Here is a 144179-nt window from a genome sequence, read left to right as displayed (position 1 = left end):
CTCCTGCTCTCATAAGGAAAGAGAGCAGAGATCCAAGCTAGGCAGCTAAAACTCTCCCTAGGTGCAGAAAAGTACAAATATCAGTACAAAGACTGAGAGGCTATATCATACAATAGGATGGGGAAAAGCCAAACAGGTGGCCTGTAGTGCCAGCGGGGGGAGCCCGCGTGTAGGGTATAGAAGGGGCCGCTGCGCCACGTGGTGTGAAAGGCCTGGCGCCGCAAGATCGCCTCACCCTGGATGCGGTCATACTGTCCTCGCAGGGTGTGGATCAACTCCTGCCAATCCCCCGAACAGTCTCTGCTGGTGGCTCCACCAGTCTCCCCTCAAAGGCCCTGAAACATCGGGCTCTCCAGGTGAACCAGATGGTGAGGCTGCTTAGGAGCTCCGATCGTAGATCCCTCTCCTTGTCCAACTGACGGACGAGAAATCCGATGAAGGAACCAGGCGAGGCTGGCCCCTAATGCATCTGATGGCCTGGCTGTCCTTCTCCATCTCTCATAGCCCATAGCAGGCCCTGACGAAGTCGACCAAGCAGCGGCACCCCACGTATACATACTCTTTGGAGAGAGGGGGCTAGAATGCATAGCATCCAAAGCCAAATCTGTTGCACTTGCTGACAGTCCCATAGGCAATGTCTCTATGTCTCCACAGGGTGGCCGCATCGGACGTAGGCCGCTGGAAGACCGCTGTAGACAAGCCAGGTGCCAACTGGGCGACCAGCCCCACTGGAAAGTCAAGATCCTACGTGCCTGTCAACTAGCCAAGAGCCTGGTCCAAAAATCCTCCAAGAACTCCTGTGAGAGTCCCTGTAGCCACCAATGCTCCGATGCAGCTGGAGAGACCATCCTCCTCGCCGCCGTCAAAATATGTCGCCCCAACCGAACAGTATACTGGAAAAAGGTGATCTCTATGGCCTCGGGGGATGCATAAGGATCATGCCACTCGTACTCGCCAGGGTCCCACTGGAGCCGGGCCAATGGGCATGCTGCATATGCACATATGCGCCAATCAGAGTCCACATCTCCAGCATCTGGGTCAATATGCCACTTCCGAGAAGCGATGACCACTACTCGTATCCTCTGAAAAATGCACTCTGCAACCAAAGGTGACTCCACCTCCACTCTCTGAAGTCTGCCCTCATCCTCGATCTCATAGTAGTGGCATCTACCATCCTCAGTGTGCAAGCTCTGACAGCAATCAGGATCTCCAACTGTGTAAAGGCTCCCATCCACCGTGGGGCCACTGGCTCGAGAGGCATGAACCACTCCTCGTTGAGTGCCTCTTGAATGTCATCCCTCATAATCAGCCCCCCTCTGAAGTCACTCAGCCTCTCCACCTGGATCTCCTCTAGGACACTCCTGCAGAAGGCCTGCCAGTCTCCAAAACTACATGCTAGGCCTGCCGCCAATGGTCCCCAGGCTAGACGAGGCCGAGAACCCAACATATGACCCTGCTCTGTGCGAACCGCTGGGCTCCAGATGAGCGGCTCTCTGGCCCGCTCCTCATCACAAGAAGGAGGTTTCTGAGAGAGACGCACTTTTACACGCGTTTCTACACGCGACCTGCGTAATTTTTTTTTTGAAAGGGACCGACCTCCGACAAAGTGTCCTTATAAAAGGACCACTGTCGCCCCTGTCAGAATCGTTCACCCAAAATCGTGTGCACAGAAGCAAAAGAACGGAGACAAACCCAAAAAGCAAAGAGAAAATAGCATAAACAAATCTGAGGAAGGAGACAAGGCAAAGGACAAACTGACTCACCTCTGAAAAAGTGAGTCTTCTTTCTTGCTCGGTTTCCTCCTATGTGTGCTCCTTCTCTGCTCCCTCCTTGCACTTAGGTTTTGTTTCTATTGGAAGAGGCGAAAACGAAAGCAGTGTTGATATGTTAGTTCAAAATCTTTATTTGGGGAAGGCGGGCTATTTTTAGTTTAAATAGACCGTCGCGTTTATAAACGCGTGTATGTTCACGTGTATGATAATTTAGCTGCGTTTATACACGCATTTTGCAAGAATTACCCACGTTAATACACGCGATTTTTAGGAAATAGCCGTGTTAATACACGCAATTTTAGGAAATAGCCGCGTCAATACATGCGATTTTTATACTTTCATTAAAAACATATTATGATTTTGTGTTTTCTGGTTTGTACATAGGATGTCATCATCCTCTAAGCATTTTTGGAGAAGATGAGACAATGCGTCATCGTAATCGCGATGTGTGGTTGGGACAACGGATCAAATGTATGTGTAATCGATGTCAAGGATGCATTGTACGAGCACGTCGAATTACCTTGAATCACATCTCCATGTATGGAGAATGGAATCAAACAGGTTTAGAGGTGAGTAGATGTAAATTGATGGTATTCAAATGACTCATGGTATCCAAATTAAATTAATAGAGTTGTAATATATAAACTCTAATTGAAGCAGGATGCAGTACCACACCCTAACATGGTGTCCTACGCGCGACGAGAGCACGCAAAGTGTCGACGAGATGATGCTGGAGCTTCGGGATCTATTGTCAGAGATGAGTGGGAAAGGGATGACAATAGCCCTACACCCCACAAAGTTGTGGAAGAGGAAGTACTTGATGATATGGTGCAGAATCTTTTTAAGGATGATCCCAAAGGTATGGACGATGATGATATGGAACAAGAGCATCTTTACAAGGCTTCATCGACACCGGTGTTTGAAGGGTGCACATTCTCTATTTTACGTGCTTCACTTGAACTACTCAATATACAAACAGTTTATGGATGGAGCAATGCAAGTCTTGACGCATTATTGAAGTAAGCATTCTAACTTACAAATTGATTGATGAGTTGGAGGAACTTTCCAGGATACAGCGATTGTTCTGGTAAGAATTCTAATTACCTCCCTACTCTAATACTATTGGCTATATATATTAATTATACATATTGACTTTATTATTCTAACTTTTATTTATATTTTAACAGGTTTGAAAACATCGGGTAAACATGCATGTCCTGTTTGTGGCCCTTCGTTAGTACATGAGTATGCTGACGGTTTGTGTAAGACCATATTCGATAATTATCATCGATTTCTCCCCTCAGATCATCCTAAATATGTTGCTAGTAAGAGTAACATTCCTCCACAAACACTTCATGCAAAAGATTGGAAGCGTATTTGGGAGTCTACAACTATTCTTCCTCTAGATGGCATGAACAGGTATAGTAATGTTTTTTCAATCTTGTTTTGTGTAGTCTCTAATTGGATTAAAGGTCACATAGAGCAATCCCTTGTGTAGGTACTCCATTTTTTTTCGGCTGCCATATTGGACCCATCTTAAGATCAACCATCTTCTTGATCCCATGCACATCTTCAAGAATGTGGGATCTGATATTTGGGAACATATTATTGGTAAACGAGACAATGCTAGCGTACGTGAGGACTTGCAGGTCGCAGGACGTATGCGTCAAGCTTGGCCACCACGAGAGGTGGGTGGGCACGTTCGTCTTCCGCCTGCACCATGGATTATATCAAAGAAAGAGGAGAAGCAGGTAAAGCAACCCATCACCACTTTGCGTACTCCCACTCGATGCATGAGATCATTGAAGGGAGCCTTTACAACCACTCAGAAAAGAGGCGTTGAGCAACTATATGCGTTGAAGTCCCACGATTGGCACAAGATGCTCCAAGTAAGTGTTTTCCAAGTCTTGTACGTTGAAATTAAATTTTGTAATGCCATAAACCATACATACATGTGCTCTTATGTGCGCAGTTCATACTACCTACGTTGGATGTTCTTCCTAGAGCGCTTCATGAAGACCTTAAAAGACTTTGTGAGGCAAAGTGCAAGGCCTGAAGGAAGCATGGCCGAGGGTTGGTTGATACAAGAGTCTCTTGTATATATTTCAGAATTTCTTGGTCAGGTGGACAGCTCTTTGCCACGACTATGGAGCAATGAAGAGGACTTGAGGATGACCTCTATTGTGCCTCAAGGAAAAGGACAGAGTAAAGTAATTGACAGAACATTGATTGATGATCTCAATTTCACTTGTATCCTTAATAGTGATGTGATGAGCAGATGGGCTACAAGATATGAGGATGCAAAGACAAAAAGGCAAGCAGAAAGAGCTCTCTTTCGGAGGCAACATGGCTCTCGGAAGGCGTACCCTAAGCATCTAGCAACACTTCCGAATGATATCCATGTTGATTGGTTGCATGAGGAAATGGAGAGAGCAGAGAGGGACGAGGGGCTGCATATCACGGCAGAAGAATGGGAGTATGCACGAGGATGCATGTTAAAGGTACATAGAACTAATGTTTTGCATTAGTTGTAAGTGATTTGCTTTTAATATTTATTCACATTGCTTACATAAATATTGCTTCTATTTTGGTCCAGTGCACTATGTTCAATGCTATATGGTGTGAAGGCAAGCATTTTCGAACACAAAGAATTGATGGAAAGAGAAATACACAAGATTGCGGTGTCATTAGTAACTTTGAGGGAGCTAATGGAAAAATGGATGATTATTGTGGCATAATCCAAGACATATTTAGGCTTGACTTTCGTCGCTTCTTTGTGTATATTTTGGATGTCAAATGGCAAATGAACGTGGTGGAAAAAGGGCCTGATGCAACGATAAAACGCCATGCAAGTGGCTATGTAACTATTGACTCTACAAAGTTTTGGCAAACAAAGAAAGGCTCGTATTGCCACAACAATGTGAGCAGGTATGCATTTTTTTACTAATGTGTTTCATGTACATATATATCTAAGCTCGCGTACCCCTTGACTTTTGATATGCTAATTAATTACTGTACTATGTGTATTTGAGTAGGTTATCTATCTACCAATGGTGCATGACATTAAATGGTGGTACGTCATCCCTATTGCACCACGTTCCAAAGTGATGTATAATACATTCACTGATATGGAGCATATGGAGGATGTAACAAGCCGCAATGAAGATGATGTCGAACATGCCAATGAAGATGTTGTGATCGATGATCAAGAAATAAGAGATGATCATGATAATGTGGATGACCGTGCCATTTCTCATGATCATGAGAATGACCCTACCATTGAGGATGATGGTGATGTTGATGAGGATGATCAGGACATCGATACCATTATCAATGGAGTACAGAATATCGATAGTAGAATAAATTTAATCGTAGCCTTACAAATTGATCAAATGGATATTGATGTTGATCATTTGGCAAGGATGGATCTTATTGAAGATGAGATCGAACCCTAACCAATCCGTCACTGTATCGTTCTAAATTGATGACATTTCTATTGTATGTGTTGTCTTTTAATTATCATCTCATATGCATGATTTATTTTTGAATATATTTCATTGTTGTAAATGCATGTAGTGGGATTGTGTAATGATGTGTACTGTAATGTACTATGAGATGGTTTAAAGAAAATAGTTCTTAATTTTGTAAAGGAATTCAGTTTTTCTTCAGTTTTTCTTTACCATGCGTGTATTAATCCGTGTATGGCAGCGTGTATTGATGCGTGTATTACTGCGTGTATATAAACACGTTTATACATGCGTTGATAAATGCAAATATACACGCGAATTTAAATGCCAAAATATACGCGCCCGATTCTATTCAAATACATGCGCGACCATACACGCGCTCGTAATTTATCGCGTGTATGAAACGCGTGTATGGCAGCATTGTCTTGTAGTGAGAAGAAGCAAAAACAAAGAGGTCTTACCTCTACAAAGAGGGCTTACCTCTCCATTCTTGTGAAATGAAATAAAGCCAAGCTCACAAGATTGGAGAGAAGGAAATGAAATAAAGCATCATTGGCTGAAGCTTAATGGGGAAAAAAAGGGCATTTGTAGGAAAGGAGGAGAATAAGGAGGAGCTTGACTTGAGGAAGGTTTTCAACCATTTTATAACCTTTTATGTCAATAAAAGGAAGGTGGAAGGGTCAATGCTCTAAAGGGTGAACAAACAGAGGTCTCAAATGATGGACCTACAGAAGTCAAGGGGGGAGGTCTCAAATGATGGACCTGTGGAGGTGAAGGAGGTAGATATTGTAGAAAGCATGGTGAAGAACTCAAACTAATCTTCATCGCCCACGGACCTAACCCTAGAGGAGGAGGAGGCATTGATTACTCTTTGAAATAATTCAAGGACTACTTTTCTTGGAACTATAAGGACATCAAGGGAGTGTTGCTAGAAGTGGTGTAACATGCTTAAAGGAAAAGATGGTAGTTTTGGAAGGTCAACTAGCACAAGACAAATAAATATATGAGATAAGCTATGAAAATTATGAAATCCAAGAGAAAGCTCTCAAAAGGAATCCATGTCGGAGTTGTAAAAAAAGGTAACCATGTTACCAATTAATCAGCAAAAGTGATCTCACATTTGAATGAGCAAATTTTGGATGATCACATAGTAACAGCAGGCCTCCAAGCTAAAATGTCGTCCTCACAACTAACAAGAGTAACTTATCATTTGGAACCTATAGCTCAATGAAGACCACTAACAAATGGAATTGGAGGTCGACAGCCTTTGTAGACCAAGAAGCTCAGGTAACAGTTGTCTAACAAAACCTCCGTCGATACAAGGAATTGATCAAGGCTAAAGGTGATCGTTTAGTAAGCTAGTGGAAAGAGCATCCCCTCTCATCTTCCAGTGGTTCCTTAGGCCCCTGCATAGACCTTCGCCTTGTTCTTTGCCTCACTTTACTCTCTATTTCAGTGTAAAATTAATCTCAGTCAGAAACTTACCCAAGGGGATTTGGCACTAATACAACAGATTACCACACATGCTATGCCGATCCCACATGAGAGACCTTGTGCTAAGCGAGGGTCAAGCTATATATATATATATCCCCTACACCCAATTGTACTGAACCCTAGATCTTGGTGTAGTTTTCTCATTCATTCAACTAACTTTAATGAAGGTGAAGAGCTGCTCCATCTAATGAAACACACTAACATTAATTCTTTTATTGCTCCCCTCCCTAAAACACAATAAAGCCTTTGATTGGATGTTCCGGCATGGGTAGGTAGAAGCTTGGGATACACACCAACACCTTCTCCTCCATAATAGTTCCTCGAGGAAGACCTACATGCACTCCATGATTTCTTTATAACTAAAAACCACCACCACCTTCCGATGATATAGACATAAGAGAGAAGAATAAGAGGACAAAACCTACCCAGTGTTTAGTCCCATAGCATCTTATTTATCTAGTATACATGATCTTTTAGTCGAGGAGAACGGCTTGAAGCAAGAGAGCTTGGGCAGTTGATTCAACCAAATCCATCTAGTCGAATGTGGCACAAGAAACTCAAGGCTAGCCAACCCATGGCTTGTTTATTTGCCTAGAATATGCATTGTCATGTATATGATCACCCATGCTTACAAATGATGAGCATTTAGTACACAGTCACGTGGGCAACTATGAGGAAATCCATACAGACACTGATGGTGGCTAGGTTCTAGTGGATGCTTACAAATGATGGAAGTGAGAGCATTTAGTGGAGTCAAGGGGAAGTTATGAGGAAATCCATGCGGACACTGATGGTGGCTAGGTTCTAGTGGACAACTTTGGTATCTGGCCTATAGGGTGCCATTTCTGGCCATATACGAATATGCTGACATCTATAGGGCATCCCCATGGCACCTTTAGATTGACCCCTTGTACGTGTTGAGACTCTCAATAGACAAAGACACTTTATTCTCACCACAATGCATAGCTTGTTTATCAACCCTATATTATTTTTTCTTATGTGGCTTTTGCATGGATTTATTTTTCTCCCCATGCTCGGACACTCAGAGGTTTTTTCTTGGAAAATGGACATCCTCTGCCCTTAGCCCCAATATCACTTTACATTATATTTTGGTGTATATTCTAACAAAGTTGCAAGATAATCTAGGGTTTAGGAAAGGATTACCACTTATAAAGTAGGGGCCCTCTAGCTGTTTTTTGCCGAGTAGCTAATCCATAGTCTAATAAAGTGACTAGTTGGTACATACAACATTATATATCTTGCAAAGAGGGTTTACAAAGTCTTGTTCCCATAAGCACAAGACATGACCCTAAACTAGATGGTACATACAACATTATATATCTTGCAAAGAGGGTTTACAAAGTCTTGTGCCCATAAGCACAAGACATGACCCTAAACTAGATGGTGCCATTAGTTCTTCCGGAAGCATAACCAACATAACCATTAACTACATGGGACTTGACAAGTTCTCCCTTGAACTCGAGATCACAACATGCTCAAGGCCCATTAAAAAAGAGGTTATCAGTACTAGCATGGAAGCTAATGCCCATTTGGCACCCTAGGGTAAATGGTTAATGGGACATGCTACTTGGAGATTCACATAGGGTTAAGGATCGTGTGACTATGCCCCATGTGACAACCTCTAAATAATATCTTACCAAGGAAAGATTTTGTCAAGGCCCTTATCACCCTTCCTTTCCCTCTTTAATGGGGGCTTACCATGGGCTTCCGTAGTCCCTAGGGTGGACCCATGCCTCGTTTTACATGGTCGTTATTTTAACTAGTGTATCGACATTCTTTCCATAGTATTCCAATTTAGCCATACATATGCCCAAGTTATTATAGACCCCTTTTATTATTAAAATGCTTGCTTCTTATGAAAATGCTTGCTTCTTATGGTTGACGAGTTCCTCTCCCTCCAATGCATTACTAAAGATCTCTATGGTTACCTTGATGTTACATGTAATGTGGAAGTTTGTTTTAATTTAATGCTAAGTACATGGATATTCATGCAAAACATACTACTAACAAGAGAGAGAAGAGACGTGAAAATACACAATAGACAAGAGACAGAGAGAGAAGAGATGTGAAACCCTAATTCATTGTATACACTGCTAATAGATGCTATATATATGATAATGATCATATGTATACACTAATATCTAATTTGGTATGTTGTATGCAAAAGGTTACTCTCAAGTTATCTCCCACATGTGCATGGTGCTAACATAAACGAAATACATGTTCTATCCTTTTGATTCACAACTTCTTTGGCAATCCACATCTACTTGAAATCTTTCCAACTTTCGTACTCTTGGCTCTATATATTTGGCTCCAAATTTCCTAGTCTTAGCTCTATATATTTGGTTCAAATGGATGATTTTGAGAATGGGATCTCATGCACATATATTCTTGTATATTATTATATACATAAGAACTGGATACGCCATGCAGGTTGAAGGCCAACTGCATCAGTTAGTGGGAGGTTCCCACCATCATAGGCTACTTACATATGCTCCTCTTGTATGAACATGATGCTTCTACTTTTATCTCTTATAGTTGTGCACAATAATGTAGGTGACCAAGTATACTTCTAATAAATCATATAACCAAGGGTGGTTGTTGGCTAACCTTAAATGCTTGGCTACATTTTCCCATAAGGTGTCTTCTCTTCCATGAGCATCATCGTGTGTCATTCTAGATGTTGAGCTCTAATTGTATATGGCATCCATGGTTTCTTGGGTATATCCTTATCAAGATGGCACATTGATTGATGAAGTGATCTCCAATAATTATTTGCACATGAGTTTTGGCTTCAACAAACAATTAACTATATAGATGATATCGTCATGTTGTTAGAACATTCTATAATGGATGCACAACATTGAGAGGACTTTGCACTATCTCCTTGGGGGTCCAGAGGGTTATTGGGAGAGTCCAATGTGGATGAGAATCAAAAACTTTATTGACATTATGGGTAGGTGAGTTACCATTGGGGGGTTGAGAAGGTAATAATCTAGTGGTTAGAGGATAGCGACGTGGTATGTGAAACCCAACATATATGCCAAAGAAGAGAAAGTTTCAAGGTGGGCAATAAACAATATTCTAGAAGCACACTGCTTAACTCATCTAAGGTCATCGTCTTCCCAGGTTGTCATGCTTGTTTGGCTCACAAATGTGACATACCTATCATAGGTGAAAGATTTAGCATAATTAGGTTGTGGTAACTCAAGCATGTTATCCTCCAATTCGATGGCTAATTTGCAACAATCATCAAGAGATGTTGGCTTAGCCAACAATTAGCCATGCATCATTCACCCCATCCATTGGGCCTATGTTCATGTCGCAACATAATACCTCATTAGTATCACATAAAGGATCAACTTCATAAATCTACATTGTTGTTCATGTCCTCGGAGGGGGGGGAGTCACTCTATTAACCCCCTATGTAGCACATGCATTCAAGGGGTATTAAAAAAAACCCCTACTTTTACGGATTTTTTAATTTTAAAAACACTCCTTCTATAACACTTTTTACAATAAAAGTACCCGTTTGGTACCAAGATTTTCACCATTTTAGTTAAAATCCCCTTATGTATGTAATTTTTCTATAACTCCACAAGAGAAAAAACCCCCTTCTATTGAACTTACGTGCTAACCTTACATATTTTTGAGTGAACCCCCCCTCCCCGTTGGAGTTCATGTCACAACATAATGTCTTGTTATTTCCACATACCAGATCAGCTTCATAAATATGCAAGTTACAACTATTGTTGGATTGTGTATTCTCTTTTCTAAGCTCTAATCCCCACAACAAAAGCTACTGCCTTTGTTTCTACAATGTGCCAAAGACTCATGAATGGAAGAAAGGAAAGTTACAACATATATGATAAGATAAAGCTAAAGGAGGTGAAGGATATGCCCATGAACCAACATCTATATCCCCAATGAGAGTTAGTATGGTGTTAAATATGTCGACAAAATCACACGAGAATTAAGTGTCCTCAATCGATGCCTCACCCATTGATGTACTGCATGCATTGTATGCAACTTGGGAACCATCATACAAGTATGTGTAGGTACCCACATCAGAAAAAACAACTACAGGTATCTCAAGTACCTTAGTTTCCTTATACACAGCAATAGCTTTACCTACACAACTTGGGCAAGGGCATGCTCTAGGGAAAAATTTCTCATATGTGCAAAACTAGGAAAGGACAATGTATAGAGTACCCAAAGTGCATATACTGCCACCTGTCCTACCACCACAAACACCAGAACCTCACATAATGTCAATTAAACATATGATCATTGAAGAGTTGCCATAAAAAAGGGAATATGCACGGGAATGTTGGCAAAGCATGGAGGAGTTAAATGACATTTGGGAGGCAGCCCCTGAGGTTTTTTAAATGCAAGGGAAAACACTAGTGCCAATATTCCAAACTGCAATGAAATGGAAGGGCAAGGAAATTAATGCACAATAAGGAGAGCCCCACAGCTAGAATGCTATCACTGCCAATGACCTCACCATGTGGCTGAGTGCCCTTACATAGTCAATTTAATGAACTCACAAAATACTCAAGTCAGTACACACCTAAGATTGAGTTGTGTAAAATGTAGAGTTGACCATCTAATCAAGGAATCTCCTTATAGAGGAATTAGAGAGTCTTCACCAACAACCACTAATCCAATCACGGGACTCCGAATAAATGGGGTGCAATCAAGGCCTGTGGGGTTCACCCAAAAATATGTAAGTATACCATGTGAGTTCAAGTGAAGGGATTATTTAATAGGTAAATTTATAAAAATATAGTTATATAAGGGGTTTTTTTAATCACATTTGAAAAAAACCCGTAAGTCCATAAAGAAAAAGGGTTCATTTTATTCATGAAAAATTCAAATACCCCTTGAATGCATGTGATAATGTGCACGTAAAATATCATTGCCATTCATAAATAATCGTTATGCGCCATGCGTCAATAAATTTTTGTGAGTACGACTCTTCTTTTGTCCTTGTCTTTGGCCATTTTGAAACCTTCGTTCTGAACATAAGAAAACTAACTACTTCTAAACTCATGTTGACATTTCACACATAAGATAGTGATTCATGTATAAAAAAAGCTTAAGCAGAAAATCACCACTTCTATACTCATTGTAATGTTTCAAACATGAGAAATTAATTTTGTGAATGAAGAGGATTTAACATGTAATAAAATTGATATTTTAAAACTCATATTTATGTTTTATACATGAGAATTAAATCTTGTATAGGAAAAAGCTCTTGCGTAACAAAACACGTTATAACACAATCAGCAACTTTACCGCCTGTGAAAAGCTTGGAAAGAGGACATTCTTAATGAACAAGTGATAAGCTTTACTTGTAATTTTGTACATGCCAAAGATTATTGTGAATATATTGAACTAAGTTCTTTAATGTGTGTGAGCGAGTGTTTGGCTTTTAATTATTACTTTATGATAACTTCCTCACTTTCATTAAATGTACATATATTCATATAATGTACATATATTACACAATTACATGTAGTTGGTGTTCCAGTCTTCGAAGTCCCGGCGACAACGGCTTGCCCGGGCATGTTCCACGAGCGGCTGCAGCTTCGGAATGGTCTTCTTTACGCTGAGCTCTTGTGAGACGGCCTCCATCCATGCATGGAGGCATGGGCACTTGTTGGGGCCAGGGATCTTGAAGGTGGAGATCACCTCCAACACCCTCAGCCACTGCAGAAAGCCCACGAAAGTGATATCCATGAGGCCCATGTGATCGCCCGCTTAGGCGACCACTAACAGAAGTCAAAGAGTTGAGATGATTATTCACCCAACCAAGTGGGCCATTAGATAGACTAAGCTAGGGTGCGGAGCAAGATGTCTAGGTTATCTACTCGGAGAGGGTAGGAAATGTGACAAGGATATTGATGGGAAAGGGAGAGGTGGTTTGGTGGGTGTACCCACACCATGATTTGAGGGACTCATTCGATTTATAGGTGGTGTTTGAAAGAAGATTGCGTGGTTTTGTCGTGCAATGTGCGTCACACAAGAGAACTTTGTGATATAGTCATTGAGAAGCCTGCTTCTAGGCTGAGAGAGTGGCCAGTGACACAAGGCACAAATCTTACGAGGGTAGAGATTGAGGGTTTATGGGATGTAAGGTTTGCTTTATTGAATATTGGTCCTTCAAGGCAAAGGGCTGTTGGAACTACCCATGACACAATGGAGGGGAAGCGGGAGACTTACATGGTATAGATGCCAGGCCAACACATTGTGGAGGTAAAAAGGTTGTTGTTTCAAGGGTTGTAATAAAAGATATGGACTCAAAGATGATCCTGGCTACTAGCCTTCAGTGTCAAGTTATTGAAAGGAATGTCATTCAAATGAGAACGTGGAATTTCTAGTATCAACCTCAGGAAGTGAGGCTTGTGGGAAAGCATACAAGGTGAAAATTTATGCATTCCCATCATGCAATTGTTAATGTTTTAAGTTTAGGATGGATAAGGGAAAAAAGTACGTGCCTTGCAAACATCTTTACACATGTACACAAATAAACTAAGACTTCAAGTGGCTATGCAGAGGTTTGTTCACTATGCAGAGGTTTGTTCACCAGGCAGCTTCAACAAAGAGGGAGTTGGGGCAGGTGCTCAAAAATTTCATTGATAGAAGAGAGTGATGGGAAATGGAAATATTTTAGGGTGGTTTTTGTGTGTCTTTTTTGGGTTCATGGTTTTTTAGCTGAAACAATTTGTGTGTACATATTTACGTGGGTTCGTAAAGATTACAAATGTAGTAATGGTATCTTTCACCAACTTCTTCTCCTTATTTGTCAATATCCAAGATGCTCGAGGTAGAATTGTCTTCCCATTTGGTCCCTCTCATGGCCAAGCTCTTTTCATCCTGTCTATGCTTTGTAGATCTTCTCTTACAAGCAAGGAGTTCCATGTTTCTCTCAAGTTCTCCCAAATGTTAGAGGCAACATTCTTGAAGATGTGCATTGGATCAAGAAGATGGTTGATTTTGAGGCTCGTCCAATATGGTAGGCGAAAGAAGATAGAGTACCTTATCAAATAACAACAAATATTAAGAGGATTATCTTTTCAAATAAAGGCTTGTATTAGAATTCTATGTCAAAGATATATTACCTATTCATGCCTGGGGGAGGAGGACTTTCCACTCCATTCCATAATGCCTTCCAATCTCCCATGCTTAGTGGATGTGGAGGGACTCCCATCCAAGAACGAACAAATTTGGGATGATGATGAGGGAGAAATTGATGATGATTCTAATATATCAGTTTCTTCAAGCTCTCTGGCTTAGATGCCACCAATGATGGACCACAAATAGGACATACATGGTATCTAGATGTGGAGAGACCTAAACAACATACACATTTAAGCATGTCAAAAAACAGTACAATGATAATAAAGAATCATCATGAATAGAAACCCATTGACTCACCTAAACACTCGCATAACCAGGAAAGTTGTGCATCGTCCACATCAAGATGGCCTTCAAGAGAAAGTCTCGTGAAGATGGAGGCCAACATATGTCATGCACATGGATACCTCTCCAAAGTATCTCAAGCTCATCAATTAAGGGCTCAAGATATTGATCCATATTCTTTAACTTATGTTTCCCATGAATGAGAAGGGATAACATGACATGTCCTTTCTTTATTGCCATGGATGGAGGAATGTTGTAATTTACCACTACCACTGGCCATATACTATATGAGGTGCTCTTGATTCCAAAAGGATTAGCACCATCCATACCCAATCCAAGTCTTAAATGTCTAGGCTCTTCCTTGAAGCTTGGCCACATTTCCTCGTTGTGCTTCCATGCAGGAGTGCCTGTGGCAATTCTCATCTTTTCATCATTAGATTGATGAGAGGAATGCCATGACATGAGCTCTGCAATATATTTGCACTTGAACATGTGTTGGATGCGAGCTAGAATGATGAAAAAATGTCGGGACACCTTATGTGGCACATGTATACCTTTAAGGTCCTCTCGATATCTTGGCTCGCCCCACAAATAGGACACTCTTGAGCCGCCGCCGCATGTATCCCACGGAAGAGAATAGAATCATTGATACATGTATGGATGCGAGTATAATCCAAGACTCTAAGAGATGTCACAAAGCTCCTTGCGTGGTCTCTTGAGGTTGGCAATCTATTCTCCTTTGGAAGCATCTTCAATAAAAACCTATCGACAAAATAATCAAATACATTAATATAAAAAGTAATTTCTTCTTATATATATGTAATGGAAGTAGACAATTTATGAAAGTAGAAAACTCACTTGAGAAGTGCATTCAAACTTACATTGCTCCATCCATAGATTGTTTACCAGTTGAGCAACTTGACAGAAGCGCGTAGAATGGAATATGTGCACCCCTCAAAAGTGGGGTTGAAGCCGCATTATAAAGGTGATCATTTTCCCATGGCTTTTTCATTTTCGCTACACTCATTGAAAAATAGAGCACGTACCATATCTTCTAAAACCTCTTCCTCCACCATCTCATGAGGAAAGAGTGGTGGGCTTGTATCTCCATCATTCCAATCCTCCACCACTTCTACGTCTTGTGAAGCCTCTGCCGTTTCTCTACGCGCTTGGGCTCTTGACGCCGCCTATGAGTTAACACAAAAGGGTGCGGTGCATTATCGTACACACGAGTATTTCAATGTTAGACTCCATTGAATACTAATTCTTAATTAAATTCTTACAATATAAGCAAAGTATACTTACCATATTGGCCCCTTCGGTTCCCATTTTCCATACATTGAAATGTGATTCATCGTAATGCTATGTTGATGCATACATCCTCGAGAACGATCACACATACATTTTATTTTTTGTTGCAACCAACGATCTCGATTTTGAACACGAAGGGACTCATCATCACTAGAAGAACTGATTAATGAAGACATCCTACATGTTCAAACAAAAAAAAATATTTTTTTAATCTTTCTATGTGTGTAAATACTATTCTGTTTCGCGTTTATAGACTCATTGATAGACACACTTTTAAACGCAATTTTAGACACGCTTTTAGACGCTAAAATAGACATGCACTATGTGACAAAAAAATCAAAAATTAAACCTGAGAGCATTTTGAAAGTACGTAGAAAGAGAAAAATGCAGTTCTTTACGAAAACCTTCCTGTCCTATTTATAATCCTCTCTCACTCTCTCAAGCTTCATCACCAAGCTGCAAATCTGCTTTACAAAGGACTGTGGAGTAAGAGTTTGAAGGTACATAGCTTGGTTGTGGGAGTCTCTTTCTCTTCTTCTTCTTCTTGCTCCTTTTCTTCTTCTTCTTGAACCCTATTTTTCTTTTATAATAATAGACAATCAAGTGTTTATATAGTTCACTTTTTTTGTTTATGGCTATTTTATAAATTTTTATATACTTGACCTCAAAAATCATAAATAACCAAGGTAGGCCTCTTTTTACACTCATTTTATTTAAGGTGGTGGTTATTGCATTGTCTATGTATTAATTCTCGGGGTCATTTAACTTAAAGAGCCGGACTAGTTTATATTTTTTTTAAATTTTTCTTGGTTTGTTTATTTATTTTTTTGTTTTAGAGAATGAGTTGATTCTTGGGATTAATTGACTTAAAGATCTGGGAAGTCTCCATTTAATAATATTTTCTTAATATTTGATTATTTTTTGTGTTTTGATGAATGAGATGATTCTCGGGGTCAATTGACTTAAAGAGCCAGGAAGTCTTCATTTCATAATATTTTTTAATATTTTCTTTGTTTGTATAGATGTGGCATGGGTCCTTCTCCTCTTATCCCGTAGACCCCTCATGCATAAGGCCTCATGCATGCTTTATGCATAAGGCCTCAGGCATAAGGCCTCATGCATGCTTTATGCATAAGGCCTCATGCATAGTTTTATGCTTAAGGCCTCATGCTTTTAAGGCCTTATGCATAGTGCTTTATGCATAAGCCTTATGGCATAATGCTTTATGCATAAGGCCTCATGCATAAAGCATTATGCTTAAAGCTTTATTATGAATAAGGTCTAATGCATAAAGCATTTTGCATAAGGCCTCATGCATGCTTTATGCATAAGCTTTAGCATAGCTTAAATAGCGGCGTAGTTTGCATAAGGCTTGCATAGTGGCATAGCTTGCATAAGCTTTTGTATGTATGCATTACTAATCCTTTCCTCACCCTTTTGTTGGTTTTGTAGGTCCTCTAATTCTCTCTTTCAACATCACGAAAAAGAGGTAAGTGCTTTTCTATCTTTCCTCTATTATTATTGCACCCTTGGGTGCTGAGGATTTGTTTTTGAGGATTTGTTTTGTAGGTTTGCGCATAAGCTTTATGCATAATGCTTTATGTATAAGCCCTAATGCATAGCTTTATGCATAAGGCCTCATGCATAGGCTTTATGCATAAGGCCTCACGCGCATAGTTTTATGTTTAAGGCCTCATGCTTAAGGCCTTATGCATAGTGCTTTATGCATAAGCCTTATGCATAATGCTTTATGCATAAGATTTATGCATAAGGCCTCATGCATAAATCATTATGCTTAAAGATTTATTATGCATAAGGCCTTATGCTTAAAGCTTTATGCATAAGGCCTCATGCATGCTTTATGCATAAGCTTTAGCATAGCTTGCATAAGACTTAGGGCTTGCATAGCGGCATAGCTTGCATAAGCTTTTGTATGTATGCATTACTAATCTTTTCCTCATCCTTTTGTTGGTTTTGTAGGTTCTCTAATCCTCCCTTTCAACATCACGAAAAAGAGGTAAGTGCTTTCATATCTTTCCTCTCTTTCCTCTATTATTATTACACCCTTGGGTGCTGGGGATATGTTTTGTAGGTTTGCGCATAAGCTTTATGCATAATACTTTTATGAATAATGCTCATGCATGCTTTATGCATAAGGCCTCATGCATAGCTTTATGCATAAGACTTATGCATAAGCTTTATGCATAAGGCCTCATGCATAGTTTTATGCTTAAGGCCTTATGTTTAAGGCCTTATACATAGTGTTTTATGTATAAGGCCTCATGCATAGCTTTATGTTTAAGGCCTTATACATAATGCTTTATGCATAAGCCTTATGCATAAGGTCTCATACGTAGTTTTATGCTTAAGGCCTTATGAATAGTGCTTTATGCATAAGGCCTCATGCATGCTTTATGCATAAGGCCTAATGCATTTAATGCTTTATGCAAGGCTTGCGTAATGGCTTGCATAAGTCTTGCATAATGCATAGTGCTTTAAACATAATGCATAGTGTTTTAAGCTTATGCATAGTACTTTAAATATAATGCTTGCATAAGGCTTCTCTAGATTGCATAATATTTTTTTAATATTCTCCTTGTTTGTATAGATGTGGCATGGGTCCTCGTCCTCTTGTCCCATAGACCCACACGTTGAGGCTTTCATCGAGTCTCAACGACGTTTTACTAGGGAGGTAGAGGGTATCTTTGGCTATACTCCCACCCCCGAGCAGTTGGCAACCTATGCAGCAAGTACCCTTTAACAATCAGGTCCGCCCACAGCTTAATAGAGTCCCTTGCTAGGCACTTTACCTGCCTTTACATTCACCCCTCATCCATCAGCCCCCCCAGTTAGTGATACAGCATCTCCTACACCTCCATCTTCAGGAGCTGTGACACCTCATAGTTATCATGGCTCTCATGAGAGTGTCAGCCGCCATCGTCGTAGGGAGGGTAGTCATGGAGATAGTGGTGGTCGTACCTCATGCCACACTAGCACTGAGAGTGGAGGTAGAGGAGATAGGGGATGCCTAGGGCAGTGCTTTGGGGGTGGGGATAGTTCTTCAGAGTCACCACCACATCATGGTGATGTATCATATTATGATATCACAGATGTGGGTGGCATAGTTGATGACTCTCGTAGGAAGGAGGTGGTAAACTACTTGCGCCAAGTAGTTTTTGTACACTATAAAGATTACTTTATACATTTTAAGCACAACAAAGGGAGAGCTTAGTGGATGATTGCATTAAAGCTGTCCACAAGAAGTATCCTAATCCTCATGACCAAAGGTTTACCAGTAGATGGGCGCGATACAATATCAAAGACATACTTAAGAATAGGAGGTCTCTAGTAAGGAGACACGTAAAGGAGGAGAAATCCGGAATAGATATCGGTCAAAATGGACATAGTAAGCCACCTACTGCTCATAAGAGCGAGTGGAAGAAAGCCAAGAAGGAGCTCTTAGAAGGAGTAGTAAACCAGCAAAACAAAGAGAAGTGCGGCAAATACAAATGGAACGATATGGATCGTCGCTCTTCAGATCCGGAGGTCGTGCATCATGGGAGGCTGAGTTTGTATATATAGTGCAACTTCATGTCTTTTATTTGTATTCTCTCTATTTGAGTTGTGTTATAATGTTTGTCTTGTGATGTAGCGTGACATTGTAGGTGTAGATACCTTAGCAAATATTGGCTACCATCGTCACCATGGTAGAGGAGATACATGGGATTACCTTCACGAGATGAAGGGATCATCTTCAACGAACAATACAATCAAGCAAGGAGAATACCAATGTGGGTAATACTTTTTATTTTTATTTACAAAACATGTTTTGACCTTTATAATACTTTCTATTATTTATTCATATATATCTTCACTTTGTGTAGGCACAAGGTGGACAAGAAGGAGGACAAGATGACTCCTCTGACCGCTAGTTTTTCTTCGTGTATAGTTTTGGTTTATGCAATTATGTTTCTTTTTCAAGCCTCATGTGGCTACCCGGGGGGTGCACTATATGGAAGCCCCTCCTACGACGTGCGTTCAAGGGGTATTTAAAAAACCCCTTATCTGTGAATTTTGAGCTGATAAAACTACCCCTTTTTCTTTATAGACTTACGGGTTTTTTTCCAAAGTACAATTAAAATACCCCTCTTGTAATTGTATTTCTGTAAATTTACCCAATATTTTGGATTAAAAAAACCCCACCTAATGATCGCACGTGGTAGACTTACATTTTTTGAGGTGCACCCCCCGAGCATCATGTATGGACAACTTCTTGGATATAAGATGAAATTTTTCATCTTCTTTATATATCTATGTTTTTATTGAAGACTTATGTGGCTACGATCATGTATGGATAAATTTTTGGATATAAAATGTAATTTCTCATCTTCTTTAATCAATATTCAAAGTGTGTTCATAAATCTTTTTGTGCATATCTATCTTTAATTTAAGTTTTTATGTTGATATCTTTGCTGATCTTGATTCGTCTATGTACAAGTAAGCAAAAGCTTAAACTAGAGAGCTGCCTCTGTAGAAAATGCAGCTGCATGTGCAAAAAATGCAGCAGTACATCTGATAGGCAGCTCTCTGGATTTTTTTTAAAATTCCAGAGCACGTCTATAATGGCATCTATAAGCGTGTCTATAAGCGCATATATACTGATATAGATGCGCATATAGATGGTAGATGCAATTTTTGACCCGCTTATAAATGCGCCCGTAACATTTTAAACCATGTTGTCAAAACGCATCTATAAACGCGCCTACGGTCGCTTTTCCTTGTAGTGTCTCCCATCATTCTTTCATCATCAATCCTCCTTTCTTCCCCCTCAGTCTTTAATTGTTTTGAAGTCCTAGTTTCTCTATCATGAGTAACATCCTCAATCTTACTACCTCCATCCTTGGGTTTTCTAGTTGGTGGGACATTCAAGATATTGAAAGACCTAGAGTCACTCAATGTTATATAATGTAATAACTTCTCAAATCTGTATCTTATAAGCTTGCAGGTATGCATGTCCTTGTCCATAAGAGTGACCCTATGCACATGGGTAGAACAAATGTAACTATCAATAAAAAAGTCTATAATGAAGTCTTCTGCAGCCTCTTGAAGGGCACATTGCATTGTCGACCCATCTTTTCCTTATCTCTCTCAGGGCATTCACATGTTGGTTGATTCTCTTTTTTAGCTTTTGCTTTGATAATGTGTTTTCACTTGCTGCTTTCTCTACTAGCCTTGCCGGTGGATCGCTCCCTTAAAGACCCCTTTCCAACCCTCCTTGCTATTCTCTTTGTTCTAGCCATCTATGGCGTGTCAATTAAACACAGAATGAAATATGACTTCATATAAGAATCTACATCATTTGGATTCAGACACTCAAGGTAGAACAAGAACATGATATATACATAATATATGTTCAATTTATTTAAAATGGAAAGAACTATCCTACGTACAGGAAATTTAATTGGTTAGAGACCAGTGTGGGCTAGTGGGAGGAATAAGCAACAATGGAAAGAACATTCCTATGTGTAAGAAATATAATTGGTTAGATATCGGTGTTCACTGGTGGGAGGAACAAGCAACAATGGAAAGATGATGCGTGTAGGACGAACCGACAACATGCAGTGTCTTATATCATGCTGTCTTTCTATGCCTTTCATTTTGGCTAAAATACAATGCGTTGCACTTGGGATTAGAATTTGAAATGGCTAGCATCACATCTATATCATACTCCTGTCCTACTACACCACGACCAAACAATGGTTTAGTATGCGATATGGAAATACGGTGCGAGAAGGATGGCTCGATAACATGCGATGTCGTATATTGCACCGTCTTTCCATTAATGGGGTGTTGCGAAAGGAGCAATGCATATGCTAAGGCGAAGAGTCATGTTGGTCAGGGTGGCAAGAGAGAGAAGCAAAGGCAAGTAAGCTTTTTAGTACTCCAATGAGGCCTATCTCTAGAGCCGCCTAGAAAACCTTCCGTTCCAACTCGAGAATGCAATGTTTCAATTATCAAAACTCAAATGGAATATGAATCATCACGTAGCCTACCTAAGAGGGATATTTTGGAAATAGTCCATGGAAAAGCGGATTGGGGTATTAATGGTTGGCATGAAGGATATTTATCTAGTCATGTTGCTGAGGATGCCTAGGCTAGAAGATAGTGCTTAATGTTCTCTTTTAACAACATTTACTGCACATAACAAACAAATTCAAAACATAAGCGTACCTTTATCTTGATGGAAGAACAATGCATAGGTGCAATTCTGATGCCTCAGGTATATTGATACAATGCCATGATTCTAGTGAGACCAATAGGAGCTGGTGTAGGTGAAGACCAATAGAAGAGCAATCAAAGTGGGTGCTGGTGGTGGTTTGAAGACCAATAGGAGATGGTGTAGGTGAAAAATAGCTGGTGTAGGTGAAGAACAAGTATAGGTCAACCAGAGTGCAAAAAATTTTGATGAACCTCATCTTTCCACGTATGGGTAAAAAATAATTTATCAGGCCTATGTCCAAAGTTGGTGGGCCGAAAACCCTCCCTTCTAATTTGAGAATGCAATCTTTCAATTATCTTAACTCAAATGGAATATGAATCATCCCGTAGCTTGCCTAAGAGGGATATTTTGGAAATAGTCCATGGAAAAGAGGATTGGGATATTGATGTTTGACATGAAGGATATTTACCTAGTCACATTCCTCAAGATGCCTAGGCTAGAAGATGGTGCTTAATGTCCTCTTCTAACAACATTTCTGCATCAACAAACAATTTTGAAGCGTAAGCATACCTTTGCCCCGATGGAAGGACAATGCATAGGTGCAATTTCGATGCCTCAGGTATATTGATATTGCACCCGGATTCTAGTGAGACCATAGGAGCTAGTGTAGGTGAAGACCAAAAAGACAATAATCAAAGTGGGTCGTACTGATGGTAGTTTGAAGACCAATAGGATCGAGCTGTTAGGTGAAAAACAAGTACATATCAAAGAGTGCAAAAAAGTCAATGTGCCTCGTCTTTCCACGTACGGGTAAAAGACAAATTATAATAATCGCTACCTATTTATAGAACACATTGATTAAGGCACATGGCGCACGGACAACAGAATGGTATGATGACATGTGTATCCACATGTGGGAGTGTAAATGCACACGTGTATCTACACGTGCAACGACCACACACGTGCATTCGCACTTTGACATGTGGGTTCCCACATGTGGGCTATTTCACATGTGCGAGTCACATGTGTGAATATGTGGCATCCGTATCATTGCCATGTGGCCTCACAGTGCTATAAATATCTGGTTAATTAAAAAAAATTTACCTCCAAGCTGCTTGTTGCCACTAAGCTGCTCCCTGCCACCACTAAGTTTTCCCTTGAGCTGCCCTTTGCCCCAGAGCGGCCCCACCATAGAAAGTAGATCCCTTTCCCCAGCTTCCCGCATATAAAGATAAAGCAATAGCATCAATCCGTTCATATTGGATTTCACAAATTGTGTGGTGTTTCCACTGTACCCTGTCTGCCTTCAAACCACACAATTCTACCTGGTTGTCCCACTTGCACCCTCATCACACCCAGGTGCATTTTTGCATCCCGTATTTTTGTCCATCAACGGCGGTAGAAAAATGACACCAATAGGGGGATCTTGATCGATTGGATTGTAGTATTTGCGCCATCTTTCCAACACTCTCCTTAGCTACCAAAAGCTTAGCTTACATTGTGTACTCCTACGCTACACCCTTCTAGGGTTATTTAGAGGTGTTGTTGACAACCAACACTCTCCTTAGCTACCGAGAGCTTAGCTTATATTGTGTGCTCCTAAGCTACACCCTTCTAGGGTTATTTAGAGGTGTTGTTGACCACCAATTTCTACTTGGTTGTCCCATCCTTCTAGGGTTATTTAGAGGTGTTGGTGACAACGAGTTTCTACTTGGTTGTCCCACACACCCCCTCAGCTACACACCCAGGAGAATTTTTGTGTCCCTCATGTTTCTCCATCAATGGTAGAAAAATGGTGCAAATAGGGGGATTCTGATCGATTGGATTGCAGTAATCGCATCGTCCTTCCAACACTCTCCTGAATTCTTAGCTTCTATTGTGTACTCCTAAGCTACACCCTTATATGGTTATTTAGAGGTGCTATTGGCTGGATCCAAAGTTTATTGCATAGAGATGGGTTTAAGTGATGATGGTGTTCTTGTGATAGAGGAAACACAAGCAGAGACATATTTTGACTTCCTACAGCTTGCAAGTGCACAAGATTTGTTTCAGTGCTATAGGGAATGCTTCCATGTAAGATTTGAAAAAAATGAGCTCAATGATTGAACACTTCAAGGAGTATTATGCAGAGGAAATGCAAGCTTTCTTTGCAGTGAGACAGATGATAGTGATGTTCATATTAAAGGTGTGAGGTTTGATCATCTTAGCATGTTGTCACAGACATCTTTAGAAAAGGCCAGATTGTAGAAAAAGTATGACATACTTCTTGACCATGTGAAAGTCACAATGGAGCATTGTAGATGACATAGTAGAAAATGCAGGTTTCTTCAACATCATGTGGCTTTCCTTTTCTATCTACATGCAAAATCAGGGATTAAGGATGTTGAAAAGAGTAGTCTTGATAGTTTTTGTGTCCAACTTGTAGCATTTCTAGGAGACATTCAAAATCAAGAACAAATGCATGATGTAGAAATGGTTGTGGATATAGAGTAAGAAGAAATAATGACCAGGAACTTTGATGTTGTAGATTTTAAAGCAAGTTTAATTCTTCCAAAGAAAAAGGATGTTCCTATAGAGGATTCAGAGAAGGAGATCCTTCTCCCATGCCTACCATCCTTCCCACTAAAGGACAATAGGAGTTTTATACTACTAACATACATCCAGAAGCTCTTGGATAAAAGGGATAACTATTGTCTTGGTTTAATAGTAGATAGATATCAAGTTGCATCATATTTTTAAGATCCAAATGCCACTAATGAATTTTCAGTGCTTGATACAGAAGCAGGTGACAATTTTATCGGTGCACCTTGAAATGTTCATAAGAAAGTTTGAAGAACAAGAAAATAGTCTGATTCCTCGGGGGGTGCACTATATGGAAGCCCCTCCTACGACGTGCGTTCAAGGGGTATTTAAAAAACCCCTTATCTGTGAATTTTGAGCTAATAAAACTACCCCTTTTTCTTTATAGACTTACGGGTTTTTTTCCAAAGTACAATTAAAATACCCCTCTTGTAATTGTATTTCTATAAATTTACCCAATATTTTGGATTAAAAAAACCCCACCTGATGATCGCACGTGGTAGACTTACATTTTTTGAGGTGCACCCCCCGAGTCTGATTCCCACATAATAGGAATTTTTGACTATTCAAGAAAGCATGGGAATCTCTAATATGGGAAGGGAGCAACCCTACCCTCGATGCCCACAACCCTCTATTTGTAAGGAGGTACGGTTGCTCTCTAATATGGGTATTCAAATCAGGAACTGCCTTTACATATGCCGCATAATACAAAAAATACCCTACCCTCGATGCCCACAGCCCTAGTGGGGTGAGAAGGTATTAATCTAGTAGTAGTTAGAGGGCAATTTACTAGTGGGTATTTTAGTGGAGGCATATATCTTCTTCATGTGCCTCATCATTAGCCTTATTAAAAAAAGACTCTAATTAGGTCCATTTTCCTTGATGTACAAATTGGAGGATACTTTATGTGCTCCAAGGCAAAATCATTAAGTAAACATATTAAGCAGCTATTAGATTTTTTAAATATATTGGTATAACTTAATAATACCATGTGGGGTGTATTGTATGCTTTAATAAATTTTGAGGTATGAAAATATGTCATAAGCCTTTAACTAGTTGTATGTTTAGAACCATCCTTGGAATTAGAGTAGCTAGCTTGGAGGCCCTGTTAATGAATTTGTCTAGTTTCTCTATTGTCACTATTGTGGGTTTTGGCTTAGCTTATTAAGAAAGATGTTGGAGTCAAACAAGTTGGCTAGTCAACACTTCGAAGATGTTTCTAGAATGCGCAAACTCCAATGTCCTTTCATCCTGGCACATGACTCAATGCTTTATCCCCTAATTTTGTATCATCCTCTTTAAACTTTAGCTATTCACATCTCTTATAGACCTTTCCTATAGGGGTTTTGAATATTTTTCCTTAACCTCTTTGGCCTTCTTAGTAGATGCTTGCATTTCTAGTTTTGCCTTTATGAGCTCACCTTAAGCTTGTATTACATTTGCATGTTCTTTTTACATATGTTCTCACAGATGCCTTACCACATCCTGGTGGGGCTTTTAAGCATATGCTCTTTTTCTTCTTATGCCCATACAAGCTTATCATGCAAGACTTTGTGCAATGTTCTTTGACTTATTAAGCATGGAACTTATTGAGTATTTCCCTTTGTTTTTGTCTACTTAGAGGGTGAGGCTTGTGATTCTAACTCCAAGAGCCTGTTATCATAAACCTCTACTTTTCCCTTGGTAAGGGTTAGCTTCTCTAGGATCATACCAAGCCATCCCTCTTCAATTTTGAGGTCATTTTTGAACTTCACATAGGGGTCTATGAGTTCTCTCTTGTTGTTTTGTAGCTGCCCTTGCATAACTTGAATATGAGCTCTCTTACGCATCAATGCCCTCTTCTCTTAAAGCAAACTTGGCACTAATTATCATGAAATAATTATCCTCTTTTAATTCTTTGATCTTGCAACAAACATGGCATTAAGTTTGCAATATCATGAGCATCTCCAATACATTCTTCAATCTAGCACTACAAGAGTAGAAACTTGTAGCGACCCTTACGGGGGTCGCTACAGAAGTCGTTCCAAAGGTTGCTCTTGACCATCGTTTAAACGATCTCTATAGCGACGATTTTAAGATGCATAAATGACGCTTTTTGGGTGGCATAAACCACGTTTTCAAGGTGGCATATACATCACGTTTGGGTGGCATAAATGACGTTTCGAGGGTGGCATAAACCACGTTGTTAGGTGGCATTAACGATGCTATTTGAGTGGCATAAACACCCAAGTTTGGGTGGCATAAGCGACCCTATTTGAGTGGCATAAATGACCCTACAAAGGTGGCATAAACGACCCTATTTGGGTGGCATAAACGACCCTATGAAGGTGGCATAAACGACCCTATTTGAGTGGCATAAACACCCAAGTTTGGGTGGCATAAGCGACCCAATTTGTATTATTTTTTTAAGCCGTTGAGGTCGCTTAAAAGACCTTTGTTCTGAACTTTTTTTTTTAGCCGATGCGCATTCTCTCTCTCTCTCTCTCTCTCTCATACACATTATCTCCACTTGTGTCTCTTGCACACACATTCTCTCTCTCTTTCTCCCTCTCTCTCTCTCTCACACACACACACTTCACATAAACATTAGTCTCTCTCTCTCTCTCTCTCTCTCTTTCTCCCTCTCTCTCTCTCTCACACATACACACACTTCACGTAAACATTGGTCTCTCTCTCTCTCTCTCTCTCTCTCTCTCTCTCTCTCTCTCTCTCTCATACACACTTGCCTCTTTATCACACACACATCCGTACGTATACAAACATCATAAAAAATCTCTCTCTCTCTCTCTCTCTCTCTCTCTCTCTCTCTCTCTCTCTCTCTCTCTCTCTCTCTCTCTCTCTTTCTCTCTCACACACACACACACACACACATACGCACATGCATTCGTGTACGACAAAAGACCCAAGAATCGACATACATCGACTTTTGAAAAAGCAATGGCCGACATCGATTACGGTAAGTATAAATTAAATTTTGCAATCAATTAACATTTAAATCTATAGATTTGGGAGGTAGACACTTCAAGAAACTCTTGATAGATGTAACACATGTGCATCATGGCCAAAAACACACATACATAGAGAAAATGTTAATGAAAGTGCGCCATCATTCTGAATGAGCGACTATATGTACCAAAAAATTATGTCTACAAACTTAGCACTAAATGGCTCTATCATTAATCAGAGTCATCGGAGGAAGAGTCCTCCTCTTGTACATTCTTGGGTGGTTGCAATGATAACCCTGCTGCTACCTGTCGAGCAACCTCATCCATGTCATTCTCACCATGTTGCTCCTGCAATTAAAAATGTATATTAGCTATTTGAGTATTAAAAAAACCAAATAACATATAACACATGCAGATCTTGATTGGCATAAAATAATATTTGATAGAATTACTTACAAAAGCATCGGGTGTCGGCATCTCCTTCTGTAACGCTCTGTAGCCGTAAATTGTGGCTCTCCGTATCTCGTCTGCAGATGGTGCTCGACCATAATCCTTTCTCTGTCATTTAAACATTGCATATATATAAGTAAGAAGTGAATTGAATGCATATGAGATCATAGATACATGGATACACACACACACACACACATATATATATATATATATATATATATATATATACAAATAGCTATAGACAGACGAACAAAAAATTTGTGCACTTACAAAGAGTGCTCGAAAGCCACTAGAGCCCATCCGGCCAAGCCGAGAGGTGTGCTCTGACTGGACACGAGCATGTGCTGCCTCCTGCAAATTAAATGTGCTTTTATATGAATATATAATTAATGCTATTCGAGAAGTACCTATCATATGCGTTGAGTGAATTAACTTTGTGTACCTTCTATTGAGGCCATGTCACTCTCAAGCGAATTTCTTTCCTGAAGTGTCGCCAAGAATCTCTGCACATCGCAGGTGGGCGTGTATGCTCAGGGACGATCGCAAATTTCCTAAGCATTTAACAACAGTGTGTTATTACAAGGTTTCACAACTTACGATCAATAAACATATAGATGGATATATAAACACATATACATAGGTAGGTGGATAGATAAATAGATAAATGTAGCGGTCTGTATGCGCTATGGATGCTCAATTGGGTGCATTTGGAGAGCGTACTGGCTCTCCGAATGGACCAATTGCACATCCATAGTGCATATGGACCGGTCGACGGTCCGTATATGCTATGCTAACGCATTTGGGTGCATGTCAATTACACCTTGAAGAACTATTTTGTGCAAGGTTACTATAAGCCTCTAATATGGACATAAGTACAGTAAGAAGGTATGATTACAAATTAACTAGTTTCTTCTGAGGGAAGAACATTATTCCTAACCTGGGGATAAGCAAATATGCATTGTGCGCTACCATAGCATTTACAAACACTTCTAGGATGATTTTGTGTGTGTATTATTTTTGTTCAAGTTTTCTTTGATTTTTAATGATATTAATATGACATTAATATTTTATGAATGCAAATTCCGGGTCATCCTCTGGGACACCGCCTCCTCCCACTCTTCCTGTGTGTCCATCTATAGTTGCGAGAGGAGATGGTTCCTCTTCTTCCACATCATCTACGACACTAGGCGACTCACAAACATATTACGTTGAAAGAATCCCATGTTGGTGTGCAGCATGCCATGGCACTCATTGACGAATGCGATGCATATGTTTTGCCCATATGGAGCAGTATGGTCCATGTCCTGATATGCCACCGCAAGAGGAACGGGAGCATCCCATGGTAAGTGATGTCATTTTAAAACTATGTATAAATTCATATCCAAGTTTACTCCGCACTATTAATCGTGTTCCATGTGTGTCTCACCCTTCATATAATCAACAATGATGCATTATTCAGCACGTACCAGTTCTACATCCTCGATTTCATGAGGATTGTGAAGACCATGGAATTGATCCTTCATTCCTTCCACGCACACGATATGGTCAAGCCGTTTTTCAGTTGCAAATGGAGGCATCATCAACTTCTTTGCCCCTCGGTGCCCAATCAGAGACATTGGGTGATCATCCATTGCCTGATCGTCTTCTATCTCTCATTCAAACGTACGATCGTAGACATTGTCCATTGCCTGATCGTCTTCTATCTCTCATTCAAACGTACGATCGTAGACGCTATGGAGGATGGTTGGGAGCAGCCCTTCTAGCAGACGGAGAGGTTTTCAGCTTTTGGGGTGCTCGATATGTGATTGCACCATCTACCATTCCCAATGGTGGACGAGGTCTCTTTATTGCACAGGATTTACGCATGCCCGCAAACTCAGAGGTGACTCTTATGTCATTTTGTGGGCCCATTTATGGTTGGGGCGCATGGCATGCACTTGTTCGCTTTATCAGAAGTATGACAACATATGGGCTTTGTGCTAATGCAGCCTCACTCACCGAAAGAAACATTAGATATAATTGTGGATCGCGGCTTTATATTGATGGAAGACCCTATGCTCAAGGAAATATAGCAGGGCTAATCAATAGTAGTAGAGGGAGAAATGAGAGAACAAATTGTAACTTTATGGAGTGTGAGAATAGTCACGAGCCATGTTATATGATTAGAGATGTACCCATATATATAGTAGTGTGTGCTACAAGATCATTACAAGCTGGCGAGGAATTATTTGTAATTTATGGATGGCGTCGGCCATCACTAGCCCCTCTTTGAGAATGAAATTTGAGATAAAGTGTCGGCCTCTTAAATTATGTATGTTTCAAATAATGTATCCAGCTTTGTAGCCCAATCAGCATTTAATTTTGATAAATATTTGATGATATATTTCATTGTCTCGTCAGTAATACAACTAAGGGTATTTTAGTGTCTTGTCTAAGGTTATCTTGAGTATAGATTTTTGCTGCTAATATGCTTGAATTGTGTTGTAGGTTTTAATGTTATGATTATATCACTTAATAATTCGATTGTTGTTACTTTAAATCATTTCTTCATGTAGACTATGTTTATACATGCAGTGTCCAGATATTGAGGGTGTATCTAGCTCTCACCGAAGTCACCATATCTTGCCAGAGGAGTATATGAGGCTTTTACGTACACAAGATCCAAGTACATATCAACGACTTAGATATGAGTACAATGCAAAATGCAGAGAAAAAGCGACCAATGAGGGACATGTTGATGATGACATCAATGAGTTTATCGACGATTGGTTCCAAGCAAGTAGTGAAGAAGAAACTTATCCGCATGAAAAATTTCTACGAGAAGAAGCTTCAAGGCCCATCTACGATGGTGCATCCATATCAAGATTGAGTGTGACCTTACTCATCTCTTGAATCTCCAAACACGCTACCAATGGAGTAATGCATCGGTTTCTGCATTACTATCGTAAGTTATATTTGTATTTTGTTTGCATAAAAATAATGGCTCTCAATCACTTTTGTGCTCATTAAATATTTACAATTGAGTGGTAGGCTTCTTTCGAACAAGATTCTACCATCAAACAATGTGATCCCAAAGTCGAGGGATGAGGCAAAGAAAATGATCGCATCCCTTGGACTCGAATACAAAACAATTCATGCATGTGTCAATGATTGCATTTTGTATCGTGGAGAGTATGAAAATGCAACCACTTGTCCCAAATGCGGTGTTGCTCGTTTCAAGGCAGGAACCTTGAATGTCCCTATGAAAGTTCTGCGACACTTTCCCTTGGCACCACGAGTTGAACACATCTTCCGCAGCCCCGAAATAGCCAAGCTTATGGATTGGAGTTCGAGAAATGCAAGTATAGACAGAGTCATGAGGATTCCAAGCGATAGCAAAGCATTTAAGCATATCGATGCTACATGGCCAGAGTTTCATTGGGAGCCTCGCCATATAAAATTTGGAGTTGGCTTGGATGGAATCAATCCCTTTTCCATGCGATCGAGCAAGTGGTCAACTTGGCTCGTAGTTCCTATCAACTACAACATCCCACCATTCATGTCAATTAAGAAAGAGCATTTAATATTGTCTTTGTTGATTCCTGGTATGTGACAAATATTCTCATTTCTAAATAGCACACTCATTTCTATTTGAAAAATGTCAAATTTAAATGATGCATCAATGTAGGGAAGCGGCAAGTTAAAGACATCAATGTATATCTTGCACCGCTCATCGATGACTTGCAACAAATATGGAAAGGAGTAAATGTTATTGATATGTCAAAACCTGTGGGTAATAGATGTTTCAAGGTTCGTGGCATTTTAGCATGGACAATATGTATGACTATCCTACCTATGGCTTTGCATCAGGTATAGCAGGGCTCTTTGGTTGTTTGTTTGTTTATACAATCAAAAAATTTGGATGTTGAAAACATAAAAATAATTTTTGTTTCTCTCAGGCCTATCAACAAAGGGTTACAAAGCATGTCAAATATAGTCGAAGTTTGAGTAAAAATATATACCTTCGACATCGATGATTTCTGCCTCCAGATCATGTGCTACGTTCCAAAGCAAATGCGAGACATTTTAATGGCGAAGTGGAGAATGGACGTCCAACGCGAAATACACCACACACAACAATGACCTCTACAGAGCCCGACAATACACCAGACACAACAATGACCTCTATATCACATGGGCAAGGAGATACAATTCTTCGCATTAGAGAAGCAAATTTGATTTCACAAACAAACGTCACACCACCCTCAAACAACGGATGATGAAGGGGATGATCTGGGTAAAGATTTATCGGATGACCTAGGAGAAGATCTACTAGAGGCTGACATTGAGCAAATCTCAGAATCCACCTCGAACAATGCTCCACTCCCTGATGGACTCGGCATATGCCTAATAGAGATGGAACTTCAAGAGGCTATGGCTGACAACGAGACGAGGTGTTCTTAGAGATTAATATCTTTGGCGAGGCATAGTTTCCAATTGTTCATAAACAGCTTGGCTTATCAATTCAAAAGAAAATGGTAATGTGTTTCTATCTCGATATCCTTTTTTTTCATCGCTTGTTTTGATTGTACATGATACTAACTATAGGGTGGGGTGGTAGGGGGAGGCTCTTGGTCTTAGAGTGGCCTTATGCTGGGTTCGATTCCCCTTAGGCTCGTGTTTTATAGTCATGATTCTATGTACTATGCGTGTGTGTGTTTTGTCTTACAGGCAAAAGTGTTGTGAAAAGAGCTGATCGTGAAGCTAATGCGCAATGAGCAGCTGACGTGGCTGATGATGTAACTGACGATGTTGATGTGGCATCAAGAGCTGAGGTGGCAAATTAGCAACATCTAGTTAGGGTGTGCAAGCATCTAGTTAGCAAGGCTGGACTTGAGAGGTTTCCGAGACAAGTAGGGGAGAGAGGGTATAAAACTGCTCATACCCTTTATACCTGCTTTATGCCAGAAAGAACTCGCTTCTGCCAGAAGAAGCTGGCCTTTTTGACCAGTAAAGCTGCCCTTTTTCTTAGATGGCAAGGAAGAGCTATGCACAAAAAGAAGAAGTGGTGGGCTGATTTGTGTGTCTAAGTGCGAGAGTATGTGAACTTTCTAGAGAACGTTTCAGGTGTTTGACGTTCCAAACTTTCTTTATTTAATTTAACAATAACTCAACCATATTACTCAAAGAAAGAAGTAGACTTGAATAACATAGCAAAGCAAATAATTGTACCGTGCATTGTTCCGTCGATGCTTTAGAAGCGTTTGCATCTCATGCAATATAGTGGTCTCGTCCCAACCAACGCCGAACTCCTGCGCGAGGATTGCCAACACATATTTCTTGTCATTATCATCTTGATCCCTACAATTTGAAAAAAAAGTCACTTTAGTTAGATTTATCATTTGATATCAATGTATACAGAGATTTTAAAAAATACAAGAAAGAATTGGACTTACCGCCAGTGGATGTGTATCTTGATGTCATTTGATATCAATGTATATAGAGATTTTAAAAAATACATGAAAGAATTGGACTTACCGCCACTGGATGTGTATCTTGGGCATGTATGTGTGCACGAGCTCTCTCAAGCGGCGAACAAAAAAGTGCCCCACCGTCTACATACTGCACTCGCCCACTCTGATCCACCTGAATGCTACCGGACCCAAATGTACATGTGGTAGAGGTAACAAAGGCCAAGGAGGTAGACATTGAAGCAAATGGTGTCAAACGAGGGCGTGGAAAAGAGAAGGAAAAGGAGGGTGTGGCATCACAAAGTGACCATGGACGAGGAAAGAAAGTGAAGGAAAACAAGGAAGTCAAGAGGAGACGACGTCGTATAAACCTCCAAGATTTCCTGCTTGGACATGGTATGGCTCCATACAACCTTTTGGAAGACATGAGAGGTAAGGGTCTTGATATCTCATGGCCTCAATTTCTAGCCTTATGTCCACAAGTTAGGAGGGAATTAACAAAGGCCGTGAGCACTAGGAGAAAAACAAAAGAGAATGTGCCTGTTGTAAAAATTTCACAAGCCGAGATGGATGAGGACATTACACCTATATTAGATTGCTACATCAAGGGAAGGCTAGTTAAGAAGGGTCTAGTAGATGGGGGTGCACAAATTTGCATCATGACAGAGGACCTTATGCAAAAACTAGGCATGTATATTCATGAAACACCTGAAATTAAGGTGAAAATGGCAAACAATAGCAAAGCAAAGTGTCTTGGGATTTGTAAGAATGTTTCTGTGGAAGTTTTTGGCATTAAGAAGGTTGTTGATTTTTATGTTATGTCTACCAAGGGAGGTGGTTATCCATTTATCCTAGGTAGACCATGGCTAATGAAAATGCGAGCTTTGCAGGATTGGGAAAATGGAAAGTTAATTTGCAGGAATGAAAATCGTAAGAAGATTATCTTTGACATGAAGGAGCAACGACAAGAGGAGATAAATGAAGAATCTTCTCAAGGCGAAACAGAGGAGGATTGGATCGATGACGCCTCAGAGGAAGAAAGCAGCAGTAGCACTATGGACGAGGAGTCTTCCATTGAAGTCATGGGGGTAAGATTCAGAGCAAAAGACAAAGAGACACCCTGTCAAGGTTTGGAGGAGGTAGGCTCTCAAGAAGACCAAATTGTGCATGATGAAGAAATGTTTGATGCTATGCTCTCAAAAACGCTTACATCGGCGGAGGAAGGAGAGGAGTTTAAATGTGTACTAAGGAAATTTCCTAGGTTTAGATTACACAGATGTGCGTGGCGTAGAGGCCATTCAACACAAGATCGAGCTAAAGCCAGAAGCCAAACCTAAGGCACAAAAGCTACGAAGACTAGGAGTCATCAAGGAGCAAGCACTACTCAAAGAGGTGAGGAAGCTTCTAGCAGCGGGATTCATATATCCTCTAGAAAATTCAGAGTGGGTCTCTCCCGTCGTCGTGGTCACTCCCAAGAAGAACGGCAAATGGAGGGTGTGTGTGGACTATCGTCCACTCAACGAGGCGACAAAAAGGGACCACTTTCCTCTCCCATTTCAAGATGAGATCCTGAATGAGGTAGCAGGTCATGAGAAGTATACAATATGTGATGGCTACTCGGGTTACTTTCAAATTGGAGGATCGATTGAAAACAACCTTCATCACTCCTTGGGGTTGTTATGCTTTCAGAGTCATGCCGTTTGGTTTAACCAATGCTCCAGCGACATTTCAACGTTTCATGAACATGGTGTTTCAAGCATTCTTTGGAAAATCCATTAGAGTGTTCATAGATGATTTTTGCATCTATAGCTCTAAGTCATTGCATGTGCAGAGGGTGGAAGAAGGCTTGAAGAAACTCTACGACATGGGGGGCCAACTCAATCCCGACAAATGTCATATTGGTGAGGATGAAGTAATCTTTCTTGGTCATAAGGTTTCTTCCAAAGGCATTGAGGTGGATCCTACAAAGGCAAAGGCTCTTATCGACCTACCATCTCCAAAGAGTCTCAAGGAGGCCATCTCATTCATTCAAAAGGTGAAGTACATGTCACGCTTCATTCACTTAGCCTCAGAGTTACTTCACCCCTTGCAAAAACTGACTCAACAAGTAGAGTTTGCATGATCTAATGAGCTTGAGGAGTACTTTTGTAACATTAAAGTCATTTTGTCAGAGCTACCAACACTCATGCCTCCTTGTTGGGAGTACACTTTCTTTGTTAGCTCTAGTGTTAGAAAGGAAACAGTGGGTGCAGTTTTGTTACAGCAAGATCCCCATAGTACTAGGATGCGGCCCATCTACTTTGTTAGTAGGGTCATGAATGTCTTGGAGAAAGGCTACACAGAAGCGGAACTCATGATGCTTTCTCTCATCTTTGCGGTGAGAAAATTTAGATCCTACTTGTTACCAAAACCTTTTGTAATTCTCACTACAGAAAATTTGTTTCCTTGGTGTCTTCTCAAATGACTATCAGTGCTAGAATCACAAAGTGGGTTATGGAATTGCAAGAATTCCAATACTCTTTCAAGGTAGAAGATAGTGTGCGTGCATAATTGGCAGGGATTCTCACTTATAGAGTGCATGAAAAGGAGATTAAGGTGCTTGAAGTAAAGACCCTACCATTGCCACCACCCAAAACTATACCTAATGCATTCACCTTGTTCTTTGATGGAGCTTTTAGAAAAGCCACAGGTAAAGCAGGGGGAGGGCTGGTGCTGCTCAACCCAAATGGAGAGGTGGTTATGAAGGAGAAGGTTAACTTGCCAAGTTCTACTAGCAACAATGAAGCAGAGTACGACATACTACTTCATGGTTTGAAGGTGTGCATCAATCAAGGGATACAACGTCTCCTGGTAAAAGGGGATGCACTTCTTATTGTAAGGCAAATTTTAGGCATTTGGGCATGCAAGAATGAAAGATTAAGGCAAAAGGTTCATGCTATCCGTAGGCTGTTTAATCAATTTGAGGAGGTGCAATTGTGTCATATTCCTAGGAAACAAAATGAGGATGCTGATCTACTTGCACAACAAGCTGTTGCATGTGTAAAGAAGGAAATGTAAGTGGTGGTCTTGGCTGCAGAGCGGCTATTAAGCGACCACGGTACCAAGGAATGGAGGCACTGGCTCCCATAGTGAGCTACATCTTGGAAGGTGAATTCCCACAAGACTTCACAAAGGCACAAAAGAGGAGGCTCATGAAGAGGGCAAGTTCTTTCTTGTTCTTAGAAGGTGCCCTCTACCAAAAAGGAAAAGATCAAGTGTGCAGAAGAGTACCAACAACCAAGGAGATTCCAGCCATTTTAGAGGATTTGCATGAAGAAGCATGTGGTGGCCATTTTGCTCAAGAACTAACTGTGAAAAAGATTTTGCTTGCTGGGTATGTTTGGCCAAGCTTACATGTGGATGTCCAACATTGGTGTAGGAGCTATCATAACTGCCAAGTCAATGGTAATAAGAGGTTGCTACATGGTCCACGCCAATTAGTCATTGCAAGTGGTCCATTTGAAAAATGGGGCATTGATGCTATGGGTCCACTACCTAGAACTAAAAATGGAAAATTGTACATCTTAGTGGCCATAGACTACATGACTAGGTGGGTGGAGGCTCAAAGTGTGGCAAGGGTGAATGGAAAGACTGTAAGCAAATTTGTTTACACTCATATATGTTGCAAATTTGGCACCCCCTTGGAGATTGTTTCTGACAATGGTCCAGGTTTTAGAAAAGGTTTGCTCACCGAAGTTTGTGAAGAGCTTCATATTTCACATCATCATAGCACACCCTACTATCCCCAATCAAATGGGTTAGTAGAGAAGGCTAATGGTGTTATTGCAGGAATCATAAGGAAGATGGTGGAGAACAAGACAAAGCTTTGGGATGAGTTCCTTGATGGAGCACTATGGGCATACCGGACTACCTACCGAGAAGCAACGGGGTTTACGCCCTTTCACTTGGTTTATGGTCAAGAAGCATTGCAGCCTATTGAGCTCAACATTCCAACAATGCGGCTACATGGAAAAGGTGGACTAGGAGATCAAGATGCATGGGTAGATCAACTTCTCACTTTAGTTGAGCTAGAGTGGAAAAGAGAAGCTGCATACGAGTGTTATAGAAGAAAAGCCATGCAAGCAGCAGAGAAGTTCAATGCAACTTTGAAAGACAAGGGCATCAAAGAAGGAGATCTTGTGCTAAGGTATGACAATCGACTTGATAATCGGTTTGATGCCAAGTTTGAAACTAGATGGCAGGGACCATACATTGTCAAGAAGGTTTTCAACTCTAGCTATTATCAGCTCATGGATTTGGATGGCAAAGAACATTCTAAGAAGGTTAATGGCTACAGACTCAAGCCATACTTGAGTCGCATTCTACCGACAGACTTACAGAAGCAACCACAAAAAGGAGATAAAAGGGCATGTAAGTTATGTGGTTTGAGTGATGGATGTGGTGCAGAACACAAGGAACAGAAGAAAGATGGACAAGAGAGCCACATTACACCACTTGCTTTAGAAGGCCTACATTATGATGGTATATGAATATACCATCATCTAGGGGGAGGGCTAAATGATAGCCATTTTTTCGGCTATCCACATTACCACAAGGAGCTACCTCGGACAAGGAAAATCACATAAACTCTTTGTCACAAATACCTTTTCACTGCAAATAGGCGTGTGTGCGTTAGGGACTTTACCCATATCTTCTATATATTTTTTATATTATTAAAAAAAAAGTTTTTGCTAGCTACTCATCAAAAATAAATAAAATTATTACGGCCCATTTTGTGTAAATATTTCATTTCATATAAGGGCCTAAATATGGGAGTCTCTATTTTCTCAAATATGTAAATATTTCATTAGGTGTGTGTATTACAAAACCTAAGTATATTTTATTTATTTATTTATTATTATTATTATTATTTCTTCATAATACTTTTGGACCATCATTGTACATATGCTTCAACTTCACCATGCATAAGTAAATCTTATGCCCTCACATTTCTACCCACACTATGTAGAAAGCCTACTACCCAAATCACTTTTTCCATTAGACTATTTCATCTTTTATTCTCTCATCTACCCTAAAATAATGAGGGTCTCCCTCCCTTTTGACTTCCATAGTTTAGTTATTTTGTATATATTTTTTACTATTAAATATTTTATATATTTTCATTAAATACTTTTTCATATATCAATTATTTTTGTATATTTTATTCACAAATAGATCTCTTTGTTTATTTTATTTTCCTATCATAATAACCATATTGTCATGATATGTTGACTAGTTAAATACTAGCTTGTTTTTTCTTATTATGTAAATCCTTTATAAAATAGAAAAAATCTCCTCCATGCAAGTGTCCACATACACTGGAGTCTCTAAGGTCAGGGTATGATGTATTGGGGGGCTCACTCTTGGAGCTATCAAGAAATTCCACCAATGGGGACCCACACAAAGATTTTAAAAATTCAGAAAATACATGATTCTGCTGAATTTTTTGCGCCCGCCTCCACTCCGAGTTTGGACTGGTCATCAAAAGACAAAAGTTAGCTTGGGAGCTCAGAAATATGCTAAATTTTTTTGAGAATTTTTGGAGCTAATGGCGGTGAGATATGAATTTTTTATTGGACCCCAGTCTGCCCACTTTTTGGCAAGGTACACCTAGTCTCTTCTCACCTCCCTTACACATTCATCACCTACATACTTACTCATTCCTTTATCACTCCATCAAACCTGCAAACTTCATGTCCTCTCTCACCCTCTCCACCTTTTCCCTCTCCTTCTCTCTCCATTTGCTCTCATATCTACTCTACACCTATACCTCATCTCCATTTCTCTCCCTACTACTCCCATATTACTAAATTATTTTCCCAATCTCGAAAAATACATAAAAATTCAGCATGAATGTATCATATTAACCTCTGCAAATATGGGGTTTCCATCTACAAAAATCCCCATGTTCTTCACCTCAATCAACTTTTGTGGCATCAAATGCAAGAAGGAGACCGGCGGTTAACCTAAAGATCTACACATGGGAGAATCCAAGCTTCTTCGAGCTTTCAACTACACAAAGGATCTTTCCAAATCTTTACTCCTCACACTCATTTTGTACATTGTATTACTAACCTTTTATAGTGATTAATAACTACTAACCACTAACATTTGTAAATAAGCACCCACTCTACTACTTTTGGAGTAGGCATTACTACAAGTTATTTGCTCAAACCTCTACATCACACTCTCCTCTCATCTTCAATAATTCTCTCACCTTGAGCCCACATCCATGTGACTCAAGGGATAAGAAGAGGCCCACTCTCATTTCAAAATAAAAAATCCATAATCTATGATTTTCCATAATAAGATTGACTAGGCTTAATCCTAATTGGGGCTTCTCAAACCTATAAATAGAGCCCCCTCCATTCCTTGTAAAAGAGAAAAATTACACACATTGTACACCACTCCTAACTCTAGTGTGTAAGGAGATAGTGAAGCTTGAAGCTTGAAGCTAGTTATGTCATTGTGAGGGTTTGAGTGATGCCATACTCCCTATCATAATTGTATCTTGCCTTTGTGCATCAATAAGATTAGTAGTTTGGGTGCAATGGTGTACAAAATCTTGGACTCCTACATCTCCAAAGTTTATTTAGCGAAGCGGTCCGATTTTTGATTTAAGGTAAATTTGATCCTTGTATTTTGTGGTGTGATTTTATGCTTGGAGGCTTGAGGGCTTGTTTTTTGATTTGTTGCCTTTCAATTCATGGTAAGAGGGTTGTATGGTGAGAGGGCTCCCGTAACCTTAAGACCAAGTGCATAGCGACAACACAATCAAGCTTATATTGTCTCTCTAAGTTCTTCTCCAAGTTTGGTGTGCATCTATTTGTGTTATGCTAGTCTCCTCCACACATAATACCATATGTTATGAGTGTTTGTTGAGAGAGTGTGTGTCTTTTGATTGATGTATATGGTTAGCTTGTATTGATTGGCTACAAGGAAAGATCTTTGGTGTCCTAGTTCACACACATAACTAGGTGGTGCCCCTTTTCTTGTTGGGTGTGTGGTTTTGGGGTTCTTATGTTTGTGTTGCGTTGTGCCCCAAGCCCATTGAGCAACACGGGAGCCTTGAGGAGTGCTTAGAGGCCGCTCTTCTTGTTGCCCGCCCCGGAATGCCTCACTAGGAGCAAAGGGGGATACAGTTCAGCATCCAACAGTGTGTTCCTTCAGCATTTCTACACCAAGAGGGCTGGGAACAGCAACGCATCCACGCATCAGCATATTCAGCCATCTTCCTCCCAACTCCTACATGGAGGGATACTAGCATACAAGTGGTGGAACTCAGCATTGGAGTCAGGACAGCCATCTTTCAGGCATCCTCCATCATTATTCAGCATGTTTCCCTCTCTTCCAGGGGTAGACATCATCTAGGACAGCATAGATCCCTTTGGATCTCATTGTAACCGCATTCATCATCTAACATAGCTGCATTGCATTGACACATATTTGTCTATCTCTTAAACATCATTAAGTGTAGTTTAGTTAGACTAAGGTTGTGATTACTACGGTCGAAGCCTCACATGTCACATTGGTATCAGAGCGTTACAGGGTAACCAGCCTTAGATCATGTTCATTAAGTGTAGTTTAGTTAGACTAAGGTTGTGATTACTACGGTCGAAGCCTCACATGTCACATTGGTATCAGAGCGTTACAGGGTAACCAGCCTTAGATCATGTTCATTCCATCAATCATTCAGTCAGACATCATGTTAATCGCTTCCGCACAGTTAAACCCAGTTCTCAAAAGCTTACAGGCCACCCTTAGGGATTTTCCCTTAGGTATGCATTAGTAACCCATCCATCTGCATTCTTGCACAGCATATAGGGTTGCACATGGTTTGCATAGCAGATATCTTAGCAGTCATCTTAGCAGTCCATCTTGCATCTGCAAGGCATACATGTTTGCCCATGAACTCTTTGGGAAAGAATGACATCCTTCATCAAAGGAGGACATAAGTTTTGGGCTTCAACTGGCAGCAGCACGGGGTTTCTCTTCCACAGAAGACGGAAGTTTGCTCCATCGCCTCAGGAGGTTCAGAGCTTCAAGAACGATGGAGATGGTAGGTTAAAGGTTTCCACAGGCAGGTCAGGGGTGACTCAGGTATTTCCAAGTAGTTTTAGCAGCATTTGCCATTCAGTTCCCGTAGTATATAGAGTCTTGGCTCAAAGGATTTCACTCTTGCAGACGACCTCAGTCCCGGCAGCAGAAGACAAAAGGGGGTAGCGGTTCGGAGGAGAAGGATCACAGAGGAGTCGAAGGTTGCCAGGTAGCAGCGGGGAATGTCACGTGCACACCATTCAGGTGTACAGTAACATGGCATTATTTTATGGTATGGCATCATCAGGCATTTAATCAGGATTTATCAGACATTTTATGGACATTTAAATGAATGTTTTCAGCATGTACCACATGGTATGGGTTGGATTCAGCATTGTAGCATCATATTAACCATCTAGACAAAAGCATTGGGGCTTGTGGAGGCAGCCGACAGCATTCAAGTCAGCCGACCAGCCTTTAAAGCATTTATGGCATTTATGGCATTTAAATGGCAGTCATGAGCATATTCAGAGCTGGCCGACTGCTGCAGCCAAGCTGGCCGACCAGCACCAATTCCCCATATATAAAGAAACACATCATTTCAGCATAGACATCTGGATCTCTTGAGCGTTTTCCTTCCTAGGAGCAAAGGGGGATACAGTTCAGCATCCAACAGTGTGTTCCTTCAGCGTTTCTACACCAAGAGGGCTGGGAACAGCAGCGCATCCATGCATCAGCATATTCAGCCATCTTCCCAACTCCTACATAGAGGGATACCAGCATACAAGTGGTGGAACTCAGCATTGGAGTCAGGACAGCCATCTTTCAGCCATCCTTCATCATTATTCAGCATGTTTCTCTCTCTTCAAGGGGTAGACATCATCTAGGACAGCATAGATCCCTTTGGATCTCATTGTAACTGCAGTCATCATCTAATATAGCTGCATTGCATCGACACATATTTGTCTATCTCTTAAACATCATTAAGTGCAGTTTAGTTAGACTAAGGTTGTGATTACTATGGTCAAAGCCTCACATGTCACATTGGTATCAGAGCGTTACATGGTAACCAGCCTTAGATCATGTTCATTCCATCAGTCATTTAGTCAGACATCATGTTAATCGCTTTCGCACAGTTAAACCCTGTTCTCATGATTACTGCGGGCTGCGGGGCGGGAATGACAGCACCGCGCAACACGAGGGGGGGCTGCGGGGGCGCGACGGCACCGCACCGCGGGGGGGGGGCTGCGGGCTGGCCGGGGGGGCGTGAGGGCACGGCTCCGGGGGGCCGGCCGGGGGGTGTTCGGGCACGGCTCCGGGGGAACGGCCAGGGAGGGTGTTCGGGCACGGCTTCGAGGGGCCGGCCGGGGGTGTTCGGGCACGGCTCCGCGCGGCGGGGGGGCCGGTTGGGGGGGGCATGAGGGCACGGCTCCAGGGGGCCTGCCACCCCCCCGCCGCCCGCCCGGGGGGTGTCTAAAGGCGATTCTCAGCTTGGCTAGCCTCCTTCCTTTTGCGCTGAGCAAAAGGAGCCTTTCTCCTCACTTTTAGAGCTACGATTCACTTTTAGCATATGCCTTTCTTCTGATATAAATGACCTTAGCCAGTTTTGGTGTCCGATTTCCTTTGTAGGCTAGATCTAGCTCTAACACGCAACCCTAGCCCTTATGCTCTCTCTCTCTCTCTCTCTCTCTCTCTATCATATGCCTTAGGGACATGGGCTGCCCTAGTGGCCTTTAGGTTTCCATACTTAGGAAATTGTAGAAGAGTTAATCCACAGCAAGCTGCGAGGAGTTAATCCACAGCAATCCACAGCTAGCTGGTATTGAACTTATCTATCCTTCACTAGCTACTTGTAGCCATACCATCTCGTTGTACTTGTGCTCATATCAGAGCCTTACAATATCTTTAGGACTACCTCTCACTAAATAGCTTAGGAGCTTTTGGTGTCCATCCATGGTTCTTCTGGTAATTGTCCTTAATGTATGTATTAAATTTGATTAATACAGGTTGGTGACATCTTTTATACAGGATGAAGGTGTTGAAATATACAAGTGAAAAGGGTGTGTGTGGGAACAAGCTCTTGGATAGAGGCTGTAAAAGAGAAGATGTAATTGTGAAAGAACCTGTGAAAAGGTCAGAAGAATCTTTTGGGAGAGAATAATGGGTAGCATGAGGGAATTTAGGAGTGTGGAGATATTCTGGGAGATATTCTGGAAAAGAGAAGAGGTGGAGAGAATCAGGCAAAAGGTGGAGATATTCTGGGAGTGAATCATGGAGAAATCAATGGGATTTGATGCTTGATGTAAACACTATAAATTGAGGCATAGCCCTAATGAGAATTTGCTGGTTTTTGAGTATCCATGCCTACATTAATCTATCTGCTAATTATTTACTAATTACATCTTAATCATTTCTTAATCACTTTGTTAATCATGTTGATTCTAGTGTATGATCCACCATAGCTCATCATTATGCTCAAATTTCAACATGGTATCAGAGCCATGCCTAGAATCAACTAGATTTATGAGCCCATTAGTGAATTAATCAAGATTAGTAAAATAATTAGCAAAAAATCAATTTTTTAGTAAGCTTTCACTCTTCCCCTTCACCCCCAGCCAGTGGAGGGTCTCTAGCATCTAGCACACTCAAAATCAGGGCACAAGATTTATACACAAGCTAGCTAACATCCCTAGCTTCAAGCTCAGCAAGACGGCGTAGCAAACCGCGCAGAAATGAAGCAGAAATCAGTGAACTAGCCGGTGCATTTTTTCTGGAGGAGAATTGAGATTTCTTCAAGCACAGTTCAAATGTTTCTAATTTCTCTTAGCACAAAGGGTAATCAAGCATGCTCTACAAGCTGGTGAAGACAGAAATCAATTTCATCAAGTCTACAGAGAGATCCAAGCTCTTCATCAAATCTGCAGGTGACTTTGGTAAAACAGAGATTAAGCTTTCATTATTTGGTCAAATCTTGTGTTTCTTGGCTTAATCCTCTACTAGACTCATCGCTATTGATGCCTTTGAAAGCATTTGAGCTCATTTGAAGTGGAAGGCCTCAGATCTGAGCTCCCCGCATACTCTGTTTTTTGCACATAAACCAGAGCATTAATTTGCTAATCAGTGATTAATCAGTGCTAATCACTATACTTTTGGTGCAATTGAGGGTTCAAATTAACCATTAGGTATCTGATACAGATCCCTATAACTTCAGATTTCAAATCGGAGCTGGTTTGATACTCCAACCATCCCGTACAAATTGGTTACCCTTAATTTAATGTAATTTCTGGTAAAATTGTGCTGATAAATTTGTGAAAATTATCATTTTGCATTCAACCCTTGGTTAATGCCTATAAATCTCACTCAAATTCAAGATTATTCACAGCCAGAGTTGCATTTGGAATGTGCATGAGAATGAATGCTATATGCATTATGTATTGGGCACATTTTATCAGTGTAAAAATGGGAACAGACACTGCCCTTGTCCAGATTAAGGCAAGAGGTAAGACCTCCCGCATAAATTTGGGTTTGCATTGCATAATGATAAAAGATGAACATCAAAAACCCAAAGGAACTGTCAGCAAAACATTGAAACATGTTGCTCACATGGAGCAAAATGACCTGACGGACGAGCTCATGGCCCCAGCCATGAAAGAAGAAGAATATCTCTTCCCAAGAAGAGGATCGACACCAAGAAGAAAAGCTGAAGGAAGACATGGACATGAGAAGAGAAGCTGCCACAAGAAGAGAAGCTACCCCGAGAAGACTGGAAGAAGAGACGAACGCGTGGACAGATGCTGCCACGACAAGAAGACTGAAGAAAAGAGAAGATGTGAGGCTCCAAAGAGTGAGGAGCCATGTGAAAATCTCAGAGAGAGAGAGAGAGAGAGAGAGAGAGAGAGAGAGAGAGAGAGAGAGAAACCCCACAACCCAATGTAACCTGCCCCAATAAAGTAAAACCACCTTTGAGCCACCGCCGATGATGTAGGCCACGTGGTAGATGTATGTGTGAGCACTTTAGTCAAGGTCACGGGCACTTATAGTAGCCTTGGACACATAGAGAGAGAGAGTGTCAAGGACTATGGAGTTTGTGTTCTCCCGATTGAGCCAAAATACATCCAATTGCAAAGTTGGAAGCATCAATATGGACATGAAAGATTTGGTTCCAATCTGGTGCCCGTAAAATGGGTGCAGTCACTAATGCTTGCTTCAACTTTTCAAAGGATTCCTCACACTCATCAGTCCAATTAAACTTTACAAGAAGAGCATATAATGGTCTGGCTAGGACAGCATACATGTAGATGAATCTACGGTAATAGCCACAATGTCCCATGAATGTTTGTACCCCTTTAGGGTTGATAGGCCGAGGTAATGAGACAATGACATCAATTTTATCCATATCTGTTGAAATCCCATTGCGAGAAACAATATGGCCCAAAATTTTCCCTTGTCTTACCATGAATTTGCACTTGTCAGGATTCAAGCATATACGATAAAGTTGACACTTTTGAAACACAAGTCTCAGGTGTTCTATATGATCATCACGCTCTTGTGAGTGAACACATAAATCATCCATGAAAATCTCAAGAAATTGCCTAAGGTACTCCTTGAATACATGACTCATTAACCGCTGAAAGGTTGCTGGCGCATTTGTTAGACCAAATGGCATAACACGATAGGCAAAGATACCATCTTCAGTAGCAAAGGCTGTCTTGTGTTGATCCTTTGGATCAATTGACACTTGGTTGTACCCGGAGAATCCATCCAAGAAACTATATGCCTTTTTCCCTGCAACTCGTTCCAGAACATGATCCGTGATTGGAAGTGGGTAATGATCACGCACAGTAGCTGCATTTACCTTCTTGAGGTTTACACATACTCGGAGTTTTCCATTTTTCTTGGGCACCACTACAATAGGGGAGACCCATTCAGTGTGTTCAATCTCATAGATAAATTCTGCCTCTAAGAGCTTGTCTATTTCTTCCTTTATCTTCCGTGCAAAGTTTTCATTGTAAGTATAAGGACGTTGCTTGGAGGGTTTTGCATCCTCTCGCAATGGTATTGTATGTTGACATATGCTTGGATCAACTCCTTTGAGGTCTTTATAACTCCAAGCAAAAACATCACGATACTCCTTTATTGTTTGTATTAATAACTTCTCCTCATCTAAGGACAAGTCTGTGGCAATCCACACATAGCGAGGCTCTTCTCCTGGCTTAGCAATATCAATCTTTTTTGCATCCTCTGGACCATCGTATGAAACCCCTGGCACGCTTGGTTTTTGTCGCATGGGCTGTTGAAGAACAATCTTCCGATCTTGAAGAGTGTACTGTGTGAAATTGGGAGGAACATTTAGACCTTGCTCTTGTCCACTTGAGTCTTCACTCATTGAAGACCATGCGGTTTTGAGCTCTCCTTTGCCATCTTGCATCGGATTTTTTTGTTCAATCGTTGTCTTTGCACTTCCCACACTCTTTTTTGAATCGGTTTTAGACTTGAGTTTTGGTTTTTGTTTCTTCGTCTTTTTACGATTTTTGCTAACAGTTGTTAGCTTTTCCCCTGCTTGGAATCCATCTGATCGTTTGACTTGGTCTTTGATACTGTCTTGTGCTTGGACATAGTATAGATATCCGTTCTTTCCTGAGAAGTGAGGTGGTGGTCGAGAGTTTTCACTCTTAGACTCCTCCTTTTCTTTCTGCAGTCTCTCACGTTGTTCACGCTCATCTTGTCTACGGATTTTTTTATGGCTCTTACAGCATTTTCGTTTAGGTCGGCTTCTAGGGATCTCTACTTGAACCTCCCTTCCTCTCAAGAGTAGGCGTGCCTTTCCTAACTCTTCCTCAGGGATTGTCACATCATTATTAAAATCAGAGTCCCATCCATCTTCCTTATCAGCATCATTAGCAGATTCGAGTGTCAAATCCTCTACTGAGACTTCCTCGACATGCAGAGCTGTTTTGTGGATGTATCCCTATAGTACAAATCATCTAGAAGGGCACGTGGTTGTACCATTCGTATAGGAATAATATCATATCCATCTGAGTCACAAAATTGAATTGGCTTCGGTAAAGCACATGTCGATAATGTTGCAAGGACATGACTCCATTCTAATGGATCAATTAAATGCTCAGGGAAGGGTTGTGGAATGTATGCCTCGTCTGATACACTTCGATTACCCTTAAGTCTCTCAGTGTTGAAATCCCTACATGAGGCTCCGCACATCCATAGATCTTCTCGCCCATCGGACAATGTAACTCTTGAGTCCTCAGATGAAGCAGAATCAAACTCATCTATTGGAGACCTTGTTACATCACGATATGAGTGATTCCTTAGGTTGACCCTGGTGATGACAGAATCATGTCGGAGGTACAAATAATTGTATCCCCAATCTTGAATCATTTGAAATTGTCGCATGAATGGTCTACCCAATATCACTTCATAGTTTGGATGCTTTCCGAAATCCACTACTGCAAAGGTATGCTCATATTCAATCCCACATGTGGTGACCAATACGTTCTCGAGCAGCCCAAGGGGATGTTCTAAGCTTCCATCTGCTAGCTGCAAGCGCATCCTGGTACTCCTAATAGCTGGTTTGCCCCACTTTTCCCAAATGGACCTTGTCACAATGCCCACTCCTGCACCACTATCAAGTATTGCAGTTGAAGATACTTTTCGCACTTCTAATGGAAGGGTAGCATTTCCCTGATCGTCTTCACAAAATTTTCCTACTTTGTTGATAGGAACTGGCATTACATGCTTTGTTTCAGAGTGTATAGTACACTCATGGTGACCCTTTTGTAGCAATACCTGCTCTGACAAACATGTGGCAATATCATTCCACAACTCAGGTTTAATCTTTGTCAACTCAAGCAAAGGTAAGGTACAAGCCACTGGTGCTGACAAAATAGCCTGCACCATACTCATATCTTTCTCCTTTGTCAACCTTTTATGCATGGAGGGTATCCTCAAGGTTTGAGAACAATTCTCATATTCTCCCAGATACGATGGTAAGATTTTCATTGTATGCTTACTTCTAGGAGAAACAATTGTTTGAACTTCCTCCGGGATGCTTGGGTGTCTAAATTTGTTTTCCGTGCCTCTGGTAAAATCCACCTCAGAGAATGGAGGCGAACTAACAGAAGACATGTTCTCATGAACTTTCTCATGAACTGCAGCCCACATGTCATTTGCCATGTCTTCATTAGCATCAATAACTTCATCATTGCATGGGAAGACAAGGCTAGGTGATGGCAGAATGTCATCTTTCAATGGAGTGTCAATTAGTGCAGACCTTTCGCTCTGCGCTTGTGAAATGAACTCACTTTTCATTTCCTGACTTGACGACACTTCTGGTATGGTTTCTAATGTTGGCTTAAGAGAGGTTGGGCCACGAGGAATAGGTGGTAGTGGTCCCTCAAGTATTGACTGAGCTTCCCTAATGAGTTGCTGGTGTACAGCTAGATTGATCTTCTCCTCACGAGGGTTTGGGTATTCTTGAAGCTTCGTGGGTAGCTCAGATAAAGCTGCAATGCGACTTCTATGAGCATCAATGATGGCCTCTAGAGTCTCATTTACTTTATCCACAAAAACAGAACCCCCAGAACTATCCTCAGTCGTACTAGCCTCATCTTGTTTAACACTAGGCCCAGGTTGAGGTTGATGTTCCTCATGCACTTCTTGGGAAGTAAAAGTTTTATCCCTCATGTTTTGTTTAGAGGTTTCCTGAGAACTAGTGGATGTACTTTTAGTTTGTTTGTTTCGGTTCTTCTTCCTCCTAGTGGTCTTTTTTCTATTGGACTGTAGGGTCTTGTCCACTAGATTTGTCTTTGCATCCCTAGTTCGAGGTGTCTCATCAGTCTGTATTTCGGCATTTCGTGTCTGTGATCGAGTCATGACTCTAAGTGGCACGACATCCTCATTCTCAGATGAAGGTGGCGATGGAACTGTGCCTATAAGGTTGAGTGAAACCTTTGGTTGAGAGGTGCCTTCCTCATGTGGTTTCAGCATACAGTCTTTTGGGAAGTGTTCTACACAACACCCTAGACAATATCTTTCAATCGGTGGAAACTGTTGTACTGTTGTATTTGACCGAGATGCTTGCCTTGAGCGATGTGGACAATCACGAGCCCAATGGGGTTCTCCGCACTCATAACAGGGGCCCATTGGTTTGGCTTCTACTTTCCTTGGCTGCCATTGACCTGAGGGGCCTGGAGTCCTAGGTTGGTAGCCGCCTAGCAACATTAAAGAGTTTTGTTCCCCTGGTTGAATCTCCAGTGCTTGGCTTGGGTATGCGGGACTTTCAAAGATATTTTCTTTGGATGAATATGATACATATTCTTCTTCCACATAGCCTGGGTTTACCAAGTCTCTACACATATTTGAATTGTCATAGTCAACAACCCTCACAGGAGCAGTCCCTGGAGCAGGAGGTTGAGCACCAAGAACAGGTCGTGCTTGTTCTTGTGTCATCGGTGGCTTACGTTCAAAATTAGTATACTGTTGATACATTTGTGGAGCCACTCCACCCCTCGGCTGCTCACGTTCCTGTCTCATTCTCGCAATGCGAGTACATTCCTGTGTGGTATGAGTAAAGTTCCATGCACAGGCTTGGCACCACTTCTTTGTGGGTTGGTTTGTGACTAGAGGAGAAAAGGTATTGCAGTCCTCTATTTTATGGTCACCGCCACATGCTCCACAAAGATGAGGGCCTGTAGGAAGTACACTCCTCATTCTCTGCTGCTGTTGTTGTGGCTGCATGGGTGGACGATAGGTCTGTCCCAATCTCCTTAGTACTAGGTTAGCTATCTGGTCTGGATTTACTAGCACGCTAGACCCTGAACTTTGGTCATCACCCCACTGATTTCTAGGTTTCACCTCAGGGCCAGAACCATCTTGGAACTTGAAGTTATCGGTGAAATCCATAGCATCATGGCAACACTCATTGAAACTTGTATGCTTCTTTGCATAGAGATGTGTATGCAGTGTTGAATTTTTGAGGCCTTTTAAGAAGAGAGAAATTAATCGACTTTGGGCGGGCTTCTCATCTTCTGGGCAACGATTAATGTACTGCTTCATTCTATTTACACAGTCTCTAACACTCTCATTCTCGCCTTGCTTGAAAGAGTAGATGTGTGCTACCGTGTCATGTTGAATTCCCATCAAAGAAAAAGCAGCAATGAATCTCTCTTCCAAAACTCGTAAAGAAGTTTTGTCTGAAGCTTCTAATGCCTGAAACCAAGCAAGGGCTTTTCCTTCAAGAGTGAGTCCAAATCCTTCAATTTGAGTATGCTTATCAGCAACTTGCTCAGCTCGAACTGCTTGCCTAAAAGCTGCTACATGATCGTATGGATCTCCCGACCCTTCATACTTCTTAACCAATTTCTGAAGAGTTGATGGCCTTACTTGTCGTGAATACTCATCATAGGGCCTACGGCCTCTCGCTCTTAGTGGGAATTGTTCCTCTCGTTGGAAAGATGGTCCACATGTTTCCAAAATTGGTGTGGGTACCCTATTACCAGCCTCACCAAACCCTTCCAAAGATCTTGTCACCCTCATTTCAGGAGGTGCATTTATGGGAGGCCGAGTTAGCTCCCCTATCCTCCGATTGTTATAATGAGAGAGATGTTGGTGTGGTGTGACCTGAGGTCGCACATTTGGTGTAGGACAATATCTTGGTGCTAGAGTTGGGCTACTAGCAGTGGTCCACTTAGATGTTGAAGGTCCCTCTCTAGTGAACTCTCGTAGGGGAGGAGCAACAGTTTCTCCAAGAAAGACTGTCTCTCCTGGTTTGGCTGTATTTGTTGATAACACTTCCATAAATAATGGTTGTCCTTTCCACGTGAGTTCCCGAATCTCCTTCCAATCTAAGGTTCGGTATTCATTGGCCCATCATAAATAAAATTTATCATTAATGTAAATGTTTTATCACAAATAAAATCTAGCATTATGTATACTTGTATGCTATGATTTATTATAGAAAAAATCTAGCATTAAGGTAAATGTTATACATTATAAGTTAAAGCATAGAGCATTATCTACTTGAATGTATACTCTACTTCAATTCTTTTAATTACTACAAAACAATTGGAATGTTGATAAATAACTACAAACTAGTGAATTGAGAAAGTGTGGAGTAATCATTCACTCAACCACAATTGTTAAAAAGCTTTAAAATAGGCTAACAATTTATTCAATTGTTAGAAAGATTGAAACTAATAATAATATGACCCATTTTCTCTAGTAGAAGTGTGGAGTATCCACATACATCCAAATTGAAGAATGTTCTATTTCTGAACAAAATCATACAGCTTACTATTTAAATATTTTACATCCAAATTGAATAATGTTCTATTTATGAACAAAATTATACGTCTAATTTTAAATGTATTTTTTAAAATTTAAGCACTCACAAATCATTTTTGAGCTACGAAATACAAGAAAGTTAAAGACCATCAAGATTCTCGAAATTTAGAGAGGTTTTGATAATCATCAATGGTAGGGGTTGTTAATGTTTCTTTGTGAAGAGGTTCTTTCTCCTTACAATTCACCATTGGCATTCCATTCTCATCTTCTTGCTTTCCACTATGCTAGAACACATGAGAGGTTGTTCTATGATCATATTGTTGAGATTCTTCTTGCTCTACCACAACATTCTTTAAGGCCACAATTTCTATGTCTGATGGTAATTCCTCATCATAGATTCCCACCATAGACTTTAAGGCCACAATTTCTATGTTTACTAGTAATTCCTCATCATAAATTTCCTCTTTCACTAGAGAGTGCTTCATGGTTGACTCTTATTTTTCTTTAATTTATAACCCTTCTTCCCACTTTACAATATCTATGTTGCTTTCAACCACCTTTGAACATTCAACTTGTAGTATATCACCTTCATTTGATTTAGTGTGAAAGTGCACAATATGGCCTCTTCAAGTTTAATGAAGATCTCAAGCCCACAATAAAAAACATCCATTGTATAGAAGGATTCTCTTATAGGATTCTTAAATCCTCTTCACTTGAATCATCTTCTTCAATGAGCTTTTCATCAATTGCATATAGCTTGTTTTCTCTATGTGGAGCTTCATTGCGTTGCAAACTATACATATACGCTCTAAGAACCACTATTTCATGGGACTTTATGAGTTGTTTATGTTTTCCCTTTTGTGCATTATTATTGTAGCTTCTCCATTCTAACATGTATTCTTTCTCACAATGTTATAATACACCTTGCAGAAGGTGGCCTATCAACCCAAGGTCAAATTTCAAAAATATAATAAGAAACATACGATCCATCGAGTTCAACTCATCTAATTTTTTTGGAAAAGGTACAAAATCTTAGACACCGTGGATGAGAAGCTCTATCCTCCTATTGAAGAAGATGATGTCCAATCTTCTCCTAATTGTAGCTCTTGCTTGTGTGAGCAATCGGAACTTCCCATGGCATGACTCTTGCATGGAGCAGCTATTGTGTTGCGTTTGAAAGAATTTCCGTGATATAATATAATAATATATTATATTTTACACTATTTATCCGTAAAGTAATATAATCATATGGGGCTATTTTCTATGACGACTCTCTTTTTCAATCGTAACGTATTTTCAACACCTAACTTGGAACATTGAGCTAGACGTAAAAGATGGTTTATTAGAGAAACCCATGCGCTCTATGACACTATTCATCGCTACTTAAACACATTATATGACAATTCATCATAAGAATAATATGGGGCTATTTTGTCGTGTCAACCAGCCTTCCTTGGAATTCAAAATTCAAGGCCTACAAAGTCGTAGAACTTGACATGGAAGTCTTTAAAGTTTGGTTTGGGCTTTCGAGTCCAGTAAAAGCTTGAAATTTCAGCACTCACCCCATGTGGTAGGACCACATCGTTTGAATTTGTAACCCTACCTTGGACAGCATTTAAAGGCCTAGAGAATACCTTGGTCTCTTCAAGTGAAAGCCATTATTGAGAATACCTTGGACCGCATTTAACGGCCTAGAGAATACCTTGGCCTTCTTTCTTTTATTTGTAAAGATGGGTTTGCATTAAAGTTTAAAATTTGCCCGAGCACGTTCCACGCGGAATGGTCTTCTTTACGTTGAGCTCTTGTGAGACGGCCTCCATCTATGCATGGAGGCATGGGCACTTGTTGGGGCCAGGGATCTTGAAGGTTGAGATCACCTCCCAACACCCTCAGCCACTGCAGAAAACCCACGAAAGTGATATCCATGAGGCCCATGTGATCACCGTGGAAAAGATGCCCCTGCCATACGTATATGCCGTATGTCGTATGCATAGGCCTTATGCATACGTCCTATGCATACGCCCTATGCATAGGTCCTATGCATAGGCTATATGCATACGGCCTATACATAGGTCGTTATGCAAGGCCACATGCATAGCCTTATGCATATGGCCTATGCACATGGCATAGGCCTTATGCATAGGCCGTATGCATAGGCCTTATGCATAGGCCGTATGCCGTATGCATATGCCATATGTAGAGGCCATATGCCATATGCATATGCCATATGTAGAGGCTTATGCATAGGCCATATGCATAGCCGTATCATAGCCCTATGCATACCGCCTATAGGCTCTTGACCTAAACCTAATCCCCGGTAAAAACACAAAGAGAAGAAGCATAAACAAAGAGGTCTTACCTCTACAAAGAGGGCTTACCTCTCCAATCTTGTAAAATAAAATAAAGCCAAGCTCATAAGATTGGAGAGAAGGAAATGAAATAAAGCATCATTGGTTGAAGCTTAATGGGAAGAAAAAAGGGCATTTGTAGGAAAGGAGGAGAATAAGGAGGAGCTTGACTTGAGGAAGGTTTTCAACCATTTCAAAACCTTTTATGTCAATAAAAGGAAGATGGTTCATATAAGGGTCAATGCTCGAAAGGGTGAACAAATAGAGGCCTCAAATGATGGACCTGCAGAGGTCAAGGCAGGTCTCAAATGATGGACCTGCAGAGGTCAAGGACGTAGATTTTGTAGAGAGCATTGTGAAGAACTCAAACTAATCTTCATCACCCACGGACCTAAACCTACAGCAGGAGGAGGCATTGATTACTCTTTGAAATAATTCAAGGACTGCTTTTCTTGGAACTATAAGGACATCAAGGGAGTGTTGCAAGAAGTGGTGTAGCATGCTAAAAGGAAAAAAGGCAGTTTTGGAAGGTCAACTAGCACAAGACAAATAAAGATATGAGATAAGCTGTGAAAATTATGAAATCCAAGAGAAAGCTCTTAAGGAATCCATGCCGGAGTTGTAAAAAACGGTAACCATGTTACAAATCCATCAACAAAAGTGATCTCACATTTGAATGAGCAAATTTTGGATGATCACATAGAGTAACAATAGGTCTCCATGCCAAAATGTCGTCCTCACAACTAACAAGATTAACTTATCATTTGGAACATGTACCTCTATGAATACCGCTAACAAATGGAATTGGAGGTCGACAAAGCCTTTGTAGACCAAGAAGCTCAGGTAATAGTTGTCTAACAAAACCTCTGCCAATACAAGGAATTGATCGACTAAAGGTGATCTTTTAGTAAGCTAGTGGAAAGGGCATCCCCTCTCAATGACCTTCTAGTGGTTCAATTTCAGTGTAAAATTAATCTCAGTGAGAAACTTACCCATGGGGATCTGGTGCCCAATAGTACCCAATTGTACTGAACTCTAGATCTTGGTTAGTTTTCTCATTCATTCAACTAACTTTAATGAAGGTGAAGAGCTCATCAATCTAATGAAACACACTAACATTAATTCTTTTATTGCTCCCCTCCCTAAAACACAATAAAGCCTTTGATTGGATGTTCCGGCATGGGTGGGTAGAAGCTTGGGATACACACCAGAACCTTCTCCTCCATATAATAGTTCCTAGAGGAAGACCTACATGCACTTCATGATTTCTTTATAACTAAAAACCACCACCACCTTCCGATGATATAGACATAAGAGAGACAAAGAAGAGGACAAAACCTACCCAGTGTTTAGTCCCATAGCATCTTATTTATCTAGTATACATGAACTTTTAGTCGAGGAGACCAGCTTTAACATGAACAACAACGTAGATTTATGAAGTTAATCCTTTACGTGATAATAATGAGGTATTATGTTGCGACATGAACATGGGCGCAATGGATAAGGTGAATGATGCATGGCTAATTGTTGTCTAAGCCAACATCGCTTAATGATTGTTACAAATTAGCCATTGAATCAGAGGATAACATGCTTGAGTTACCATAACCTAATTATACTAAATCATAGGTATGTCGCATTTGTGAGCCAAACAAGCATGACAACCTGGGAAAGATGATAACCTTAGATGAGTTAATTAGTGTGCTTCTAGATAAGATAAAGCTAAAGGAGGTGAAGGATATGCCCATGAACCAACATCTATATCTCCAATGAGAGTTGGTATGGTGCTAAATCTGTCGACAAAATCACACGAGAATTAAGTGTCCTTAATCGATGCCTCACCCATTGATGTACTGCATGCATTGTATGCAACTTGGGAACCATGATACAAGCATGTGTAGGTACCCACATCAGAAAAAACAACTATAGGTATCTCAAGTACCTTAGTTTCCTTCTACTTACACAGCAATACTTAGATTTACCTATATAGCTTGGGCAAGGGCATGTTCTAGGGAAAAATTTCTCATATGTGCAAAACTAGGAAAGGACAATGTATAGAGTACCCAAAGTGCCTATATTGCCACCTGTCCTACCACCACAACCACCAGAACCTCACATAATGTCAATTAAACATATGATCATTGAAGAGTTGCCATAAAAAAGGGAATATGCATGGGAATGTTGGCAAAGCATGGAGGAGTTAAATGACAGCCAAAATATTGATCATTTCACCCAACTTGGAACATTGACACCTAGGCGTAAAAGATGGTTTATTAAAGAAACACATGCACTTGAAGATGTTTATTAGAGAAAATTTCTATAGAAGATGGATGAGTATATTAATCAAATATTCTAAAGGTGAACTGTCAAGGCTAAAAGGACACATTGTGGGGATAAACAATAAAACAACACTTGACAAGAAGGTAGACATGGAAGATGTTGTAAAGAGGTTTAAGATTGAAAGATATTATTATTTAGCTGAGGCACTTGAATCAAGTTTAAGTGAATATGCACTTACCAACAAGGACAACTGTACATATGGGATGTTGACTCTTCAAGAAAATGTATAATGACGTATGTGATGAGTGGGCAAGGACTAAACTGAGTAAGGCAAAGAAGTCAATTTCTTTGCCTTAAATATTCAATTTCTTTACATTAAATAGTCATTTTTAAGATCTGATCATAAATGCATGATGATGACACAGTTTTGCCCGGACGCCCACGACATCCTGGTGAGCGGTGGAGAGAAGCCGCGCATAGCAATCGACAAGACCATCCGGCACTTGTTTCACATAGAGGGTGCCCTGAAAATGGCCCATGATGCAGGAGCACGGGGGCAGGGGCATCTTTTCCACGGCGATCACATGGGCCTCATGGATATCACTTTCGTGGGCTTTCTACAGTGGCTGAGGGTGTTGGAGGTGATCTCCACCTTCAAGATCCCTGCCCATGCCTCCATGCATGGATGGAGGCCGTCTCACAAGAGCTCAGCGTAAAGCCGCTCGTGGAACGTGCCCGGGCAAAATCATTAAATAAACATGTAAGCATGGCTATGTAATCATTAAGTAAACATGTAAGCGGCTATTGGATTTTTATAAATATATTGGTATAACTTAATAATACCAGGGTGTATTGTATGCTTTTATAAATTTTGAGGTATGAAAATGTGTCATAAGCCTCTAACTAGTCGTACGTTTAGAACCATCCTTGGAATTACTCACCCACCTCACATACCTCCCATGGCATGACTCTTGCATGGAAAATGTATTGTGTACCTCCTTGAATTTATTGATCGCCTAAAAAACAACTATTAGAGGTAAAGAAATTGAATATTTAGGGCAAATAAATTGACTTCTTTGCCTTATTGAGTTTAGTCCTTGCCCACTCATCACATACATCATTATACATTTTCTTGAAGTCAACATCCAAGATGTATACTTGTCCTTTGTAGGTGCATATTCACTTAAACTTGATTCAAAGTGCCTAAGATAAATAATAATATCTTTCAATCTTAAGCCTCTTTACAACATCTTCCATTTCTACCTTCTTGTCAAGTGTTGTTTGGCCATCTTTAATTCTCCTTTAATTAAAATTTGTGCCCTAAGATTTTCTTAAGTATCATAAACAAATTACTCATTTCTAGACCCTCTAGACACTAGGATAAAGAGGTGCTCATAACTCGTCATCCTTTGTGGTCTTTCTTACTTTCCCTTTACTAGGTGACTTTGCTTTTTCATTGATTATCCCCAGAATGTCTCATTTTAGCCTTGACAGTTCACCACTACCACTGGCCATATACTATATGAGGTGCTCTTGCTTTTTCATTGATTATCCCCAGAATGTCACATTTTAGCCTTGACAGTTCACCACTACCACTGGCCATATACTATATGAGGTGCTCTTGATTCCAAAAGGATTAACATCATCCATACCCAATCCAAGTCTTAAATGTCTAGGCTCTTCCTTGAAGCTTGGCCACATTTCCTCGATGTGCTAATCCATCTTCTATAGAAATTATTTGGATAAGTAATCATATGGGTATCACTTCCGCAAGCCTGCGGTGGACTGAGGGTGCTGGAGGTGATCTCCTTCTTCAAGATCCCTCGCTCCAAGAACTGCCCATGCCTGCATGCATGGCCATCTCACAAGAGCGCAGTGTAAAGAAGACCATTTTTAGCTTCTCAACACCAGGCCCTGTACCCTGGTGTTCACCTTTCAAATGAGCATCATATCTTGCACTTTGCAACAAGTAGTGAGGTCATTCTCATAGGCATCAAATAGTGTAATGTATTTCACACCATCATTTATTGCTAGCTAGCTTCCATAAACAGACTCTGCTAGATTAGCCCAGGGCACCAAAAACTTGTCATTGTATTTCATAGCCTCCAAAAAAAAAAACTCATAAAGTACACATGCATGTTTATCAAACAATAATGTGAATGCATAGCAACTTGTGTCATTACCTCAACCATGTCCCAGTGTGCTACTCTAGAATGCCACCACACAAGCCATGTTTCCAACATGGTTATCTTTGATTTGTCCAAATGCTCGCTCCTTAGCCAATTTCTCAAACCATCAAGTTCAAATTTTGCAGCCTGTTTGATGGTGCACCTTTCCATTGCCAGCATTTGAATTTGAACTCCTCGTGCAAATGGGGTGAAATACATGCAATTACATGTTTGTGAAGACTTTGTTCCCAATGGATAAAAGAGAAACACAGCTCTCTTCTTTTCATCTCCTTGTCCGGGCCACCATTAAACATTGTTCTTACTACATGCCAATTTGCTTGAGCTTCATCTCATATAAACCCCCTAAATTGTGCCTTTTTATATCCTTATCACTCCATGAATCGGTTAAGAAGATCCCAAAACAATGCTTATGCTTCATTGTCCTCTATTTTGAATTCCCCAATGTGGCTAATGTTTGCATCTCTTGGACAAAAGGTTGTAAATATGGCATGCCATTGTTGACCAATCTCTCATTCTCTTCACAAAGTCATGAAACATCCAACGAAATCCTAGTACTCCCTTAGGTCTCATTTTGTTTACTAGTTCAACTCCATTTCTAGGCCCTTAAGAAGACAACTTGAAAACATGACATCTTTGGAATAAGAAAAGGGCTATTTTTGTCATAACCTAATGAAGAGGATGGGATAGAGACTGTTTGGGGTTCTTCAAACACAACACAACTAACTACTTCTGACACAGCAAAGACACCCCCATTAGGTAACACTAACTTCAATTCCCACATCAGGCTAAACACAAACATCTTCCTCCATAGAGAACACGGATTGAACAGAGATTTACTAAACAAGATAGAGAATAACAGAACAGAACTGAAATACCATGTTTGATTGATCAAGATGAATCATACGTCTGCTTTCACCCTAGGGTTGGGTAGTTGTTGAGCCATCGGATTTGGCTGAGGTGGTTTCCTAGGTCTTTGCCTGGTAGCCCCCCTTAATGGGTTGAACTGAAGACTCCTTCTAACTCCTGCAGACCTTCCTGTCAGGATTAGGGCGCCTAGAAGTCCCCCCACTAGCCTCTTCTCTGGTGCAACTGAACTTTCCCCCCCTTGGCCTACAACAATTTCTTCAGGGATTTGGTGTTCCTGATCATCTTCACCCTTGTCATCATAATGAAACGGGTCAGTGTTACCAATTCGGGCCTGAGCCCTGGTATAATAAACCCTTCCTACTCTTCTGTCCCCCTCTGACATTCATTTCCCTTCTCGTAACAGAACGGGACCAGCAGGATCGCCAATGTGTTTGGGGTTCTTCAAACACAACACAACTAACTACTTCTAACACAGCAAAGACACCCCCATTAGGTAACACTAACTTCAATTCCCACATCAGGCTAAACACAAACATCTTCCTCCATAGAGAACACGGATTGAACAGAGATTTACTAAACAAGATAGAGAATAACAGAACAGAACTGAAATACCATGTTTGATTGATCAAGATGAATCATACATTGCTTTCTTCTTCTTTCTTCTTCTTCTTAAAAGACGACTACAAAGCCCCTATAAATAGGCGACTTCAGACAGTTTAGACAGTTGTAACTAGAATGTCACAAGACACTAACAGATGATATCCGACTAACCAGATCATAACAAACTCCGACTGATCAACAATCCGACTGAGTAGAATTCCGACTGAGCAAAGATACATATATCCGACTAAGCAACTATTAGGTAACTATTAGGTATTCTATCTGTAGTTCAACAGAGACATCAACTTGAGAATCAATAATATGAGATTCATTAGTGAAAAAGAGAAAAGATGTTAGAATGGTTTGTGAATCATCAGGTCCATCAATGAACCATTCACCACCCATAGTATGCTCATCAAAAATTGCATCATAGCTTAAAGTGACCTTCTTAGAGATAGGATCATAAAACTTATAGCCTTTGGCATTATCAAGATACCCAATGAAAAAGACCTTCTTAGCAGGAGGATCAATCTTTGTTCATGTCTCTTTAGGGACATGAATATAGGCAATGCAACCAAAGACACGTAAATGAGAGAAAGAGTGTGTTGTACTTGTCCAATGTGCAATGGAAATATTACTAGAAGGAGCATTTGTAGGTAAATAATTTTGAGCATAAACTATCACAAGAACTGCCTCTGCCCAAAACATCTTTGATAGACCGGCCTGAATAAGAAGACACCTCATGGCATTGATAATGGTCCGATTTTTGTGCTCAGTAACTCCATTTTGCTGAGGAGGATAGGGAATAGTAAGTTCATGATAAATGCCATTAACATCACAATATTCTTCAAAATCATTAGATATGTATTCTCCACCATTGTCACTTCGTATAGTTTTGATAGCCCGACCAGTTTGAAGTTCAACACGTTTGCGGTATTGTTGAAATACACTGAGAACTTCTGATTTATGTCGTAGAAGAAAAACGTGTGTAAATCGAGAAAAATCATCAATAAATGTGAAGAAATAGTGGAATTTGGAGTAGGATGGAGGAATGGACCACAAATGTCAGTATGAATAAGCTCTAATAGATCTTGAGAGTGATGAGAAGTGGAAGAAATAAAAGGTTTTCGGTGATGTTTTCCTAAAGCACAATGTTCACAAACACCAAGAGTTGAACAAGGCTTTAGTTAAAGACCACGCACTAATTCAAAACGATATAAATCAAGAATTTTTGAGAAGTTAGCATGGGCAAGTCAAGAATGCCAGAGTTTGCTATCACGATTGCTAGGTGAAGTCACAACATTAGCTACATCATGTGTTAATGAAAGCTCAAATAGATTACCTTGACGAGGTGCACTTGCCATGCCAATGTCCATCCTTCTCAAGTTGACATTGAGTATGGTCAAAACCAACAAATAAACCAAGATCCACAAGACGAGAAACTAATAAAAGATTGCCTTCAAGATCAGGAACATGTAAAACACCTTGCAAAATTCGAGTAAAGGAGTGTGTTCCCAAGTAAAGATCACCAATACCCATAACTTGACATGTAGTATCATCAGAAAGATAAACCATCTTCTTGATTGGTAAGGTATGATAATTATGAAGCCATTGAGCCTGATATGTCATGTTACCAGTGGCACCAAAATCCACTATAAATGTAGCACCATGACGAATATGAAGCACTTGATTTGATGAAATATGGTGGTGAACACAATTCACCTTCTCGTGAGATCAATATCATCATGAGAGTTATCGATAACATAATCTTGATTACGTTCATCATCATATTGTTTCTTTAGACATTGATAAGTGGTATGATTTGTACGACCACAATATGTACATGCCGTAGGTGGTTGGTCTCTTATTAGATCGAGATAACCCATGTTCATCATATAATATGGCAAAACAATGAGATTCATAATGTCAACTTTTGTGATAATAATTGTAATACCTCCTAGAACCATATTGTCAATTAGAGCGTCTTCCACGAGAAAAGAGATTTCCACCACGAGGGAACCGTGATGCTTTTTGGAGGTAAGAAGAGCAGCTTCAAAAGAATCTGAGTGATGTGTAAGAAGAGCATCTACAGAGGCCCCTGTACGTCCTTCATGACGTTGTTGTGAATATTAAATAAGAGATATGCAAGCACTATCAAAATCAATACCATCTTTGTTAGAAAGAATCGTGATAATATTATCATATTTTTTATCTTTGATAGTGTGAAAAAGCTGGGCAACAAGTTGAAGTCATGCAATAGGAGCACCAACACAACAAGTTAATTAACAATTTCTTTGAATGATTCAATATGAGAAGTCATAGAGGTAGAAACTTTGTAATCTAACCCATCCAACATATTATGCAGATGAAGAATTTTGATGATAGATTTCTTCTCAAAAGTAGAAATAAGATATTTCCAAAAATCATTGGAAGTAGGAAGACTAAATACATCCAACATAAGAGAATCATGAAGAGAGCAGACAAAATATACCTTAAGCAGCCTTATCTTTCTTTGTCCATTCGGATGAAAGTATTTGCCAATCAATAAATAACTTCCCATTAGTAATAGGTGAACCGAATGTTGGAGGGAGCATTTGGTATATGTGTTTTCTAAGGGAAGTTCGATTGCAACAGCTAGCGGGGAGCATTCAAAGGATGCCTCATGGAGCAAAGACCTGCCCAGGTCTTGACCAGCTTGGGTATGGTGTAGAATGGTGTGCTTCCGATACGATGGGCGTGTGCCGATGAAGCAGTCCCTGAGTGAAGTGCTAGGATACCTAAGGAGGATCCTGGAGGGTTCTGACCAGGCGATGCACAGGCTCGCGGTGCTTAGGACACCCATACGTTTGTCGTGGAGGATATACATATGTATGATGGCAAGAAAATTATTGTATTCTGTTATTGGATCTCATTGGTGACTTGTTGGTCTCAACAGAGAGTCCAGAGTGATACTGTTTTGTGAGAAACAAGGATTGAATGAAAATTTTAAGTTATGACATCTGTAACCAATAATTATTTGTCAATGGATTGTTTTATAAAGTAAAGTTTAAAGAGGAGTGTGTGTGTGTATCTGTATTCTCAAACAAAAGTTAAGAAAGGCATTCAATTATGGGTGATGGGTGGGTGAGTACTTGTCTCGTTCTAGCAATTCCAGTGGTTGGACCCTTCGGGCTTCCTTGAAACTAAAATGAATGAGTTCTTGGAACTAAAGCAGGATAGCCGGACAATTGAAGAGTACCATCAAGATTTTGCCCTTCTCCTCAAATATTCCCCGCAAAATCGGACGAAGAGCAGCTGATAGCCAGATTCATTCGAGGAATGAACGAGCCATTGGACACCTAAGTAAAGAATGCCAAACCTGTCTCAATGGCTGAAGCAGTAAGAATGGCAAAAGACTTTGCCAAAGCCTTTGTTTTTAAGGTCAAAGCCTGCACCCTCTAACTTTAAAAGATTCCAAACCCCAGGAAGTACTTCAAACTTTCCTCCCCCAAAGAGGCAGCAAGGCCCAATTTAGAATGAGGATGCTGGAAGATTCAGAAGTGAAGGAAGACCCTTCCCCCAAAACAATTTCTCATGAGCCCCACCTCTTTCAAGAATTCAGAGGGATGATCTTAGAAGTGAGAACCAGTGTTTTGGATGCCAGGGTTTTGGTCACCGGCTGAAAGACTACCCAACTCCTACTTTGTCATGTGGGGACAGGGAAGTCAAGGACCGAGAGTGCAGAGACCAGCCCCTTCCTATATCAGTCAAATCAGGGTCCATCTCATCAAAATCAGGGTAATCCCAAGAGAACTCCAGCTCAACTATCTGCCTCTGTCCAGAGTAGCCTTAGAACTCCTTCCCAGAACTGGGGCAACCAAAGAGAAAGAGTTCCGCCTTAGTCTATAGCAGCTAGAGCAGTCACAATAGCAGAAGTAGTGGAAGAAGAAAGAGGACATATTTATGTAGCAATTGAAAACCAAGGGCCAAACTATCAATTCTCCGTCATTCATACTCCAGCTGAGTATTAGGGTAAGCCTTTTAAGCTTTTGATTGATTCAGGTAGTACTCATTCTTTCATTTCCCTTGGATGCTTGCGTAAGCTAGTCTTAGATCAGAAATCAGGTAAACCTATGCAAGTTGAATTGGCAAGTGGGAAGATTCTTTTCACTCACCTTGAGACAAATCGTATTCAGTTCAATCTAGATGAGAATTTAACTGACTTTCAGTTAAGAGTTATACCTTTGGTAGTTTGCCACGAGATCCTTGGAATGGATTGGCTCCATAAAAATCAAGCTGACATTCACTATCATTTTGGAACCATTTCCTTCCAAGACCTTCACAAAAATAAAGTTCAAGGAACTAGAATTTCAGGATCCCCAAGTCTGCAGTTAGTAAAGGCTTCTAAGTTACTAAAAGGACTTAGAAAGAAGCAACTTATTTATGTTGTCAAAATGAATCCTGTAGACTCAAAGTTAAAAGCTAAAGAGCCTGAATGGTTAAGTGATTATGATGATTTATTCCCAACTGAATTAACAGAGATGCCTCCAATTCGGGAAGTAGATCATGTGATAGAATTGACACCCGGAGCTCAGCCAGTAGCCTTGCGCATGTACAAAATGCCAGTTCTTGAAGCCATCGAACTCTAGGAACAGCTTAGACAGCTGTTAGAACAAGGGTTTGTAAGACCCAATGTTTTGCCTTGGGGTGCACCATTTCTCTTTTAGAAAAAGAAAGATGGAATGTTAAGACTCTGTGTGGACTACAGAGGTCTCAATCAGTTGACAGTTAAGAATAAGTATCCTATCCCCAGAATTTATGAGCTTCTGGATAGGCTAAGTGGAGCCCATATCTTCACAAAGATAGATCTCAAATCAGGGTAATATCAGATCAAGATTAATGAGCAAGATATCCCGAAGACAGCCATCAATACTCGGTATGGGCATTATGAATTCACTGACATGCCATTTGGATTGAAAAATGCCCCCGCTACATTCAATCGACTAATGTAGGACATTCTCAGAGAATACTTGGATGATTTTGTTCTTGTTTTCTTTGATGATATTCTGATTTACTCAAAGAATGTAGCTGACCATGAAGCTCATGTCAGAAAAGTTCTTGAGATTCTAAGGAAGCACCAACTCTTTGCCAAAAAGAGCAAATGCACTTTCTCTGCCGACCATGTTGAATACTTGGGCTTTCTAGTATCAAAAGATGAAATTTCTCCAGATTCTGCAAAAGTCCAAGCAGCCATAGATTGGCCTGAACCATTGACTGGTTGGTATAGAATTTTTATACCAAAGTATGCTCTCATAGCTTCCCCTTGACTAATCTTCTCAAGAAGAATATCCCATTTCAATGGTCTGCCAGGTGCCAGAGTGCTTTTGATAAGCTGAAGACTGCCTTGGTAACCAATCCCGTTCTAAAGCTGCCAGATTTCTCTCTACCCTTTGAGGTAGTAACTGATGCCACTGGTTTTGCCCTGGGAGGTGCACTCATGCAAGAAGGTCATGCAGTGGCCTATGAATCCCGAAAACTCAGAACGCATGAGAGGAATTGTGCTGTCCACGACCTGGAACTACTTTCAATAGTATATGCCCTGAAGTTGTGGAGACATCACCTACTGGGTCAAAGATTCACTTTGATGACAGATCATCAGAGTTTAAAGTGGATCTTCACTCAGAAGAATCTCAACATGCGACAAAGACAGTGGATGCAGACCCTACAGGAATTTGATTTTGAAATTAAGTACCGCCCAGGAAAAGAAAATGTGGTAGCAGATGCCCTCAGCAGTAAAGCCTCCTTGGTTGCAATGTAGTGTCAAATCCTTTGATTATTGAAGCAAGTGAGAAGATCATGCAAGATAGATTCTTTGGCCCTATTGCTACCCTACTTATACAGGAATTCAAAACTCCACAGGAGTTGAACCAAGTTCAAGGGTACAGTCTAGATGATGGAATTATGTATTATAATCGCAGGCTATGCATTCCCAATGATGAGAGAACTAAGGGTCAAATTCTGAATGAAGCCCATGACAGCCTTATTGCAGGACATCCAGGTTTCATCAAAACCTACATGTCTGTGAAGAAAAGCTTCTTTTGGCTTGGTCTAAAAAAGGATGTGCTTAATCATGTACGTCAATGTCAAGTCAAGGCCGAGAGTAAAAATGCCTGGGAAGTTACATCCATTAGACATCCCCTAGATGAAGTGGAAATGCATCAGTATGGATTTTATTACTAGATTACCCTCAGTGCAATCAGCCTATCAGGTTACAACTCCATCTTCGTGGTAGTTGATAGACTAACCAAAGTTGCCCATCTGATTCCAGTAAAAGAAACCTACACTGCAGTGGATGTGGCCAGAGTGTTCCTCAAAGAAATCTTCAAATTGCATGGCCTACCCAAAAGAATAGTAAGTGATCGAGATCCCAAATTCATGTCAAGATTCTAACTGCATTTTTTGAAGCAATAGGAACTTTCTTGGATCTCAGCACAGCTTACCACCCCGAGACCGATGGTCAAACTGAAAGGGTTAACCAAGTAATCAAAGATATACTTTGGTCATGTTGTGGAAGGGAACCCAAGAAGTGGCAAAGCTATCTGCACCTATTGGAGTTCGCCTACAATGCTTCTTATCACAGATGTATTGGGATGAGCCCTTTCAAAGCTTTGTATGGACAAGATTGCTTAACTCCATTAACTTGGTCCGACCCATTGATTAGGATCGAGATGTCCAGATAGATGCTTGATGACATGAGCAGTAGATGTAGTCAATTCGCAAAGATATAAAAGCTGCCCAGGATAGACAGAATCAGTATTCGAAGAAGCAGATATGGTCTTCATTTGAGTATGCCCTAAAAGAAGTTCTCTATCTCTTGGGAAGTATAAGAATTTATCCCCTAGATATTGTGGAGCATATCTGATTACAAAGAAAGTAGGTGACTTAACCTACGAGCTTCTTCTGCCTCCTCATCTCAAAGTACATAATGTATTTCATGTCAGCCTTCTTAAAAAGTATATACCAGGCCCAAATCATGTGCTTGATGATGAAATCTTAACTTCGTCAACCCAAGGGAAGGTGGAACTCCAACCTGAAGAAATCCTTGATGTTCAAGAAAAGATTCTCAGGAGCAAAATTCTGATAGAATTATTAGTCAAATGGAAGTTCTAAGATGCCACCTAGGAGAAAGACTCAGAAATGTTACGAATTTACTCCCAGTTTGCGAGATGAGGACATCTCGCGTTTTTCAAGTGGGAGAGAATGCAAGATTCCTCCCCAGCCTCTCAAGATGTCTAGTATTAGTCCCCTGTAATCAAATCCCTCTTCAGATATATAAAAGGTCTTGTTTCTACCTATTTTGGCTTAGAGAGAGAAAATGTTTAGAGAGAGGTTATTCAGATTTTAGATATTTTTGGATGGAAAAATATCTCTTCTTATTAAAATAAATTTCCCCGAAACAAAAGTTCAAAAAGATTTTCAGAAGGTGCATTAGAAATCAATTACAATCTATTCAAAATGCCTTATCCTAGGGGTCCAGATTTTCTGAAAATTTTAAATTAAGGTTTTGAGGGGCCAATTAGATTCATCCAAATGTGTGGAGGAGATAAATAGAAGAAATAAAGAAAGCCCCCCCCAAAAAAATGAGTAAATACTCACATAACATGAAGAGTGGACTAAGGACCAAAGGAAATACTAAAAAAATGAATTTTTGACACCTCAGAGTGGAGATTCCCCCACATGAAGGAGGCACCTATTTCACATGTGTGGTGGAGTTTTAAATTCCCAAAATTTGAGATATTTCATCTCTCCTCTCTCCTAATTCAAGTCTAGTTCCAAAAAGTAAGCTAAACTGACCCAAAAATAGTCAAAAATTGACCAAACTGATCTGGAAAATTCTAGAATCAGTTTGCTTGGTTAGAAGCTCACTTTTTTCTATAAACAAAAGCCTCCCCCTTTGTTGAAGCTTAATAGTGTTTTATGCACTATTACTCTACTCCTCCCCAGAGCCAAAAACTGTGAATTTCTTAATAATTCATTAGTTTTTGACCTTTCCCTCTTCTAAAAAAGAACTGGTGGCCACTCTTATTGCAAACAAGCGTAGATCCCTCAAACCATCAAGCCAAAGGAAAGCTCCCAGAATTTCATGTAAGTTAGAAATCCTACTTTTTCTTATTCTTTTAATGGTTTTTTGATTTTTTTTAATCTTTAAAATGATAATTTGATGCTATGCCTTGCTGGAAAATCTTTCCCCCTCTCTCATTCTTAAATTCAGTCCTTCTTTATCCTAGTTAAGTAATCAAAATGTTTGAATTAAACTTTTCATATTGTTTCTCTTTTAAAAGTGAAATTTGATTAGTTTAGAATGCTTTAAACAAATTGGGGATAATTTTTAAGTACATTAAGAATAAAAAAAATTGAAAAATCGTCAGCCATACAAAGGAGGTTATGGCAAAAGTTTCTTAAATTTTGTGAAATAAGTATTACCTTTTACTATTCAAAAAGAGTAATCCCCATCATTTGTGTATTCTAAAAGTGTTATTTTCATTCTATGCATAAGAAAATGCATAGTAGAAATATTTTTATTATAAAAGTGTTATTTCTATTAGATTTAAATTCTATGCATGGAAAGAGGCATATTGATTTTTTTTAATTATAAAAGAGTGATTTTCATTAGATTTAAACTCTATGCATAGAAAGATGCATATTGAATATTTTTTTATTATAAAAGAGTGATTTTCATTAGATTTAAACTCTATGCATAGAAGATGCATATTGATTATTATTTTTATTATAAAAGAGTGATTTTTATTAGATTTAAACTCTATGTATAGAAAGATGCATATTGATTATTTTTTATTATAAAAGAGTGATTTTTATTACATTTAAATTCTATACATAGAAAGATGTATATTGGATAAATTTTTTATTATAAAAGTGTTACTTCCATCAATATTGATTTTTATGCATAAATAGATGCATAAAAGAATTTTTTTATTATAAAAGTGTTACTTTCACCAATATTTATTTTTATGCATAAAATGATGCATAAAAGAATTTTTTTAATTATAAAAGTGTTACTTTCATCAATATTGATTTTTATGCATAAATAGATGCATAAAAGAATTTTTTTTATAAAAGTGTTACTTTCACCAATATTGATTTTCATGCATAAAATGATGCATAAAAGAAATTTTTATTATAAAAGTGTTACTTTCACCAATATTGATTTTTATGCATAAAATGATGCATAAAAGATTTTTTTTATTATAAAAGTGTTGCTTTTATCAATATTGATTTTTATGCATAAATAGATGCATAAAAGATTTTTGTTAATATCAAAATAAGAGTTCTCTCTAATCCTATGTTTAAATCCCATGAATATTGGAAAATGAATAAGTAAATACTCAATGAAGGAAAATTTTACCGTTTCATATTCTCTAGGATGGTAATGAGAAAATTCAGAAAAACTATCGAAGTCTAAATTTTAGATAAATGATTAATTTATTCCTCATAGGAGTTCGTGTCTAGTTTTGAATTCAATTAAGTAAAATACTCAATGAATGAAATTCAATAAAGTAGTAATTGAAATATTACCCTTCGAGAAAGATAGTTCAGGGAGAACCTTTCCAGACTCAAACCCTGAATGAGACTATGACCAAGACGTAACTCCTTCGTCAGTTTCAAGAGAAGACGATGTGACCAGTTTAGTAATCTACACTCAAATTACCCACCGAATCTGAAACTAAGTTGAGACCTTTAATTTTGATCTGAGGATCAAGATTTCAGAATTCGAGAAATTCTGCTTGGAATCCAGACCTGTGAACTAGGAGTCTTGAGATACGGAATTAAGATATACTCATTGTATTCAAAAGAAAATCAAAACTGAAAACTTACATAGAAACCCTGTTTTCTTAAAGGACTGTCTTACGCCAGAATGCTGGAGGGAGCATTTGGTATATGTGTTTTCTAAGGGAAGTTCGGTTGCAACTGCTGGTGGGATGCATAAGGCCTATGCATAGGAGATAAAGTATGTATCCCTCTTATGCATAGGCCATACGTATAGGCCGTATGTCGTATTATGCATAGGCCTTATGCATACGTCCTATGCATACGCCCTATGCATAGGCCGTATGCAAGGCCACATGCATAGCCTTATGCATATGGCCTATGCACACGGCATAGGTCTTATGGATAGGCTGTATGCATAGGCCTTATGGATAGGCCTTATGCATAGGCCGTATGCTATATGCATATGCCATATGTAGAGGCCTTATGCATAGCCGTATCATAGCCTTATGCATACCGCCTATAGGCTCTTGACCTAAACCTAATCCCAGCACTGAAGGGTGCAAAAACACAAAGAGAAGAAGCATAAACAAAGAGGTCTTACCTCTACAAAGAGGACTTACCTCTCCAACCTTGTGAAATAAAATAAAGCCAAGCTCATAAGATTGGAGAGAAGGAAGTGAAATAAAGCATCATTGGCTGAAGCTTAATGGGAAGAAAAAAGGGCATTTGTAGGAAAGGAGGAGAATAAGAAGGAGCTTGACTTGAGGAAGGTTTTCAACCATTTCAAAACCTTTTATGTCAATAAAAGGAAGGTGGTTCATGTAAGGGTCAATGCTTGAAAGCGTGAACAAATAGAGGTCTCAAATGATGGACCTGCAGAGGTCAAGGGAGGTCTCAAATGATGGACCTGTAGAGGTCAAGGAGGTAGATTTTGTAGAGAGCATGGTGAAGAACTCAAACTAATCTTCATCGCCCACGGACCTAACCCTACAGGAGGAGGAGGCATTGATTACTCTTCTTTGAAATATTCAAGGACTTCTTTTCTTGGAACTATAAGGACATCAAGGGAGTGTTGCCAGAAGTGGTGTAACATGCTAAAAGGAAAAAATGGTAGTTTTGGAAGGTCAACTAGCAGAAGACAAATAAATATATGAGATGAGCTATGAAAATTATGAAATCCAAGACAAAGCTTTGAAGGAATCCATGCCGGAGTTGTAAAAAACGGTAACCATGTTACAAATCCATCAGCAAAGTGATCTCACATTGAATGAGCAAATTTTGGATGATCACATAGTAACAGTAGGTCTCCACGCCAAAATGTCGTCCTCACAACTAACAAGATTAACTTATCATTTGGAACCTGTAGCTCAATGAAGACCGCTAACAAATGGAATTGGAGGTCGACAAAGCCTTTGTAGACCAAGAAGCTCAGGTAATAGTTGTCTTCTAACAAAACCTCTGCCAATACAAGGAATTGATCGAGGCTAAAGGTGATCTTTTAGTAAGCTAGTGGAAAGGGCATCCCCTCTCATGACCTTCCGGTGGTTCCTTAGGCCCTTGCATAGACCTTCGCCTTGTTCTTTGCCTCACTATTACTCTCTATTTCAGTGTAAAACTAATCTCAGTTAGAAACTTACCCATGGGGATTTGGCACTAATACAACAGATTACCAAACATGCTATGCCGATCCCACATGAGAGATCTTGTGCCAAGCGAGGGTCAAGCTATATATATATATCCCCTACACCCAATTGTATTGAACTCTAGATCTTGGTGTAGTTTTCTCATTCATTCAACTAACTTTAATGAAGGTGAAGAGCTCCTCAATCTAATGAAACACACTAGCATTAATTCTTTTATTGCTCCCCTCCTAAAACATAATAAAGCCTTTGATTGGATGTTCCGGCATGGGTGGGTAGAAGCTTGGGATACACACCATTACCTTCTCCTCCATAATAGCTCCTAGAGGAAGACCTACATGCACTTCATGATTTCTTTATAACTAAAACCACCACCACCTTTCGATGATATAGACATAAGAGAGACAAAGAAGAGGACAAAACCTACCCAGTGTTTAGTCCCATAGCATCTTATTTATCTAGTATGCATGATCTTTTAGTCAAGGAGACCAGCTTGATGCAAGAGATCTTGGGCAGTTGATTCAACCAAATCCATCTGGTCGAATGTGGCAAGAAACTCAAGGCTAGCCAACCCATTGCTTGTTTATTTGCCTAGAATATGCATCGTCAAATATATGATCACCCATGCTTACAAATGATGGAAGCAAGAGCATTTAGTACAGTCACGAGGCAACTATGAGGAAATCCATGCAGACATTGATGGTGGCTAGGTTCTAGTGGATGCTTACAAATGATGGAAGTGAAAGCATTTAGTAGAGTCAAGGGGAAGTTATGAGGAGATCCATGTGGACACTGATGGCGGCTAGGGTCTAGTGGACAACTTTGCTATCTGGCCTAAAGGGTGCCATTCCTTGCCATATACAAATATGCTGACATCTATAGGGCATCCCCATGGCACCTTTAGATTGACCTCTTGTACGTGTTGAGACTCTCAATAGACAAAGACACTTTATTCTCGCCACAATGCATAGCTTGTTTATCAGCCCTATATTATTTTTTCTTGTGTGGCTTTTGCATGGATTTATTTTTTTCCCCATGCTCGGACGCTGAGAGGTTTTTTCTTGGAAAATGGACATCCTCTGCCCTTAGCCCCAATATCACTTTACATTATATTTTGGTGTATATTCTAACAAAGTTGCAAGATAATGTAGGGTTTAGGAAAGGATATGGTTAGCATAACTCCATGTGTATACCACTTATAAAGTAGGGGCCCTCCAGCTATTCTTGATCGATAGTCTAATAAGTGACTAGTTGGTACATAAAACATTATATATCTTGCAAATAGGGTTTACAAAGTCTTGTGCCCATGAGCACAAGACATGACCCTAAACTAGATGGTGCTATCGGTTCTTCGGGAAGCATAACTAGCATAACCATTAACTACATGGGACTTGACAAGTTCTCCCTTGAACTTGAGATCACAACATGCTCAAGGCCCATCAAAAAAGAGGTTGTCAGTACTAGCATGGAAGCTAATGCCCATTTGGCACCCTTGGGTAAATGGTTAATGTGGCATGCTACTTGGAGATTCACATAGGGTTTAGGGTTAAGGATCTTGTGACTATGCCCCATGTGACAACCTTTAAATAATATCTTACCAAGGAAAGAGTTTGTCAAGGCCCTTATCACCCTTCCTTTCCCTCTTTAATGGGGGCTTACCATGGGCTTCGGTAGCCCCTAGTGTGGACCCATGCCCCGTTTTACATGGTTGTTATTTTAATTAGTGTATCGATATTCTTTCCATAGTATTCCAATTTACCCATACATATGCCCAAGTTATTATAGATCCCTTTTCTTATGAAAATGCTTGCTTCTTATGGTGGTTGACGAGTCCCTCTTCCTCCAATGCTTTACTAAAGATCTCTATAGTTACCCTGATGTTACATGTAATGTGGAAGTTAGTTTTAATTTAATGCTAAGTACATAGATATTCATGCAAAACATACTACTAACAAGAGAACACCATATTCGTGAGTTTGGGAATCTCCAAAGTCCCATTTTTGTAATACTAAAAAGGAGGGACTCGGTAAACATGTCTATAAGTTTTTCAAAACCCTATCATGTGACCTATCATTGGAAAGTGCTTGAAAAATGGGATCTATTGAGCTTTATAGCGCACAATTTGGACAAATGGTGTTCAAGTTATGGCAAATCCAAAGTTTTGACCACATGTCCCAAACTTATGAGAAATTTCCATATTCCCCAATATGGTGTTAGAGAGAGGAGACGTGAAAGTACACAATAGTAGACAAGAGAGAGATAAGAGATGTGAAATCCTAATCCATTGTATACACTGCCAATAGATGCTATATATATGATAATGATCATATGTATACACTAATATCTAATTTGGTATGTTGTACGAAAAAGGTTACTCTCAAGTTATCTCGCACATGTGCATGGTGCTAACGTAAACAAAATACATCTATCCTTTTGATTCACAACTTCTTTGGCAATCCACATCTACTTGAAGTCTTTCCAACTTTCCTACTCTTGGCTCTATATATTTGGCTCCAAATTTCCTAGTCTTAGCTGTATATATTTGGCTTAAATGGATGATTTTGAGAATGGGATCTCATGCACATATATTCTTGCATATTATTATATACATAAGAACTAGATACGCCATGTAGGCTGCATCAGTTAGTGGGAGGTTCACACCATCATAGGCTACTTACATACGCTCCTCTTGTATGAACATGATGCTTCTACTTTCATCTCTTATAGTTGTGCACAATAATGTAGGTGACCAAGTATACTTCTAATAAATCCTATAACCAAGGGTGGTTGTTGGCTAACCTTGAATGTTTGGCTAAATTTTCCCATAAGGTGTCTTCTCTTGCCATGAACATCATCGTGTGTCATTCTAGATGTTGAGCTCTAATTGTATATGGCATCCATGGTTTCTTGGGTATATCCTTATCGAGATGGCACGTTGATTGATGAAGTGATCTCCAATAATTATTTGCACATGAGCTTTGGCTTCAATGAAGGATTAACTATATAGATGATATCTTCATGTTAATAGAACATTCTATAATGGATGCACAACATTGAGAGGACTTTGCACTATCTCCTTGGGGGTCGAGAGAGGGTTATTGGGGAGAGTCCAATGTGGATGAGAATCAAAAAATTTATTGACACTATGGGTAGGTGAGTTAACATTGGGGGGGTGAGAAGGTAATAATCTAGTGATTAGAGGATAGTGACGTGGTATGTTAAACCCAACATATATGCCAAAGAAGACAAAGTTTCAAGGTGAGAAATAAACAATATTCACATATATGTTGTAGCTTTCCTTTCTTCCATTCATGAGTCTTTGGCACATTGTAGAAACAAAGGTAGTAGCTTTTGTTATGGATTAGAGCTTAGAAAAGAGAATACACAATCCAACAATAGTTGCAACTTGCATATTTATGAAGCTAATCATGGTATGTGGAAATAATGAGACATTATGTTGTGACATGAACTCCACCGGGGGGAGGGGGGAGGGGGTCACTAAAAAATATGTAAGGTAGCACGTGAGTTCAATAGAAGGGGTTTTTTTCTCTTGTGGAGTTATAGAAAAATTACATACATAAGGGGATTTTAACTAAAATCGTGAAAATCTTGGTACCAAAGGGGTACTTTTATTGTAAAAAGTGTTATAGAAGAAGTGTTTTTAAAAATAAGAAATCTGTAAAAGTAGGGGATTTTTTTAATACCCCTTGAATGCATGTGCTACATAGGGGGTTAATAGAGTGACTCCCTCCCCCCTCCGAGGACATGAACAACAACGTAGAATTATGAAGTTGATCCTTTACGTGATAATAATGAGGTATTATGTTGCGACATGAACATAGGCCCAATGGATGGGGTGAATGATGCATGGCTAATTGTTGGCTAAGCCAACATCGCTTGATGATTGTTGCAAATTAGCCATCGAATTGGAGGATAACATGCTTGAGTTACCACAACCTAATTATGCTAAATCTTTCACCTATGATAGGTATGTCACATTTGTGAGCCAAACAAGCATGACAACTTGGGGAAGACAATGACCCTAGATGAGTTAAGTAGTGTGCTTCTAGATAAGATAAAGCTAAAGGAGGTGAAGGATATGCCCATGAACCAACATCCATATCCCTAATGAGAGTTGGTATGGTGGTAAATATGTCGACAAAATCACACGAGAATTAAGTGTCCTCAATTGATGCCTCACCCATTGATGTACTACATGCATTGTATGCAACTTGGGAACCATGATACAAGTATGTGTAGGTATCCATATCAGAAAAAACAACTACAAGTATATCAAGTACCTTAGCTTCCTTCTACACGGCAATACTTAGCTTGGAGAGAATCATCAACTTTACCACCTGTGAAAAGCTTGGAGAGAGGACATTCTTAATGAGCAAGTGATAACCTTTACTTGTAATTTTGTACATGCCAAAGATTATTGTGAATTTATTGGACTAAGTTCTTTAATGTGTGTGAGCGAGTGTTTGACTTTTAATTATTACTTTATGATAACTTCCTCACTTTCACATAATGTACATATATTAAATGTAATCTCACATGTATTATTTTTTTGGAAAGTATATATTATATTATAAAAGGGCTATTATATCATGGCCATCCTTTCATCTCTCAATGGATTGAATATTGTGCAGTTTGTCTGGTTTTGAAATCATCAGATGTATATGGGTAACTTTTGAAGATCAAAGGAATCTCACATATATTATTATTCAAAGTATGAATGAGCTTTTTTAACTCATTATTTTCTAAAGTTATTGCTCAGGTGGTGTCAATCAGGCTCAAAGAAAGGGTTTAGAAGAGGATTTGATTACACAATTACATGTAGTTGGTGTTCCAGTCTGCGAAGTCCCGGCGACAACGGCTTGCCCGGGCACGTTCCACGAGCGGCTGCAGCTTCGGAATGGTCTTCTTTACGCTGAGCTCTTGTGCATGGAGGCATGGGCACTTGTTGGGGCCAGGGATCTTGAAGGTGGAGATCACCTCCAACACCCTCAGCCACTGCAGAAAACCCACGAACGTGATATCCATGAGGCCCATGTGATCGCCGTGGAAAAGATGCCCCTGCCCCCGTGCTCCTGCATCATGGGCCATTTTCTATGTGAAACAAGAGCCGGATGGTCTTGTCGATTGCTATGCGCTGCTTCTCATCGGTCACCAGGATGTCGTGGGCGTCCGGGCAAAACTGTGTCATCATCATGCGTTTATGATCAGATCAGCGATGCGTGTCACGGCAACAACGCAGCAGCTGCTGCAGCACTACACAGATATATAATTACACAACGCAGCCGCTGCTGCAGCACTACACAGATATATAATATATTCATACTCGTACTCGCACACATCATATTGATAGCAGGCAGCCAAAATATTGATCATTCACCTGAGTGTCCACAAAGTCGGACCAAAATCGAGCCTGCGCGCGATCCCACGCTGAGGCCGGCATGAGATCGCCTCTCGTACCAGGATGGGAGGCTGGCCATTGCTCGTCAATGTACTCTACGATGATACGAGACTCGGCCAAGGCCTTGCCGTTGTGGATCAAGAGCGGTATCTTCTTGTGGACGGGGTTCGATGTGATCACCTCAGGGCTGAAGCTCCTCAGCACCTCCTCCACATACTCGAATTCCAGCCCCTTTTCGTGCAGCGCTACTAACACGCGCATGCCGAATGGGCTTGCCCACGTAGTTAGCACCCTCAATCGATCTTTGGTTGCAGCTTCCTCGTCCTGCCCGGGCGCAGCTGCTGCAGCCAATTACGATAAGCAAATGTATTCGACACGTAAAAACAGCGACAGCTCGCTTACATTCTCTGTACTGCTGCGGCAGCAACGTCCCATTAAATGGCGGCGCTGAGATTGCGTCGCGCCTGGTTGTACGAGGTAATGTACTGTGGAGGTTCGAAGGAGCGCACTGGCGCTTCAGCAGCTGCTTAAACACGTCCATCTCCGCACACGATCTCGTGCCTAATCTCGTCATGGATGTTGGGTACGGAGGAAGCTCTAGTCTCGTCCTGCCAGACGGTTGAAGAAGCAAGAGTTGCAAGCTAGCCGAAGCAGCGTAGTGTGCCATCCTCTCCTATATACTAGTGGATTTGATGCTTCTTATATAGTGCCCTCTGGAGACTAGTGTCTCTCTGATCTCTATTTTACACACACACACACACTCTCTTCTCTCTCTCTCTCTCTCTCTCTCACGCTCGTCAACTACAACTGCGTCTGCCTTCGACGGTTGATCAGTTGCGGAATATATACACCTCTTGGCGGAGCAGCTATTGTGTTGCGTTTGTAAGCATTTCCGAGCTATTGCCACAATTTTCTATGAGTACGACTCTCTTTTTCAATCTTAAGGTATTTTCAACACCCAACTTGGAACATTGACCTAGACGTAAAAGATGGTTTATTAGAGAAACACATGCACTCTATTACACAATTCATCCGTAATATAATATAATAATATGGGGCTATTTTCTATGACGTCTCTCTTTTTCAATCGTAACGTATTTTCAACACCCAACTTGGAACATTGACCTAGACATGCACTCTATTACACAATTCATCGCTAATAAACACATTATATGACAATTCATCATAATAATAATATGGGGCTATTTTGTCGTGAAACATTCCTCAACCATCCTTCCTTGGAATTCAAAATTCAAGGCCTACAAAGTCGTAGAACTTGACATGGAAGTCCTTTCGAAAGTCTTTAAAGTTTGGTTTGGCCTTTGGAGTCCACTAAAAGCTTGAAATTTCAGCACTCACCCCATGTTTCTTCAACTTGTGGTAGGACCACATCGTTTGAATTTGTAACCCTACCTTGGACTGCATTGAAAGGCCTAAAGAATACCTTGGTCTCTTCAAGTGAAATCCATCCATCGCTCCATGCAGGCGTGGGCACTTGTTGGAGCGAGGGATCTAGAAGGAGATCACCTCTCCAACACCCTCAGCCCATTGCGAAAAGCCCGCGGAAGTGATATCCATATAATTACTTAGCCAAATAATTTCTATAGAAGATGGATGAGTATATTAATCAAATATTCTAAGGGTGAACTGTCAAGGCTAAAAGGACACATTGTGGGGATAAACAATGAAAAAGCAAAGTCACCTAGTAAAGGGAAAGTAAGAAAGACCACAAAGGATGATGATAGAGTCAAGGGGAAGTTATGAGGAGATCCATGTGGACACTGATGGTGGCTAGGGTCTAGTGGACAACTTTGCTATCTGGCCTAAAGGGTGCCATTCCTTGCCATATACAAATATGCTGACATCTATAGGGCATCCCCATGGCACCTTTAGATTGACCCCTTGTACGTGTTGAGACTCTCAATAGACAAAGACACTTTATTCTCACCACAATGCATAGCTTGTTTATCAGCCCTATATTATTTTTTCTTGTGGCTTTTGCATGAATTTACTTTTTTCCCCATTCTAGGACGCTGAGAGGTTTTTTCTTGGAAAATGGACATCCTCTGCCCTTAGCCCCAATATCACTTTACATTATATTTTGGTGTATATTCTAACAAAGTTGCAAGATAATCTAGGGTTTATGAAAGGATATGGTTAGCATAACTCCATGTTTATACCACAAAGTAGGGTCCCTCCAACTGTTCTTTGCCGAGCAGTTGATCAATAGTCTAATAAGTGACTAGTTGGTACATACAACATTATATATCTTGTAAAGAGGGTTTACAAAGTCTTGTGCCCATGAGCATAAGACATTACCCTAAACTAGATGGTGCCATCGGTTCTTTTGGAAGCATAACCAGCATAGCCATTAACTACATGGGACTTGACAAGTTCTCCTTTGAACTTGAGATCACATGCTCAAGGCCCATCAAAAAAGAGGTTGTCAGTACTAGCATGGAAGTTAATGCCCATTTGGCACCCTAGGGTAAATGGTTAATGTGATATGCTACTTAGAGATTCACATAGGGTTTAGGGTTAAGGATCATGTGACTATGCCCCATGTGACAACCTTTAAATAATATCTTACCAAGGAAAGAGTTTGTCAAGGCCCTTATCACCCTTCCTTTCCCTCTTTAATGGAAGCTGATCATGGTATGTGGAAATAATGAGACATTATGTTGTGACATGAACACCGGGGAGGGGGGTTCACTAAAAAATATGTAAGGTTAGCACGTAAGTTCAATAGCAGGGTTTTTTTTCTCTTGTGGAGTTATAGAAAGTTTACATATATAATGGAATTTTAACTAAAATGGTGAAAATCTTGGTACCAAACGGGTACTTTTATTGTAAAAAGTGTTATAGAAGGAGTGTTTTTAAAATTAAAAAATCCGTAAAAGTAGGGGGGGTTTTTTTAATAACCCTTGAATGCATGTACTACATAGGGGGTTAATAGAGTAACTCCCCCCCCCTCCGAGGACATGAACAACAATGTAGATTTATGAAGTTAATCCTTTACGTGATAATAATGAGGTATTATGTTGCGACATGAACATAGGCCCAATGGATAAGGTGAATGATGCATGGCTAATTGTTGGCTAAGCCAACATCACTTGATGATTGTTGCAAATTAGCCATCGAATCAGAGGATAACATGCTTGAGTTACCATAACCTAATTATCCTAAATCATAGGTATGTCGCATTTGTGAGCCAAACAAGCATTACAACCTGGGAAAGACGATGACCTTAGATGAGTTAAGCAGTGTGCTTCTAGATAAGATAAAGCTAAAGGAGCTGAAGGATATGCCCATGAACCAGCATCTATATCCCCAATGAGAGTTGGTATGGTGCTAAATATGTCGAAAAAATCACACGAGAATTAAGTGTCCTTAATTGATGCCTCACCCATTGATGTACTGCATGCATTGTATGCAACTTGGGAACCATGATACAAGTATGTGTAGGTACCCACTCTTTGAGCCTGATTGACACCTGAGCAATAACTTTAGAAAATAATGAGTTAAAAAAGCTCATTCATACTTTGAATAATAATATATGTGAGATTCCTTCGATCTTCAAAAGTTACCGATATACATCTGATGATTTCAAAACCAGACAAACTGCACAGTATTCAATCCATTGAGAGATGAAAGGATGGCCATGATGTAATAGCCCTTTTATAATATAATATATACTTTCCAAAAAAATAATACATGTGAGATTACATTTAATATATGTACATTATATGAAAGTGAGAAAGTTATCACAAAGTAATAATTAAAAGCCAAACACTCGCTTACACACATAAAAGAACTTAGTGAGTATAGAAGTAGTGATTTTTTGACAAAGCTTTTTTATACATGAATAAATTTCTTATGTGTGAAACATCAAGATGAGTTTAGAAGTAGTTAGTTTTCTTATGTTCAGAACGAAGGTTTCAAACTGGCCAAAGACAACCATTGGGGACAAAAGAAGAGCGTCGTACTCACACAAATTTATTGACACATGGCGCGTGATGATTATTTATGATCAGAAATGGCAGTGGTATTTTACGTGCACATTATCACATGCGTTCAAGGGGTATCTGAATTTTTCATGAGTAAAATGAATCCCTTTTCTTTATGGACTTACGATTTTTTTTTTCAAATGTGATTAAAAAAACCCCTTATGTAACTGTATTTTTTAAATTTACCTATTGTAACCCCTTCATTTGAACTCACATGGTATACTTATATATTTTTAGGTGAACCCCACAGGCCTTGATTGCACCCCAATCATTTGGAGTCCCGTGGTTGGATTAGTGGTTGTTGGTGAAGACTCTCTAAATCCTCTATAAGGAGATTCCTTGATTAGATGGTCAAATCTACATTTTACACAACTCAATCTTAGGTGTGTACTGACTTGAGTATTTTGTGAGTTTATTACTGTAAGATTCCTCCCCAGCCTCTCAAGATGTCCAGCATCTTCCCCCTATAATCAATTCCCTCTTCAGAAATATAAAAGATCTTCTCTGCCTATTTTGACATAGAGAGAGAAAATATTCTATAGAGAGAATATTCAGATTTTGAATATTTTTAGATAGAAAAATTTCTCATCTTATTAAAATGGATTCCCCCGAAACAGAAATTCAAAAAGAACTTTCCAATGTGCAATTGGAATTAATTGGAAATGGGTATAAAGGACCTTAGCCTAAGGGTCTAGATTTTCAAAAAAATTTGGATTATGGTCCAATTAACATTCCTGTGGGCCAATAGGATCAATCCATGTGTGGGGAGGAGATAAATCCAATTTGTAAAAGAAGATACCCAAAAATGAGTAAATGCTCACATAAGATGAAGAGTTGACTATGTACAAGGTTTATTAGTAAGAAACTATGAGTAATATAAAAAATATGAGATATTTTAGGTATCCAAAAATGAGTAAATGCTCACATAAGATGAAGAGTTGAATAAGGACAAGGCTAATAGTTAAAAAGAGAAGATATTTAGAAGTAAATACTCACATAAGATGAAGAGTTGAATAAGGACAAGGCTAATAGTTAAAAAGGGGAGATATTTAGAAGTAATGATGCATTTTTGACACCTCTTCATGGGGATTTCTCCCTCATGAATGAGGCACCTACTTCACATGTGCAATTGAGTTTTAAATCTTCAAAAATTGAGATATTTCATCTCTCCTCTCTCCTACTTCAAGTCTAGTTACAAAAAGTTAGCTCAACTGACCTAAAAATGGTCAAAAATTGACCAAACTGAATTAGAAAACTCTAGAATCCGTTTGTTTGGTTAGGAGCTCACTTTTTCCTATAAATAGAGGCCTTCCCCTTTGTTGAAACTCAATAATGTTTTATGCACTGTTACTCTACTCCTCCCAAGCCAAGAACTGTGAATTTATTAATAATTCACTAGTTTTTGACATTTTTCTCTTCCAAAGATTGGTGGCCACTCTTGTCCAAACAAGAGTTGAACCCTCAAACCATCAAGCCAAAGGAAAGCTATCAAAGTCATGAGTAACTTGGTGATTCTTCTATTTTTTAAAACTTATTTTTATGGTTTTAAATGGTTTTTATGCTTTATGTCTTCTCTAAAAATGTTATGCCTCATTACAAAAAGGCATTTCCCTCTCTTCTCTAGCAAAACCAACCATTCTCTATCCTAGGTGAATGGTTAATGATGATTAATGTCAAGTTTTTATAATGTTTATCTTAATTAAATGAAAAAATATTTACTTTAGGATAATTTCAATACTCTTGGTGCACTTTTAATTATTCTTAAAGACTTAAAAAATTTAAAAAATGGTCAGCCATACAAAGGAGGTTATGGTGAAATTTTTAGAAATTAGTGAGAAAAATTCATCTTTTATTATCCTAAAAGAGTAATCCTTACGGTTTCTATATTCTAAAGTATCATTTTCATGCATAAAAGATGCATTTTGATTATATGCATAAAAGATTATTATTTTAATATAAAAGTGTTATTTTTATCATAATTGAATTTCATGCATAGAGGTATGCATAAAAGATTATTATTTTAATATAAAAGTGTTACTTTTATCATATTTGATTTTCATGCATAGAGATATGTATAAAAGATTATTATTTTAATATAAAAATATTACTTTTATCATATTGATTTTCATGCATAGAGGTATGCATAAAAGATTATTATTTTAATATAAAAGTGTTACTTTTATCATATTTGGATTTCATACATAGAGGTATACATAACAGATAATTATTTTAATATAAAAGTGTTACTTTTATCATATTTGGATTTCATGCCTGCATAGAGGTATACATAAAAGATTAATATTTTAATATAAAAGTGTTGCTTTTATCATATTTGGATTTCATGCATAGAGGTATGCATAAAAGATTATTATTTTAATATAAAAGTGTTACTTTTATCATATTTGATTTTATGCATAGAGGTATGCATTAAAGATTATTATTTTAATATAAAAGTGTTATTTTTATCATAATTAAATTTCATGCATAGAGGTATGCATGAAAGATTATTATTTTAATGTAAAAGTGTTACTTTTATCATATTTGGATTTCATGTATAGAGATATATATAAAAGATTATTATTTTAATGTAAAAGAGTTACTTTTATCATATTTGGATTTCATGCATAGAGGTATGCATAAAAGATTATTATTTTAATATAAAAGTATTACTTTTATCATATTTGGATTTCATGCATAGAGGTATGCATAAAAGATTATTATTTTAATATAAGAGTGTTACTTTTATCATATTGGATTTCATGCATAGAGGTATGCATAAAACATTATTATTTTAATGTAAAAGTGTTATTTTTATCATAATTGAATTTCATGCATAGAGGTATGCATAAAAGATTATTATTTTAATGTAAAAGTGTTACTTTTATCATATTTGGATTTCATGCATAGAGATATGCATAAAATATTATTATTTTAATGTAAAAGTGTTACTTTTATCATATTTGGATTTCATGCATAGAGGTATGCATAAAAGATTATTATTTTAATATAAAAGTGTTACTTTTATCATATTTGATTTTTATGCATAAATGGGTGCATAAAAGATATTTTTTTATTCTAAAAGTGTGATTTTCATCATAATTGGATTTTATGCATAAATTAGATGCATAAGAGAAATTCTTTTATTCTAAAAGTGTAATTCCTACTAAATTGGATCTATGCATAGAAAGATGCATAAAGAAATCTATTTTAGTTCAAAAAATTTATTTTCATCTATTTTGATTTTATGCATAGGAAGATGCATTAAAGAATTGATTTTTAATTCAAAAGTGTCATTCTCATTTAAATTGAATTTATGCATAGGAAGATGCATAAAAGATTGATTTTTATTTCGAAAGTGTTATTCTCCTTAAAATGGAATTTATGCATAAATAGATGCGTAAAAAAATCTTATATCAAATATAAGAATTCTCTTGTATCCTATAAATAGATATTAGAATGTGATAAGATGCGTATGAGAAGTGATAGGATGTGATAAGATGCATATGAAAAGTGATAGGATGTGATAAGATGTGTATGAGATGTGATAGGATGTGATAAGAGGTGTATGAGATGTGATAAGATGTGCTAAGATGAGTTAGGATGTGATAAGATGTGTATGGGATGAGGTAAGAAGTGTATCTGATGGGATAAGATGTATATGGGTCGTGATAGGGCAAGAATGGATGTGAATGTGGATGTGGATGTTCCAAGGAGATATGGATGTATGGATGAGATGTGGATGTATGGATGTGGATGTGGATGTATGATGTGGATGTGTATGTATGGATGTATGGATGTGGATGTGTATGTATGGATGTGAATGCGGATATGGATGTGGATGTATGAATGTAGATGTGGATGTGGATGTATGAATGTGGATGTGTATGTATGGATGTGATGTGAATGTGGATGTGTATGTATGAATGTGAATGTGAATGTGGATGTGAATGTGGATGTGGATGTGGATGTATGATGTGGATGTGTATGTATGGATGTATGAATGTGGATGTGTATGTATGGAAATGAATGTGGATGTGAATGTGGATGTATGAATGTAGATGTGGATGTGGATGTATGAATGTGGAAGTGTATGTATGGATGTGAATGTGGATGTGGATGTGGATGTGTATGTATGGATGTGGATGTGGATGTATGGATGTGGATAAGGATGTGTATGTATGAATGCAGATATGGGATTAGATGTATGATGTGGAGGTACGAACATGGATGTGTATGTAGAATAATGAATGTGAATGTGTATGTGAAATAATGTGTCGTCAATATGAGTGAATGGATGAGAATGAGTACATATATGAATGGATTAGATGTATGATGTGGAGGTACGAACATGGATGTGTATGTAGAATAATGAATGTGAATGTGTATGTGAAATAATGTGTCGTCAATATGAGTGAATGGATGAGAATGAGTACACATATGAATGGAATGAGGAATAAGTAATGTGGATTGAGGAGGGATATTGTGGAAAGAAGAGAGTTCGATATAGAAGCTGTATTTTGTGTCCTGTTTGTAAATGACTGTTTTATGTTAAGAATGCTGGGGAAGCATTTTGACCGTCTTGTGGATTAAGGTCATGGAGACCTAACTGATAAAGTTGCAACTGTTGACGGAGAGTCAATGGAGGACGTCTCGCGTAGCAAGGTCGACCGAGGTCTTGACCAGCCTTGGTTCGATTTAAATGGTGAGCTTCCAGTATGGTGGATGAGGGACCAAGGAAGCGGCCTATGAGTGAAGCGCTAGGTCACCTGCGAAGGATCCTGGAGGGTGCTGACCATACGGTGCTCGGGCTCTGGGTCGCCGACGTGCATCGTAGAAGATATTGGAACAAGGAGTAAGAGTTGTTTTCTGAAACCGGGCATGGATCTGGTTGATTGACCTTGCTGGCTCAACGGATGAGTCCATGGCTCTCTTATATGGATCTGTTGATTGATCTTGCTGATCTTCAACGAGGATTCTATCTTGATTTTTATATATGAAAATATTGTCGGGTACTATGAGCTAGGAACTATTGAAAAGGCCCCTGAGTGAATAGGTGGTGAGCGTTCGGGTTGCCAATGATGCCATAAGTGCACCGATGAATGTATGATTGGAAATATGGATTCAACCGGAGATTTTGGGGATTGTCATTAGTGACATAATGGTTTCCTTAAAGAATTATTTTAAAGTTAGTTGATGCATGAGAAAAAGGCAATTTCATATTGGGTGTGTAAGTGGTGTGACTAGTTTTATGTTTGTATGAAATTCCGGCTAGGGGGCCTGGGAACTCTTTTCCCTGGTACCCGGGACAAAACCTAACCAACTTCCTAATTGGATTCCATCACTACAGTGGTTGGGCGGTTGGCTAACCCATGGGACTGGGATGGGGTTAGGTGGACTGATGGATCCGTAAATCGAGACTCAAATCCTGTTACTACGATAGATAAAGTAAATCCCGGATAGTAATTGTTCTATGGATAGGAATCAACGGCTGTGCCTCTTGATGGGAAAAAAAGCGTTGATCCCAATGATCCAAGTGCAAGTTTCTTCCTTGATCTGATCGAGTATCTTTATAGGTACAGTCGGATCAGCTTGATCAGTAATAGTTTTGATTACGTTAGAGTAAAGAGTTATCCTGGTGGAATCACCCGTGCTTTCCGGGTAAAGGAAGTTTTTCCGGGTTTGGTTTTGGAAAAATCGACGGATTAGTCTCTTGTCCGGATATCCGTGGGCAAGGCCCGTGTATGGGACCCTGTCCGCGCAGATGTACTACTTCCGCTGCTAGCACCCGAATCCGCCGTTGTGCAGTGGGGGATAGGGATTTCACAATTACATTGACTTTGTGAGGGCACTCAGCCACATGGTGAGGTCATTCGTAGTGATAGCATTGTAGTTGTGGGGATCTCCTTATATAGCATTAATTTCCTTGCCCTTCCATTTCATTGTAGTCTGGAACATTGGCACTAGTGTTTTCCCTTGCATTTAAAAAAACTCAGGGGCTACCTCCCAAATGTCATTTAACTCCCCTATGCTTTGCCAACATTCCTGTGCATATTTTCTTTTTTATGGCAACTCTTGAATGATCATATGTTTAATTGACATTATGTGAGGTTCTGCTGGTTGTGGTGGTAGGACAGGTGGCAGTATAGGCACTTTGGGTACTCTATACATTGTCCTTTCCTAGTTTTGCACATATGATAAATTTTTCCCTAGAGCATACCCTTGCCCAAGTTGTGTAGGTAAAGCTAAGTATTGTCGTGTAGAAGGAAACTAAGGTACTTGAGATACATGTAGTTGTTTTTTCTGATGTGGGTACCTACACATACTTGTATCATGGTTCCCAAGTTGCATACAATGCATGCAATACATCAATGGGTGAGGCATCAATTGAGGACACTTAATTCTCGTGTGATTTTGTCGACATATTTAGCACCATACCAACTCACATTGGGGATATAGATGTTGGTTCATGGGTATATCCTTCACGTCCTTTAGCTTTATCTTATCTCGAAGCACACTGATTAACTCATCTAAGGTCATCGTCTTTCCCAAGTTGTCATGCTTGTTTGGCTCACAAATGTGACATACCTATCATAGGTGAAAGATTTAGCATAATTAGTTTGTGGTAACCCAAGCATGTTATCCTCCAATTCGATGGCTAATTTGCAACAATCATCAGGCGATGTTGGCTTAGCCTAGCCATGCATCATTCACCCCATCCATTGGGCCTATGTTCATGTCACAACATAATACCTCATTATTATCATGTAAAGGATCAACTTCGTAAATCTACGTTGTTGTTCATGTGCTCGGAGGGAGGGGGGAGTCACTCTATTAACCCCCTATGTAGCACGTGCATTCAAGGGGTATTAAAAAAACCCCTACTTTTACAAATTTTTTCATTTTAAAAACACTACTTCTATAACACTTTTTACAATAAAAGTACCCCTTTGGTACCGAGATTTTCACCATTTCAGTTAAAATCCCCTTATGTATGTAAATTTTCTATAACTCCACAAGAGAAAAAAACCCCTTCTATTGAACTCACGTGCTACCTTACATATTTATTAGTGACCCCCCCACCCCGCCACCCCCCCGGCGGTAAAGTTCATGTCACAACGTAATGTCTCATTATTTCCACATACCATGATCAGCTTCATAAATCTGCAAGTTGCAACTATTGTTGGATTGTGTATTCTCTTTTCTAAGCTCTAATCCACAGCAAAGCTACTGCCTTTGTTTCTACAATGTGCCAAAGACTCGTGAATGGAAGAAAGGAAAGTTACAACATATATGTGAATATTGTTTATTGCTCACCTTGAAAGTTTCTCTTCTTTGGCATATATGTTGGGTTTAACATACCATGTCACTATCCTCTAATCACTAGATTATTACCTTCTCACCCCCCCAATGTTAACTCACGTACCCATAATGTCAATAAATGTTTTGATTCTCATCCACATTGGACTCTCCCAATAACCCTCTCGACCCCCAAGGAGATAGTTCCAAGTCCTCTCAATGTTGTGCATCTATTATAGAATGTTCTATTAACATGAAGATATCATCTATATAGTTAATCGTTTGTTGAAGCCAAAGCTCACGTGCAAATAATTATTGGAGATCACTTCATCAATCAACGTGCCATCTCGATAAGGATATATCCAAGAAACCATGGGTGCCATATACAATTAGAGCTCAACATCTAGAATGACACATGATTATGTTCATGGCAAGAGAAGACACCTTATGGGAAAATGTAGCCAAAAATTCAAGGTTAGCCAAAAACCACCCTTGGTTATAGGATTTATTAGAAGTATACTTGGTCACCTACATTATTGTGCACAACTATAAGAGATGAAAATAGAAGCATCATGTTCATACAGGCGGAGCGTATGTAAGTAGCCTGTGATGGTGTGAACCTCCCACTAACTGATGCAGTTTGGACTTGAGGATGACCTCTATTGTGTCTCAAGGAAAAGGACAGAGTAAAGTAATTGACAGAACATTCATTGATGATCTCAATTTCACTTGCATCCTTAATAGTGATGTGATGAGTAGATGGGTTACAAGATATGAGGATGCAAAGACAAAAAGGCAAGCAGAAAGAGCTCTCTTTCGAAGGAAACATGGCTCTCGTAAGGCGTACCCTAAGCATCTAGCAACACTTCCGAATGAAATCCATGTTGATTGGTTGCATGAGGAAATGGAGAGAGCAGAGAGCGACGAGGGGTTGCATATCACGGCGGAAGAATGGGAGTATGCAACGAGGATGCATGTTAAAGGTACATAGAACTAATGTTTTGCATTAGTTGTAAGTGATTTACTTTTAATATTTATTCACATTGCTTACACAAATATTGCTTCTATTTTGGTCCAGTGCACTATGTTCAATGCTATATGGTGTGAAGGCAAGCATTTTCGAACACAAAGAATTGATGAAAAGAGGAATACACAAGATTGCGGTGTCATTAGTAGCTTTGAGGGAGCTAATGGAGCTAATGGAAAAATGCATGATTATTGTGGCACAATCCAAGACATATTTAGGCTTGACATTCGTCGCTTCTTTGTGTATGTTTTGGATGTCAAATGGAAAATGAACGTGGTGGAAAAAGGGCCTAATGCAACGATAAAACGCCATGCAAGTGGCTATGTAACTATTGACTCTACAAAGTTTTGGCAAACAAAGAAAGATAGGCTCGTATTGCCACAACAATGTGAGCAGGTATGCATTTTCTTACTAATATGTTTCATGTACATATATATCTAAGCTCGCGTATCCCTTGACTTTTGATATGCTAATTAATTACTGCAGTATGTGTATTTGAGTAGGTTATCTATCTGCCAATGGTGCATGACATTAAATGGTGGTACGTCATCCCTATTGCACCACGTTCCAAAGTGATGTATAATACATTCATTGATATGGAGCATATGGAGGATGTAACAAGCCGCAATGAAGATGATGTCGAACATGCCAATGAAGATGTTGTGATCGATGATCAAGCAATAAGAGATGATCATGATAATGAGGATGAGCGTGCCATTTCTCATGATCATGAGAATGACCCTACCATTGAGGATGATGGTGATGTTGATGAGGATGATCAGGACATCGATACCATTATCAATGGACAGAATATCGATAGTGGAATAAATTTAATCGTAGCCTTACAAATAGCCTTACAAATTGATCAAATGGATATTGATGTTGATCGTTTGGCGGGTGGTTGCAAGATGAGGGTACTCACTTTCGTTCACTCTCTCTAAAATTGGGACATCCATGCATCTCGGGCAGAGTACCTCGATCGTGATAGTGCCGCGAATCAAAAGACGACACGTGCCTCCCGAGCCTAAATCGACATATCTCGATCGAGATGCCAACTAATGCCACGCTAGCAGGTCCGGGTTTCCAGGCGTCATCCATGTCACCAATACATGTCACCGCCACCACAATATCTCAATCGAGATATCTATGCCACTCGGATCCACATCAGGGCCACGCTGTATCCCCGTAGGCATATTTGACTAGCACATCTCCATTGTCCACGTATCTCGAACGAGAAATGTACATCCAATCGCGACCATTCATTGTTCGAGGTAATCGGATACAATCTCCACCGTCCCCATATCTCGATCGAGATACTGAGTTCAAATCTCAGCCGTCCAAATATCTCGATCGAGATACAGAGATTCAATCTGCACCGTCCGAATATCTCGATCGAGATACGTAGATGCAATATCCACCGTCCAATTATCTCGATCGAGATACTGAAACGCAATCTATACCGTCCATTCACATACACTGGAAGATGCGATCTCGACCGTTTAAATATCTCGATCGAGGTATATAATGAATCTTGACCGTCGAGATACCTTGTCGTGGTAATGCCTTTAAATCGTGGCCGTCCATTTACCTCGAACGAGATAGTAATATCAAATCTCAACCGTCGATCCTTCCCCAACCCTAGAATTAGGTGTGTATCTTGGTCGTATGTTGCACTAACCCTAATATCCAGAGCGTTAATCTTGCAAACCCTAAATTGCATGATGTTACCGAACCTCGATCGAGGTTATAAAACCGGAAAACTTTTTTTTTTGCCTCATTTTCACAAGTCGTTTTCACTCTCTTGCTCTCTTGATTTGGATTAGTATTAGTGAGCCCATTAGCTTTGTTTTTAGCTTCATTAGTGCTACTTAGCACTAAGCATTAGACCCTTCACATTAGACCCTTCACATTGGACCCTTCACATTTGGCTTAGGTTTTAGCATGGAGGGCCACGAGGAGGGCCGCTCATCTATTGCGGACCTCATCACGGAGATAGACCGCGAGTTAGCGGCTATCCGTAGGAGTGCTAGAGACACTCCGTCTACATTACATATCGTGGCAGACTTGGAGGCGATGCTTGCGTCCCTTCGTAGCCTTCACGATATTGTTTATGTAGATGAGTGGATAGCCCACCATCGCGCTGCTCCTGTGTCACATGGCCTGACATATCGTCAGGTCTGTGATCTTGCTCCTATTAGGGATGCGGCTTTCTTAGATCTTTTCCTCGATAGTCGTGGGATGAGGCCCAGGGCGGGCAAGCCCCTCACTATTTCGCGGTGTTCGCATCCTCGTATGGCGGCACATATCTATAGTCGATATGTTGCCGCATATGGGAGGATGCCGAACAACCGCCAGATTCCCATATACTTCGCAAAGCAGTTATATGCGGAGTTTGTCTTAGGGGAGGAGGTCGATTACACCAGCCATCGTCCGGGTGGTGGTGCTGGCCGAGGCCGTCTCCAGGACCAGGGTAGGCGGCCTCCACCAGCCCTTCGTGTAGCACCTACCACAGATCCTTCATTTGTGCCATTGTCGACAGTAGAGGCTCTTGGCACGCAGGTCGGCATTGACGTACGAAGTACCACGGAGAGCATCCAGCACGTGGTGCGCCTATTCTCACGATCTATACCGACGACAGATGTGGAGGTATTTACATATATATTACGTCTTAAGTTTTTTTGGTCATTTATCTTCATGTTTATATGTACTTTTCTATATTTTTACATGAGCAGCATGGTTGATTGTGTCACGCAGGTCCCCACACCTACCACTCAGAGGCTCACTCAGGAGAGTTGGTAGAGGCGAGAGCAGAGATTGACCGCCTCCGAGCTGCATTACAGATGGCAGAGGCAGCTACTCCAGAGGCACAGCATCTGAGAGAGTCCGACATCCAGCAGGTAGGTTTCTCTTGCACGTAAAAGAGTTATAATTAAGGTCCTAAGTTATAAATTTCTTTAAGTAATACCTAATGAGAGACTAATCAAATATTTTAATGCTTTACTTTTTTGCGTAGGCTCGGACCGAGGTAGAGAGCTCCAGAGCTGAGGCACAGCATCATCAGATTATGGAGCAGATTCCCCAGCACAGGGCAGAGCAGCTGATGCTGCATGTTCGAGAGTGTCGTAGATCATCGGACGTGACGGTGCCTTACCTACCGTTATATCCACGGCCTGTCTCACAGAGGTTTTTCGACGACCTCTCCCGCAGGATGCACCACCCTTTCTACGTGATGCGTGCTGCTGTTTATGTATCGAGGACATTGATAGTACAGGAGGATATGCCCTAGGATGTGGACATATTTTCCACTTGTCTTGCATCACCCAGGAGCTCGTCCGGTTCTCAGCATGCCCATCCTGCCGTGCACGCGTTGACCTAGCGACGTACAGGGTATTGGGCATCGATGATCTTCACCCAGGCCTTGTACGAGTAGATGCCAGGATTGGCAGGCCTGTCGACTTTACATCAGCTATGGACTTGGGACTCGACGCCTTCGACGATAGAGCCCAGGAGCCTGAGGTGCCTCCTGAGATAGAGTGGATCTCACATGAGTTCGACGCTTACCAGAGAGTCCTACATGAGAGCCAGGTGACAGCATATGAGCGTGTGGGTGGTGCTGGCCCTAGTGGCACAGCGGGTGATGGTGCTAGCAGCAGTGCTGCTTCTCATGAGTAGCGTGTCCTTACAGCAGAGGAGCTTACACGAGCAGAGTGGCAGACACGCACCATTGCAGATTATAGATTTTGGGTTTACAGACAGAGGCGTCTTGCATTAGCACGGCGTAGAGAGAGAGAGAGGGCCATAGCAGCTTTTGGGACTCGTGAGCTCCCGAGTACACCGGCACCAGCTCACGATCCTGCCTTTGAGGCAGACCTCCCCGTAGACATTCGACGACCCCCGCAGCCGGCACAGCCTCCTCGACGTGCACAGAAGCCTCGACGCGCACGTCGACCGGCAGTTAGAGATGATGATTTTGATTGGGTTGCTGTTGATAGTGACTAAACTCAGACTAGCTGGGTTAGCTCACTTACATTGTACTTAGATTTTTGGGCAGTGACTAACCTCAGACTAGCTGGGGTAGCTCATTTTCATTCTGATGTACTTATTTGATGTTTATATCATTATGAGTTTTCTCATTATTGAGTATCATTACATTTTAGTTGATGTTCTTGATTTTATTATATTTTTTAACACTTTGGCTATCATATTGTTTGTTGAAAATCTCCATGCCATCGTACCCAAACATGCTCTGATGGGGACCAAACTTTGCAAGCATGGGGAGGGGACCCACCCCCACATGCTTGCAAAGTTTGGTCACAATTAGAGCATGTTTGGATTGGCAATTGGCGCCCAGTGTGGGTTTTTCAAGTCTCTTGGTGCTTAAGAGGCCATGGAAAATCCGGGCCTTCCCCATACCATCGTACCCAAACATGCTCCGATGGGGACCAAACTTTGCAAGCATGTGGGGGTGGGTCCCCCCCACATGCTTGCAAAGTTTGGTCCCCATCAGAGCATGTTTGGATTGGCAATTGGCGCCCAGTGCGGGTTTTTCAAGTCTCTTGGTGCTTAAGAGGCCATGGAAAATCCGGGCCTTCCCCATACCATCGTACCCAAACATGCTCCGATGGGGACCAAACTTTGCAAGCATGTGGGGGTGGGTCCCCCCCACATGCTTGCAAAGTTTGGTCACAATCAGAGCAAGTTTGGATTGGCAATTAGCGCCCAGTGCGGGTTTTTCAAGTCTCTTGGTGCTTAAGAGGCCATGGAAAATCTGGGCCTTCCCCATACCATCGTACCCAAACATGCTCTAATGGGGACCAAACTTTGCAAGAATGGGGAGGGGACCCACCCCCACATGCTTGCAAAGTTTGGTCACAATTAGAGCATGTTTGGATTGGCAACTAGCACCCAGTGCGGGTTTTTCAAGTCTCTTGGTTCTTAAGAGGCCATGGAAAATCCGGGCCTTCCTCATACCATCGTACCCAAACATGCTCCGATGGGGACCAAACTTTGCAAGCATGTGGGGGTGGGTACCCCCCACATGCTTGCAAAGTTTGGTCACAATCAGAGCATGTTTGGATTGGCAATTAGCGCCCAGTGCGGGTTTTTCAAGTCTCTTGGTGCTTAAGAGGCCATGGAAAATCCGGGCCTTCCCCATACCATCGTACCCAAACATGCTCCGATAGGAACCAAACTTTGCAAGCATGTGGGGGTGGGTCCCCCCCACATGCTTGCAAAGTTTGGTCCCCATCGGAGCATGTTTGGATTGGCAATTAGCGCCCAGTGCGGGTTCTTCAAGTCTCTTGGTGCTTAAGAGGCCATGGAAAATCCGGGCCTTCCCCATACCATCGTACCCAAACATGCTCCGATGGGGACCAAACTTTGCAAGCATGTGGGGGTGGGTCCCCCCCACATGCTTGCAAAGTTTGGTCACAATCAGATCATGTTTGGATTGGCAATTAGCGCCCAGTGCGGGTTTTTCAAGTCTCTTGGTTCTTAAGAGGCCGTGGAAAATCCGGGCCTTCCCCATACCATCGTACCCAAACATGCTCCGATGGGGACCAAACTTTGCAAGCATGTGGGGGTGGGTCCCCCCCACATGCTTGCAAAGTTTGGTCACAATCAGAGCATGTTTGGATTGGCAATTAGCGCCCAGTGTGGGTTTTTTAAGTCTCTTGGTGCTTAAGAGGCCATGGAAAATCCGGGCCTTCCCCATACCATCGTACCCAAACATGCTCCGATGGGGACCAAACTTTGCAAGCATGTGGGGGTGGGTCCCCCCCACATGCTTGCAAAGTTTGGTCCCCATCGGAGCATGTTTGGATTGGCAATTAGCGCCCAGTGCGGGTTTTTCAAGTGTCTTGGTGCTTAAGAGGCCATGGAAAATCCGGGCCTTCCCCATACCATCGTACCCAAACATGCTCCGATGGGGACCAAACTTTGCAAGCATGTGGGGGTGGGTCTCCCCCACATGCTTGCAGAGTTTGGTCACAATCAGAGCATGTTTGGATTGGCAATTGGCGCCCAGTGCGGGTTTTTCAAGTCTCTTGGTGCTTAAAAGGCCATGGAAAATCCGGGCCTTCCCCATACCATCATACCCAAACATGCTCCGATGGGGACCAAACTTTGCAAGCATGTGGGGGTGGGTCCCCCCCACATTCTTGCAAAGTTTGATCCCCATCGGAGCATGTTTGGATTGGCAATTAGCGCCCAGTGCGGGTTTTTCAAGTCTCTTGGTGCTTAAGAGGCCATGGAAAATCCGGGCCTTCCCCATACCATCGTACCCGAACATGCTCCGATGGGGACCAAACTTCGCAAGCATGTGGGGGTGGGTCCCCCCCACATGCTTGCAAAGTTTGGTCACAATCAGAACATGTTTGGATTGGCAATTAGCGCCCAGTGCAGGTTTTTTAACTTTGCAAGCATGTGGGGGTGGGTCCCCCCCACATGCTTGCAAAGTTTGGTCACAATCAGAGCATGTTTGGATTGGCAATTAGCGTCCAGTGCGGGTTTTTCAAGTCTCTTGGTTCTTAAGAGGCCATGGAAAATCCGGGCCTTCCCCATACCATTGTACCCAAACATGCTCCGATGGGGACCAAACTTTGCAAGCATGTGGGGGTGGATCCCCCCCACATGCTTGCAAAGTTTGGTCACAATCAGAGCATGTTTGGATTGGCAATTAGCGCCCAGTGCGGGTTTTTCAAGTCTCTTGGTTCTTAAGAGGCCATGGAAAATCCGGGCCTTCCTCATACCATCGTACCCAAACATGCTCCGATGGGGACCAAACTTTGCAAGCATGTGGGGGTGGGTCCCCTCCACATGCTTGCAAAGTTTGGTCACAATCAGAGCATGTTTGGATTGGCAATTGGCGCCCAGTGCGGGTTTTTCAAGTCTCTTGGTGCTTAAGAGGCCATGGAAAATCCGGGCCTTCCCCATACGATCGTACCCAAACATGCTCCGATGGGGACCAAACTTTGCAAGCATGTGGGGGTGGGTCCCCCCGACATGCTTGAAAATTTTGGTCCCCATCGGAGCATGTTTGGATTGGCAATTAGTGCCCAGTGCGGGTTTTTCAAGTCTCTTGGTGCTTAAGAGGCCATGGAAAATCCGGGCCTTTCCCATACCATCGTACCCAAACATGCTCCGTTGGGGACCAAACTTTGCAAGCATGTGGGGGTGGGTCCCCTCCACATGCTTGCAAAGTTTGGTCACAATCAGAGCATGTTTGGATTGGCAATTAGCGCCGAGTGCGGGTTTTTCAAGTCTCTTGGTTCTTAAGAGGCCATGGAAAATCCGGGCCTTCCCCATACCATCGTACCCAAACATGCTCCGATGGGGACCAAACTTTGCAAGCATGTGGGGGTGGGTCTCCCCCACATGCTTGCAAAGTTTGGTCACAATCAGAGCATGTTTGGATTGGCAATTAGCGCCCAGTGCGGGTTTTTCAAGTCTCTTGGTTCTTAAGAGGCCATGGAAAATCCGGGCCTTCCTCATACCATCGTACCCAAACATGCTCCGATGGGGACCAAACTTTGCAAGCATGTGGGGGTGGGTCCCCTCCACATGCTTGCAAAGTTTGGTCACAATCAGAGCATGTTTGGATTGGCAATTGGCGCCCAGTGTGGGTTTTTCAAGTCTCTTGGTGCTTAAGAGGCCATGGAAAATCCGGGCCTTCCCCATACCATCGTACCCAAACATGCTCCGATGGGGACCAAACTTTGCAAGCATGTGGGGGTGGGTCTCTCCCACATGCTTGCAAAGTTTGGTCCCCATCGGAGCATGTTTGGATTGGCAATTAGCGCCCAGTGCGGGTTTTTCAAGTCTCTTGGTGCTTAAGAGGCCATGGAAAATCCGGGCCTTCCCCATACCATCGTACCCAAAAATGCTCCGATGGGGACCAAACTTTGCAAGCATGTGGGAGTGGGTCCCCCCCACATGCTTGCAAAGTTTGGTCATAATCAGAGCATGTTTGGATTGGCAATTAGCGCCCAGTGCGGGTTTTTCAAGTCTCTTGGTTCTTAAAAGGCCATGGAAAATCCGTGCCTTCCCCATACCATCGTACCCAAACATGCTCCGATGGGGACCAAACTTTGCAAGCATGTGGGGGTGGGTCCCCCCCACATGCTTGCAAAGTTTGCTCACAATCAGAGCATGTTTGGATTGGCAATTAGCGCCCAGTGCGGGTTTTTCAAGTCTCTTGGTTCTTAAGAGGCCATGGAAAATCCGGGCCTTCCCCATACCATCGTACCCAAACATGCTCCGATGGGGACCAAACTTTGCAATCATGTGGGGGTGGGTCCCCCCCACATGCTTGCAAAGTTTGGTCACAATGAGAGCATGTTTGGATTGGCAATTGGCGCCTAGTGCCGGTTTTTCAAGTCTCTTGGTTCTTACGAGGCCATGGAAAATCCGGGCCTTCCCCATACCATCGTACCCAAACATGCTGTGATTGTGACCAAACTTTGCAAGCATGTGGGGGGGACCCACCCCCACATGCTTACAAAGTTTGGTCCCCATCGGAGCATGTTTGGGTACGATGGTATGGGGAAGGCCCGGATTTTCCATGGCCTCTTAAGCACCAAGAGACTTGAAAAACCCGCACTGGGTGCTAATTGCCAATCCAAACATGCTCCGATGGGGACCAAACTTTGCAAGCATGTGGGGGGGATCCACCCCCACATGCTTGCAAAGTTTGGTCCCCATTGGAGCCGTTTTGGGTATGATGGTATGGGGAAGGCCCGGATTTTCCATGGCCTCTTAAGCACCAAGAGACTTGAAAAACCCGCACTGGGCACCAATTGCCAATCCAAACATGCTCTGATTGTGACGAAACTTTGCAAGCATGTGGGGGGGACCCACCCCCACATGCTTGCAAAGTTTGGTCCCCATCGGAGCATGTTTGGGTACGATGGTATGAGGAAGGCCCGGATTTTCCATGGCCTCTTAAGAACCAAGAGACTTGAAAAACCCGCACTGGGCGCTAATTGCCAATCCAAACATGCTCTAATTGTGACCAAACTTTGCAAGCATGTGGGGGTGGGTCCCCTTCCCATGCCTGCAAAGTTTGGTCCCTATCAAAGCATGTTTGGGTACGATGGTATGGGGAAGGCCCGGATTTTCCATGGCCTCTTAAGCACCAAGAGACTTGAAAAACCCGCACTGGGCGCCAATTGCCAGTCCAAACATGCTTCGATGGGGACCAGACTTTGCAAGCATGTGGGGGGGACCCACCCCCACATGCTTGCAAAGTTTGGTCATCATCGGAGCATGTTTGGGTACGATGGTATGGGGAGATTTTTAACAAACAATATGATAGCCAAAGTGTTAAAAAATATAATAAAATCAAGAACATCAACTAAAATGTAATGATACTCAATAATGAGAAAACTCATAATGATATAAACATCAAATAAGTACATCAGAATGAAAATGAGCTACCCCAGCTAGTCTGAGGTTAGTCACTGCCCAAAAATCTAAGTACAATGTAAGTGAGCTAACCCAGCTAGTCTGAGTTTAGTCACTATGAAGATAGAGATCTAGTCAGCAGCACCCTCTCTAGCTCTCAACTGCTCTAGAATGCTCTCATGGTCATCCACTCGAAGCCAAAAACGAGGGTGAGAACTGTGTTTTCGGCTCTATACTTGAACAAGAGTGAGCCTGGTAGCAACCACTAGATAAGAGAACTGAAATGCCTCTAACTCCCACTTCCACTGCTGGAACTCAAGACTCCGATGAAGTCGAATCTGCTGGTAGAACCGGCCTGCCACAATCATGCTATGGGCGTCATAAGAAAACCCATGATCATCCACTGTATTCCTGGTCAAGCATGCACTTTGGCCTAGTGCAACTCATCAGATAGTAGTCTACTCCCTCGCTATTTCCCTCACTGGCAATAACAGCAAATACATCACCCTCCTGTAGCAAATCTGTCAGGTCATCATAACTGACCATGAACGCAGGACCTGTGTGCTCATCATCAGACACCACTGGGATGTGAAGGATGCTCGGGGGAGAGGAATGTCTCTATCCATGCATCTGCCCATCCTCTCGAGGCACAATGTGACCAATCGCCATCCATACATGCTCCACAGAAGCATGCAAACCGTCGTGTGTAAATCGTGGGGGCCACCATGCATGTGCTCCTGATGGAATGTAAGCCCAAGGTGCCAGGTACTGTGTCACAATCATGGGAGGCTCTACGGTCAATCGTGCCACCATCCACATGCCAAAAAAATCTCCTGACAATCCGAGCATCACGTTTGGGGTACGATGATGCTGCACTCCCACACAAATGTTGGGAGCACCACTCGACTACGTGGCCCGCATCTCTGAACCGCTGAGCATCCTGTCGCAGCTGATGACGCCTCAAGGCACGTTTCACACACGCGCCTGCACCATCATGCTCACCCTTCCCGTGACCAGTCTCAAAGAATGACCAAATCACTGGGATACTAGACTGCACATGCCACCTATAAATCCATAAAAGATAGTCTTAGTTATTGTTTTCTTTAAGATGTTCTAGTGAACTTAGTTTAATTGTAAATGTAAGAAAGCCATAAGTAAAACCTGTAGAGCCAATAGAATTGACGTGATGACTTGAACTGTGCGCCACAACCATCCGACCAAACCCATCGCTGGACATGTCTGATCCCACAATCTCCTAAAAAATCGTCATGGAGACGAAAACAGTGTTGCACAAAATGTGCATCATGTGAACGATCATCACTGATATAGAAATGATACTCTCGAATAATGACACGGGTCTCGGGGGTACTCGCTATCCCATCTACATGAGCCTCTGCATGTCGATAGCTAATGTGGACCAAAATAGCAACCTGGTGAGGTAAGCAATACATACGTTTAGGACACAAAAAATCAATTAAGTAATGTAGCTCAAACATAAAACAAATATTACAAAATATAACCATTACCTGCTCTGAGAAGTAATACTCAGATTGTATCTCCTGAAAAGGTGTGAAAGTGTAGTTCTCTGCAAAATCAATCACAGAGACGACCACACCAATAGGAAACTCTGCTAGGCATGCTCGGAACTGACGATCCTGCCACTTGGCACAATGACTGTGCCGTATGTAGGGGTAGATCTGCTCCCTAAATGTGGCTGTGAAGTGACAACGTGGTGTATGTTTGTCCACGAGCTGCAACTTCCTGGACTGTCCACCACTCTGGAGCTGGTGTGTCACATACTCATAACGTTGCCATGCCACTATCTCTTGGTCACTTGCATCAAGGTCTACCATCTGTAGATATACAAGTGAACCACATGATGTGCAATTGCTCTCCACACAAGGCATCCTATGGAACTGGGCATCCTCCGTGCGTGCACACAAAAGAGAGTGGATGAAATCACGTGGACTACGAGGCAACTCTCTATGCCCACTAAGAGAATGGAACACATCATAAAAAAGTTTGAACTCAACATGGTAGCGACAACAACATGTGTCACGCTGACGTGAGTACCTCACAAACCAAGGCTTACACCCCTCAAATGACCTTTGCCCAATTGTAAGCTCTGTGGATACGAAGCCACAAACTGAGAATACAACTCAGTTTGGGACATTTCAAGAAAGCAAGCACCGTGCTCAATGAACACTCCTCTTGTCACTCTCTTACGCAAAGCTTTCTTGAAAACTGGCGATGCACGACAATTCTCCTCCCAAAAACTTTCTATCAAGGTTCTAGTGGTTTCATCTAGTAGGCGATCATGCCTAGCTACACGACCACTACTCGCCCACATAGCACCAACCTCATTGGCATCTAAACTTTGTCGCCTAATAGACCCAACTCTAAGTGCGTGTGGTGCTATGGAAAGGATGCGAGATGTGGCACTAACCTTTCCCTTCATTTGGGAGCTACTTATGGCTGCCACAATAGCCCGTCGAGCAGCCAAAGCGTCTGCAGAGTTCCTCTTCTTGTTAACTATATAGGAATGACGAACACTTTGTAGCACCGCCATGCCAGCTCTCCTCTCTCTTCGACCTCCAATGTCGGAAAGTGCCCTGCAGTTGGCCATGTTGGGCAGATCAATCAAAGCATCAAGCACACATGCATGTGATGAAGACGTGAGGTCTTTGAAATAGGATTGGAAGATTGCATGGGCACGACGATGTGCCCCTGACTTTGATAGTTCTTTCCTATCCACACGAAGGGCGCCCAAAGGAGGGGGGTGGGTTCTTGTAGAAGAGAGGACTCAAGAAGGGCGGGTTCATGTGGATTATCTAAACTAAGGGGTAGTGGGGGGGAAGAGGGCGAAGGGAGAGGAAGTGGAAGAGGAGGAGCAAGGCTTGGATCATCGCCAACGGAAGGTGTTGCTCGTTGACATGCTCTCCACTCTCTCTTTCTCTCACGAGCTACCCTTCTCCTCTCCTCCTCTTGAACTTGGTGGATGGGGGGGAGTCTAGTCCTATCACGTTTCCGACTCCTACGACTTTGAGAACCCATTCTCAAGGAAGCTAAGAGAGAAAATATTATAAAGGCTCAATGATGGGATAGTACTACAGATAAGTGTGGGATAGTACTAGAGATGTGTGATTATATAGGAAAAATAGGTTATCCACTTCAAATCTCACTGGATTTCCTATCTAAGATTGATTGGATAACTAAGATAAACATAAAGATAATTAAAGATAAACTATTATCCGCTTAAAAATTAATATTATTTATAATATTTATTAACAAGTCTAAATATTTATCATTACCAGATATATAAATATATCTTTAAAGAAATCTTTTATTTTATAATTATATAACTGCTTTTTTTAAATAAAGTATTTTTTTTAAATTTTATTCAAAGGTTTATTCTACATAAAAAATTTTCAAGAAATATAAAAAAAAAATTTATTTTTTTTAAAAATTAATAATATGATCTTTAATAATATTTTTTTTGATCTAATCCCAAAATATAATCCTTTAAAATTAGTGATTTTAAATTCTTTTATTTAATAAGTTACATATATTTTATTATTTAAATTTCTATATTCTATTTCTCTAAATTACTAAATTAACTTTTCCAAAAATATGTTTTTGAAAAAAGAGGGGAGGTGGGAAGGAGATGCCACGTGTCACAAGCGTGCATGACACGTGGCATTCTCTTGACATGTGGCACTATTATGGTTGATGTGGCAATTCCATGATGTGGCATGCCATGTCACCATGTGCGAGGTGGCATGCAAAGGTGGCAAGATGATGTGGCATTAATGATGACTAGGATGATGAGGTGGGGAGTCAACTAGGTTGACCATGTTGACATGGAGGGTGGAGGTGGCAAGCTGAGGTGGCAAGCTGCTTATGTGGATCCTCTCGATGCTCACGTGGACATAAAGTGGCATGCATATATAAGGTTTGGGCCTACCCAAGCCTCACACATGGAATGAAACCTAAGCTGTGAAGTTTACCAAGCCTAGATTTCCAAACCTAACTAGGATTGGTTTTAGACTTGAAAAGGGGAGAGTGGACACAATATGGGAATTTTCACTTGGGAGGATTGAAAATGGACCTTCCCATACTCAAATCAAGCCAAATTTTTTTTAATAAATTCATGCCAACAAGAGTATTGATCCCTTGAGTTTTTAGATTGAAAGATTAAATATTTAATTTTCTAGAATTAAATTACTATTGATTTAATGGGCCTCTAACAGTCATAATAAATTTTCCAAAGTAAATCTACAAAAGTCAAACCGTTAGATTTGTAATTTTATCTTATACCCACATTATACTAATCTTTCCCAATCTAATCATCACTAGATCCATACAATTTGAGCATTTTAAATGGTAGATGTGGTGGGAGGATAAAATAGTATGTTTTTTAACAATTCTAATATCTTTTAAATAATATAGAAAATAGTAGAACACATCAAAAATTACTCGATAAATCAAGTTAAGCTCTATGTTATTTGTATTTGTGACATGCAAAGTGGGAACATCGTATGAGTAATAATGTAAAAGTTATAGGCAATTTACTCACATTCACTATACCTGTCTAAACCTAGGACAGGGCCTGTATACAAACTTGGTTCCCAAAGAAAAGGGGATTTGCAATTATTGGATATTCGATCAGATTATAGTTTTAGGTGCCCAACTTTGCATATGATGTTTCATTAGAAGACCTTGAAGTGAAACTCCTTGGCTAACTATGAGAGATTGGCTATTCTTCTTGAAAAAATGCCTGTTTTTCAGCTAAAGCCAAGGGCGCCCACGACATGAAACTAGATAACCTCATCTTGCAACCACCCTGGCAAGGATGGATCTTATTGAAGATGAGATCGAACCCTATCGTTCTAAATTGATGACATTTCTATTGTATATGTTGTCTTTTAATTATCTCATGATTTATTTTTGAATATATTTCATTATTGTAAATGCATGTAGTGGAATTGTGTAATGATATATACTATAATGTACTATGAGATGGTTTAAAGAAAATAGTTTTTAATTTTGTAAAGGAATTTAGTTTTTCTAAATAAAGCGTGTATTGATGCGTGTATTCATGCATGTATAATTGCGTGTATATACACGCGCTTATACACGCGTTTTTGAATACGAATTTAGATGCTAATATATACGCACTGGTAGACACGTTACTTAAAGTTCAATACACGCGAATTTAGATGCCAATATACACGCGCTTGATACTATTCAAATACATGCGCGACCATACACGTGCCCGTAACTTATCGCGTGTATGGAACGCGTATATGGCAGCAGTGTCTTGTAGTGTGAGGCATAACAATTTTAGAGAAGACATAAAGCATAAAAACCATTTAAAACCATAAAAATAAGCTAAAAAATAGAATAATCACCAACTTACTAATGACTTTGATAGCTTTCCTATGGCTTGATGGTTTGAGGGTTCAACCCTTGTTTGGACAAGAGTGGCCACCAATCTTTGGAAAAGGAAATGTCAAAAACTAGTGAATTATTAATAAATTCATAGTTCTTGGCTTGGAAGGAGTAGAGTAACAGTGCATAAAACACTATTGAGTTTCAACAAAGGGGAAGGCCTCTATTTATAGGAAAAAGTGAGCTCCTAACCAAACAAACTGATTCTAGAATTTTCCAATTCAGTTTGGTCAATTTTTGACCATTTTTAGGTCAGTTGAGCTAACTTTTTGCAACTTGACCTGAAGTAGGAGAGAGGAGAGATGAAATATCTCAATTTTTGAAGATTTAAAACTCAATTGCACATGTGAAGTAGGTGCCTCATTCATGAGGGGAAAATCCCCATGCAGAGGTGTCAAAAATGCATCATTACTTCTAAATATCTCCCCTTTTTAACTATTAGCCTTGTCCTTATTCAACTCTTCATCTTATGTGAGTATTTACTTCTAAATATCTCCCCTTTTTAACTATTAGCCTTGTTCTTATTCAACTCTTCATCTTATGTGAGCATTTACTCATTTTTGGATACCCAAAATATCTCATATTTTTTATATTACTCATAGTTTCTTACTAATAAACCTTGTACATAGTCACATTAGGAAGTGAATGGGGTCTTCTTGGGCCCTTTAATTTGCCCTAGCCTAATCAAGGTGATTAAGGAATAGCCAAATGGGGAGTTGCCATGTGGACTAAAATGTTGGGTTTTTAAGAGAGGTGTAAGAGTGGTCAAAGGGTGCACTTTTTTTCCCAAAAAGGGGGAGGGATAATTTTACAATTTTCAGACCTCCATAACTTCTACATACAAGCTCCGATTTGAGCGGAGATTATAGATCCGTGATCTACGCATCAAGAGCTTTCCATAGATATGTTACATGATATGGTTTTATCTGCTAGATTTTAAATTTCATTTTTCCTCCCAAAATTCAAATTCGAATAAAGCAGCCGTTTTGATGCTTCTAATTAGAAAACGTTTCTTCTTAAGAGAAAAGGTTTGACTCCCTTAAACTGTCAAATAAAAGGGCCCAAGAAGCCTTCCATTGAGGTCCTAATGACTCTTCATCTTATGTGAGCATTTACTCATTTTTTGCTATCTTCTTTTACAAATTGGATTTATCTCCTCCCCACACATGGATTGATCCTATTGGCCCACAGGAACCTTAATTGGACTATAATCCAAATTTTTTTGAAAATCTAGACCCTTAGGCTAAGGTCCTTTATACCCATTTCCAATTAATTCCAATTGCACATTGGAAAGTTCTTTTTGAATTTCTGTTTCGGGGGAATTCATTTCAATAAGATGAGAAATTTTTCTATCTAAACATATTCAAAATCTTAATATTCTCTCTCTAGAATATTTTCTCTCTCTATGTCAAAACAGGCAGAGACAAGATCTTTTATATTTTTGAAGAGGGAATTGATTACAGGGGAAAGATGCTGGGGAGGAATCTTACATTCTCTCCCCCTTGAAAAATGCGAGATGCCCTCATCTCGCAATTTGAGAGTAACTCCGCAAGATGCACGAATATGAGACTAAGAGAAAATTTAATTAAGAGTAACCACCAAGAAAAGTCTCAAAGAGAGCAAGACTCAAGACAAGAACAAAGATTTCAACTTTATTCACTCTTGGAACATATACAGCAAGATAGAGGAACTTTGCGTGACGAGTGCTGATCAATGCAAGGATGCAACACAAAGATGCAAGCAGGAAAACAAGAGACTTGACATTCCTATTTAGGGCTCTATATAAAAAGTGGCTCATCTGAGAGCTTATGGACACATTGGGCTAAACTTATGCTTGAGCTCTCTTGAGACTAGCTCTCCCTCTTATTCATAGAGGTGCAAGCTCTTCTCTCTCCCCATCTACATTATTGTATGAGCAATGCTCTTCTAATTCCATGCAATGATATGAGGTTTTTCTCTCTTCTCATCTCTATTTCTCTAGTATGCATGCTTCTTTGTGGATGCTTGTGGATTCTCTATTAGGCTTTGTGTGGTAGTGGATTCAAGCTTAAGCTTATCCATAGCTTGTAGCTTATCCATGGGCAAGGCATTGCTTGAGTAGTGATTGAGAATGCATGTTTATTTCAAGTTCCATTAAGCTTCAAGGTTTGTGTGCATGCTAGGGAAGTAAGAGCTTGAGAATGAAGTATACTTTGAGCTTGTGTATGCATTAGCTTAGCTTTCTTCTTGTATTGGATGCATGATTGAGTGCGATGATGAGTGAATGAGTTATGGCAAGATTGAGCTTGTGTGTGTAAAGTCTATGTCAAGGTAGTGGTGTTCATAGCATTTTCTCCATTCGTGGATAAGCTTTCGTGCACCGGTACGGGTTGAATCCCTAGCTCCGAAAGGGATGCAAATCCCATTGGATTGAGCTACACACGGATCATACTACTCATGCTACAAGTGAGAGAGTCTTCCGTCTCTCCATTGGCACCGCTGCCGGGGAGAAGACTCAAAACCGGTTGAGAAGCTTGCATTACTACCACTATTTTTTTTTGTTTTTAGGTTTAGGGTTAGCATGAGTGTGGAATCTCGGAGCTAGTGATTAGAAGAGAAAAAAATAGATTAGTACTTACTTGTGCGGTTGAGATCTACTCCCGCTAATGTTTTCTCATTCATGTATATGCTTTCCATGGTTGTTTTCATTGTTGTGTTCATGTTTTGTTCATAGATTAGAAATGAAATTTGAATAATACATTAAGCTCATTGCATTATGTGTGAGCTTATTTATTACGCATTAAACTTGTGCTTAATGCAATATTACATAATGCATAATGCTCTACCCGCCGCAGCAGTGGAGGTGTGAAGCAGACGAAGGCGGCCGCAAGAAGGCTGGCCCGTGGTGGTGAAGGTGGCCAAAGCCAGCTACTACTGAGGAAGCAAAAAAGAAGGCTGTAATAGCCAACGTAGGAAGTGGGGTGAGCAGGCGACTACAGTGTTGCCGGCGGGAGAAAAAGAAGCTGACTGGCTGTTAGCTGCGAAGGCGGCGAGAGGTAGCTGTGACCTTGCTTGTAGTACTTGGTCGCCTCTGCCTCACCCGCAGCAAAGGAGGCATGAAGGAGACGTGAAGGTGAAGTGGCCGAAGGCCGGCAGCAAAAAGCTGACTGGTCGGCGGTTGCGAAGGCAGCAAGACAGGTGCTAAGGCGACTGCATCTGGGGCGACTTCAGCTGCTGGCGGCGAAGGAAGAGGGGCAGCGAAGGTGCTGAGGCGGCTGTAGCTGAGAAGTGGGCGGTGTGAAGGGCCGTGTAGTGGCAAAGGTCGGCTGGCAGAAGAAAGAGCAGGCTGTGGCTGACTGTAAGCAAGGAGGTGCGAAGGCCGGCAGCAAGAAGGCAAGAAAGAGAAAGAAGGTTGAGGCGGAGGAGGGCGCCTGGCCGCCGCCCCGCAGGCAGCCCACAGAGGCGGGCTTGAGAGCAACAGCAGGCAGAGAGCCCTTCTCGAGTGCAGGCTGTGTAGAAGAGGAGGAGAAGGGGCATGAAGGAGGTGAAGGGGCTGCAGGCGAAGGCGAAGGACGTGAAGGCGAGCGAAGCAGAATGGAGGCCGCACGATTCGAAGGATAAGGCGCCAGTATTTTTTTAAAAAAATTTTCTTGTTCTTTGCATTTTTTTAAAAAAAAATAAAAAGAAAAAAAAGAAATAAATAAAAAAAATTTTAAAAAAAAAGAGAAAAGAAAAGAAAAGAAAAGAAAAGAAAAGAAAAGAAAATCTGTAATTTATGTGTTTTATTTTGAGTCCATATTTTTTGCAAAATCTGCATTTTTTTAATTTTCTATAATTTCTTTTGCATAATTAGTGTAACTTGCTTTTTTTTAAATTTTTGTAATTTTGTGCATAATTAGTATTTTTGTGTAATTAGTAAAAAATAATAATAATTTAAAAAATAATAATAATAATAAAATAGATAGTTACACACATATTCATGTTAGTTGCATTTAGTGGTTAGATAGGGTTTAAATATATATATATATATACATAAATATATATATATATATACATAAATATATGTATATATATATATATAAAACCTTAAAATTTGACCTTATGCACTTGCGGTCGGGACGTCATATAGACACTGCCATAGGGCCTAGGGCACCTTCTAGAGAGTACCTACGCAGGAAAGTGGGACCCAATCGGTAGGAAATTTGGCAGATATTGCTGAAACCTTTTTCGAATCCCAATCTGATACCCTTTCCAGAACAACTAGCTCATTGTCCATGGACAATCTAAGGCCGTCAAATAGTCATCCCTTAGCCCCAAATAGGACACCCACAAGATCTTTTAATCCATTTGAAGCCGACACCATGGGGTTACCACTCAATGTGAGACTTCAATATGTCTACACGAATGCTCAAGGAGCTGAGATCTTTAGGGATCCACAACAACAGTATCTTGTTAAGATCGCAGACTTTTTCTCAGAGCTTGATAGAGCACCTCTAGTCAATGACCAGGGTAACGTGTACATGGGTGGAGATGCTGTTCTCTACGAAGTCACCTATCATCCAGAGAATGTAGACAAATTAGGGGAGCTCTCTAAAAGCGAGTTCTTAGACTTATCAAAGCTTTCCAGAGCAAGGGAGTCTAGAGATGATTGGCTCATTGAGCTGGACATGCTTGGACCATCCAATGCCCAGTCCTCAAAGCCATCCATAGATGATTTACTTTTTGTAGATCTAGATTTGGAAAGGGATAGGAAAGGCAAGAGCAAAATGGATCAGGGGGCTGAGAACCAATGGGAGTTTGTATGACAAATTCCAGTGACAAAGGTCTTACAGGATGACCCACTTCAAGAGGTCTATAAGGACTCTTTAGAAGGATATTATGCCACAACTAGATTGCCAGAGCTAGATCTTCCTCTAGCACTTATGGTGGTAGTCGAGAAGCTTGCACAATACAAGAACCGAATCGTTGATAAATGGGCCAATGAATACCGAACCTTAGATTGGAAGGAGATTCGGGAGCTCACGTGGAAAGGACAACCATTATTCATGGAAGTGTTCGCAACAAATACAGCTAAACCAGGAGAGACAGCCTTTCTTGGAGAAACTGCTGCTCCTCCCCTACGAGAGTTCATTAGAGAGGGACCCTCAACATCAAAGTGGACCACTGCAAGTAGCCCAACTCTAGCACCAAGATATTATCCTACACCAAAAGTGCAACCACAGATCACACCACAACAACGTTTCTCTCACTATGACAATCGGAGGGTAGGGGAGCCAACTCGGCCTCCCATAAATGCACCTCCTGAAATGCGGGTAACAAGATCTTTGGAAGGGGTTGGTGAGGCAGGTAATAGGGGACCCACACCAATTTGGGATGCATGTGGACCATCTTACCAAAGAGAGGAACAATTCCCACTGAGAGTGAGAGGCCGTAGGCCCTATGATGAGTATTCAAGACAAGTAAGGCCATCAACTCTTCAGAAACTGGTAAAGAAGTACAAAGGGTCGGGAGATCCATATGACCATGTAGCAGCATTTAGGCAAGCAGTTCGAGCTGAGCAAGTGACTGACAAGCATACTCAAATTGAAGGATTTGGGCTCACTCTTTGTAACGTCCCTCCCAAGCCATGTATGTATGTGTCTCTTTTTAATATAGATTTCAATAAGAAAAGAGAGTGTAATTAGAAAGAGTGAGACAATAAGGCTAGAAACATTAGAAAAGTGTTAGAATAAAAATATTAGCTCCAAAAATTCAAAAGAAATAAGAACATAAGAAAGAGATAAGTATCCCCAAAAATAGAATTTCGATTTTAGGTGATGAGAGGTCATATTTAGAGTACTTTTACACATTTAGAGTCCATGCATACTAAAAATGTGAAAAAACAACGCGTTTCTAAAGATAGTACGTTTACGGCTATATACAGACGTTTTTGCCTATTCTTCCCACGCTAGCTTGTAGACCAGATGCCTTCCCGTTCTTTTGACTGGTTACATGACCATATTCTGAGTTTTTATCAGAGAGTTATGGCCGAAACAGTTTGCTGTTTCTGTCAGGGTCTTTACATAGAGAAAACTGTGAGAAGACAGCAAGTAGCCTCAAGGTAATCCTAGAGTTTGAGATGCATATATCCCTTCATTCTTATCTAATATCTCAGAAAAGAATCTTAGTCTTTCGGAGGAAGAGACCAAAACTCCATAGCTTTTCTTTTAGAGAAAGAATAGTATGCCGTAGCCCTGTAAGAGAAGGTTATTTTGCCATAGATCTTAGAAAGAGAGAAGAGTCACAGTATGAGTAAGAGGAGATAAAGCTTGGAGATGATTGGATGATTTCAATCATAAGAGAAGGTATTAGAAGACTCTATATTCTAAAGCTCTTGTTAATAACGAGCAAAGGCAACGATAAACGACAAATTTCTATAAGGTATATACATATTTTGTTTTTCAATTATATATCATTCTTAGGGGTTGAGGTATGGCCCCGGCTTCTCTATTGATTGTTACAGTGATCTATTTGATTGATTTACCATTTAAAGTTTGTATTCTTTTAAGCAATAGCATATGTCTTAATAAAGAATGTCTCGTAATTTCAAGTTGAAATGCTAAAATCTTTGTGAAAAAGATTATTTTCTTAAAGAAGGTGACATGGATCCTAGTCATATGGTTTAGTGAGTAAATGGATTGTTATCTTGGTTAAATTAAGGTACAGGTACAACTTCTCCCTGCCTTGACGCTGCCCCGTTCTTGTGCTTGTATAGCCGGACGGCGGAGACGTTAGTAAGGCCCGGAGTTGGCCCATGGTATCCCTCATACCATTGGGAGAATGAGGTTTGCCGATTGAGGCAAGTGATTGTGATGATGCTGCCTAGTTCTGAGGGCCCAGGCTAGTGTGATGAATTAGCCCACCCTAGTGCGCAGACATCCCTCTGAGGGGCGGGAGGATCGAGCGATGGAGCCTGAGAGGGCGACAGGCCGGCTTGAGTCCTCGCCAGCGGTCGACGATGAGGTGTATGGTCCCGTAGGGTTTTGCCCAGCATGAGGCTGGAAGGCCGAATTCTAGATCATCGGCGGTATAAAAGAAAAGAATAAGAGAGCCGGTTTGGCTTATATGAAATTGAATCATGTTTAAACTTTGTTTTTATAAATCTTATCTTTGGTATGATTGTATTGTAGAAAAAAGCTGTTTTAACAAACCTTGTGAAAAGGGCCTTAATTAAGGAACATGTTTATTTATGTCAAACAGTGTGGTAGGATTAATTAGAAAACAAATTGACACGTGAGTAGGGTGGAAAGTGGGAGGATGGAATGCCTCGACGGCACCATCCTATGGACGGGTGGACCCGATTAGTCGGGTAGCTTTCCAACATATTAAGTGAAAGCCCTACGTTAGATAAATAGGTTCTCGAGTAATTCTACTCTAGAAGACTAGGCCAACGGCTGTGCCTTGCATGGATGAGGAAAAAAGCGTTGTCTCTAGGAATCAAGACTAGTAGTTACCCAATTTATGTGATCAATTACCCTATAGGTGATTTGATTTTAGAAGACCACGCTCCCCCTGCGGGATAGAACTAGGTCTTACCTATGAATCGTATCCTTGAATCTCTGCATGGTCAAGGTGTCGATGAGTAGGAAATTTTCTCCAAGTTTAGACTTAGCGGACTATCTTAAGTGTTTCCCCTATTTGTGGAAGGGGGGAACCTTACAAGTGGTATCAGATCGGATCTTAGTTCCTAGGATTTGTTTTTCAAAGGTTAACTATCAAGGGATTAAAACAAGTGATTGTTTATCATATGAGGACGAATCAATCATCTCTACTGGCCATAGAAGTGGTTTGAATATCCTCACATGTTGAGACAATCATCCTATGAAATTGTTCTTGTATCTTGGGGGTGCACACGCAAGATATTTGTACAATAAATTTGAGAAATAAGATTGGGGAGAAAACCTTTTGTGAGAAAAAACATAGGGTGATTAAATTAAGAAACTAGTGAGAGATTGAATCACTAGAAGGATAGACCGAAACTTGTTTAGAGAAATTTTCAGGATATATCTCATCAACTTGCATATTATAAATTATTAAGATTATAACTCCATTAAGGTCTGAATAGTTGACGTGTGAATGCCATCCATTGGATGCTTTACACTAGGACAATCATCCAAGATTTTGAACTCGTCTCAGACAAACATGGGTCTCGGATGTGTAATTCCTAGAGAATCGTGCTCTTAGATGTGTTAATCCCAAGATACTAGATGTGTAATTTTCAGAAAACCAATCATCTTAGATGTAATTCTTAAAAAAAAAATGAAGATCTCAGATGTATTAATCCTGACTACCTTCAAATGTGGTGCTATGATAAGTATTTGATAGTTTTGAACTTTTAATGGATACAATGAAAGAAGCAAGCTCACCCTTGCTCGCGTCTAAATATCGTACGAAATGCCAAATTAGTTGGAAGCATTGTTGTCAATCTAACCATTGGAGCTAGAAAGTTAGAAGCATTGTTGTCAATCTAGCCACTGGAGCTAGAATCAGTTATGAGATGCCATGAAAGTACACCTTTGTGAAAGGTTTTGTTTTCCAGGATTTCGAGAGGATAAAATGAACGAATTTTTGGAGCTAACCCAACAAGGAAAGACCCTAAAAGAATACCACCAAACTTTTGTTAAACTTCTCCGATTTGCTCTAGAGATGGATGAGGTAACTCTTCTCCATCGATTCATTTAGAAGCTTAATCTATCTTTGAATAACCTCATTAAGAATGTAAAACCATCCTCTATTTCAGAAGCCATAGTTATAGCCAGAGACTGTGATAAAGTTTTTTTATATAGAAAGTGTCGAGAAGGACATGAGTCCTTCCATGTTAATCAAGAAGAGGTCCCCTAATTCAAGAGGTCCCCTAATTCAAGAGGAACGTCAAGTCCACTCTTGGCTACAAGGAATCATGAGCTAGAGCAAAAATTAGGTCAAGAAATAGGGATAGCAGGGTTAAAGATAACCGAATTCAACAAGTATTTCTATGAGTAAATAGAAGAGGATTGGTGCAAGATTCATGTGAAGTAATGTGCATGATGAATAGAGGTATTCTACAAGATGATACTAAAATTACGAAACTACTATTATAGGTTAGATTGCATAAAGAATTGATTCTCTTATGTTTTTCCATGATAATGTGTTAAGTACCATATTACATGGGGGGTATAGAATAAGGAATTTGAAGGTTCATAGCATTTGAGAGGTATATGGATGCATGAAATTAGGATAATAAGGCCAATTAACTTTAGAATAATAAAGACCTTTTAGAGGCACAACAAAACGAGCCAAGCACATGAAATAAAAGACTCTTTACGAACAATGTTTAGATAAAAGAAGATTTTAATTTGAAAGAGATAGGAGGATTTACTTAGATACTACCCCAGCTCGCGAGATGAGGACATCTCGAATCTTTTAAGTGGGGGAGATTGTAACGTCCCTCCCAAGCCATGTATGTATGTGTCTCTTTTTAATATAGATTTCAATAAGAAAAGAGAGTGTAATTAGAAAGAGTGAGACAATAAGGCTAGAAACATTAGAAAAGTGTTAGAATAAAAATATTAGCTCCAAAAATTCAAAAGAAATAAGAACATAAGAAAGAGATAAGTATCCCCAAAAATAGAATTTCGATTTTAGGTGATGAGAGGTCATATTTAGAGTACTTTTACACATTTAGAGTCCATGCATACTAAAAATGTGGAAAAACAACGCGTTTCTAAAGATAGTGCGTTTGCGGCTATATACAGACGTTTTTGCCTATTCTGCCTACGCTGGCTTGTAGACCAGATGCCTTCCCGTTCTTTTAACTGGTTACATGACCATATTCTGAGTTTTTATCAGAGAGTTATAGCCGAAACAGTTTGCTGTTTCTGTCAGGGTCTTTACATAGAGAAAACTGTGAGAAGACAGCAAGTAGCCTCAAGGTAATCCTAGAGTTTGAGATGCATATATCCCTTCATTCTTATCTAATATCTCAGAAAAGAAGCTTAGTCTTTCGGAGGAAGAGACCAAAACTCCATAGCTTTTCTTTTAGAGAAAGAATAGTATGCCGTAGCCCTGTAAGAGAAGGTTATTTTGCCATAGATCTTAGAAAGAGAGAAGAGTCACAGTATGAGTAAGAGGAGATAAAGCTTGGAGATGATTGGATGATTTCAATCATAAGAGAAGGTATTAGAAGACTCTATATTCTAAAGCTCTTGTTAATAACGAGCAAAGGCAACGATAAACGACAAATTTCTATAAGGTATATACATATTTTGTTTTTCAATTATATATCATTCTTAGGGGTTGAGGTATGGCCCCGGCTTCTCTATTGATTGTTACAGTGATCTATTTGATTGATTTACCATTTAAAGTTTGTATTCTTTTAAGCAATAGCATATGTCTTAATAAAGAATGTCTCGTAATTTCAAGTTGAAATGCTAAAATCTTTGTGAAAAAGATTGTTTTCTTAAAGAAGGTGACATGGATCCTAGTCATATGGTTTAGTGAGTAAATGGATTGTTATCCTGGTTAAATTAAGGTACAGGTACAACTTCTCCCTGCCTTGACGCTGCCCCGTTCTTGTGCTTGTATAGCCGGACGGCGGAGACGTTAGTAAGGCCCGGAGTTGGCCCATGGTATCCCTCATACCATTGGGAGAATGAGGTTTGCCGATTGAGGCAAGTGATTGTGATGATGCTGCCTAGTTCTGAGGGCCCAGGCTAGTGCGGTGAATTAGCCCACCCTAGTGCGCAAACATCCCTCTGAGGGGCGGGAGGATCGAGCGATGGAGCCTGAGAGGGCGACAGGCCGGCTTGAGTCCTCGCCAGCGGCGGCCGACGATGAGGTGTATGGTCCCGTAGGGTTTTGCCCAGCATGAGGCTGGAAGGCCGAATTCTAGATCATCGGCGGTATAAAGGAAAAGAATAAGAGAGCCGGTTTGGCTTATATGAAATTGAATCATGTTTAAACTTTGTTTTTATAAATCTTATCTTTGGTATGATTGTATTGTAGAAAAAAGCTGTTTTAACAAACCTTGTGAAAAGGGCCAAGAGTCTCTTGTATATATTTCAGAATTTCTTAGTCAGGTGGACAGCTCTTTGCCACGATTATGGAGCAATGAAGAGGACTTGAGGATGACCTCTATTGTGCCTCAAGGAAAAGGACAGAGTAAAGTAATTGACAGAACATTGATTGATGATCTCAATTTCACTTGTATCCTTAATAGTGATGTGATGAGAAGATGGGTTACAAGATATGAGGATGCAAAGACAAAAAGGCAAGCAGAAAGAGCTCTCTTTCGGAGGCAACATGGCTCTCGGAAGGCGTACCCTAAGCATCTAGCAACACTTCCGAATGATATCCATGTTGATTGGTTGCATGAGGAAATGGAGAGAGCAGAGAGCGACGAGGGGCTGCATATCACGGCAGAAGAATGGGAGTATGCACGAGGATGCATGTCAAAGGTACATAGAACTAATGTTTTGCATTAGTTGTAAGTGATTTGCTTTTAATATTTATTCACATTGCTTACACAAATATTGCTTCTTTTTTGGTCCAGTGCACTATGTTCAATGCTATATGGTGTGAAGGCAAGCATTTTCGAACACAAAGAATTGATGAAAAGAGAAATACACAAGATTGCGGTGTCATTAGTAGCTTTGAGGGAGCTAATGGAAAAATGGATGATTATTGTGGCATAATCCAAGACATATTTAGGCTTGACTTTCGTCGCTTCTTTGTGTATGTTTTGGATGTCAAATGGCAAATGAACGTGGTAGAAAAAGGGCCTGATGCAACGATAAAACGCCATGCAAGTGGATATGTAACTATTGACTCTACAAAGTTCTGGCAAACAAAGAAAGATAGGCTCGTATTGCCACAACAATGTGAGTAGGTATGCATTTTTTTACTAATGTGTTTCATGTACATATATATCTAAGCTCGCGTACCCCTTGACTTTTGATATGCTAATTAATTACTGTACTGTGTGTATTTGAGTAGGTTATCTATCTACCAATGGTGCATGACATCAAATGGTGGTACGTCATCCCTATTGCACCACGTTCCAAAGTGATGTATAATACATTCACTGATATGGAGCATATGGAGGATGTAACAAGCCGCAATGAAGATGACGTCGAACATGCCATTGAAGATGTTGTGATCGATGATCAAGAAATAAGAGATGATCGTGATAATGAGGATGAGCATGCCATTTCTCATGATCATGAGAATGACCCTACCATTGAGGATGATGGTGATGTTGATGAGGATGATCAGGACATCGATACCATTATCAATGGAGTACAGAATATCGATAGTGGAATAAATTTAATTGTAGCCTTACCAATTGATCAAATGGATATTGATGTTGATCGTTTGGCAAGGATGGATCTTATTGAAGATGAGATCGAACCCTAACCAATCCGTCACTGTATGTTCTAAATTGATGACATTTCTATCATCTCATATGCATGATTTATTTTTGAATATATTTCATTGTTATAAATGCATGTAGTGGGATTGTGTAATGATGTATATTGTAATGTACTATGAGATGGTTTAAGGAAAATAGTTTTTAATTTTGTTAAGGAATTCAATTTTTTTTCAGTTTTTCTTTGCCATGTATTGATCCGTGTATAGTGGCGTGTATTTATCCGTGTATAATAGCGAGTATTACCCCATGAATATTATCGTGTATTTATGCGTGTATTACTGCGTGTATATAAACGCGTTTATACACGCGTTTATAAATGCAAATATACACGCGAACTTAAATGCTAAAATACACGCGCCCGATTCTATTCAAATACAAGCGCGACCATACACGCGTTCGTAATTTATCGCGTGTATGAAACGCGTGTATGGCAGCATTGTCTTGTAGTGGGATGAGTAGGTGGAACAAGTCCTAGGGTTCAGGTTCACTTTATCTTGGAACCTGCTCAACTTTTGAAAAATCCGCCTCAGCTTGAGAGGAGAAGAAATAATGCCACCACTTATTTCGCAAAAAATAGTAATAACTGGATGAAATTCTTGTTCAAAATTTCAATTTCACACGCACAATGCAGCGAAAGAAGGAGAAGCCTGAAATCAGAAGCATTTTTGGGAGTTTACTTACTTTTCACTTCTCTCTCTTAGCTTGAGGAGAAACCGCTCGTTGTCCTCTTCAATATCATGCAGAAGTTTCTGTATTAGCTGCTGCTTTTCAGCAAATCCAAGCTTGGCAATGTCCACCTCCTCATGGATGACCATGCCCGTCTCGCTGACAGTGTCGAGGAAACCTTTTCTTAGCCGATCATAAGTGGGCAGCTTCTCCAGGGCTGCCCATTTGAGAGCTTCTTCATCATCGTCGCCCCGAGCACTAGAAGGCCTCGAGAAAACACTGTCATCCGTCGCAAACATTCTTTGGCTGGCTGTCCTTGCGTCTCCCCAGACACCAACACCAGCTTCGCTCGAGAACGAGGCCATCTCAATCAGCTCAGCTACTTGCCACAAATGATGGTGCTAGAGCGATTGATCAGAGGAATGATTTATGACTCTGATTTTCGCAGCGAGTTAGCAGTGTAGACTAATGGAGATGGACTGGTTAGCTACGTGATAGTGAAAATTAGAGACAGAATGCTTCCCATCATAATGTTTACTAGATTGATTAGAGTAGATTAAAGAGAAAGACTAGAAGATCAAGGAGGATTTTACTTAAATGGCAAGAGTTCTAAATCTGGTTTTGGCCGAGGAAAGACCCTGTATGCATGCAGAAGGTTTACGTGCTAATCCCCCAAAACCAGAGCAGGAGGTGCTTGCGGCTCAATAGAGATAAGGTCATGGAGTGTGTGAGAGTATCGGTGTCTCTTTATATGTACTCGTAAGTCGTGACTCGTGAGTCTGTGTGAGAGAGAGACAGAGAGAACTTCTTGGGAAGTCGCGCGCCTGTGAACCACCTTTGCAAATTGGTTAAGGCCTAGGTGCCTAGGTACCTTGTAGCTTTCAAAATTTGAATTCCAAGATAGGTTTGAAAATTTCCTCTCTTGTTTGTCGCCAGAATGAGAATTATATTAAAAACCAAAACAAAAATTGAATGCTGGAAAAACTCAGCCTCTAGATTTTTTTGCCTTTTTTAATCTAGAACCATTGAAGTACCTTTGAGACCCCAAGCCAATAAACACCCACCGTGGAAATTTTGGCCTCCCTTTTTTGACTTCTGGTCATCTTCTAGAAAGATCCTTCCTAGTGTAGACGTTTGACCTCCTCACCTCTAAAAAGGTAGTTCCTTAACCATTGCTCTTCTAGAACGAGCTGGCTTTAAAGTGAAGAATTGACCATTGCTCTTCTGGAAAGATGCTTCTAAGTAGACTTGGTCATTGAAGAGCTACCTCTAAAGACAAGAATTCGTTTCTCTTTTTGAAAAATGCATATGAAACAATTGATCATTGAACGAGCTACCTTTAAAGTTAAGAATTCGTTTTTCTTTTTGGAAAATGCATATGAAACAATCTTTCAAAGTATTGTTTGTTGACGTTGATTTGAAATTACATTTTAAAGCCTCTTCATACACAAAAATTAATTTCTCATGTTTGAAACATTACAAAGCATTTTTATACATGAATCAATTTAGTACGTGTGAAACATCAAGATGAGTTTAGAAGTAGTTAGTTTTCTTACGTTTAGAACGAAGGTTTCAGAATGGCCGAAGATTACTTCCATCCTTCACTAACCATGTATCCACACCCATTTAATAACCCCTTCATGTGAAGCAAATTAATATAGTGTATACTTTGCAAGTGAAGAGGACAAAACTACCAATTTAAATGATTTCTCGTTTCATGACGACATTTGGGGAGACACTTGAGTTCTTCCTTGCCATGCCTATTAGTATATCAAATTAATAACGTGCTCGTAATTAATGTGCCCAACCACAGGACTACACTTTGTTGTGCCATGGAAAGTGAGTCACATTTGGCATAGCGAAGGTGTTACCAACAACCATATGAGTTTCTAGTAGCCCATCTTTCAATCTCATCATCTATTATCTTTGTCCTCGTCAATGGATCCGATTTCAAGCTATAAATAAACCTGAAAGCATCAATAGAGGACCCCTCTAGTCGTATATATTCCGTAAACAAACGTGAAAGCACCCTAAGAGGACCCATATGTTGGACTATATATAGCTCACCCTAGCTTGACCTAGATCTCACCTATATATACCTATTTACTATCAATAATATATATCACTTTAGGAGCGATGTCGCATGTACCTCTCTTCCACTTTTGCTATTTATCGTATTTGTCAACATGGTATCAGAGCGAGTTACCCTTTCAACAACGAATAAGATTGGTTTGAACAATTTGGACATTTCTTTTTGGAATAATTTATGGATTTTGTAGGTTTCTTTTAGTAATAATCTATGTTTATCTGTGTAAGTATCTATGATTTTGCATGAAACATCAATTTTGTCCTTGTTGTGTATTGAAACAAGTTGCAAGATTTTGTGCCCCTAAGCTTGCTAGAACTTTTTGAGGGCTTTCTGATCCGCATTTGAAGATTTCGTCGACAAAGTGCCCTCGATTTTAAATCAAAAATCTTTGAAAACGGAGTTATAGTGTGAAAGTTATGATTGTTTTACTGTTATGCAGTTTTTTTGTGTTCTGAATGCACCGTCATGCAGAAGTTTCTTGAGCTTTTTCATCGATTATTTTTGCCTTGGATCGCTATTTTCGGCAACCGCATGCCCTTTTACATATATGCTTTGGGCACTTTTTCCTATTTTTTAACATATTATTCTTTCTGTCCCGAAAAGCATTAATACTGCTATTTTGGTGAAGTTCATTTTTATTATCAAGGCTTTTTTTAGCCTCATATATTATTTGTGTCTCGAAAAGCATTAACACTACTATTTTGGTGATGTTCGTTTTTCTTACCTTTTATTATTCACACATTTTTTATCTTCATCGCGCTCTCTCCATGGTGAATATTGCTCTTATTAAAGGTTATTCTTTTGGTCAGGGTTCTATTCCTATTTCTCAAGGTCATGGTTTTCCTAGTTGGAAGGCAAAGATGACTTTGATTCTTTAAGGTGACGATCTTTCTGACATTGTATATAGAAATTCTCCATGTCCTCAACGCCCTATTGATGTTGCTGGTTCACCTATTACTAATGGGAAGTTATTTATTGATTGGCAAATACTTTCATCCGAATGGACAAAGAAAGATAAGGCTGCTTACGGTATATTTTGTCTGCTCTTCACGATTCTCTTATGTTGGATGTATTTAGTCTTCCTACTTCCAACGATTTTTGAAAATATCTTATTTCTACTTTTGAGAAGAAATCTATCACCGAAATTCTTCATCTGCGTAATATGTTGGATGGGTTAGATTACAAAGTTTCTACCTCTATGACTTCTCATATTGAATCATTCAAAGAAATTGTTAATCAACTTGTTGTGTTGGTGCTCCTATTGCATGACCTCAACTTGTTGCCCAGCTTTTTCACACTATCAAAGATTAAAAATATGATAATATTATCACGATTCTTTCTAACAAAGATAGTATTGATTTTGATAGTGCTTGCATATCTCTTATTTAATATTCATAATGTCATGAAGGACGTACAGAGGCCTCTGCAGATTCTCTTCTTACACATCACTCAAATTCTTTTGAAGCTACTCTTCTTACCTCCAAAAAGCATCACGGTTCCCTCGTGTGGTGGAAATCTCTTTTCTCGTGGGGAGGACGCTCTAATCGACAATATGGTTCTAGGAGGTATTACAATTATTATCACAAAAATTGACATTATGAACCTCATTGTTTTGCCAGATTATATGATGAACATGGGTTATCTTGATCTAATAAGAGACCAACCACAAGTCCACCTACGGCATGTACATATTGTGGTCATACAAATCATACCACTTATCAATGTCTAAGGAAACAATATGATGATGAACGTAATCAAGCTTATGTTATCGATAACTCTCATGATGATATTGATCTCACGAGAAGGTGAATTGTGTTCACCACCATATTTCATCAAATCAAGTGCTTCATATTCTTGATGGTGCTACATTTACAGTGGATTTTGGTGCCACTGGTAACATGACATATCAGGATCAATGGCTTCATAATTATCATACCTTACCAATCAAGAAGATGGTTTATCTTTCTGATGATACTACATGTCAAGTTATGGGTATTGGTGATCTTTACTTGGGAACACACTCCTTTACTCGAATTTTGCAAGGTGTTTTACATGTTCCTGATCTTGAAGGCAATCTTTTATTAGTTTCTCGTCTTGTGGATCTTGGTTTATTTCTTGGTTTTGACCATACTCAATGTCGACTTGAGAAGGATGGACATACCATGGCAAGTGCACCTCGTCGAGGTAATCTATTTAAGCTTTCATTAACACATGATGTAGCTAATGTTGTGACTTCACCTAGCAATCGTGATAGCAAACTCTGGCATTCTTGACTTGCCCATGCCAACTTCTCAAAAATTCTTGATTTATATCGTTTTGAATTAGTGCGTGGTCTTTAACTAAAGCCTTGTTGAACTCTTGGTGTTTGTGAACATTGTGCTTTAGGAAAACATCACCGAAAACCTTTTATTTCTTCCACTTCTCATCACTCTCAAGATCTATTAGAGCTTATTCATACTGACATTTGTGGTCCATTCATCCATCCTACTCTAAATTCCACTATTTCCTTTCATTTATTGATGATTTTTCTCGATTTGCACACGTTTTTCTTCTACGACATAAATCAAAAGTTCTCAGTGTATTTCAACAATACCGCAAACCTGTTGAACTTCAAACTGGTCAGGCTATCAAAACTATACGAAGTGACAATGGTGGAGAATACATATCTAATGATTTTGAAGAATATTGTGATGTTAATGGAATTCATCATAAACTTACTATTCCCTATTCTCCTCAGCAAAATAATGGAGTTGCTAAGCACAAAAATCAAACCATTATCAATGCCATGAGGTGTCTTCTTATTCAAGCCGGTCTATCAACAAAGATGTTTTGGGCAGAGGCAGTTCCTATGATAGTTTATGCTCAAAATTATTTACCTACAAATGCTCCTTTTGGTAATATTTCCATTGCACATTGGACAGGTACAACACACTCTTTCTCTTATTTACGTGTCTTTGGTTGCATTGCCTATATTCATGTCCCTAAAGAGACATGAACAAAGATTGATCCTCCTGCTAAGAAGGTCTTTTTCATTGGGTATCCTGATAATGCCAAAGGCTATAAGTTTTATGATCCTATCTCTACGAAGGTCACTTTAAGCCGTGATGCAATTTTTGATGAGCATACTATGGGTGGTGAATGGTTCATTGATGGACCTGATGATTCACAAACCATTCAAACATCTTTTCCCTTTTTCACCAATGAATCTCATATTATTGATTCTCAAGTTGATGTCTCTACCCCATCCTCTTCATTGGATTGTGACAAAAATAGCCCTTTTCTTATTCCAGAGATGTCATGTTTTCAAGCTGTCTTCTTAAGGGCCTGGAAATGGAGTTCAACTAGTAAACAAAATGAGACCTAAGGGAGAACTAGGATTTCGTTGGATGTTTTATGACTTTGTGAAGAGAATGAGAGATTGTTCAACAATGGCATGCCATATTTACAACCTTTTCTCCAAGAGATGCAAACAATAGCCACATTGGGGAATTCAAAATAGAGGACAACGAAGCATAAACATTGTTTTGGGATCTTCTTAACCGATTCATGGAGTGATAAGGATATAAAAAGGCACAATTTAGGGGGTTTACAGGAGATGAAGCTAAAGCAAATTGGCGTGTAGTAAGAACAATGTTTAATGGTGGCCCGGACAAGGAGATGAAAGGAAGAGAGTGCTCTTGCTCTTTAATCCATTGGGAACAAAGTCTTCACAAAGATGTAATTGCATGTATTTCACCCCATTTGTAAGAGAAGTTCAAATTCAAATGCCAGCAATGGAAAGGTGCACCATCAGACAGGCTACAAAATTTAAACTTGATGGTTTGAGAAATTGGCTAAAGAGCGGGCATTTGGACAAATCAAAGATAACCATGTTGGAAACATGGCTTGTGTGGTGGCATTCTAGAGTAGCACACTGGGACATGGTTGAGGTATTGACACAAGTTGCTATGTATTCAGATTATTGCTTGATAAACATGCATGTGTACTTTATGAGTTTTTTTTTTGGAGGCTATGAAATACAATGACAAGTTTTTGGTGCCCTGGGCTAATCTAGCAGAGTCTGTTCATGGAAGCTAGCTAGCAGTAAATGATGGTGTTAAATACATTACACTATTTGATGCCTATGAGAATGACCTCACTACTTGCTGCAAAGTGCAAGATAAAAAGCTCATTTGAAAGGTGGACACCACGGTACAGGGCCTGGTGTTGAGAAGCTAAAAAAAAGGGAGAGCTTCTATAGGGTCTACCTCGATTGCACCTTGGACAGTAATTGACCTCACCAATGAAGCAGTCGTGGAGCTCTTTGTTGCACAAAGAGGAGAGCTTCTACATATAGTGATGCTAGAATAGTATGTAGAAAGCGAGTAGGAGGCATTAGACAACCCATCAAGAAAACAGACTCTCATCGTCCTGAATATGAATATTTTACTCGATTGGTCCATAGAGGTGCCCATAGACAATCCGCTGAGGCGATCACTAACAGAAGTCAAAGAGTTGAGATGATTATTCACCCAACCAAGTGGGCCATTGGATAGACTAAGCTAGGGTGCGGAGAAAGATGTCTAGGTTATCTACTCGGAGAGGGTAGGAAATGTGACAAGGATATTGATGGGAAAGGGAGAGGTGGTTTGGTCACCATGATTTGAGGGACTCATTCGATTTATAGGCGGTGTTTGAAAGAAGATTGTGTGGTTTTGTCGTGACAATGTTCATCACACAAGAAAACTTTGTGATATAGTCATTGAGAAGCCTGCTTCTAGGCTGACAGAGTGGCCCCAGTGTGACACAAGGCATAAATCTTACGAGGGTAGAGATTTAAGGTTTATGGGATGTAAGGTTTGCTTTATTGAATATTGGTCCTTCAAGGCAAAGGGCTGTTGGAACTACCCATGACACAATGGAGGGGGAAGCGGGAGACTTACATGGTATAGATGCCAGGCCAACACATTGTGGAGGTAAAAAGGTTGTTGTTTCAAGGGTTGTAACAAAAGATATGGACTCAAAGATGATCTTGGCTACTAGCCTTCAGTGTCAAGTTATTGAAAGGAATGTCATTCAAATGAGAACGTGGAATTTCTAGTATCAACCTCGGGAAGCGAGGCTTGTGGGAAAGCATACAAGGTGAAAATTTATGCATTCCCATCATGCAATTGTTAATGTTTGAAGTTTAGGATGGATAAGGGTATAAAGTATGTGCCTTGCAAACATCTTTACACGTACACAAATAAACTAGGACTTCAAGTGGCTATGCTGAGGTTTGTTCACCTGGCAGCTTTAACAAAGAGGGAGTTGGGGCAGGTGCTCAAAAATTTCATTGATAGAAGAGAGTGATGGGCAATGGAAATATTTTAGGGTGGTTTTTGTGTGTCTTTTTTGGGTTCATGGTTTTTTAGCTGAAATAATTCAAAGTGTGTACATATTTACATGGGTTCGTAAAGATTACACTACAAAGGAACAAGTTTTTTCTTTTTACAAAGTATGCATTTTTTGTGCGTAGATTTGAACAATGGTGTGGGGTCCTCCACAATGCCATGAGAACTGATTTCTGTATAATCCATGCATAAAATTATATTTTTTTCTCTGCAAATATGCTTGGTTGTTGTATACGATGGGTGTGCTAGAACTTATGTTGTGCTACAATTTTGTCTCTTTGTTCTTAACTACATGTTTCACTTGACTGCACCATTGTGCATGAATAAAGCATAGCCATGCATTAAGTTTTTTTATTTAAAGCATAACCATAAATAAAGCATAGCAATTCATTAGGGTTTTTATTTAAAATTTCTTGTACGGGTGTTTCTCTAGGAAACTACAATAAATTGGACTATTATTTTTTCTTATATGGCTTTTGCATGCATTTATTTTTTTCCCCACGCTCGGATGCTCGAAGGTTTTTTCTCAGAAAATGGACATCCCCTGACCTTAGCCCCAATATCACTTTACATGATATTTTGGTGTATATTCTAACAAAGTTGCAAGATAATCTAGGGTCTAGGAAAGGATATGGTTAGCATAACTCCATGTTTATACCACTTATAAAGTAGGGGCTCTCCATCTATTCTTCTGCGAGCAACTGATTGATAGTCTAATAAAGTGAGTAGTTGGTACATACAATATTATATATCTTTGAAAGATGGTTTACAAAGTCTTGGCTGGCCCATGAGCACAAGACATGACCCTAAACTAGATGGCACCATCGGTTCTTCCACAAGCATAACCAGCATAACCATTAACTAGATGGGACCTGACAAGTTCTCCCTTGGACTTGAGCTCATAACATGATCAAGGCCCATAAAAAAGGAGGGTATCATTCCTAGCATGGAAGCTAATGCCCATCTGGAGCCCTAGGGTAAATGGTTAATGTGACATGCTATTTGGAGATTCACATAGGGTTTAGGGTTAAGGATCATGTGATTATGTCCCATGTGACAACCCCTAAATATTATCTTACCAAGGAAAGGGGTTGTCAAGTCCCTTATCACCCTTCCTTTCCCTCTTGAATGGGGGCTTACCATGGGCTTTCGTAGTCACTAGGGCGCAACCATGCCCCCTTTTTGCATGGTTGTTATTTTAATTAGTGTATCTACATTCTTTCCATAGTATTACAATTTACCCATACATATGCCCAAGTTATTATAGATCCCTTTTCTGATGCAAATGCTTGCTTCTTCTGGTTGATGAGTCCCTCTTCCTTCAATGCATTACTAAAGATCTCTATGGTTGCCTTGATGCTACATGTAATGTGTGAAAAGATGCAGGGGGGAAGAGAGCTTGAGCTCTTGCAAGCACACACACACACTCACAAAACCCTAATAGAGAACACACAAAGTGAGAGGCTGAAATCTTCTTCTTCTCTACTCAACACTCAACACACCATATACAAGATAAGAGTACTCACAATATGAAAGGTACTCAACCAATACATACACGGGTTCTCTATAGTGTGAACCCGACTAAATGACCTGGCGCTATAACTATGCCAGTCTCTAGAATGGCTGTCACACAGCCTGTCATCCCACTGGCCGCATATCACCCAAGATCTCACCAACCATGCCAGTGGTGTAAGTGTGGGGCCTATCCCCCAGGCGGGTCATCAATGGGGCCACCGCCTCACTAGACGAGCTCGATATCTCAACACTCCCCCTCGAGCTCAACTCCATCTCATGTACACCAAGCGAAGCCCTGAATCTGTGGAGCTTCTCTGTACCGAATGCTTTGGTGAAGATGTCAGCTACCTGATCCTCTGTGCTGACATAAACAAGGTCAAGGTCTCCTGCCAAGACCTTCTCTCTGACGAAGTGGTAGTGGACCTCTATGTGCTTCGTACGAGTATGAAAGACTGGGTTCCTGGTCAACTGTATACTGCTAATGTTGTCACAGAAAATGACAACTTGTCTATCCACTGATAGACCCAAATCTACAAGTAGCTTTCTCAACCAAGCTACCTCACATGCTGCCATAGCAGCTCCTCTGTACTACTCGGCCTCTGTACTCGATAGAGCAACTGTAGGCTGCTTCTTGCTGCTCCAAGTCACAGCAGCACTCCCCAAAGAAAACATGAATCCACTGGTAGATCGTCTATCTGAGATACTACCAGCCCAATCAGCATCTGTGTACCCATGTACACATATCTCTGTCCCAGTCTCATAGAATAGTCCACAATGCAAAGTAGACTTCACATACCTCAGTATGCGTCTCATTGCATCCAAATGCAGTTTCCGTGGAACCTGCATAAACTGACTCACCAACCCAACAGCATAGCTCAAATCTGGTCTGGTGATCATCATATAGATCAAACTTCCTACTATGCGCCTGTACATAGTAGGATCCTCCAAGATCTCTCCTGAATCTGCACTCAACTTGCCATTCTGATCCAATGGCACAGAGATAGGCTTACAGCCTGTCATACCATACTTGGACAACATGTCCAAGCCATACTGTCTCTGCAGTAATCCAATACCATGTGGTGACCTAATCACCTCAATGCCCAAGAAATATCTGAGCTTCCCCAGATCCTTCATCTCAAACTTCTGTCTAAGCAAGATCTTTACATCAAGGATCTCTGCATCATGGTCCCCCGTAATGATCAAGTCATCTACATAGATGACAACAAGCACAACTCCTCTATCACCATGTCTCACATACAGCGAGAAATCTGCATTGGCTACATGAAAGCCAATAGTGACAAGATATTCAGAAATCTTGTCAGACCATGCTCTTGGTGCTTATGCTTTAAGCCATACAAGGCTTTCTTCAACCTGCAAACATGCTCGGGGTGACCCACATCCTCATAACCAGGTGGCTGCAACATATACACCTCTTCTTGCAAATCCCTATGCAAGAATGCATTCTTTACATCCATTTGATGTAAAGACCATTGTTTTGACGTAGCCACTGCTATCACAACTCTCACCGTTGCCATCTTGGCAACTGGGCTGAAAGTTTCCTCATAATCAATCCCATATGTCTGCGCATATCCTTTGGCTACCAATCTAGCCTTGTACCTGTTTATGCTTCCATCACTGTTATGTTTAACTTTGTACACCCACTTGCATCCAATGGCTTTCTTGCCTTCAGGCAATTGCACTAAATCCCAAGTCTCATTTCCATATAGTGCATCCATCTCCTCATCCATAGCTTTCTCCCAACACACATTTCCAACAGCCTCATCAATGCATGTGGGCTCAACAACCTGCACAACCTTTGCCATATATGCATAGTGATGTGCCACATTACCATCATATGTAAATCTCTGCACAGGGTTCTTCACTCTCCCTGATCTTCGTAGCTTTTCATTCATGGCTTCCATAGCCTTCTTTACACCAGGTGTTCTCATAGCTGGGATCCCAAGCTCCTCATCAAGGCTCATATCTGAGCCACTAGACTCTCCATCAACATGAGAATGCCCTGCAGAAATGTCAGGCATACCAAGGGGATCAACCACTTTCTCTTTTCCTTTACATGATGTAGTAATCACATTTGCAGGGCTGGTATTATGACGCAACCTGCCACTCCATGGTCTATCAATAGACCCACTAGATGAGGACTCTCCTGGTCCACTCAAAGACTGTGATTGCTGACCTGCATTCTGTGTGCAACCACACTTCCACTCACATCATCCCCAATAGCTTCTTTTTCAGCAGCATACCAGCTGCTCATCTCATCAAAGACAACATCCCTGCTTACCCTCAACTCACGTGTAGCAGGGTTATAACACCTGTATCCCTTTTGCTCAAGGGAATATCCAATAAACACACATTTTTCAGCTTTCGGATCTAGCTTAGTTCTCAGCTCATCTGGCACATGCACATATGCAATGCATCCAAAGACTTTCAGATGAGACAAATCTGGTTTTTTGCCAGTAAACCTCTCCTCTGGGAGTTACATCATGTATGGCTGCAGTTGGAGTCCTGTTCATGATGTATACTGCTGTAGAAACAGCCTAAGCCCAATAGCTATGCGGCATATTTTTCTCTTCCATCAATGCTCGCGCAATCTCAGCAATGTGCCTGTTTTTCCGCTCAGCAACTCCATTTTGCTGCGGAGTGTATCTGCATGTAAACTGTCTCCGAATACCATTCTTCTTCAAAAATTCAGAGAACTCATTGGAGAAGTACTCTCCCCCTCCATCTGACCTTAGGAACTTTACATATTTCCCTGTTTGCTTTTCAACCAAAACTCTAAAATTCTGAAAGTGAGTGAACACCTCACTCTTCTCCTTCATGAAATATACCCACACTTTCCTTGTGTGGTCATCAATGAAAGTCACATAATACCTGCAGCCTCCCATAGATATGGTCTTCGTAGGACCCCATACATCTGAATGCACAACATCTAGTGCATTTCTTCTCACATATCTGTTACATGGAAACACATGCTTTGTTTGCTTCCCAAATTGGCATGCTTCACATATTTTCTGCATACCTTCCACTTTAAATTTTGGCAGCCCTGTCACAATTCCTTTTGTCTGCATAGACTTCAATCTTTGCACATTTACATGTCCAATCCTTTTATGCCAAATGTCTGTGTCTGCAACAATTCCTGAACCATTTGCAAACATCGCAGCACTCATTTCAGGCATGTCTACATTCAACGTAAACATTCTGCCCACTCTGTTGCCTTTTGCAACCAACCTGCACTTGTCTTTGAAATCTTCAACATAACACCCATCAGGGTTAAACCGAACCTGCAAATGATGCTCAATCATCTGGCCAGCTGAAACCAGATTCTTTGTTATGTTCGGTACATGAAGTACATCTGCAAGGTACTTCACTTTGCCATCCTGCATAGACAATGGCACATCTCCAATGTGGGCAATTGGATGAGCAGTGTCATCCCCTGTTTCCACAAAACCTGGTCTTTCCGGGTTTTTCATTTCCTTGAACCACTCTCCATGACTTGTCATGTGGTTCGAAGCGCCTGAATCCACATACCATACATTATCTTTTTGTGCTGCATCAACATTTTCAGACATGGCATTCACGACATGCTGCATAACAAACAACCTTTCATTATCCTCATTATTTCTGCTTGAGGATGCATAGTTGTTTTGTTGCACTTTCCCATTTTGCATGTCAGCTTGCTTCTTATAACATTCTGCCTGCACATGTCCAGGCTTACCACAATAATAACATTCACGTGCATCATTATATTGCCTTTACCGATTTCCATGGCCTCTTTGACTCCCCCTGCCTCTAAATTTGCCTCTTCCACCTGTGTGTTGTTGTTGTTGTTGTTGATTCTAGGACTGTTGTTGTTGCTGCTGCTGCTGGCCATAATTCTGATTACCTGTTCGGTCACCTCCTTGACCGCGTCCACGGCCTCCTCTACCTCGTCCTCTTCCTGAACTCGTGTAGAAGGCCTGTTGCTCTGAACTGTTTTTGCTTTGTGAAGACTATTGGTCTTCACCCAAGCTCTTCTCTTCGATAATCAGCATAGACACCAAATCTGTAAAGTTGGGGATGTTTTCCCGAGTCTGAATAGACGTCTTGAACGCCTTGTATTGTGGCTCGAGACCACGTAGACAGACTTCCACCTTGTCATCATCATCTACTGACACGCCAATAGATGCAAGGGATTCCACAATACCCTTTATCTTCAGCGCATAGTCATTCACAGACATGCTCTTTTTCTCCACAGTATGAAGTTCATTCTTCAACTGTATCTTACGTGCCTTGGTATTTGTTTCATAAAGCTTTACCAAGGTGTCCCACGCCTCCTTGGGGGACTTGGCATCCTGAATGTGCCCAATCATGTTGTCCTGTATACTAATGGATACCCAATACATAACCTTCCTGGCTCCTTGGTTCCAGTCTTTAAACTCTTTCACATCTCCAGCAGTCGGTGCCTCTTCATGCTCACCTTCTATGTAGTCCCAATAGCCTTTTCCCATCAAAAAATTCGTCAACCTGAACCTCCAAGCATGGAAGTTATTCTTATCAAGCTTCTCAGCCACAATCTGAGTTATCCCATCATTTGACATCTTGCCAAACACACAATTTTACCAGAAACTACACTCTGGTTTTTTCTACACAAACTGCTGTATTTTCTGCACAGCGGTACTGTAGTACTCTCAAATGTCACAACCAGTGACTTCAATGTGTATACATACACCCAATGGCAACTATAGACCTCTTTGCAGCACCCACAGTGTCTGCACAGTCAATCTGTCTTCCTGCAGTTCTTAAAACAGAGTTCTGCAGAGAATCGATGACTTACCCGCAGTGTTCGAAATTGCCTGCTTTTTGAAAAACGGAGGTCCAGACGCGCCCAAAATGCGTTCTCGGCCCGAAAATCTTAGTCTGATAGGATTGTATAGTTGCCCTATAGTTTTACTCCCGCGAAGAAAGCTCCTCAATCAGAGACCGTTTGCGGGTGCCTATCGTAGAGCTCCCGACAAGGGTGTAGTCACCAACACAATAGGGAAGAGTAGTTGAAGCTCTTACCCTCGTACCGCTTCCCGTGGTTCTCTTGCTTGCAGCTCAGTCCTTAGCACGAACCAGGCTCTGATACCATGAAAAGATGCAGGGGGAAGAGAGCTTGAGCTCTTGCAAGCACACACACACACTCACAAAACCCTAATAGAGAACACACAAAGTGAGAGGCTGAAATCTTCTTCTTCTCTACTCAACACTCAACACACCATATACAAGATAAGAGTACTCACAATATGAAAGGTACTCAACCAATACATACACGGGTTCTCTATAGTGTGAACCCGACTAAATGAGCTGGCGCTATAACTATGCCAGTCTCTAGAATGGCTGTCACACAGCCTGTCATCCCACTGGCCGCATATCACCCAAGATCTCACCAACCATGCCAGTGGTGTAAGTGTGGGGCCTATCCCCCAGGCGGGTCATCAATGGCCACCGCCTCACTAGACGAGCTCGATATCTCAACAATGTGGAAGTTTGTTTTAATTTAACCCTAAGTACATGGATACTCATGCAAAACACACTATTGACAAGAGAGAGAAGAGTCGTGAAAGTACACAATAGACAAGAGAGAGAGAAGAGATGTGAGACCCCAATTGATTATACACACTACCAATAGATGTTATATATAATATGATGATCCTATATATACACTAAGATCTAATTTGGTATGTTGTATGCAAAAGGTTACTCTCACATTATCTCCCACATGTGCATGGTGCTGACGTAAAGGAAATACATGAGAACTACTCTATCCTTTTGATTCACAACTTCTTTGGCAATCCACCAAGAGAAAGCACCAAGAGGATGCCAAATTTCCTAGTCTTGGCTCTATTTATTTGGTACAAATGGATGATTTTGAGAATGGGATCTCATGCACATATATTCTTGCATATTCTTCTATACATATGATTGTATACACTTCCAAAAGATGCTATATATATGATGATGATCCTATATATACACCAAGATCTAATTTGGTATGTTGCATGAAAAAGGTTACTCTCAAGTTATCTCCCACATGTGCATGGTGCTAACGTAAATGAAATACATGAGAACTACTCTATCCTTTTGATTCACAACTTCTTTGGCAATCCACATCTACTTGAAATCTTTCCAACTTTCCTAGTCTTGGCTCTATATATTTGGCTCCAACTTTCCTAGTCTTAGTTCTTTATATTTGGTCCAAATGTATGATTTCAAGAATGGGATCTCATGCACATATATTATTGCATATTATTCTATACATAAGAACTTGATACGCCATGTAGGCTAAATGCCAACTGCATTAGTTAGTGGGAGGTTCCCACCATCATAGGCTATTTACATATGCTCCACTTGTATGAACATGATGCTTCTACTTTCATATCTTATAGTTGTGCACAATAATGTAGGTCACCAAGTATACTTCTAATAAATCCTATAACCAAGGGTGGTTGCTCGTGGCTAACCTTGTATGCTTGGCTACATTTTCCCATAAGGTGTCTTCTCTTGCCATGAACATCATCTTGTGTCATTCTAAATGTTGAGCTCTAATTGTATATGGCATCCATGGTTTCTTGGTTATATCCTTGTTGAGCTGGCATGTTGAATGATGAAGTGATCTCCAATAATTATTTGCACATCTTCATGTTGTTAGAACATTCTATAATGGATATACAACATTGAGAGGAATTTTCACTATTTCCTTGGGGGTCGAGAGGGTTATTGGGAGAGTCCAATGTGGATGAGAATCAAAACTTTTAATGACATTATGGGTAGATGAGTTAGCCTTGAAGATGGAGTTGTAACCTGATTGCACTGAGGGTAATCTAGTAATAAAATCCAAACTGATGCATTCCCACTTCATCTAGGGAATGTCTAATGGATGTAACTTCCCAGGCATTTTTACTCTCTCGGCCTTGACTTGACATTGACGTATATGATTAAGCACATCCTTTTTTAGACGAAGCCAAAAGAAGCTTTTCTTCACAGACATGTAGGTTTTGATGAAACCTGAATGTCCTACAATAAGGTTGTCATGGGCTTCATTCAAAACTTGTCCCTTAGTTCCCTCATCATTGGGAATGCATAGCCTACGATTATAATACATAATTCCATCATCTAGGCTGTACCCTTGAGCTTGGTTCAACTCCTATGGAGTTTTGAATTCCTACATAAGTAGGGTAGCAATGTGGCCAAAGAATCTATCTTGCATGATCTTCTCACTTGCTTCAATAATCAAAGGATTTGACACTACATTGCAACCAAGGAGGCTTTTTTGCTGAGGGCATCTGCTACCATATTTTCTTTGCCTGGGCGGTACTTGATTTCAAAATCAAATTCCTACACTGTATCCACTGTCTTTGGCGCATGTTGAGATCCTTTTGAGTGAAGATCCACTTTAAGCTCTGATGATCTGTCATCAAAGTGAATCTTTGACCCAGTAGGTAATGTCTCCACAACTTCAGGGCATATACTACTGAAAGTAGTTCCAGGTCGTGGACAGCACAATTCCTCTCATGCGTTCTGAGTTTTCGGGATTCATAGGCCACTACATGACCTTCTTGCATGAGTGCACCTCCCAGGGCAAAACCACTAGCATCAGTTACTACCTGAAAGGGTAGAGAGAAATCTGGCAGCTTTAGAATGGGATTGGTTACCAAGGCAGTCTTCAGCTTATCAAAAGCACTCTGGCACCTGGCAGACCATTGAAACGGGATATTCTTCTTGAGAAGATTAGTTAGGAGGGAAGCTATGAGAGCATACTTTGGTATAAAAATTCTATACCAACCAGTTAATCCTCCCAAGAATCCTCTGACTTCTTTCACTGTCTTTGGTTCAGGCCAATCTATGATTGCTTGGACTTTTGCACAATCTAGAGAAATTTCATCTTTTGATACTAGAAAGCCCAAGTATTCAACATGGTCGGTAGAGAAAGTGCATTTGCTCTTTTTTGCAAAGAGTTGGTGCTTCCTTAGAATCTCAAGAACTTTTCTGACATGATTAGCTGCATTCTTTGAGTAAAACAGAATGTCATCAAAGAAAACAAGAACAAAATCATCCAAGTATTCTCTGAGAATATCCTGCAGTAATCGATTGAATGTAGCGAGGACATTTTTCAATCCAAACGGCATGACAGTGAATTCATAATGCCCATACCGAGTATTGATGGCTGTCTTTGGGATATCTTGCTCATTAATCCTGATCTGATAATACCCTGATTTGAGATCTATCTTTGTGAAGATATGGGCTCCACTTAGCCTATCCAGAAGCTCATAAATTATGGGGATAGGATACTTATTCTTAACTGTTAGCTGATTGAGACCTCTGTAGTCCATACAGAGTCTTAGCATTCCATCTTTCTTTTTCTGAAAGAGAAATGGCGCACCCCAAGGTGAAACACTGGGTCTTACAAACCCTTGTTCTAACAGCTGTCTAAGCTATTCCTAGAGTTCGATGGCTTCACGAATCCTAACCAATCCATCACTGTATCGTTTTAAATTGATGACATTTCTATTATATTTGTTGTCTTTTAATTATCATCTCATGATTTATTTTTGAATATATTTCATTGTTGTAAATGCATGTAGTGGGATTGTGTAATGATATATACTATAATGTACTATGAGATGGTTTAAAGAAAATAGTTTTTAATTTTGTAAAGGAATGGAGTTTTTCTTAATAAAGTTCTCACGTGTAATAATGCATGTATAATTGCGTGTATATACACGCGCTGATACACGCATTTCTGAAACCAGTATACACGCAAATTTAGATACCAATATACATGCCCTGGTAGACGCATTTCTGAAACTTCAATACGCGTGAATTTAGATGCCAATATACATGCGCCCGATACTACTCTCGTGTGTGACCATACACATGCCTGTAACTTATCACGTGTATTGAACGCGTGTACTTCATTGGCATGTTCGACATCATCTTCATTGCGGCTTGTTACATCCTCCATATACTCCATATCAGTGAATGTATTATACATCACTTTGGAACGTGGTGCAATAGGGATGACGTACCACCATTTAATGTCATGCACCATTGGCAGATAGATAACCTACTCAAATACACATACTACAGTAATTAATTAGCATATCAAAAGTCAAGGGGTACGAGAGCTTAGATATATATGTACATGAAACACATTAGTAAAAAAATGCATACTTGCTCACATTGTTGTGGCAATACGAGCCTATCTTTCTTTGTTTGCTAAAACTTTGTAGAGTCAATAGTTACATAGCCACTGGCATGGCGTTTTATCGTTGCATTAGGTTCTTTTTCCACCACGTTCATTTGCCATTTGACATCCAAAACATACACAAAGAAGCGATGAAAGTCAAGCCTAAATATGTCTTGGATTGTGCCACAATAATCATCCATTTTTCCATTAGCTCCCTCAAAGCTACTAATGACACCGCAATCTTGTGTATTCCTCTTTTCATCAACTCTTTGTGTTCGAAAATGCTTGCCTTCACACCATATAGCATTGAACATAGTGCACTGGACCAAAATAGAAGCAATATTTGTGTAAGCAATGTGAATAAATATTAAAAGCAAATCACTTACAACTAATGCAAAACATTAGTTCTATGTACCTTTAACATGCATCCTCGTGCATACTCCCATTCTTTAGCCGTCGTGATATGCAGCCCCTCACCGCTCTCTGCTCTCTCCATTTCCTCATGCAACCAATTAACATGGATATAATTCGGAAGTGTTGCTAGATGCTTAGGGTACGCCTTATGAGAGCCATGTTGCCTCCGAAAGAGAGCTCTTTCTGCTTGCCTTTTTGTCTTTGCATCCTCATATCTTGTAACCCATCTGCTCATCACATCACTATTAAGGTTGCAAGTGAAATTGAGATCATCAATCAATGTTCTGTCAATTACTTTACTCTGTCCTTTTCCTTGAGGCACAATAGAGGTCATCCTAAAGTCCTCTTCATTGCTCCATAGTCATGGAAAAGAGCTGTCCACCTGACCAAGAAATTCTGAAATATATACAAGAGACTCCTGTATCAACCAACCCTCGGCCATGCTTCCTTCGGGCCTTGCACTTTGCCTCACAAAGTCTTTTAAGGTCTTCATGAAGCGCTCTAGGAAGAACATCCAACGTGCATGCACAATGCCACATAAAGCAATTTCGTCTACTAAATGCACAATGAGATGTAGTTGACTTGTGAGAATGGTTCGCGAAAAAGTCTCCTCTACCAAACAAACCACATCCACTGCCATAACACGCGCATCATCCAACGTGGCTGGATCAATTGCTTTGGAACTAACATATCTGAAAAATAAATGAATAGTACGTTATACCTCATGCACGTTCATTTTGCAAGGTATAATGAAGGGTGATCTGACATGGGTTTTACATACCTCACAAGCTCGCCCATCTTATAAATACATTTTTTCAAACTCTTATTTGCACAATGGTCGATGCTAGTAGGTAGTATGAACTGCGCACATAAGAGCACATGTATGTATGGTTTATGGCATTACAAAATTTAATTTCAACATACAAGACTTGGAAAACACTTACTTGGAGCATCTTGTGCCAATCGTGGGACTTCAACCCATATAGTTGCTCAACACCTCTTTTATTAGTGGTTGTAAAGGCTCCCTTGGGAGTATGCAAAGTGGTGATGGCCTGCTTTACCTGCTTCTCCTCTTTCTTTGATATAATCCATGGTGCAGGCCAGGGATTTTATATTCACGTGATCACAAATTTTTTTTTGTTAATAACATGTGTGAACATGTTATTAACATGTTCACATGTTAACATGTTCACAAAAAAGCCGGTGGCAAGCGACCTGGTAACCGGGAAAAATCCCGCCGGGCTTTTGCTTTGCCCGGCGGGCCCGCCGGGCTTGTGCTTTGCCCGGCGGGTCCCGGAGGGGTCGTCACATATCCCGGCGGGGTACATTTTTCTATATATATGGGCCCGGGGGGCCCTTTGGGATTTCATTGCTGACAGCATACACAGGTAATAAAAACTTGTGTGTGTGTGTGTGTGTGTGTGTGTATGTGGGTGTGTTCGTGCGGGCAGCCGCCCACTGTCGCAATGCGCGGCAAGATGTGGGTGGTCCGCCACACGAGGGATGTGTGTGTGGGTGAGTTCGTGCGGGCAGCCGCCCATTGTCGCAATGCGCGGCAGGAGTTGGGTGGCCCGCCACACGACTGGTGTGTGTGTGTAAGGCCATTCTTCGGAATGGTGCTTACCCTGGGGCACTTAGTCGGTAACGCGGCTAGTCTGTGTCCTATGGTAAGTATGGCACGCCGTAGCGGTACTAGTCGGTAACGCGGCAAGCATAGTATCGTTATGGCGATGTCACCTTCCCTTCCCTTCCCTTTGTCAAATGCGGACATATGGTCGGTAACGCGGCCAGTGTATGTTCGTATTTTATTGGTATTCCCATAGAATCGGGCGGCATTTTGTCGTTAACACGGCAAGTTGGTGTCGTCCGCTAGTGCATAAAATGTTTTTTGCATATTGCGGCATTTGATCGTTAACGCGGTCGAAAAAGTGTCGTAAATTTGCTTGCGTATTTCGGCATATGATCCTAAACGCGGTCGAATAAATGTCGTCAATTTGTTTGATTTGACTTGTATTGTTTTTATTGTGTTTGATCCATGCGATACTTGGTTGCTAACGCGGCATTCATATTTCAAGGATCAAAGTTAAAATATACATAATTTTTAATAATTTCTCTTAAAATATACATAATTTTTAATAATTTCTTTTTTCTCCCTCTATTTACTTAAAAATTAAAACAATACATTATTTTTCTCTTTAGGAACTCACAAAAACATTAAAAATGTCATTTAATGTTTCTTCTCTCTATCTGTCACAACTCTCTCTTCCTCTCCTCTCTCTCTCTCTCTCTCATGATACACTTCACAATTCTCTCTCTCTCTCACAATGATACACTTCACAACTCTTTCTCTCTCTCTCTCATGATACACTTCACATCTCTCTCTATTACGATAGGTATGTAGATGAGGAGTGCTTTAGGATTACAAAACATTATTTTTCTCTCTTTAGGAACTCAAAAAACTATAAAAAATGTCATTTAATTTTTCCTCTCTCTATCTGTCACACCTCTCTCTCTTCCTCCCCCCCTCTCTCTCTCTCTCATTCGATAATGTATACACTTCGTAAGTAATAATGCGCTTGTTGCGGTTGTCTCACGTTCGATAATGTATTGCATGATGTTGAGTTCAGTAATGTTGTTTGATATATTCTGTTTTTGATTGATCATTGATAAGTAATGATACACTTATTGCTGTTTTCTCACGTTTGATGATGTATTGGATGATGTTGAGTTCATTAAAATTATTTGATATTCCGTTTTTTGTATGAACATTGACGATATTGATATACTTGCTGCTGTTCTCTCACGTTTGCTTGATGTTTATTTCAGTAATGTTTGATATTCTGTTTTTTTGTGTTTAGTGACATTTCCTAGATTTACGAAGACGATCAACATGCTTTCTCCCGAAGAGCGCAAAATTGTTCTGCGAGCAATTCGCGTTGAAGCGGTCATCACGGTATCACAATGTACTGATGATGTCGTCAAAAAGATCAACGAGTCTGAGATACTCATGCGAGATCTCATAGACCAAATATGGAAAAATGCACAGCGTAGGCAACGCTGAGCTGCTAGATAGACAGAAGATAGCAGATTTCAACCATCAGCACATAACACGAACCATTTTGGGGAGCATGCGAGTAGCGTGCAGTGACCTTAGAGATGCTGCCCCGCCTAAAGCCAACATGCAACGTCTACAGTTATGGGACGTTGTATGGAGCGAGCAAAGGGCCAAGAGCAAGCGCATGAAGGCGTTGGATGCAGAGTCCCTCCCCAAAAGAGTGCGAATTGCCCAGGACGTCGCTGCAACGTCCAGTCAGGCAGATGCAAGTGGTACAGGTGTCATTAATCGTACCATCTACAATTCTATGTGCACACATCTTATTGGCATCCCGCACGAAGCTCTTCACGAAGGACGAACAATTGGCTCCAGTGTGTTTGGAACAGTAAAAGAGTATGCAATTAAAGGTATATCATTTTTACCGGAGCACATCACTTTTTGCGGAAAGCACTACAAAGGAGAAGGCAGCGCGAAGTTCGAGAGCTTCCAAGCAGAGCAGGGTATGCAAGTGCTACATCCATCGATTGTCTGATGCATTGCCTTTACAAAAGAGGCTCCTTGGATCACAATTTTCCCGTACTATAATGGCGGCGCTCTTGGTGATACTCTTCTGAAGGTTCCCTTCAGATTCAGTGAGTTCACCAGAGCCGTTTTTCGTTTGGATCGAGGATGAAGACAACCCCCGCCTGATAATATCCCTTTAGGTCATCTAGAACTTTCAAAAATAAAAGAGGTAGTAATAAATATGCCACATATTATGCATGCCCTGGTGGAAGGTGTAGCGGCAGTACATATGGCAGGTATTGTACATACCGACCTACATCCTTTTAATGTAGTGTTGGATTATACAAAAGAGCTAAAGCCACGCATAGGTATTATCGATTGGGGGTTGCTGCTGAGAGCGCCCAAAAAACGGGTGTCTCTCAATTTTGTTTTTGAAGCAGACAAGAACCCGGAGAAGGTGGCACAGGATGCAGTCTCCTACGCAGACAGAGAGCGAAATAAACGGCCGTGGATAGCCCCAGAGCTTTATGATCCATTTTTGGCAGATGCATACACTCCTGCATCTGACGTTTTTGCCTTGGGATATTTATTACAAACTTTATATGACTTCTGGAAGAAAGTGCAAGAGTTGTGGATGGATAATAGTTCCCATGACAAAGTTACCATGGATACTATTATTCATAGAGTCAAAAATTGGATGTTCCTGCCTAATCGCGATGAGCGAAAATCAATTTTGCAAGTAGTTGAATTTTTTAGATCACTAAATACTGACCCTACGAGGGCACAACGTCCTCTTGTAGAGCTATCGGTGGCATTCACCCCAACTTTGTAATAATACAGTACCAAGGGATTAAGTTTCAGGAATGGCATTTTGTTTCTCTCTTCAAAATTTGATGTGTCCAATGTTTCAAAATTTTGTTTCTCTCTTCATTGAGTCTTTGCAACATCTCTCTCCTCCTGTGGTGTTTAAGTTTATGTTTTCTCTTCAAAATTCGATGTGCGAGCATTGTTTGAAGTGTTTTTGGAGTCAAGTGGATATTTATCATCGAGTCTTTGCAATACATATCTCCTCTCGTGGTGTTTAACTTCAAGATTTTGAGAGTAATGGTCAATTTATCTTACCTTGATCTTTACAGTTCATTAAAATCCTAAAGTCATTTACGTTCATGCAGATATGGAGCAGGCGCAAGCAAACGAGCATCAGGAGTTAGCCAAGAAGGCATACGAGCGAATGAAGGCCCTATCACATGGCCTGACAGCCCGCGAAGCGACAAGAACAGCATGCAGGTTATCGAAATGGACAAATCCAACTTATGCCCAGTGGAAAGACATAAACAAACGCGTAACCACAGAGATGATAAAGGAAATATGGCCATGTCCAGATGGCGAAATTAAGAAGGGAAGATGGAAGATTTCTCGGTGCACCCACAACGATATCAAAACTAATGCCGAGCGCATTTTCTTGGAGGTGTACGGACGTCCTCTCCATAACGCCGACGCTCCACTGTATTTTGCTAAAATGTTATATGCTCAATTTATCTTACAAACTCCAGTGGACTTCGCCTCCAGAGAGGCCACTGTCAACACCCACGACATTCGTGAAGAGACAGTGACATTTACAAGAGAAGAACTTGCACTCGGAAACCAGGTTAAAGAAAGCTTAGGGGCCCAGTTAGCAGAGAAGGAGAAAGAAGCTGACCGATTAACTCAAGCGTCAACTCCTCCCCCGGCCAATAGAGGGGTTCAAGAGCAGCTAACAAAGATCAGCCAAGATGTACAGAGCATCTCTTCACGTATTGCTCCTGTGCGCCAAGGAAACCACATCTCTCATTTTTTGATACATCCTGATCTTGTGGGAGTTTCTTCTGCTGAGGCTACAAGTTCCTCCACCCCCCAATGTCCTGTATGTTACAAAGTTTTCGATGGGTGGAGCGGCCAGTATATACTACCATGTGGACACTACTACCACTTAATATGTTTAGTGAGACAAATGCAAAATACTTCTACATGTGCATTGTGCAATGGCCCAATAAATCAAGGTATTTATACAGTGTTCGGCATGGCTAGCGAATATAAACCACCAGGACCTTTAGATGCAACTCCGAGTGCAATTCCTAATTTATTTCAAGATGAGAGTTAAGAAAAACAAATCCTACTTTTGTATTGATAATTTCTTCAAATATGATCATTTGTACAAGTACTTTTTATTAAATTAATGAAGTGACTTCTTCCTCTATGTCAATATCTTGCTCCAAAATTCTTTCACCGTTTACTCTCTCGTCTGCTAAATTAAGCTCATCTAAGTCAATGTCTAAATTGTCTTCTATCTCAAGGGTGGTGCACAACGTACGTCCAACATCAAAGTTCTCGTCTACTACATCATCACAATTGTACATCCATCTGGGCATATCTTCTTCATACTCTTCGCTTTCAATGTCTCGCAAGATCTTTTCATTGCAGTACATGTAAACAAGTTTATCTGCTCGATCTGCAAGAAGTCGATTGCGAATAGTACTATGAATATATTTATACATGCTCCAGTTCTTTTCTGAGCCTGAGTTTGAAGAGCACTGACTTAGAACCTTCATCGCAAGGTTGCGCAATAAAGCATAATGCTCACCACCATTCATCATCCACCACTTCCATGCAGGTTGCTCTTTAGCCATTTGTTGAACAAGGGAGTTGGAAAATAAACCTTCTTTCAACCGAAATGAGGTCATCTCCTTTATGCACTGTACACGATCATCATCATTATTATAGAAAGTGTTTACCACTTTATAAAAATCTTCCACCACCTCAACGTTGGACATCAAATCCATATTCCAATATTCAGGATCTAACATGTAAGCAGCACTGTGCATTGGCGAGTGCGCTCCAATCCATCTAGCATGAAAGTACTTCAACAGAGCTTTTCTTTGTCTACTGGAGAATGGTACACGCCATTGCTTTTCCACCACTAAATGCTCTAATTTCTCAGGACACTCCAAACTCCGCTGGACAGTCCACCATTGCATCCATGCTTTTCCGAGATTAGGCGCTCTTTGATCAAGACTTCGTACAGCATACATAACAGGCATCATTACATGGTATGCATCCATCACACTGTTCCACCAACTTCTTCTCGTAAGCGCTCCCTTCAAGACTTTGATTTTCTCTTTCACTTTTTCAAGTTGAGTGTTCTCCCAGTCATGAAATGCCATGCATGTAAATGTTTCACAAACTGCATCTTTATTTCTAAGAAGAGACTCAAAAGTGTAAAAGTGAGTGCAAAACCTAGTCTCCGCTGGAAGCTTTAACATAACTGACATGCGAGGTCGAAACATATCTAAAACTCTCTGTCTCTTGAGCATGAATTTCACAAGCTGGCGAGCAGTGTCGACGATCGAGGCAAACCATTTGGTATCATCAGATTTATACCAATCTTTTAATACAAGATTCAAACTATGAGTATTACATCCTACCGGAAAAATATGTGGATATTGTCGCTGTAGGATTCTGGATGCATTTTTACAATTTTTTGCATTGTCCATGACGACTTGGACTACATTCTTGGCACCCACTTCCTCTATCACAGAGCTAATGACTTGAGCAATGTAAGCCCCAGTTTTGATTGAACCAGCTGAATCCACGGCACGGATGAAAGTCTCACCTCTAGGTGAAATAACCATTACATTAATTAATGGTTTTCTTTGCACATTAGACCATCCATCACTTACTATACTACATCCAGAAAGCTCTATATTGCTAAGAATTATTCTTTGTACACGTTCTTTTACTGACGCATAACATTTCTCTAATAGATCATTTCGCATAGCATGGTACGTAGGCGGTGAAAACCCTGGTCCAAACTCACCAATTTTCTTCCATGCTCTCTTCCAATGGTCACTGTCCACCATCATCATAGCACTCCCAGAAAAGTAAATCGCTTCAGCGAGGACGAGTTGTGCATCATCGAGTCGACCTTGACGTAGGCTTTCTTGCAATGAAGTTTGACGCATGGGTATATTTCCTACGTCAAAGTTTCGCTTGCAAGAAGATGCACTGGGTAGATTACTTTCTGGTTGCACATTGCCGTTCGGGGTACAAGTAGGCGATGTAGCGGGAGTTTGATGATTAGAACAACAGTGTTCTTGCTGCCTTGATACATTAACGGTAGGAGTGTCATGTTTTCTTGAATCTTTCTTTTGAATTTCTTCTCTTATGCGTTTGGCCACTATAGGTGCAGAGGGGTGGGTACATGACTTTTTCTTCGGTCCGCCTAAAAAGTGTTCTCTTAGTCGAGGAGCCCCACTTGATTTTACTGCATGGCATAGCTTACACTCCCAATCTATGAATCGATCACCAACGTTAATTGCATATTGCCACTCTATCCCAGGTGCCTTTTTTTTCCTGCTATTTGAAATTTGGACTCTATTGGAGGTATCACTGGATCCAACATTGTCCTCCATCTCAACAGATAACCTATTCAACCAAGCGTATAACAATGAATACACAAATGAAAAAACAACAAATCACTCACGTATAACAAAACATACATTAGCAAACAAATTACTTCGAAACTATCTTGACAAATACAAAAGATCATCACATAACACAAAACTACTTCAAACTATCTTGCAAGGTCTTACTACAAAACTACTTCGAAACTATCATGCACATTGCACTCCCAATGAAGGATGCCTTTTGTACCCAATTAAGGATACTTTACACAATCAAAGATCTATACTTGCCCAATACTCTAGTATAGGACAATAGACCTTCTTTAACATTCACAAAAAAAATCAAAGATCTATGCTTGCCCAATACTCTAGTATAGGACAATAGACCCTTGTCTACTCTAAACTATATCAAGTATCAAGAACCAATACAAGCCCCTAAGCAGGACTCTTGGCTCCATCAAACCATTCATAAAGCAGAATGAGGTAGATTACGTACGTGGCTCAAATGCAAAGCTGAATGACTCCAAATTTGTCCCTGAATCTCCGCAAGTATTAGCTACGAACCACACCCTGCCCCCAGTTCAAAGAACTAAGGACGAGTGGCTCAATAGCCTTAGGAGTGCCTACAAGGAAAGACGACAGCCCCTAAAATAAGGACGTTCTTC

The 144179-nt window shown here is 40.4% G+C and overlaps 2 protein-coding genes across 2 annotated transcripts; both read right to left on the bottom strand.

Moving 5' to 3' along the window:
* Nucleotides 1-76303: 76303 nt before the first annotated feature.
* Nucleotides 76304-77381, bottom strand: LOC147621759 (glutathione S-transferase U22-like). The gene is made up of 3 exons (XM_086822743.1): nt 77027-77381; nt 76604-76965; nt 76304-76405 (listed from the first exon to the last, which is right to left on the bottom strand). Exons 1-3 carry the CDS (start codon nt 77289-77291, stop codon nt 76304-76306), a joined length of 729 nt encoding a protein of 242 aa, XP_086678869.1. The 5' UTR covers nt 77292-77381.
* A 2645-nt stretch (nt 77382-80026) lies between these two features.
* Nucleotides 80027-117596, bottom strand: LOC147621758 (pleiotropic drug resistance protein TUR2-like). The gene is made up of 2 exons (XM_086822742.1): nt 116916-117596; nt 80027-80117 (listed from the first exon to the last, which is right to left on the bottom strand). The coding sequence occupies exons 1-2, from the start codon at nt 117263-117265 to the stop codon at nt 80027-80029; spliced, it is 441 nt and encodes a 146-aa protein (XP_086678868.1). The 5' UTR covers nt 117266-117596.
* Nucleotides 117597-144179: the final 26583 nt, after the last annotated feature.

Source organism: Cibotium barometz, chromosome 29 (assembly GCF_041138505.1).
Source record: "Cibotium barometz isolate CiBa-2024 chromosome 29, ASM4113850v1, whole genome shotgun sequence".
NCBI classification, from domain to species: Eukaryota; Viridiplantae; Streptophyta; class Polypodiopsida; order Cyatheales; family Cibotiaceae; genus Cibotium; species Cibotium barometz.
Note: the sequence above shows the minus strand (reverse complement) of the source record. Positions and strands in the feature narration are given on the sequence as shown.

Coding starts and splice junctions, on each gene's coding strand:
- LOC147621759 (XM_086822743.1), bottom strand. CDS start 77,291: ATGGCACACTACGCTGCTTCGGCTAGCTTGCAACTCTTGCTTCTTCAA. Junction 76,966..77,026: donor GCCGCAGCAGTACAGAGAAT/GTAAGCGAGCTG, acceptor AATTGGCTGCAG/CAGCTGCGCCCGGGCAGGAC. Junction 76,406..76,603: donor CCGACTTTGTGGACACTCAG/GTGAATGATCAA, acceptor ATGATGACACAG/TTTTGCCCGGACGCCCACGA.
- LOC147621758 (XM_086822742.1), bottom strand. CDS start 117,265: ATGGCCTCGTTCTCGAGCGAAGCTGGTGTTGGTGTCTGGGGAGACGCA. Junction 80,118..116,915: donor CTAAGAGAGAGAAGTGAAAA/GTAAGTAAACTC, acceptor GTTATTGCTCAG/GTGTCAATCAGGCTCAAAGA.